This window comes from Gouania willdenowi, chromosome 6 (assembly GCF_900634775.1).
Source record: "Gouania willdenowi chromosome 6, fGouWil2.1, whole genome shotgun sequence".
Classification (NCBI taxonomy): domain Eukaryota; kingdom Metazoa; phylum Chordata; class Actinopteri; order Blenniiformes; family Gobiesocidae; genus Gouania; species Gouania willdenowi.
In genome coordinates this window covers 25268848-25413026 of record NC_041049.1, presented here as the reverse complement: position 1 = coordinate 25413026, position 144179 = coordinate 25268848, and the positions used below count along the sequence as shown (strand labels likewise).

The window sequence follows — 144179 nt, the reverse complement described above, 5'->3', positions numbered from 1 at the left end:
CAATCCGGTGAGTGTTTGAAGCAGCTCAATTACTTCGCTGCTGCTGCTGTGATGAACACACAGCCTGAATCGCTGAGATGGACTCACAATCACAATTGCCGCTTAAATTGCAATGTGTTTTACTGTAATGTGCAGGTTTATGGCTGAAAACAATAACAACAGTGTGTGGATGGCCAAAAGAAAATTGCTTTGGTGATCACTGATCTCCCTTGCAAGAGCGAGGCATTAAGTCTGTCTACAGACACGCCCAAACATGAATATGCATAAGCAGGCCCCAAAACAACTACTCAGAAAGTCACTATTCAGAGGGCTAAAACTCTGGAAAACAAACATCAAATACTATGTTGTTGGGGCTCTTAGAACAAATGGAGATGGGTGAAAAATAGCATAACATCCCTTTAAGTAAGGTATGATGAGTTCAGGTGAAGAGGCTTCAAAAAAAAAAAAACAAGATTGTTGATTTAATGTTTTTACTGTTGATTTTAAACCCTGTTAAATGTCTTAATGCTCTTACTGATTTGTAAACTGTTTAATGTATTGCACTTTTAAATTATGTAAAGCACATTGAATTGCCTTGTGTAAACTGTAAAATGTTCTATACAAATGAATTTGCCTTGCCTTGCCTAAAGTATCCATTAGATGGATCAATATGTATTATATACAATTAGGACCTTGGAAATCCTTTATGCATAATGACATAATGAATTTGCACAACACAAACATAAAGGTGATGTTGAAACAAATCCTATTAGTCTTTAATCTTTCCAAGTTATGCAGCAGCAGAGGTTGCATGCTTAACAAACCACTGAAGTTATCTCCCTGTGTTTAAACAGGCCAGCTGAATTAAGCTGTGCATGTTGCTTATTCATTAAATTGACTTTGTTAATTCACCAGGGCAGGACTGTATCAACGTGTGCTGCTTAAAATGTATTTGTTTATGTCACAGAATGCATCGTGCAATGTTGGATTCTACTTTCTTTTTATATCTGCTGGCAGCCTTAATTTAAGAAGAGAAAGGTTAGCATTAGAGCTGTATCGATTCGGATTTCTCTTATCGATTCAACTCGATTCACAAGGGCCTGATCCGATTCCATTTGATTTTCAATTCGGTTAAGGATATGTCAGTCACAGAACCACTTTTACTTGAATACAGAAAAAATAACTAATACTATAAATAATAATAATAACAGTAAGTGTAACTTCTAACTTGGTGCTGAATGTTTACATTGAGAATTGAGCCCGCAGCACTGCATTACACATGGTAGAAAAGATGTATTAAATGATCAATTTTAGGATTTTATGAATTAGTATTGTACCATTCAATAGAAAATTTATTTTAATAGTGGCCATTGTGATAGAAATTTTTTTTACAAATGTGACATGATAAGTAGAATAAGTTTGTTTCCCTTTGCAAACCAGAGATGGCAAGTACAAACACTTAAATAATGTACACTTTTCAGTCAAGTTCTACTTTTTGGAGGCATTTTTTTCTACACACTTCAAACTCTTACTAACTATAATTTTATATATTCTCAATCAATTTTCCAACCCGCTTTCTCCTTTTTCACGGTCGCTGAGTTATATCATATTATGTATATGTATTGTATATCCATTACATTTGGTAAAAATCCATTGTTCCTTTCTTTAACTCTACAAAGGAAATAAGACAGGATTAAGACAAAACAAAAAAAAAGGAAAGCCAAGCACAGCAGAAGCTGCATTAAAGGTATAGAGGATGAATTTCCCAAAGTTTAGAAAAGAAACGCCCTCTCCACATGCGCAACACTCTACCTGCTTCCAAGAGGAAACGCCTACGTGTGCGAAAGAGGGTGCATGAGCCCAGTTTTCCTTATGCACAGCTCGGTTTACAAGTTGGAGTCGAGCACAAGCACGGACAACGGCTTTACGTAAACATATCATCAGAATGATTGACAATGGGTTAGGGTTAGGGTTTTCAAAATGATGGCATAGAAGATGGCATAGAAGTCAATTTCATGGATTTTTTTTTTCTTAGCAGAATCATTCTGTATTTGGCAATGCAGAGCAAAGGACAACATAGGAAAAGCTAAACTGTACTCACCAAAGAGCTTATTCAAGGGAGCGATGGCAGGTTGACCAAAAGCTAGGGAGTAGACAGGTATAGTTGTTGAGTCATTTTGTCTGAAACTGTTCTCATTGGATATTTGTTCTATGTATCAATATCTGTAATAAGATGATATATTTGTCTATAACTTGGGTAGACTGACTTTTTCAATGTGCCAGAGTCATTAAGAAAGCTGTGATTCTATGATCTGAAAGCCATCAGATTTGCCTCTGGTTCATCGTATATATACTATGGGGCTCAGGCTACAGACAAAAAACAACAGAGCTTTCATTAATTAAGGTCCAGAGGGCCAGGCAGGCAGACGGTTGGGCAAAGGCTACCGGGACACTCCTGAGTGCGGCACAGTGCCAGGGCCCCAACCACAGCTCGGCTGCTAATGGAGTGCTGGCTGATGGAAGGATAATAAGTACTGGTAGATGAAGAAAAAAAAAGGGAGTTGGTGTGGAATTGGAGATAAAAACAGAATAATCAAAGATCTTAAATCCACAATAAAGGCAGCGGCAGTGCTGAGATGAAAGACAAAAGAGGGAAACAGACTTTTCTAAGGAATTGAGAAGAGGTGGAAACAAAGGCAGATAAAGGGAAAGTGTGTGCGTGTGTGTGAGTGGGTATGAGAGTAAGATGAGATAAGATGGAGATAAAGACAAAGATTGTATGATATCCCTCTGTCTCTGTTCATTAATACCATATGATCTATTCGTTCCTTCCTTTGTGATTTTAACACAATTCTAATTAGCACAGAATCTATCCTCTGAGCTGTGGGGTGGGGGGGTGGGGGTGGTAATGAAGGAGATCAGGGGATAGAGTCATATTTATATCTGTCTTTAATAAATTCACTTTCTTTTCATTTGATCTTTTTTTTAAAGCACAGGCTGCTGCAGAATACCTCTTCCCTTTCCCCTGTCTACAGCTTGATGAAAGGTTGCGTTAACGCAAAGCTAATTGTTATGCTTGTAAAGCCTGGCATAGTATTTATGGTTGTTACATGACCAAAAGCAACATTTCTTTACAGTTTTGCTGCCTTACAAACAGAAACAAACTTATTTTTAGTTCAAACAAAGGATTAGAGAAATCTTCATGAGGACCGCTGTTTTGGAGGTCACCATCCACAGTTCTGCTCAACGTCAGGCCATCTGCTCTGTTATGTGCCACAGCATGGAGACAATGTCAGTGTAACAGCACGAGGGAGGCTCATACCATTCATTGATGAAGCTTGGCTGCTCATCTAATCAGAGAGCAACTGCACTGAGACTCCTTAGGTTGACAGATGACTCTGATTACCCAAGAGTCACTGAAACCATTGTAGTATCACTTCTCTCATTCCTCCATGGTTACCAGGGCACCCTGGAGCTACTGAATGAGCTCAGAGAGGCAGACTGTTGGAAGATGGGATGGCCCGCTCGACTCAGCTCAGACTTCCTGATTCAAATTGCTTAATTCAACCCTATGTTAAAACCTTTCCTGTTGAGTCTCCCAACCATGGTTGAAAGACACGGGAGATATGTATACTCCAGGGCCAGAGGCTGCTTCTCCTCCGGGGTTAACTCCTATATACGACCGTGGCTCAGGTGGTAGAGGGTCGTCTTCTGATCGAGAGGTTGGGGGTTCGATCCCAGTACCTGACTATGTGTCGAAGTGTCCTTGGGCAAGACACTGAACCCTAAGTTGCTCCCAGTGGTCGACTAGTGCCTTGCATGGCAGTCCTGTCCCACTGGTGTGTGAATGTGAGAGTGATTGGGTGAATGAGCTGATATGTAAAGCGCTTTGAGACTGCTTCAGTGTGGGGATAAAGCGCTATATAAATCAAGTCCATTTACCATTTATACCTCACGTTCATCAAATTTGGCAACACCACAGCCGCGTATAAGGAGCAGGCCGTGTTTTTCTTTCTGCACTATGAACATAAACTCGCTATCTATCCCGGTCGCCCTGTAGGACTATCCCATCGGCATACACACAGGTCGCTCCTCTGCAGCTTCCGCTTACACACGCCTGCTTGTGCAGTTTAAGTAACTGGCAGTACAAGAAACACAACACCTCATCCACACTTAAACACTCAAAAAGACAAGAGGTGGCTTGAGTTGATGGAACTTTATGGGATAAGAACACAGCCTAAAGTTCTGACTATGAATCCTAGAGCATCCCCAGTTACAGAGCTGCTTGTTTCTGACTAATCATACAGTGTGAATATTATTGAAAGTGTCTCTTTGTACGTCTTAGGGTTAGGGTTAGGTTATAACCCAATATAACAACAATTTTTAGGGTTGTGGTTAGGTTTAGTCTTAGTCAAGCAACCTAAACTGGCCAATGACTGACCTATCACGCGACTTAAACTGGCCAAATAGAGGCACTGCGTACGGATAGAATGTTGGTATATTAATACGGCAACCTTACGGATAGCCACTGCCAATATTATTTGAGGCAGTACAAAGCTGAAATAAATTGAAGAATTGTCTAGAAATTTAAAAAGAAGCTCCAGCATTGTGATTGTTCAGTCAGAGACAGCTCATGTCTTCCTTCGTTTGGGTCTATGCAACAGCAAATATGCAAAATCGGCAACTTTGACAAGCCAGAAAGAATGTGGGTGATTATTAGGCTATAAGAAGGAATTTAACACATTTCACACATTATATGGGACAAATACCATGCACATTATTGGCTCACATCTAAAATATGCCCTCGTAAACAATAATAATGATTTTGGCGACATAAATTGCACCTTTGTGCTACCTTTTGATCACTGCGCCTAATTTCTCAGGCTAGCGTTTTGCTCCCCACGCTGTTAGTACTGGTGTGGTGTAGAGATTCAGCAGCTCAGTTCAGTTGGAGGACAGTACGGCACACCAATCACTACGATAAAGGATTAGAAAACAGACTTTTCAATGGTTAATCATGAACTTTAACTGTGTGTTGAACACCACTGGGCCAGGTCCCTTTCCCATTCTCCTCTCAGGCATGTTTATGTTACTGAACCACAGCCCTGAATAATGAGGAAGTTTGATCCAGCTGGATAAGGTGGATGCAATCACTGCCTCTCTCCTCTGAGAACACACCTTCTGACCACACCTTGAATAATTTACACAACTTGACCTCTTGGTGCACTATGCAGGCTTTGCTGCACTGCTAAAAATAGGGACTAAGGTTATTAAAGCTGGTCCTGTATTTCCCTTTAGTGTTTTATATAAAGCTGTTGCCATTTGAAGTCTTCATTTTATAATTCTTGGTCTTGCTTGTTTTAATAAAATACTTTCTACAATTAGAGCAGCACATTTGTCCTGCTCATAGTCACATGAGCACAGTGGAATTTTTAGATAATGGAGTTTAAGCTTGTATATGGTTTTGAAACATTGTTCATACTCAAGTTACTGCATACATGCCACCCACACACCCAAACACTAGCCAAACTATTTTCAGTATTCCCTGCAGTACAAAGTTATCTGCTGGCTTGGACTAGATCCCGAACATTAACTCTGTGGTCATCCTTTATCGAGGGACAAGACAGAGATAATTGACTTTGAAAACTTTGGGACCCTGCAGTGAAATCTACTCTAGAAATGTCTCTCAAATTTTTTGACATGGCACCAGAGAATTGTAAGTGACAGGTTAATTTTCACTGGTATTAATTGGTTTTGGCACTTAGCACTCTCTCGTTCTCATACAGACGCACTAATGTACACACACATACACGCACACACACCTTGAAATATGAGATTCACTGTGCTATTTATACAAACAGATATGTTCTGGCTCACTTCTCTATTGTTTGAAGTTGTGGAATCACTCCAGTACCGATAACACAGCCATCATTTCCTGCAATCTGTTCCTGGTCAAAGCTGGCCTGAGTAACTGTTATTATTAGCTATTAATCCAAGCCTGATCCAATCTGCTTTAACTCTGCATGAACACACTGTGGTCATGAAGGGCATATCTATTCATCGCAGCTATTAAAGCTGCAGTATGTAGAATCCAGGCTTGGGGAGTAACGGATTACAAGTAACGACGCTACGTAATCTGGATAGAATTTTTTTTAAATTGTAATTCGTTACAGTATATCAACATACCATTGAAGTACATATATGTAATTTCAAATCCAAACGTTCAGTGCCATTGACGTATATATGTACATCAATTGTGTTTTTCAACAGGGGTTGCTAGGATACACTGTGACAGAGGTCTCCCATGAATATCAGCCTTGTACTATGATATAGTGACCAACTGGTGACATGTAGGTGGCAGCAGTGCAACTTTGGATGAGAGATTTGACGCAATGGGCAGAGGTCAAAGGGAGAGGAAATGACTTGACCAGGGAGAAAATGGCGCTACAAGAGAAGACGATGAAGCCCACGGCACCTCACAGCAGCGCACACTTGAGCAGAGCATGAGTGGACCTAAGAGTGTCGCGATCATGAGAGAAGATGATCAACAGGGCCAAACTGGTTGACTCGGCATGTCTGGAGTAGGAGGAAGTTGAGTGTGTGGGAACTGAGGGGGGGAGGAGACTTGGAGGAAGGCCAAAAACATACAACTCTGACCCAGATAGTAAAATAATAATAACTTTGCCATCAAAAGCCCAGTGTCAGTGTTGTTTTTGTTGTTTTATAGAAGCAAACCAATGTTCCGATGTTTGGGTTGTCACTAAATTCAATTAAATTAAATTCAACTTAATTTATATAGTGCAAAATACAACAAAGTCATCTCAAAGCACTGAACAAAATATAAAGTCCATAGTAAAAAAGAAAGAACCAAACAAGATCCACATGAACAAGCATTTAGCGATAGTGGGAAGAAAAAACTCCCTCTTTTTATGGGAAGAAATCTCTGGCGGAACCAGGTTCAGAGCCATCCGCTTCAACTGGTTGGGGTTAGCGAACACAAGAGCAAACAGAATAGGATAGAAGGATAGTCCATCCGAGTGTCCCAGATTAGTTGAGCAACGAACCATCGATCAGTCCATCCGAGTGTCCCAGGCTAGTTGAGCCGTGAGCCATCAATCAGGAACCACCAGCTCCAGTATCAAGACAGTCTACAACCGGGCACAACTGTGTCTGACTGGACATCATCCCATTGCAGCCCTTTAGAGCTATGTTTGAATATAATGTTGGTGTTCTACTATATAATCTTAGTTCCTATTTTTAGGTTTAGGGCTTTTTCCTAGTGGTTAGGTTAACGCTATTATACGGTATACGCTTTAGCATATAAGCAGGTTTTGAGTTTACTTTTAAAGGTGGAGAGAGTAACAGCTTCTCGTACTAAGACTGGGAGTTGCTTCCAAAGGCGAGGCGCTTGGTCGCTGAATGCTCTGCCTCCTGTTCTACTTCTAGACACTTTAGAGTTACAATAATCTAATCTAGATGTAACAAATGCATGGATTAGTTTTTCAGCATTGTTCTGGGCCAAGATATTCCTGATTTTAGAGACATTACGGAGGTGGAAGAAGGCTGTTCTTGTGATTCGTTTAATATGAGAGTTAAAAGATAATTCACTATCAAAGATAACGCCTAAGTTTTTTACTGTGGTGCTGGGTGACAGAGTAATGCCATCCAGATACACTATTTGCTCTGATAATTTATCTCTAAGGTGTTTTGGACCAAATAAAATCACTTCGGTTTTATCCTGGTTAAGAAACATTAGCTTTGTTTCTAATTGTTAGAATTTTATCAGTAAAGAAGTTGACGAAGTCGTCACTGCTCAGGTTGACAGGAATAGAGGGTTCAACAGAGCTGTGGCTTTTTGTGCGCCTGGCTACAGTGTTAAAAAGAAACCAAGGATTGTTCTTGTTTTCCTCTATTAAAGTTCAATAATAAGAGGTTCTAGCTTTGCCGAGAGCTTTTTTTATAAGCTAACAAACTTTCTCTCCAGGCAGTATGAACTTCTACCATGTTTGAGGAGAGCCACTTCCTTTCTAATTTCCTTCCTATATTTTGAGTAAAGGGCTTATCTATGGAAGCGTTTGTTCTAACTGCCGGTTTATTCTCAGCTAGTCATTTATGTGTGGAGTTGTGAATCACAGACTGTAGATTTAATTTTAGCATTTGTGCTCCATAAAAATTTGGGTGGACGCCGTCTTTTTTTTTTAATAGATCAGCACGTATCCAAAAGAGGTCAGTTATCAATAAATGTGAAATTATGGAGTTTGCACCAGGCGATGGTGGAGGCGTTTTCCTGGAGGTTGTTTCAGTCGGCTTCATTGGACTGAGTTTGTCCCCGTTTTCATATGAGAGAGCTTCAAAACGATTGTGCAAAAGTAAGCGGAGGAGGAGGGACGCCATTTTCCGTGTTATTCTGTTGTCTTTGTCCGCGGACAACAACCTCAACCCACGATGGCGGGCGTGGTGTGGAGCAGAACAGTCCTGGACCCGGATTCTCCCAGGGAACTGTGTCGTTATCACATGGAATGTTATGGAGGAAGGATGACAGCACTACTGACTGCTGTACAACCGTGTCCGTATACTTGGTGAGTAATTCATCTTTCTTTTTTAGCTCGTTAGAAAGGCAACAAATCTCTTCCCGTAGTTTGGTAATTTTTTTGTTAGCGTTTCGTAGCAAAATATCTTTCTCTGAAGGCAAGTAGGGAGCAGCGTCATCACCGTGTGTAGATGCTCTCTTGTAGATGCGGCCATCTTACGATACTCACGGAACAAAAGCGGATCCATCGTCCCCAGCACCTTACAATAATAGCAGCTAACTACAACAACAGCTAACTATCACAGCAGCTAACTATAACAGCAGCTAGCTATAACAGCAGCTAACTATAACAGCAGCTAGCTATAACAGCAGCTAACTATAACAGCAGCTAACAATCACAGCAGCTAACTATAACAGCAGCTAACTATAACAGCAGCTAGCTATCACAGCAGCTAACTATAACAGCAGCTAGCTATAACAGCAGCTAACTATAACAGCAGCTAACTATTGTTATGGCAAAATTATTAGTTATGCTTAATAATATATTTACTCATATATTTACTCATATATTTTAATCCTTAAGCCTTGGGTTGTAACTTTCCATTGTGTTATTTTCATGTCTTCAACTTTGCTTCTAGCTCTGGGTCAGGCCACCTCTTCAAAAGCACATGATGTCTTCGCAAAACAATACTGAAATCTCACAAGGTCGAGACGCACAGGCACCCTCTGAGTACACACTCACATGCTTACACACACTCACATAGTCACACATACACACCCCATACACATCCATTCATACACACAAACACCATATACGCACACACCTCCAACACTCACGACAATCAGGAGATACCAGAGAACTGGTTGTTTTGACCCAAAGAAGAAACTGTCTCTTTTCTCCCTCTTCTATCACCTCCACCCTGTCCTCTTTATCTCCTGGGGGGAGGAGGGAGGGGGACTGAGGGGGAATATATGTGATGAGTTAGAACTGTGTGCCACTCGATCATCGGACGTCCGCCCGGGCGGTCACTAACTTAGTCCATCTTTGTACTCTTTTTTACTTAGTTATATAATAAACCTTTTTTATAAAATCATCAATGCCTCGCCTGGACTCCATCACTCAACCAGAGCAATAAATCATGTCTCCAAATGAGGTCAACCGCAAATTTTCCGTGACACTATCACAGCAGCTAACTATAACAGCAGCTAACTATCACATTGACCAGACACTGACCAAACAAAAGCTAAGCCTGAGGTAAAGGTTGTTTCTGTGGAAATCGTGGAGGAGGGCAGTAGCACACGGCACCGTCTACAGGGCGGAGGGCGGCCATCTAAAGCAAAAAAGAAAATTGCCTCGAAGTCAGAGACAGGTTTTTTTTCAAAAGCCTGTTTTCTCAGTTTTTTGGCTCAAAACTGGCGTTTTGCATGAAATTTACCTATTATTCAACTGCTAGAATGAAACAAGCTAGAAACATTTATTTATTTTTTTTCTGAGTCTATTTTTCAGAATCTGATTTTACATATTCATAGTACAAAATACTCCGTGGGTCTTCAAGATCAGTCAAATGATCTGAAATGTCTGGCAGAGAGGGGGTAATCAGATTACAGGTATGTAAAAAAAAAATGCAGATTGCATTTTAAAAGCAAGCAGAATATACATCCGTCCAGCACACACACACACACAGTGCGTGCACATCCATTGCAACACTTCACCATAACAAATGAACACGTGAAACCACAGCGCTGCCAGCCTGGCTGTGTGTGTATCATCATGAACCTGGAGTTTTCACTGCATGGAAACTGCAATGTCATTTTTCATTTAAATCCGAAAAAGGAAACAATATCACATTACGATGTGAATGACGACTGCCTGCTGTTAAAATGTTGCCGTCATCCAGGGAATTGATGTCCAATCTCAAGAAACCTCTACAGGTAAAATTTGCCGAAACACACAAAAAATACAGTAAGACAAGTGAAGCTTTGTTAGCTTGCTAACCTGTCAGTACTTCCACTTACTACTAAAACAGTATGATGTTACTAGTATCGGAGGGATTAGTCCTCAAAAGACTTAATCACCCAGTTTACATTGTAACATCTCTACGGACGTTGTAAATAAACTGGGCCGATTCGTAAACACACAAGGGCGCATTGTTATTATCTGATCACTGTCAGAAGTAAAACTTATCGTGCCTTGTGAATAAGCACAGCTTAGCTACTTTTATCAATGTTAGCAGGTTATAAAATTAGATTTGTGACCTACCTGCCAATAAAATGTTAGCAATTTCTTTCTTTCATAACTTCACACAACAATCAAAAAACGTGAACGAAAAAAAAAAACAGTTCTACAACTCACTCTACACATGTACAAGGAACAACATATATTAATTATATCTACTAAAATTGGATAAAATATAGAATACAGTATGCAGACCTATATACTATTTTAAACACTGCTTTAAACAATAACATAACATATTGTGTTTTAGACCACTGGGGGTCAAAGTGTATTAAAAAAAGCAACACAGTGCTTCACAAATTAAAAAATACAACAAAAATATAGCTAATATTGAAAACTATCCCCACACACACACACACGCACACACACGCACACACACACGCACACACACACACACACACGTCTCTGAGCATCTTTGTGTGTTTTTCTTCCTCTGTCTACATGCCACCATCTGGCCCTCTCTCCTCCATTATCCTCTTAAAGGAAGATGAGTAAATTGCTCTAAGTGGTGCATCAGGATGCAAGAGGCAGAAGGAACACTCCTAATTAAAATGTTTGCTCTGAAAAATCAGCCCCTGATTTAGTGTGCTTGCACAGTTAATTTAAATAAAGGCTGAATCCCACTCTGGGACGTCCTCCATGACAATCACAGCTGTAATGACGTACTTTCTTTGTTCCAATCAGAATGAAAAACACAGTTAAGGTTTTTATCGAGAATCACACCTTTCTTTAACTTGTCACATGTTTGAACTCGACCTTGTTGTGGCAATGCTAAAGACTATCGATCCCACCAACTCCAACCTAGTGAAAGAGATCTTTTTTTTTGTTTTGACCAGCTTAATGTTTTCTTTTAAGCCAATGGCCTTGTAAAAGTGAGAGTTAAAACCTTTTTCTCTTCTTCCAATTATTCTCCAACCAACAACAACAGCTATAGCATATAGATTTATTTTAACAATACTTTGTCAAAAAAAAAATGCAATGTGATGCTCACAAGGACAACTATTCATCATCAAGGATGGCAAATGCCAGTACATCTTATGTCTATAAGATTATCCTGTGGTCTGAGGCAGTGGCGGACCTTGCCAACAGGCAAACCATGCAGCTGCCCGAGGCCCTGGGCCTCGGGGGGCTCATACTGCTGTCAAACTTTACTCCACAGTAATGTTTTAAAACAAAGCAATTGCAGTGACCTACCCCTTTAACCGCATTTAACAACCAGTGGTCAATGGTTGCAATTACATCTTCGACAAATACCCCCCTGAAGGGGCCCCGCCTCTGTCTCACTGCATCATGATACTTTACTGAAGTGTGTCAATCAAAGTTACGGGAAAGTCCGTGCAAAATGAAGGGGAGCTACTTGTCAAGGAGTGAGAAAAGAAAGAGAAGAAAGGATGAAGAAGAAAGGAGAAAGCAAGAGAGTGGTGAGCAGAACGTGTGGCAAACACTTAAACTAGCATTAGGTGTACGGCGGACTGTTAATTGTTTAACAAGTAGTTAGTTAGCGTTGTTTGCAGGGCGGGAGACATTAGCCGTCGGCTCGCCATTACAGAGCGTGTTGATGGACTCTTTCTTTAATTAGCTGTAGTTTATTGTTGTTTAAATAGAAGCTGAATAAATGATACTGTAAATGGAAAAGTTCAGCTAGGGACAACAGTTGAAAATGAGCCATAGCTGTCAGGTCTTTATGCAACACATATGTTTTAAACATTTTTTTGTTGGTTTCGGATTTTTAACAACCAGAAGCACTCAGAAAGCAGAGACTACCTTGTTTGTTCTTTTAAATTCAGCAAGAACCCATCACCCAATTTTGGCCAAAATTTAACTTACTATTCCTTTTGTAAGGTCAAGTCCATATGTAAAACTTCAGCCAAATCACTTGACAACTTTTTCAGTTATTTTGCTAACAAATACACAAACAAGCAAACATAAAAACAAAAAACGCCGGTAATTATATGATTAATGCTGGTCAGAGCAGTGGGCCCCTTGGGAATTTTTGCTTGGGCCCCAGCATACCCTAGGATCGCTGCTGGTCTGAGGTGTGTTAAGAGTAAATTTGTCTTGATAATCGTCTCTGAAATGAGTCGGACAAACATTAATATTAAACTTGTTCAACATGTACAAACAAAACTCCTTGTGTGTTTGTGGAAAGCTGATGACTCCTGACTCATGACCCTGTGATTTGTGAGGTGGAACAAAATGTAGCCATTAAAGAAGTGAGGTGACAGAGAAACATGTAATGCTGTGTTCCAGGCAACTCGCAACTTTTCATTTCCAAGTTGAAAATTGCGATCTCTGAGTTCAACACAGTTCAGCAGCTGATTTTTTTTGCTGACTTTACTTAGTAGGTGCTCCAATTTCAGGTGGTGTTTCACAAGTCAGTTTTTCAAATAGCCCCTGAGTTGTTTGGATCGCAGCATTGGATCACGTTGTTAGATCTGTTCGATCGTGCAAGATTTCTGGCTTGGAGGAAGATGGGTGTTGGGACAGAATGATTATATATGTGGTGTCTCTTCCTCTGATACTGTGATGACCCTCCATATTGGTGAAGAGTCCATCATGTTTTGGCTATCATGGTGCTAGCTGAGAAGGGCCAAAGTGTAAAGGTGTTCAGTTTAGATTATTGGCCATTTTATTGGATCAGATTGTCTTATCTGGTCAATAATAAAAAAAAATGTTATTTTGATATTATAGTTGAACTAGTTATCAGATCAATCATTCCAAAAAAGAATGGCCCACCTCAATCGGACATCAAAAACTCAACATGTGTACTTCTGCTTTGAAAAACTAACACAATTTTAGGGCTAAGTTTTGCATTTTCTTATTGGATTTTCTCTCGTGTTATTAATGTCTCCCTTGACCTTTCCTCTAACTTGTGACATCTGAGCAAGCTCCCAAAAATAGGGGCCCGAAAGTATTTTTCCACACTATTTTTTTTTATCATCTAAAGGTAATCCACCATTTCTTTCTTCTCCTGCTATGGTAGACAGAACAGGACAGGACAGGCTATGATTTTCTAGTAGTTTTACAAGACAGGCTTTCAAAACTCTCATATTTGCGGTTGATTTAAAAAAAAAAAAAAAAAAAAAAAAGTCTAAAGCCAACATCATTGAGTTTGAGTGTCATTAGACAAGACACAGGAGCAATCTTAGCAGATTGCTTGGAGACAAAGACACATGTTCAGGTTGGTGCTTTAAATATAAATGCCAGACAGCTTTACAGATGAGCCAATCATCGTCCGCAGCTTTTTGATGGCCATAAACATGATTAGATGATTGCATATGGCCACTGGTTAGCCATTCAGTCACTAACCATATGTTCGCCTGACAACCGTCCCCTTCAACATTCAGTTCTGCCTCTTTAATTTCAAATCAGTCTTCCTCAGCTGGATGAAAAGTTGGAGTTTGACTAAACTTTAGGGGAAAAAGAGAGGTGTGTAGAATTTTTCCCATTAATTCTCTGTAACGTTTGATGTAGCTGCCACTACTCACAAAATGCCACTCATCTTCCAAGTTTAAGGGTGTGTGTGTGCTTGTGCTTGTGGTGTGCGTGTGTGTGTGTGTGTAAAAGTGTGAAGCCTATCCCAGATACGAATCACACACATCTACGTGCCAGAATATGCTACTTTTAATGGCATGGTGAGGGAGGGGAAATACCCTCCCCATCAACTGTTTTAGAAACCTTTTGAGTGAGTGGGAGATTAAAAAAAAAAAAAGTCGTCCTCACACTGCCAGCCAGTAATGAGGTTTCTCACTCTGGCAGGTTTGAAGTCAACTCTTGTTTTTAGGCTGTCTCTGGGGAAGCAGTCAATAGCTTAGACAAATTTTGCAGTGATTCACATTGTGTATGATCCACAATTCATATTTACTTGAGTCCAGGCCACAACTGTCATACCATTACAATAACAAAGCACGTAAAGCATGTTCATACTTTATATTTAGGATTCCAGATTCTGTTTTATGGCTGCATGTGTGCTGATGTACTACTTTATGGAAAGCCGTTTGATTATCAGTAATATCAACCATGATAAAGCTCTCATATTTGGATTATACATGTACTCAATACTGATTTACTCAATCGAAAGAAGACCTCACTTGGAAAGCAAAAAAGTGTCTCTAGTACTACAAGTAAGCATTGTAGGCTAATGAGGGCAAGAAAAAAGCAACTCCAGGCTTGCCGTTGGCTTTAAAGGTCCCATATCATGCTATTTTTCACCCCTCTCCATTTGTTCTAAGGACCCCAAAAACATTGTATTTGATGTTTATTTTTCCAAACCCGCCTGTTTTCATGAGTTTTAGCCTCTGAAAAGTCACTTTCTGAGCAACTCGACACAGACAGGCTGATTTGCGGCCTACTTATGCATATTCATGAGTGGGCGTGTCTATAGATGGGACACTGACTTCCTCCTCCCCGCACGGTGACGTAGGGCCAGAGGACGGCCCGCCCTCCTCCCACCCACTCCGTAGCCGAGTTTCATGCTGCTTATAAACACGAGAGTGTGGGGGCGGGGCATTCGCGGTTACATACATAGACTGTAGAAAATAAATACATAGCACTGCGTGAAGGACGCTGAAATGCTCATCTTCGTGGGCGTGTCTGTTACATGTCAATCAAAGCAGAGAGCTTCCTGGAGGCGCGACTTCTCCAGCTCAGTGCTGCTTCAAATTTGTCATCAAAGTGGGAACGTGTCATCAAATTGTAGCGAGGTGTTTGTTGCTCACCCTGCAGTAAGAAAGGAGCAAATCACCCTCTAACTAACAATTGAGGGAATCAATGAAAAAAACACTTTGGCATGTGTATGAAGCCCTAATAGCACTTTTATCATGTTTAAAGCACATAAAAGATTAAAAAAATATCACAACCAATCAGGGAGCACGATTTGGTTATAATCCCTACCATACTTCATTTACATTTAGGTCATTAGGTTGGTTATGAAACGGGTCGGGCCGACAGTTGAATTTATCCAATCAACAAGTGAGCTGACTGAGAAACATGCAATGCTTCTGTAAAGGAAGATCGGTCCTGAAAAATTCTGTGTGTACCCTTCTTTATTCACCCTAAACTTGAAATAAATTTCTATCAGAAGACCTAAACTATGATTTTTCTGTTTAGGTTCAAAGTGGTTCCCGCATTATCGTTGCATCAGGAAGAAATACATTGTCTCGCCTCGATACCAATTTCTATGGATTTAGTTCTAATTTGAACTGTTTGTCTTTAAATAGCTATTATGCTGACATCGGTTTCTTTTAAACAGAAGGAGCAAGAACTTTTCTCCAATACTGGCCTGCCTCGGTTACAGATAAAGAAGCTGCTTTATTTAGTACACTCTGAACACCTTGGAGATATCCAACCTACTGGCCTAGTGAAGTCGCCCTCCAGCATCTACTCTGTTTTCTCTGGCAGTGTAACTCCATTTTCACCTACTGTTAAACAAAAAGCAACACAAAGTGATGTATGTTTGCGAGTCTATTGCGTAAACTTACAAGTATTTTTAGTTTTTTTTCCCCCTCTCAGGACAGACAAACACGAGACGAGAGTTAAACAAACACAGCGGGCTGATAGAGTGTCCCTCTTCTGAGAATAGTGAGTCATTAAAAGTCACACATTTAACACACTGTATCGGTTCAAACAGTGACAATAGCATCACACAGTCCATGTGTGTGTGTATATGTATGTATCTTATATCACAACCTCATGCGGTAGGAAAGTAATGTGCTGTACAGCAGTGTATGTTGTTTGCTGTGAACATGTTCACACCTAAAGTGTAACCAGTTCAGCCTACACATCTTGTCTGACTGTACTTTGTTTAAATGGTCAGGCGAGAAACTAAAGCAAGCCATTCCTTTTGTCTTTGGTCAAAGCATACAGTATCACAATCCATAAAATGTGTCAGAATAGGTGTGATGGCTAAGCTAAGTTGTTGAGAGTGTGATCTAATAACACTTTAATTAGCAGCCACACTTTAGAGATGATCATATAGGATGAATTGCACACAAAGTGGGTTGTAGAGAAACTCGACAGATAGTTTTTCCAAAGACTGGCGACAAACTTGTGGCAAAAATGTTACTTTCATTTGAAATGTGCTTTAAATCTTTACCCTCAAAATATCTAATTTGTTCTTTAAATTTGACATATGAAACATATGTCAGTGAAATTTGAGCTTTTGCCCAATTATCAGCTTTCAAAAACGAGTCAAAGAGCACAACTTGATTTATTTCTATGACATAAATAGGCTTAGTATGTACATTATATAATTATTCAGGAAGGTTTTGTTGTGCTTATGGATTTTTTAGGCTATCAGCCCTTTTATGTGTTTTCAGTAGATGGTCAATAACTTTTTGCCGTATTCCTTCAAATTCTGTCATTCCTAAACAGTGTTGGGAATGTTACTTTAAAAAAGTAATTAGTTATAGTTACTCACTACTTGTTCCAAAAAGTAACTGAGTTAGTAATTGAATTACTCTATAATAAAAGTAATTACCGAGGAAAAAAAAGTTGCTATATGTCAAAAAATTCCGATTTAGATGCGTGTGTCGTGAGGTGCTTCATTAAATTAGAGTTGCTTACAACGGATGTGGACAAATTCTTCACTCCTGGATATAATGAACACTTCACATACACGTTCTTGTCTTTGACCACAATTAATTTAAAGTAGTGTTTGTATCGTCACCTTAAAAAGTTTTTTTCATCGAACTGCTCCTTGCTCGCCATCTCTGCTGCTTCATCAAATCTGTAGTGTGTGTGTGTGTGTGTGTGTGTGTTGTGTGTGCTGCTCTGATTGGCTACCATGAAACATGACGCCGCCTAAGCCAATCATAATTGCTCACCTTGTTTTTAACCCACCTCCTCACTACAGCTGAGTAAGAAGCCAGGGGTGCTTTTGGGTCACAGTTTATTCGATCAATACATGTAACGCACCGCATTTAATGTTCAGTAACGTTAACGACGTAAAAAGTAATTAGTTAGATTACTCCGTTACTGAAAAAAAAACGCCGTTATTTTAAACGCCGTTATTCCAAAAACTGTTCCTAAAATATTTTATTTTGTTTAGCGCGCTGAGATGACTTTGTTGTAATAATATACTTTATATAAATAAAGTTGAGTTTAGTTGAGTTAAAGGCAGCCAAATGAGCAACACTTGATAACTATGTTTTTGAACAGTTATTACAACTTTCGCTTTTGTTTTAAGTGGGTAATTATTTTAAAAAGCTTTTAAACCTATTGGAGAGGACAAATATTTATCTGATCATAAAGACGTATAGTATGTAGGCCTCTAAGATCAATAAATTAAAGGTCATTTGCTTGAAAAAAAGATACCGTAATTTCCGCACTATAAGCCGCTACTTTTTTCTCACGCTTCGAACCCTGGCCTGCAGTTCCTAGTTCACGGTAAGAAGAGTGGATAGAAGCGGTTGTATCAGACTGGTTCCAGTAAAAAGTGACCATAAAAAGCTGTAAATGGACTGATATGTAGACGTGGGGCAGTGAGGAGGAGACTTCATGTAGTAAAGGAAACTTATCAGTGAAAACACGGACATTTCCGTGTAACCTAACTTGAGTACAGCAGCCCACCTACCTGCCCGTTCTGATTGTTCGAGTTGTCTGAAGAACACCTTCATCAGCCAATAAGGTATGTTAGGCTAACAGATATGTCAGGCTGTGACATTTGTGTGGATTTTTTTTTAGAAAATTGCTAAATTATTGTAATGCGGCTAATAAAACAGTGCGCTTTATAGCCCGGAAATTACGGTAATAGGTCAAATTTGCAGCTCGAAGTTTTAATCCCCACTGTAAACACTTAGTTTATTGACATTGTGCATTGCATTGTGGGATGTGGAGTCCTGTAAATTCATGCATAGAAGTGTTTTTACTTCATTCTTACCATGATTCTTGTGTTTGCCCTGAAAACTCTGCTAAAGTGACTTCCTGACACATTTCTGACTGAAAGTTGTGGCACAACAATGGCTAATGCGGAAAGATCTGAATCGAGCCAAAATTGAATGTCCAGAGGAAGGTTATAGAAAGTTATATCACAGGAAATACCGGGAACAAACTAGGATAAAAACTGTGTGCAAATGTTTTTTTGATTTATTGATCTATGAGGCCTATACTTTGTCTCTATATTATATATATTTTTTGTCTCCAGCAGCTTTGATGTTAGCTGCACATTTATTTAGTTTATAAACAACTATAATTCAGCTGTATGTATCTTAATGACTTTTTTCTTTGTGTTGTTATTGAGATTCTTCATTTCTAGGATATAACAAGCTAGCTGGCACAGGCTGGATTACACAGATAAGGGGAGCAGTTTTTGCTCTAAATGCTTTAGCAGAGGACGACTTGTGATGTGTGTGAACTTTCCCACAAACAGATGTACCGAGGGTGAGATGTCTCGCCAGAAAACAAGCGGAAGCCCACAATGTCACAGAAGCTGAGATGCCTTTCATGAGAACATATAAGCTCTGTGTGGCTCTTTACAAGCTGTTTCAATGAATGTTGTTGTTTGTTCAACATTAAACTGAGGGCAGGCGGCAGAATCTGTGAATCATCACACTCCTCACAACATTTCGCTTTGGTCCTGTGAAGATTCACCCACACTGAACAATGTTTGCCGAGCCGCTTCTTTGGTGTAAGGATCATTTTTATGAACAACACCTTGGGTCTTGCTTTCACAGTTATCACTGTACTGCTCTAGCATTGCACTTATTAAGTTATCTGCAGAGATCTGGGAACTCAGTGACAAATTAGCAAAAAAACAGACGATCATAGACCGCGCAATGCTTCCCACATTTCACACTGACACACACAGTAGGATTACAATATTACAGCTAGCTAATACATGATTAGAAGAACGAATAATAACTGCTACCTTTTGCCATTTAAAGAAAACTTTAGCCAAACTCCTCTGGTCGTGCATTAGATGATGTCTGCTCAGAGTGCATGCTGAGCTTCCATATCCACATGTCCATCCATTTTCTGACCCGCTTCAGCCTATCTCCAGCTCTCATTGGGGACAAGGCGGAGGTACAGCCTGGATAGGGCGTCAATCCATTGCAGGGTAACACACACACACACACACACACACACACACACACACACACACACACACACACACACACACACAGCTATGTAAAGAACAACCGGTAGAAGAGCCAACATGGGGTCACTGTAAGTGTTTATGATTTTGAGACCAAAGACAAAGATTAAAAAACACCCACTTCCATTCATAATTTATTTTATGACCCCTCATCTGTGCCATAACAAATAAAAAACTAATCTAAATGAACAAATACATTGTAGATATTCAAACAACATCTTAAATGTTTGCAGTTACCTCGGGTTAGTAGTCGCAGCATCAACACATGGGCGACGCTAACCTCATCATCACAAACAACACAAACTGACGGTTTGATCCAGATTAAAAGTAGGTTCCCTTTGAACAACTGGTCAATTGATGTGGAGGATAGATGAGTGACAGCATTCCCATTGAAGTCCACGATGAGCTCTTTGGTTTTGGATGTGTTTTTGTTTGTGGTAAAAGTGATCATAGGCCTCAGCGAGATTTGAACTCGCGACCCCTGGTTTACAAGACCAGTGCTCTAACCTCTGAGCTATGAAGCCTTGTGTTCATAGGTGTGTGTTATAAAATGTGTGTGTGTGATTATGTCACATGACTGTACTGCTCCAACAGGTATGACCTCACCTCAGTGATGGGTGTGACCTAGATCTTTCTTTTTCTCTCTCTCTCTCTCTCTCACGCACACACGCGCACACACACGCACGCACACACACACACACACACACACACACACACACACACAGGCATGATGCGTTCACTGTTCTTTGTTATTTAGGCTTTCGTAAAGGTAGAGATGGGCATTAAAACTTTTATCAAAACTGGGCCACAAAAATTTGATTTTCTGATCAACATTCTTGTCAGTATTCAGAAATTAGACCAATCATAACATTAACACGAGAACAAACAAAAGGTTTATGTTTTTGTGTTGTGATTTGTGTTGACTTTTGTGTGTTTTCATTGATGTCATGCTTTGTTTTGTGTGTATATATTTATCTCCCATTTTTTAATTTTTCTGTCATTTTGTGTTATTTCTTATTTTATTTTTTTCTGTCATTTTGGGCCTGTACTACGAAGCTGGATAAGTATATCCAGGGAATTGCCGTGATCTTATTGGTACAGAGCAGCTGTACTATGAAGCAGGTTATATACATGTTGGTGATTCCAACCTGGATCAGTGCATGCTCACATAATGACAAACACAGAGAAACAGTGCAGAGCAACTTACGTTACAATTGAGGAATAATTCTTGCAATCCATTGCAGGGTAACACACACACACACACACACACACACACACACACACACACACACACACATACACATACACACACACACACACACACACACACACACACACACACACACACACACACCACACACACACACACACACACACACACACACACACACACACACACACACTCTTAGGGGTAATTTAGAGACTCTAATCAACCTAACAGGAAGCTGGAGTATCCAGAGAAAACCCACACAAGCATGGTGAGAACATGTAAACTTCACATAGAAAGGATCCAAGTGTCCACCCTAGGGCTGGAACCCAAGACCTTCTTGCTGAGAGGCGGGCGTGCGCCCGAGCTTCAATATGTTTTGAAATAATACATTGTGTTCTGTGAGAAAACCTGCTTTTACAGCTAATTACTTCAACAAAAGCAGTACAAATCACTTATTGCTTTATTTCTTAGATTTTCACTATAAACTTGGTGAAAACATCACTTTGAATCTTCATCATCCCCCATCCATCAATTTTAAAGAGTACCAGGTAATTAACTGCCAAACCACATTATTTTCTGCCAAAAACAAATGTATTTGTGTATAAAGTAGTATTGTTGATTGATTCTTGTTGAGTATAGTGAAAGTTGGTGTATTTTGTTGAAAAATGTAAGAGTGACCTCTATGGGTTGAGACCCAGCTATTAAATGCAGGCCGATGATGTTTGGGTGGCAGCTTTAGTCATGAACCACCACTGTTGACCCTACCCCTCCTATATTAGAACTAGAACCTGTCGACTGACTGACAAGGGCGGCTGTTAGAGAGTGACCGGGTGTGTCTTAACTGCTAAAGAGCTCCACTTAAATTCAGGGAAAACTTTAGTGTTAAGTTATAGAGAACATACATGCGGTGAAGGCTTGACCATTTGTATGTCAAGCTGGTTTTGCCTCTCAAAGTCTTGGAGAACACTCTTTTAAACATTTGTCTGCTTCATCCAGTGGTGTGAAAAATGAAGCACCATCCTGAACATACAAGCAAACCAGTCAGTCACAGTCTATCATAGTAATGGTTTAGCCCTTGGGCCAAATATGTTGTTACATGAACTGGGAAACCTGCTTTGATGTGACAGACCAATATACTATCTATTATCTATAGGGATGTAACGATTCACTCAACTCCCGATACGATTCGATTCACGATACTGGGTTCACGATACGATTCTCTCATGATTTATTTTACAAAATGGGACTGTAGACAATTTTTTTTTTTATTTAGAAAATACTGTATTATTTTCCTTTTATTTTTCATTGTCAAAAGAATTTCTTGATAAACTATTCAAAACAATGCAATTTAACTAAAAATAAATCTTGAATTAAATAAATAAAGGAATAATACAAATGAAAATGAAGCCTATTAATTTAAATTCTGGTTCTATAATAAACAATGCAAAACTGCATAATCGTTCTTTTTCTTTTTAAAAGTGCAACTGAAAATGTATTTTGTGCCTTAACAATTGGACTTTAAAAAAAAAAAAAACGTGATTGCACTGATTTACGTCATATTTGTTTGGACCAGCAGAGGGCGCTGGTAACACAGTGGTCGGTTGGCATGCAGATATCTTGCAGTGAAGAAGAGAAGCTATGCTAGCAGACAGAGCTAATAGAAAAACGTGACTTTTACAGATATTCAAGTAATATTACAGATATTCTTTCGGTGCTAAAGGGGTAATGAATCATTTATTAACATATTTAAGAGTAGAAGGCGGCCGCCTACACTTGTGGATAGCTGCTGGTTAATTTAAGCACTGCGATTCAATTTTCAGAAAATCGATATCAACCGTGATACCTATGAATCGATTTTTAACTGCCTTACGATTAATCGTTACATCTCTAATTATCTACTTTATTTGCAATTCACCAACCACATATCCTGTCCTATACAAGTTACAGGAACCAGTCCCTACAAACTGCGAAAGTGACACCACCTGAAAATTTCATCAGCATTTAAATAATTTTTTTAAATCTGTCTACCGACTCTCACCAATTTCTCACTTTAAATTTGACCCAAAATTTGAAAACTTGCCGTAGCATTGGGTTCCCTAATTTAACCTCAACCTTTCACTTTTTGCTCTCAAGTATATAGACAAGTATATAGACAAGTATATAGACAGTATATAGACAAGTATATAGACAGTATATAGACAGTATATAGACAAGTATATAGACAGTATATGACAAGTATATAGACAAGTAATATAGACAGTATATAGACAAGTATATAGACAAGTATATAGACAGTATATAGACAAGTATATAGACAGTATATAGACAGTATATAGACAAGTATATAGACAGTATATAGACAGTATATAGACAAGTATATAGACAGTATATAGACAAGTATATAGACAGTATATAGACAGTATATAGACAAGTATATAGACAAGTATATAGACAAGTATATAGACAGTATATAGACAAGTATATAGACAAGTATATAGACAGTATATAGACAAGTATATAGACAGTATATAGACAAGTATATAGACAAGTATATAGACAGTATATAGACAAGTATATAGACAAGTATATAGACAAGTATATAGACAAGTATATAGACAAGTATATAGACAAGTATATAGACAGTATATAGACAAGTATATAGACAGTATATAGACAATTATATAGACAAGTATATAGACAAGTATATAGACAAGTATATAGACAAGTATATAGACAGTATATAGACAGTATATAGACAAGTATATAGACAAGTATATAGACAGTATATAGACAAGTATAGACATATAGACAAGTATATAGACAGTATAGACAGTATATAGACAAATATATAGACAAGTATATAGACAAGTATATAGACAAGTATATAGACAAGTATATAGACAAGTATATAGACAGTATATAGACAAGTATAGACAGTATATAGACAAGTATATAGACAAGTATATAGACAGTATATAGACAAGTATATAGACAGTATATAGACAAGTATATAGACAAGTATATAGACAAGTATATAGAGAGCTGGCTCTGCTCTACAGTCAGAGGCAGAAGGACTGCAGTCAGTACATGTTTGACCAGCAATGTCAGTAATTCCTGTCAGTTCAGGCCTTTCACTTCACTGTTTTCAATAGAGATTACTGACATCCCTTCTCACTCCCTGCCAGGTTTCTGCTCCCAATGCATCAACTTCATCGTACATTGCCTTACATCTTATATCCTACCCCACCCACGGTGATCAAATATGAACCCCCTGCTTCCTGTGAAATGATATGTTTCTTAGCACATGAGCCATTGGAGAAATCATCCCCTGGATTATTAATAGAGTAAGAACGGGCCTGTCTTTCATTAGCCAAGCAGAGCAGTGCACACACACACACACACACACACACACACACACACACACACACACACACACACACACACACACACAGAATCTAACTCATTTCTACTTGTTTGTGCTAATTATGAGCTTTAGAAGCAGAAAACAAAGCAGCAGGGCATCTAATTTGTGTCTTTTTAAAAACAATAGCATTGGACTAAAATAGAAGAAGCACAAAACAAAGGCAATACATGAAGTTAGTTGTGTTTGTTTGGCGTAAACCTACATTTCTAGATATAGTATACAAGTGAGCTTCTAATTAAATGTAAATTAGGTCAGGCAGTTAAATGCCCACTGTGGCTGCCAGACATGAAGGAGACTGTGTGCGGGGTGGAAAAAAAACACAAATAACTCACAAATGGAACAAGGATTCTCATTAGTTTGGTGGAATTCCCACATAGAGAGTAGAATCTCTGTTGAGTGGGTTAATTGGGTTTGTGATTAAAAGGCCAAGCATGAAAATGCTTTATGAAATCACATGTTTTTCCCTGTGGTGTCAGTAGAGGTCGTAGCCAGACACAAGTTAAGAAGCCTAGAGGTCCTCTCCCTTTTTATTACAGGCAGTGGTGTAGCGGTCCCTGGAGAGGGGATACTCTCAGTTTTTGCTCTTTTATTATTTTAAACAATCCCATAAAAGCACCCCATTTTAGAAACTGTAACATGTAAGACAACTCTATTTAGTTTACTCAAAAATCCATCAATAGCAGTAGAAGTTGTGCTGCTTAATCAGAGGGCGGAAATATTATGAAATGACTAAACCAGTACTGTACAGTAGAAACAGACAACTATGCATCATGATTCAACTATTCCCTGTTCCTTAGAATAGACTACGATTTAGGAATAACAATTATTTTCTCACCTGTAGTCAGTTGCTTCGTTGTAAAAAGTGTCTTTAAAGAGCAGATTTATAACATCTGACACATGTCACTATTTAACATTATCATGACTTGATCAGGAGCAGTTTGTAGCTATTATTGATCACACAAGAAGCCTGCATCAGAAGTAGAAGGGGGATATTACTTACGTTACTGCATGAATGTCAATATATTTTATAATATATAAACACAAGACGACTTCAAATACATAAATATACAAAATAACAGAAATATATACAGAAAAATAAGCAATGACAAAAAATTACTTACTCAAACACAGACAAAACAATAACAAAAACAGAATGAGAACAAATACACAAAATAACAACAAAAATACACAGAATGACCCAAAACACACACAAAATGGACAACAAAAGTACATAAAAATAAACAAAAATGAAAAAAAATGACAACAAAAATGCAAACATTTGTACTTTCCTGTATTAATGATCAGACTGATAATTATTCTAAATCCATCCATCTTCATACCGCTTATTCCCGTTATCAGGGTCGCGGGGGTCTGCCGGTGCCAATCTCCGGGCTCTCATAGGGCGCTGGGCAGGGTACACCCTGGACAGGGCGCCAGTCCATCACAGAATTATTCCTAAATGTTGATGTGTGAATTTTGATAACTTGGACGCTTGGATATGAGAACCATGTTTTTGTGGCCCTCACTGAGGTTTGTTCACTACTAACACATTACTGTTTGGCTCACAGATATTGAATGGTACACATCAGGAGTGATTTATGAGTGGGGATACTGCGCATCTGTGGACTACATCAGTGATGACAGCCCAGTAGTAGCTGGCCATGAATATCAGGAACAACATGGTAAATATAAATGATTTATATAACACATTTATGACAAAGTAGTTCCAAATTGCTTTACAATATCAGCTCTTTCGCACTCACACCAATGGGACAGAGCTCCATGCAAACGCTAGTTGACCAATGGAAGCAATTTATGGTTCAGTAATTGCTCAAGGACACTTCAACACAAAAACAATTAGAATATCATGAAAAATTCACTGTTTTTGTCACTCTTTTCAGAAAGTTAATATCAGTTTTATTTTGACACTTCCTGTTTTGATTTGTAATTGTCTGTCATTTCAGGCTGTTTCACCCTCCGTTCAGCCTGCCCCATCAGTTTCACCTGTGTTCCCAGCTGTCACGAATCACTGTCGTTAGTCTGTCTATTTAGTTCAGCTTCTATGTATAGTTTCTGTTTGCCAGGTTGTGTGTGTTCTTTCTTGACCACTGGTGATCCAGTGTTTTGCTAGCGCTATAGCTGACTCTCCCTGTTTTTAGACTCCTTGTGTACCTCTGACTGTTTACTGACCTCCTGCGTACCAAAAGCATTTCATTAAAACTCTTTAACTCTGTTTCTGGGTCCAGCATTCGAGTCCTTTTCTGTCTGGTTCAGCATTACAAATAGAAACTCATGATACATAGAGTTAAATATTTCAAGTCTTTATTTCTTGACATTTTTATGAATATGCCTTACAGATAATTAAAACCCAAAATTCAGTGCTTCATTAAATTAGATAGTGGCCTTCAGGTCATCTGCGTTGTTGGGTCTGGTGTCTCATCTTCCTCTTGACAATAGCCCATAGATTCTCTTTGGGGTTCAGGTCCAGCCAGTTTGTTGGCCAGTCAAGCACAGTAACACAATGGTCATTGAAGCAGCCTTTGGTACCTTTGGCAGTGTGGGCAGGTGTTAAGTCCTACTGGAATCTCTTTAAAGCTTGTGAGCAGAAAGAAGCATGAAGTGCTGTAAAGTTTCTTAGATGCTGCATTAACTGTGGATTTCATAAAACACAGTGGACCAACACCAGCAGATGACATGGCAGCCCATATCATCACTGACTTAAAGCAACATCATTCTGTGCCTCTCCACTCTTATTCCAAACTCTGGGACCTTGATTTCCAAATGATGTGCAAAATTTCACAATCAGTGACGTTCTGCCAAAATTTGCAATGAGAAATGTTTATTTTTACAATTAAAAATATTACATTAATAATAAAACAGAGTATTGAAGGTGCTGTGAGGTGTTATTTAAAAGAAAAATCAAATAATTCAGCAACGGACTAATGTTAAAGGGAAGATCAATATCAACAATAATAAAAAAATGTAATCGATTATCGTAAATAATCAAGAAATTGATTTGCAATTGAACCGAGACCTCCATAATTGTAATTTAATTGAATCAGGAGAATGTGCTGAGTAACCACCTCTCATAGTTGTCATGACAAGATTGTACTTCATGTAGTGGCAACAAATGCAGACATGGAGAAAACGTAAAATGCTCTCATCTCTTTGATTAGATGACGTTTGGGTTGCCAGATCCCAATTAATTTAACTTTTTAAAAAAATGTAATACTCCGTGACACTCGCTGACTGTCACCGCTTTCTAGTCCACAAAATGTTCCACTAAACACAATGAGTTCACTGTGAAATTGGACATGTTCAATTAGCTCTGCGCCGTCATGCTGAGCAACACCTTATCTTCTACCACTTTAGCTACACTCGCTCTCTTCAATTCTTTTCGATCTTCCGGTAAGTTATTGGTTGTTAATTGTAATTTGGTGAGAAAGAGTAGTGGCTGAGAAATGTGAGGGAGTTGCAAATGGCCACTGGCGGGTTACCAGATTGTGTAAACTCAGCGGGGACCTCCCACCCTCGGGCTCACTAATATCACCTCCCATTATGGGCAAATTGGACAAGTAAGGAGCATCATGGAGCGTGTTATTCCTGGCATTGTACGGTGAACATGTCTTTGAACAACGACACACTAAAAAACAAAAAAAAAGAAGACCCCCGCTGAGCGACTTGAGCCGAGACCCAAGATTTCTATGGAGCGTGTGGGTGAGGGCTTAATCTGGCAACCTGCAAGCTGCAACCTTCCAAACCAACTTTGGAAGCACAAAGATCTGTATTGTGTGGAGTGAAGCCACCATCTGTGTGAGAACGAAGACCCCCTGTACGCTGTCTAGATCCTCCCGCTTTTCTGATCACACAACGACAGAGACATTGGAGTAAACATGTCTCAGGGTTTGGTATCTTCCTTGTTGGGATCCAGGTAAAGTAGAATCTTCTTGGATGAACCTGTGAACATTGCATGGAAGGCTAGAGATGATAGACTTTGCAATGGGGAAATCATTTGCAGCTGCCAAATTCTGCATCCAAATTCTGAGATGAAGTGACCGTGAATGAATTAGTGATGCGACAGCTTGCGCTCAACTTGAGTCTCTTTTATCAAAATGTCTGAAGGAGACCGACTAGAAATCAATTCATCACCAGTGTATAAGCATGCACACTCACTCACACAGTCTCAACTGACAGTCAATCAGTAATTTTAATTGTTTAATTAAGTTCAAGGTTTGGAAAAAGACTGGTCTGACATTTTGGCCCCTGAGAGCAGGAGCTGACACTCCTGCTTTATTGGCCCTGCCATTTACCTGCTGTACAACTCACTGAAGGCAATGCTCCCTGAGCCAATCGATAGAAACAATTAGCAGGGCGACGTTTGCCAACTCCCAACACAAAACAGAAAGGAACACAGTCACACGCTCAGACAAATGCTGCTCTTGCACACATGATTCATTTGAACATGTGTTTTTCTTCATTGTTTCTTTGTATCAGCACAACAAGCTGATTCTTTTAATATGTTCAGGTTCTCTCATCTGTAACAACCACTGTAATATTTTTTATGATTATAGCTGAAATGAATGTGTAAAATCTGGCTTTCGGTAAATTCTAGTGTATTCTGTGATATGTTGTTGTTCATTCATCTTGTAAACAGACTGAATCTAGTACAAAGCTGTGAACGTAGATGATGGGCATCTAAAAATGTCTTAACACTCTTGCTGCAGTTGATCTACTAGTCAGGCACACTGTGGATTGCGTCTGTTAAACAAACAAAATAACAAAAGCAATATATTCAGTGCATTTACCTCTAATGAATTTGCAATCTGGGCATCTCTGCCAGAAATATTGGAAGATGATGCAAATTTGAGCAATGTATTCCTTTTTCTTCTCAAATCTTGCCATCTTTTCTTGACTTCCTCTGCTGTTCTGTTCCTTGCAGATAGCCTCACTTATTGTTTTTCCTGCTTATCTTCACTTTTGTTTGCTGTTATACAAGAATATGCTCATTCGCCAAATGCAATTGCTTGCAATGTCCTTATTTAGCTTCCTGTATTTGGGATTGTAGTAAACTAGTCCCTTTATGTCAGTAGCAACACTGGGAATCAAATAAAAATAAGAAGAGATTAAAAGGGATTAAACAATAAATTAAATAACAGCCTCATCATAAAGATTATGAATAAACAAGAACACTAAGCATGCGTAAACGTCCACCAAATGCCAAATATCCTCTTTGCCAGATATTGGCAGTTATTTGGATCATTGATCCGGATCATGTTACAATGATCATCCACACAGCCAATTACAAATTGAGAAACACATTTTTGAAATTTTGCCAATAATGAAGAAAAATTATTGTTTTATTTTGAAACTGATCTAGAATCAGTACGTTGATCTGAATACCCTCTAAATTGAATGAAATCTTCCATGGACTAAGGTCATTCTTTGGTTAAAACTTTGTCAAAATCATTTAGTACTTTTAATGTAATTCTGCTAACAGACAAACAAATGGTGGTGAAAATATTACCTCCTTGGCAGAGAAAAGCTTTTACGAACCTGACTGAATAGCCTGACTATAAATGATTTGGTAAATAAATAAAAACAGGCTTATGTCCTAAAACAGTTTTGAAGAAGTTATTACTAGGAATAGGTCAATTAAAAAAAAACTCTTTTTATAGAAAAAGTGATTTTCCTTTCTTTATGATTGCCAAAAGGCGATTTTTTTTTTCTCTTGGTAATGATTTTCACTTTACCTTCTTCAGAGTTTGCCGTAACACAATAACACAAATGTCCTGTCTAATTAATCATAAATCTTCCCATCAAGCCTTTGATGGACTGGTAATATGTCAATGATGAGCTGAGTTAGGTGGGAGAGAAGAATGCACAATACAGTCCTCAAAAATATGTGAGCGTAGAATAGGGATGGACTTTATCATAGACACTCAAAGCCCTTTACATAATTAAGGCATTATTCTTTCACTCTACACACAGTGGTGGTAAGCTACTATTGTAGCCACAGCTGCCCTGGGGAAGACAGATGGAAGCGAGGCTGCCATTGTGGCCATTGGTCCCTCCGACCACCACCAACACTCACTTACACACTACTGTACATTCATACTAGGCAATGTATGGAACAGATGCCACTGGAGCGACTGTCCCCCACTATGGCACCTGGAATTCTCAGTGGTTCTGAGATCTAACGAGATCCAGTAATGACAGGCTGGTATGGCCATTTTAGTCTTGAATGCTTTGTAATGAACCAAACTCTTGGGGTTAAAGACCCCAAAATGCTTTATTTGTTTAACGCTGATTTCTGCCCCTAATCTGATCAGGTCACATCACAAAGGATTACATGTGTGCATATGTGTGTGTCACAAATGGCAGAGGTTGTGAGGACGTGTCGTTTATTCAGTGAAGATCAGCGCAGCAGCACCCAGGGATTGCAAGGTAAAGAGCAAACGAAAAAGCCAAGAAAAACTGAAGAAAAGACGAGCAGATGGAAAAGAGAAAAGAAGAATATGAAAAAGAGCTTCCGGGCTTTGATTGGAGGAGCGCGGTCAGAAGAGGGAGGGACACAGGAGCAAATGAAAGCAGCTTGTGTTATTGGCAAAGTAAAAAGTGGTACGTGAATAAATTAGCCAGACTCCCTCGGGATTACTAATGTAATTATTTGAACGAGGGTTTTCATTAGACTGTGCAGAAGAGTGGAAGACCTGTACAGCAAAATGGATGATGAAGAAAATCAGTGGGGGTTTAGTTACTACTAGAAATCATCCATCAATGGAATGAAACACTGATACTGAAACAAAAGAGAGAAGTTCCATTGCTGCTTCTAATTTTCTTTCCCTTAAGAAGAAACAAAGAGAGGACAAAAAAAAGACACAATGATAATAAGGAGACATGATCCATTGGTCACAGATAAGGATTTATTAGAGGGCGGAGAATCTCCCAGAATTCCTTCTGAAAGAAAAGTCAATTCCATCTGTAGCTTCCAGGCACTGGGAGTCCATCATGCCCAGCAACAATGGCAGAAATTACATTTTCATATGAACACATTCATTGCAAAATGCTATACATCCATTTAAAACAGATCTTCAATTGTATCAGCAATCAGAATTGTTCAAATACAAAAGTAAAAACATCACCAAGGACACCGAGGTGTTTTCTCACAAAGCAGCACCGCCATGAACGCTGTCACTCATCTGTGAATTACTCACTCTGGAACAAAGTCTTCATATGCAGATTGTCTGAGTAGCAGAAGTCATTAACTCCTTTAAGCATGCCTCAAGAAATAAATCAAGAAATTGTACTGCACTCTTTTTTTTTTTTTTTTTCTTCTTCTTTTAGATAAAACAGGAAACACATCAAAACATCAAAGGGATTGATATCTAAATGAGGGCTGAAGCTGGAACGTGGGACCAAACACACAGGTATTAATGAAAGTTGGAGATGAAAGAGTTTGCCGTCATTTTTTGCTTTTCAGTAGTTGTCCTGATCCCCACCCCCCACACTCCCCCTTTGTCTTTCCTTCACGGCTGCTAATGAAGTTTTCATGTTACGATTTAGATTGAGCTTGACAAGTCCACGTTAAGACTAGTTGGCTCTTCACTCTTCTACACCCTTCTGTCTTTAGAAACATGACTCTGTATAGAGACTGTAATGTTTTACTGTATTTCATCAGCAACCTTCACTAAAAGTTATCAACTTGAGCTATGGATAGGATGTGTCCAAAGGCAAAGCAGTGATTTTAAATGTCATAAATCAAATCATACGTAATTGTGACTTTGTCAAAAAGGCCATTGTAGGGTCAAAAGAATAAAGAAACAAGGTTTTTAAAACACATTTTCATTTATGGATAAAAGCACCTGTTCAAGACATTAACAAAACGTTTAGTTAAAATAAATGTGGAATATTGATAAATGTGTAATTAAAGGAGGACACAGTTACTAAGTGCCGGTTTCTCTCCCGTTTGTGTTTAAGCGTTGTTTGACACGCATTTCCTGATGCTTGTAAATGTCATTGAAATCAGTGAATAAGATAAACACACTTTTAATTTGAATGAAAGGCCTTCATTGAAGAAGAATCCAATAGGTTTATTTGATAGGATATGTGCTTTAGAGTGCAGATCAATTTCTGTCTGAGCCCGACACACTTAATTTTTTTATTTTTCTCACGCTAACACAACGTACATTTGTTTGTGTGGAAAGCCCGATTTTATTAAGCAATTAAAGCAACTTCCTACATTTGTGTGTGCGATCTTGCTTTTTGCCTTCAGTTTTGACCGGTTCCGTGTTTATAATGTGTGTATATTTTATCAACTTTCTACGCACCGTTTACTGAAAACTAGCTTTGTCTGCAGATGTCAAAATGAAAGGTACCAGAGACCCATTTCTGTTTCTTGTGCCATCCTTCAAAAGAAAAGTGCAATATGTTTCACCTTCCAGGAGCGCTGGACTTATTCGAGGTTTAGAAGCATGGGCGCACAGGGCAAAATTTGACTGGGAACGCCCACATTTCTGGGCCGCTCCACCCAGAGCGGGTATCTGGGATGAAGGCGTGCAGTGACAAACTTAAGTCGAAGGGGAGAATACGAAACAGCCTGAAACCATGCAGTTGCATAGCTTTTACCTCTGACGCGCAATAGAGAATAAGAGCTGATCAGATGTGTTAAAGCTTCCTTTATTACATTAGCACAACTGATGTAATGAATTAAAGAGCATGACGTTTTATTGTGCAAATGTCAGTGCTCAGTGACCCACAAAGCACTTTGTTAAACTGTAGTTTTGATTTTGGTATTTAAACTGAAGTCATACAAAACATAAAACCTTTTAGTTCAGCAGGTCACTTCCATCTTGCGATTAAAAAATATTGACTAAACCATCAAGTGTGTGAGATTATTAATATTGACCAGTGAAGATGGAATTATTTTGTGAAGGTGAAACAATTTATTTAATCTCTCTTTTTTCTGTCCAGTTTGGTGCAAAACAGAAGACAAGCAACTTGATTTTGCGATGAGGTCCAATCTTCAGTCAGGTTGTTTGTTGCATTGAAAGAATTGCACGTATGAACTAATATTAAGTATGCATTTCTTTTTTTTTTTTTTTTTTTTTGGATTAATTAGATAATGAATAATATTTTGGATTAGATTATCTAGGTTTCTTGCATTTTTCCTCAAAATGTAGTCATAAAAACTTTCTGTATTTTTCACTGATTGGGTAGAAAACATCACTCTGATGTCTCATTCCTCATACTCCAATACAGTATGATTATAATTCTTTTTTTTTTTCTTAGCTGAACTTCCAACCAACAAATCTCAAAATGTCTCCTCAGGGGTTTCCATGTGAGCGAGGGGTTTCCCCTTCGCCTATTAGAAGCAGAGACATCCGCTGCCATGAAAAGGATGCTGATGTGCTGATTGAGCATGTGCGCAGCCTCGGGGAATGTACTAGACAATATCGGAGAGCACGGAGATCAAAGTGTGATACCTACTTGTTACGCTAAGCGCGTGCACACCCTTAATATAAATAAATATAAAATAGAGCAGAGGGAGAAACACTCACAAACAAAACGCTGCGGGACATTAAAGTGTTAGGAGTCACCCATCGGGTCTAAAGCGGGTTCACAGAAGAAGATCACACAATATTAAGCATTTACAGTACTGAATAAAATGGTACAGCCACACAATTCTGGACCCAAATGTTTAGCTTTTTTTTTTCTTTTTTTTTTTTAACAGCAACGACTTCAAGAAAAACTTAATATTTTACATTATTTGAGGAACATTTACAGTGCATGGAGTTATAAATGATTCCTCTGGGAATAGATGGAATTATGTTTATTTCCCAATGCAGCACGTAACACCACACTTAGACAGCTCTGTTCTGTAGCTGCTAATAGTCGGACAGAGAGAGTGGAATGGTAGGCTGCAGTCTGCCTGTTTCATCGTGAGGTGGTTAAAAGGCTCCTAATGAGGGCCAGGGGAGCAGAGGCAACATAGTTGACCTCTTGTTGCTCTCACACACTCAGAGGATACACTTTGCTCCAGGCCAGAGAAGAGGATAAGTAGAAAGGAGAAAGTTAGCTCTGTGATCACCATCCCTGGCGGAAGTCCCGGTGCTGCTGCTGCTGTGTAGTGAGCTCTCCTCTGCTCTCACACTTAATCAGGTTTCCCGTGAAGTCTAAGAGGAACATTCCTGCGTTGGCAGATAAAAGCCTCTCTGCTCAATGAGGTGAAGCAACAATGGCACGTGAACATCATGAAGGAGCGTCCATCTGCACACAGACTCTCTTTACGTGTGCGTCACGTTTGTGCACACTGTGGTGGATTATGTACAAAATGATTGTCCGCTCCGATGTTCTGTCTTTCCTGCTGACCTCACCTAATGCTCTTGGCTTCTTTCTCCTCGCTGGCAGCAGGAGTGTCACCCTCCTCTTGTCATGTGCTCCTGGGGTTCGGTAGGTCAAAGACAATAGGTGGGTTCATGGGCAGGAAGTTGACGGTGCAAGCGGAGGCGTTGACGAATGTTGTGTTGCCATCTGTCATCATTCCGTAACCTGATACAAAACAATAGAGGCAAAAACATAAGATATATAAATGCCTTATTCCTTCTGTAAATATTTGTTTTTTCTCACTAATATAGGCCCAACCTCTGTTTTTCCCCAAATCTGCAATCCCATGCTGCCACTTTTGCAATATTATATTACCTTTTATCTGAAAATATGTCAATGTGTCTAAACTTCAATATATTGACCAGCCATACACAAAGTCTCTGCATCAACAAGTTGAATATCAAATTGTCCATTACATACTGCACGTCATGTTTACCTGCTGCATGACACGTGTTTTGTTCGTTCTGAGCATTATATACTATATTTGTGGTACTTTCTGGCAGTGATTGCAAAGAGACAAAAAGTCCCAGTAATTACCACACACTGGAAAACATTTTGAGGTATGCTGAGGGGTGAAATTTAAAAGCGTCGGGACAGCGTGGCGGCACATACCATTCCACACAAAGCACTGATTTCAGCCCGTTTGGTGCAGCAATGGTTGAGGCCAGGCAATTTTCGGCGATTCTGAGCAACACACAAAGTGTAGTAAGATGGACTAAAGGTGGCATTCTAATGTGATGAGGTTTGAAATCACTAGGGCTGCGTCCGAAAAGTCCCTCCTATCTCCTTTCCTATCCACTTTTCCATAACCCCGTGGATGTTATCGCGGGGTTAAGGAAAGGTGTTAGGAGAAGAGTAATGAACAAGCCATCACATTTGTTTTGACAATCAGACGCACTTCAACGAGGTGACGTAATAATCTGACGGCCACGAAGGTTAGTGATGTCTGCCGTGGTGAAAAAACTAAAAATTTCCAAAAATGGACTAAAAACTTCATTTGAATGTAAATCAAAGGAAAAGAAGCTGCCAGGCTACGAGAACCTCACATTGAAAATGGTTGCTCACACTCACCTTCCACTTTCTAATATGATTTATGTTGAATAAAACATATTGTGGCTAAACATGTCTCTGATCCCTCGTCAGTGTCTGTTTTATGTCAGTTATAATCTGATAATATGTCTTACATATGATCAGATATGATTTTTAGATTATTTATTTATAGTTGTTCAAGGCATATTATTGCATTGGTACGGTCATCGTGAGTTTCAGTCAGCGCTCGGGTGAGCATTTCCCTTTAAATGTTGTCGCACGCAAGGGATTGTGGGGCAGCATTTTCTCGTTTCCTTTGGTAAAGGATGCATCAGTGTTTCCTAGGCTAAAGGAGGTAAAAAAAAAAGGCATTGACCCTATTTTCCTCAGCTTAAAGAGAACGCAGACACTCTTTATTATGGCCAACACTTCCGGGGGTGAAGGAACAGTGGTAAGGAAAGGAGATAGGAGGGACTATTCGGACGCAGCTCAAGTAGCATCCTCTATGTCACTGAGCTAATTAGCACATAGAAATGTCACCTGTAACTTCACTAATTGACTGAGCCAGTCAACTGTGTGCAAGAGAGCAGCTGTTAGCGTTTAAAGTCAGATTTTAAACAGCTTTCAAAAATTCAATTATTGCATCCAGACAGCATGGAAATGTTGTTTGAAAAACTGATGTTTAAAAATGCTGTTTTTGCATTGACTCCAATGCAAAATAATACATTTAAATGTTCAGAAGTGTATTGGAGCCACATTTGGGTAAAGGTTGCAAATCTGTAGCACATACGGTTGATTTATTGTGAAGTTTCAAAGATTTTGAACTTTAGGATGATTGTTTTGGCATCTGAGGAAAACTGCAAACTTTGTGCTCACTCATATCAAGGCAGCACATTTAAAAAAAATTTATCTTTGATGGTGTTTTTTTACCATTCACAATTACCGTAATCCATTTCCCTCTCGAAGTGAGAGAGCGGTTATCTCTTTTACAGCACAGTAGTATAGTATTAATCAGGTTGTAGAAAAGAGCAAAACTGTTGGAATATATAACCGTAACAAAACGATCAACCACAGAGCTCAGATACAGAAACTGCAGATGAATATCAAACTCTCTGACAAAGGTGGATAAAGATGACACAACATTATAAGTTCACTATAAGAAGGAACACTTTAATAATTTCAGATGCCAAATTTTCTAGATGCAAGTGGTTAAAATGCTTTAGAAATCCTGTGAACATCAGCCCATTAGAAAGTATCTGTAAATATGCAACAAAGGTTTAGCAGGAGGACAAAAAAAAACTTCAACATCCTTATTTTCCTTTGAGAAGGTCCTTATTATTTTACAATGTATTTACACTTCAAAAATAGTTTTTAAATGAATAAAAGAAAATGTGCAAACGTCTGTGTTGCTGTTTGTAATTAGAAAAACTAAGATGAAAGTCTGAGTGTTTGATTGATGGGACTAACTAAAGCAGCAGCACACAAAGCAAACAGAAATGTTTTACCTTCACATTTTCTCACAAGCACCACAGGGTGACACTGTAGACCCACAGCTGAGATGGAAATCTCTCCATAGAGTTACTACGTACTCGAGGACTTTTAATATGAGTTTGGCTCCTGTCACGTTTAGAATACATGAATGCTAATTATACAGAGAATCACCTTTTAACTAAATCTGCTGCATTTCTCACCTGGTTCTTTAAGTGTGAGTTAGGGGACAGACTTAGTGATGACCCCGTAACCCTCATGACTTTTCATTGTGCTGAGGGAGTCGCCCTCTCTGACCTCACTGACCTCTCTGCTTTGGAAGAAATGCTGATAGAGATGAAGCAGCTCTCCTATTCCATAGTACTTTACCTCAATTAAGCGACTAAAGGTGTTTCTTTCTTTCTTTTTTTTTTTTAAGATAAATAAAAATCTTTCAATTAATTATTAAAAAAAAAGAAAAACTGTTATGTATTAGAAAAGATGAGCCTGTAAAACAATATACTCTTAAGGGCAGATTTACTAAAGGTCTTTGCCTGTGAAAACATGCGCAAAAGTCACTGTGCACGATTACAATGTTGCAGGGCATCTTCTAACCCCATGTTATCAGGTGTAGGCGTTAAGTGAGTCCACATTGCAGATATGCAAATATTGGGAGGAGAAAATGTAAATACATTAATGCATCACATGCAATCACAGTTATCAAACCTGCAACTGTTTGCAGTGCTTAGTTTTGCACATATATATATATAACTGTCACAGCTTTACACACAGTGATGGCTGCAGTGATGTTGCAAGGAGGGAAACATCAGGGAAACCAAGGAAACAAAAAAGAACGGATGTTTAACGCTCACGTTAACAATTTTGGTATGAAAATCAAGAATAATCAAAATAAAACTCTAACCTAATGAGAAAGCAGTGTCAACTGTGTGTGAGGTATAATGACAAATTAAATAGCCTGGGTGGCACTGCTTCTGTCATACATCGTGGCTCTTCTTTCTTTCTTAGGCTGCACGGAAGAAAGTGCACGGCTTTTTTCCATGGTAGGAGGATAGGAGTGCGCGCTTCTCCTACGCTCTGCTCTTCAGTAAAATTAAAAATGTTTACCAAAATATTAATAAAACTGTGATGTGAATGGGAAACTGTCAGGCTGGCCAACAGTGTGTATTACCCTCCTACAGTAACAGTAGTGACATGAAGGCTGTCACCCCCATTACCACTGGATGAGGAACTGCTGTATATCAGCAATGGAGCTGATACTTTCCATTAAAGCTGATATCCGGAGTTTCTGAGAATCGTCTCAATGTCCCGCCCTAAACCGCTTCACTTCCTCCCCTGCCTCTGCCAATCTACCAGAAGCCACGCCTCTACTATTCTGCACGCGCATTGCAGAACATAACAAGGCCGCATGGGTCGCATTGATATAGGTCTATAGGTCAGGTAAGAGCCAAAATCATATTTACCCGTTTGCTGTTGTGAAGCGCGGCCTTGTTTCCGTGCACAGTTCCACATTCACTTTGATTGACAGACTCTGCTACAGGAAGTCAAAGCCTATTGGCTGGGCGATTAAGGTGCTCGTTTCCATTTGTATAAGGGTCTATAGGATGAAGGTGGGACTTATATACATTCATGTATATGAATGACCACCGGCAGTAGACCATAGTAAAAGACTAGTTAGGTATTTTTTCGCATTTCAAAAGAATCATACATAAACATAGATTTATCAGAAACTCCGGATATCAGCTTTAAAGTCAATGTGGCGATTACCACCGAAGCAATGCTGCATAAATTTGGCAAAGTTAAGCCTGTGTGGGACAGGAAGTAGTGACCCTCTTGCTCCTTTTCAGGGTGGCGGCGGTCTGCTGGTGCTTATCTCCAGCTTTCTTTATGCGCTAGGTGGGGGTACACCCTGGACAGGGCAGCAGTCAATTGTATTTCACATACGGTATAAATATTGACCTTATTCATGGTTGAATTACAAAAATTTCCACAAAAGCTGAAGATCTACAGGGAAGAACCAAGTGGATTTCCTTCTGCTCCTCTCCAAGGTCACAATAAACTGTTTCTATGGCTTTGTGGTTCTCTTTGTATTCACTACAACTCGCTATACCACACGATTACACGTGAATTAGCGAGATCTCCGCAGTCCTTGCTGCAACAGATATGCATCACAGACAGAGGCAGCAGTTACGCAGCGGAGACGTTATGGAGTAGTTGAGCAATCCAGTGGGAATCCGGTGTAAAGGCATTATTTGAAGCAAAGATTTTTAAGTAACTCGTAATTGTAACTATAGTTTTTAGTAACTAGCACAACACTGGTGGTTCCCAGGTACAGACTGTTGTTGCGGTAGATGATTTTTTCCACCACGGTCTGAGCTTCTGTGTTTACCTTCATGAATGTGCCCGAACACATGCAGCTTAGGCTGGACTCTCCTCTGGACCGTGTTGAGTAGCTCCATACACCCGACACGCTGCATCTTCTTGGGGACCCAGTCAAGAAACCCTGCACACAACCACAAACACATTCTAAACTTTCCAATGGTGTCACACAGAAATCAAAGAATATTTGGAGAAGTAATGGCCGTTGTTGTCACTCTAAAGTACACAAGGGAGAAAACGTTCTTCAAAGATCCTGAAGTCTTCGTGACGTCAGAGCAGCTAGCTGAGGGGGCAGAAACAAAGGCTGTGCAGTTGCATTACTTTGCATTAACAAAGTTTACTGTTTTTGTATAACTTCAACTAGCACATTTAGCAGAAAAACTCGGAAAATCACTATTATCTCAGAAAATAAAGGTATTTGTCCTTTTTTCCATTTCTCTCATGCCGACTTGTTCCTTGATTTGGCATGGCGCGTCACAAATGTTATATGTGTAATGTTTGTTGCACAATATAGAAATGTGACTTTATTCTGTGTTGTTACAGTTTCACAGTAAACATTATCAAAGACTCCTTTTTTCTTGTCGAGTTCTTACAAATGTTTAACTGCTAGGATAATTAGTCTGGATGACTACTGAGGCCGAGGCAGCTGTTGTTTGACATAACATATTAAATATGATAACGACACTTTTTTCCATTACTAAAGTTGAATAAGTATTCTAAGTTGGCATGTTTATTTGTGGAATCAATCCAGTGAGGCAAGGTTTAACCTGCATTTATTAAATGTGACCTAAAAGGTGGTGATGGGGGGTCTGTGCATGTATCGGTATCGGTTAATACTGGAAATCAAAAATATAATGTTGGAGAATATCGGCCTATCAGATAATGGAAAAAAGTTAATATTAAACATCTCTAAATTAGCAATCATCTTTAGATTGTGAAGAGATTTGTGTTTGTGATAGAGTCAGAGCACCATGCACACCTCAGAAACAACCTCTTGGCAGGGTTGATTAGTACTGATGTCAAACTAGCAAACTGATAGACAGACACACCCATTTTGTTACCAACATCCATTGGAGGAGTCTCCATGTTTTACAGTTAGTAGAACTGTGTCTGTGGCAGCTTCTTTATTACAAAGCATATTACTCTACAAAACTGTGATCAAATTAAGTCTGAATATCTGTTTTGTGACAAATTTGGCTCCGAATTGACCTGAAAACCCTTTAACACCAAATAACAAGACAACAAATAATTAACTTTATTCATGTGAGAAACATATTTTTGGAATTCTATATGCAATGGGGAAAACACCAGTGTGACAAACGCTGTACTTTGTCTTTTCCCATTTTTTCAACAGTTTGCAATATCATTTTAAATTAACTATCCGTTCCAAGCATAATTTAAAGGGGACTTGAACCAGTAAAGAACAAGTATCGGCATTTTCTTCCACTTTTAGCACACAGAGCAAAATATAACTGCGGCTCGACTAGATAAGCTGCACTACTTTAACATCCTCGTCTGAATCAATCGAACAAGTTGGTTGTTAGGTTGATTCTCACATCTTCTATAGCTCATTGTGTGACATGTAACATCACGGTTCTCCTAGAATCCACACATGATGTTTAGGCTGCCTGCCTGTTGGCAGACTACACATCACAGCACAAGGGACGTTTTGTTAACGCAGCCATGAAAAATAAAGATCAATCAAAGCCACGCACAGATGCAGACTTCACAGCATGTGTGACAGGGATAAAGTGCGGCATGCACATGATTTAGGATGTGCATCGTGAAGAGGGATGCTGCTAATGCTGAGTCAATAAATGCATCAAGTTAGAAGAACAGGATGACTGAAGAGCTTGTGATTTTATCTTCGCTCCTTCTGTTGCTCCCAAACGACAGTGGGAGTGCAGAAAAGCAGCAGCAGTAGAACTTAACGCCAAACGTCACTATGTGGACCCTTTTAGTGACACCTGGGGCTTCAAGATAGTTTTCAGACAAAGCTGGCTCTAATATTAAAACTTGGTTTAATTTGGAGTTAAATAATAAAACTTACAGGTAAAGAAGACAATAAAGAGGTGGTCATTATGTTTCATTGATTTTGCTTCAGTACTTACAGCCATTTCTTACTGACAAGCAGGGCTTTAAATTTAATTTTGGCTAGCAGATATTTAAAGGTACCAGCCAACCAGATTTTCTACCAGCCAATTTTTTTCCAGCGAAAATAATCTACATTATGAGTGCCACAAAACAAATTTAAGCGTTCATGTTCTTTTAAAGGCAGTGGCTATCGTACGGTTGCTGTATCAATATACCAGCATTCTATCCGTACGCAGCGCTTCATTTGGCCAGTTTAGGTCACGTGACCAAGACAAAACCTAACCGTAAACCAAACCCTAAAAATTGTTGCTAAATACGCTTATAACCTAACCCTAACTTTAAACCTAAACCTAACCCTAAGACGCTACGTACGTATACTTCGGTAAACATAACAATAGCACCGGGTGTTGTCCGTACGGCAACCGGACGAATAAACACTTTGTTTTAAAATATATATATATATTTTTTTTTATTTAAGTTGATCGCAGAATTACATGCATGCTCTTCAAAGATAAACAAATCCCACTCCCCACAAACTATATAGTGTATATATAGTGCTCCATTTGTTTGCTTGTTTTTTCCTAACTAACGTATTTCCTAACGAACTTAATTTCAGCTCCTATTGTTTGTTTTGCACCGTTCTGTTTGTCTTCTCCGATACCAAACCATAACATGCTAACGTAAGCACGTAGCCAATTGTTGTATGACATGTCACAACATAAAGGGAAATTAGTAGGATTAGTACAACCAGCAGTGTTGCCAGATATAAAGTACGTTTTAAAATATATACACATACAAAAACCCTCAAATTTCTTGGCGAAAAACAGTCCAATCTGGCAACAATGACTTGTTGCCTCGTTTCTGCAGCCTGCCGATTCAAACAGACGCAGTGGTATCTGTTTCGTTCTTCACCAGCCAAAATGGCTATTAATGCTACAATGTTTCCCGCCAAAGTAAATTTTTATCCGCAATTGGCGGGCTGGTGAGTGTTAATTTAAAGCCCTGCTGAAAAAACTTAAATGTAGGATAATATGTCAGTGACTGTAGAAACTAGGGATAGACCAATATGGATTTTTTAGGGCCGATGCCGATTCCGATTTTTTTTCCATCGGCCTTAGCCGATGACCGATACGGACTGCCAATTTTACACTGTTTACCTCCAACTGCTGCACTTCATATGTCACAATATTGAAAAGTAACACTGGAACTGAGTTCCTAATGGCCAATATGTCAGCAACGGGGAAGACATTTAATAGTTGTATGTGTAGATTGGTGAAGACCCACATGTTAAAGTACAATAATGACATTCTTATATACTGGGGAACTTGGGGATGCTATTATGTACATGTCATACATTTAATGTCAAATAAAACTCGTTGAAGAAAGATTTTTTTTTTTTAACTTTAATAGTTTATGTTTACATTAAAAGTCTAGTCAAAGTGAAACACTACAAAAACGTTGTCTTTAAACTTAATGAGTTGAGACACCCTAGTTTTACAGTAAGTCTATGTGGGACTGGCACAGAATAACATAAAGAATGAAAAAGTAAGTTCACACAATAATGTGAGATGTTGACACATCAAAGAGCCTCGCAAGAAGATTCCAAGTCGTAGTAAAAATATGGCATGGCGTAGAGTATTTGTGGCGCAGTGCTGGTTGGAGGATGGACGATGGACCTTTGGGCTCCCACGTAAGGGATAAAAAAGCAGATTTTGCTCCAGAGAGGAGGATGTCTAAAATCCGAGGCAGTGTCCGGCTCAGACCGCAGACACAGTGCTACTTATCACCTGCAAAACAGGTTTTTAAACACTTTTTTTTTTTTATCAGGCAGAGGGCTCGTGGCAGCGCGTGGAGCAGTAATTTCCAGTTTGGCTCACGGCAGGTGTCAGCAATTATTTCCAAAGCAACGAGGGCTTTGTTGCATCTTGCCTCTCGCTTATTGCTCACAGATTGAAAATAATATTTGTGAAAAGATTTTGCTAAGTTTTAGACCCAGTTTTGGATAAAAGCATCTGCTAAATGAAATTGTAATCAATGAATGTTGTGTTTTAACCCATAGAATACACTCTTCACAGCTACACACACACACACAGAGTTATTGTACAATTCTAGGATTTTATCCAAAGCGACATACAACACGAGCAGTCAAGGTTAGGGGACATGCTCAAGTGATGACCCAGGTTGGATTCAAACTGGTGACCCTCTGAGTACAAGCATGCTTCCTTAACCGTTACGCCTACGCCAACCTCTGTAATAAAAGTTATACACAAGCTATTTGTTGTGCAACAAATGTTCATGTAAATCACACAAACACAACCTGGTTTGTCTGCGTATGATTTATTAAGATGAACAATGTAGTTGATGACATGTCCAAAAGTGATGGCCCTATTTGTATTTGGGTTTGGTGCTCACAGCGTGGCATTTCATAGCTTTATGAATTTAGAGTTTAGACTTTACTTTCCTGAAATAAATATAGGAGGTCTAGTGAAAATAGTTCCTAATTTAATTATATTTCGATTAGGCAGACTATGCTGATTGAGACGGAGGATGGTAATGATGGGTGGAGTGAACGCTCTGTATGATACTGAGCACCAGAGATGACTCATACGCTGGAGAAACCAAATCTGTGAGAAAGTCAAGAAGGTAAAACACAAAGAAACAACAGATGAAGTCAAGAAAAGATGGACAGATAGAAAAAGAAGAAGAAGAAAAAAAAGCAGTTCAAAAGAAATTATTTTTTTAATTCATTCATTTAAAATTGTTGATGGAGCAAAACAAAGGTGAACCACGCCCATGAATAATGGGCGTGGTTCCCAAAGCCTGCTCTCTTCACCTTTTCAATCTTTCTACCTGAGAGCAAGTCAAGATTTTTAGTAACATTTAAGGACTAAAATCCTTTAAAACTCCAAATGTATCCTTTAGGAGCTTTGGGAGATGGTGAAGTGAAGTGTGAAGTTACGAGGGCTTTCTGTGTCTCAGGGTATTCCACTCTAATGTGCTTCTTGTTTGAAAGCAGCTGCTGCTTTGGGCACTGAGCCTGTTTTCCTCTTTGTGTCTCACTTTCTGCTTTTCTCTCTCTTTGTTTAACTTCCTCATCGCAGCTAGATAAAGAGGTCGTATTTTTTCCTCACTAGCTGCTGATCTGCAGCTTTACTGCGCCTCGTAAAAAGTGCATTTGCAGCAGTGGAAAAACTCCATCTTTGTTACTTTCCTTTTTTATTCATTCGAGTATCAGTTTCCTCTTTCGTCTTTTACTCAAACCATTCCCCCTCTGATTGCTTAGTGTGTGTGTGTGCGTGTGTGTGCGCGTCATGCATTAGAAGCCTGCTGTAGCTGCTCCATATGCCAGTGGCTTTGTGAACAGATAGCTGGAGACACTTGGCGACGTTGAACAAAAAAGAAATGATCATGTTTGCAGCAGAGGCGCGGACACAAAATCAATCACACACACTTGTCTGAACAGCACAGCTGCAGCAGGAGATGAGCTGTACAAGTGTGTGCAGCACGGGCGAGAACTGGAGAGAGTTTGCGCGCACGATGTCGGTGTGCGTTTAAGCTATGGCCTCAGTGTTCAGTTCCACACTAGTGATGCTTTTTTTTATTTTATTTTTTTTTTTTTTGAGAGTGATACATGTTGAAACAAAAAGGTGATTATCAAGGTTAACTTTCTTCTGTGTGGTTAAACAGTGTCGTGGAGCGATCACAAGCTGTCTAACTATGTGAAGCTTTGCTACACCTTTGCAAGACAAAAATCACAAGCTCCATTTTTTATTTATTTATTTTTAAATGTAACCTGATGGAAAGGAGCTGCCTATAGATTAAAACCCAGATTATTTCATGTCTTTGTTGCTGTCTAGGGGCTTTTGTATGACCTTCCAACACCAACTTTTGTGTGTGTGTGTGTTGTTCAATATGTATACAATATGTATAATATATAATAATATAACATAATAAAAGCTATATATTGTGATAAAGAATATTTTTTAATTTAAATAATGCCACTTTATTTTGTATTTAAAATTTAAGGATGAAATTTGTGTAGTAAATATTCAATGTATGTATTATGTATAAAATACATATACTGTATGTATGTACATATGTATGTATGTGTGTATTTGTGTGTATGTATGAATATATGTTTAAACTGTATATATAAAACTTTGTGTAGAATACATATTGAATGTGTATTGTAAAAATAGTAATATTAGTTTTCCAATATTTGTTATGATATCTAGAGAGCCTTGTTTTGGTTTTTTTGTGATAAGCTTTTGCTTCAACCGACGTCCTTTTGGCTGATAAGTTAGAGAATTAAGTGTTGTTTGTTCTGTTTTTTGTTTTTCTGAAGACGGCCGAGATACAATTGAAATTCAAATACTTCCCTCACTGTTAGTCTTTTCTTTTAATTGCACCAAAGTGTGAGTTTTAGTTGTTTTCTAAAGTCCTGGTATGTACGCTTGCATGAGCCTCGTGGTTCTCAAACTTTTTGGGCTCAAGTTACCCCTTTCTCTTACTTTTGAATCCAAGTACCCCTGCCCGACTACTAGATTTTACTCAGAATTCTGTGAAAAAAACAACTATAGAGCATAATGATGGAATAAATGAGTGATAATCATTTTAAAGAATTTCATTTTGTAAATAAGTGGAATGAAACAGTATGTAGGGCCTCCTGGATAGATTTATTTGATAGTTTTTATCATGACTGACTCTAGTATTTTCAGTTCATGTTCTAATAAAGATCATATCTATCATCATGTGTGTTTTTGGTGTCATTTCGTGTATTCTGCTGTTGTTTGTCTCTTCTTTTTTTTATTATTCAGTACATTTTTTCCTTATTTTGTGTGTTATTGTAGTTGTTGTTGTGTGTTGTTGGTATTATTTAAATTATTCTATCTCAGTGTGTGCGTGTTTGGTGTCGTTTGGTGCATGGTTTCTTATGTCGTTTTTGTATGTTTCTGTTATTTTTGTGTATTTTGAAGTGATCTTGTGTATTTTTCTCTCATTTAGTGTGTCTTTGTTGTCATTCTGTGTGTTGCTGGTAATAGTAAAAAAAATTCTGTGTGTTTTTGGTTTCAGTTTGTTTAATTTACTTGTATTTATTATTTAGTATATTTTTCCTTTATTTTGTGTGTTTTTGTTGTTTAGTGAGTTGCTGGTAATATTCACTGTGATTATAATTTGAAACTAAAAATAAACACGATGAAACCTTATATTTTTAATGCTTTGATTTGTTAATTTTCCTCTCTCTCTCTCTCTCTCAAGTAGCCCCTGTCGTGCCATTGCGTACCCCTAGGGGTCCATGTACCCCCATTTGAGAAACACTGCATTAGCCTACTGTTTGCACTCTGCAAAATGACGATCCATCGCTGTTACCCCAGCAGGCTGCCATGTCTCTGCACCTCGTCAAACTGCACACCTTCTGCCTACACTCATGTCATAGTGTCTACAATCAGAAAATGCATTTAGGAACTTCTAGTGACGGTAAATAAGGAACTAATGAAATGTTGACTTCAGCCTGTAAGCCTGTTTGTACAGCCACAGATGTAATGCAGTCTGTCCCAAACATGTGGTGCATTTATCAAAGTGTGTGCGTGTGTGTGTGTGTGTGTGTGTGCGTGTGCGCGTGTGGTCCTGTCTGCATATGAATTTAAGGGAACACTGCTCAGATAACAGATGGAGGCACGGGGCCAGAAGGCAGAGTGAATTAGCATTTTTGGTGAAGGCATAAAACTGATGGTTGTTCCGTGAAATAAAATACATATCTCATATCTGTCAAGAAGTTGGTTTATTAATAATAATAAAAAAAAAAGAATGAACTTGAAACTCAAGTCAAGTTGGAAAAAGTACGTCATTCCCTTCTTTCTTTGTTTTGCGGTATTTCCTATTGAATGAAATGTTTTTTATTCACAAAGTCATCATTTACTTTAGGGATTTCTCTGCAGGCTCACCTCAGAACAGAAGTTTAGTACACGTATAAAAAGGTATGTCTGCATATTTAATGTATTGGTGTCATCTATCCACCACAGAGCTATGGTACTGAAGCTTAAAATGTGCACATTGAGGAACACTGTTGAAAACATCAGTTTCAAACATTAGCATTAGAGAAGAACTGGATTCCATATACTGTATGTACTCCTCAATAAAGCCTCCACACATGAGCAAAACTTTACATACTTAAAATAATATAGCACGTTTTGGCTGGAGTAAAAATGTAGTTTATTAGTATTTAAGCTATCATTGTGCAATCATTTTTTTAATTTATTTTTTTAATTGAAGCACATTGTTGACTTCCCATCAAACTTTTCATTTCAAATCACAACACTTAGAAAAATGACAAGCTCATAAAGTTTAAGTTTTAATTACCCCAAGTGCTTGAAGCTTATCTTAATGAAACAGATGTATCACATTTTAATGTTGTTTGGTGTTTTGTCACCATCTGTCAACAGAGTCAAATTATAAATGAAGGCTGACAGAATTCGTTCCTGCAGTCGGATGAAAAAAAAAAAAAAACCCAAAAAACCTCATGGCTATTGTATGTATTAGCAATCCTCCAACAGAGTTAACACACATTAGTAGTAGGGATGTCACAATTCACCATTTTTATGATTAACTGCGGTGTTAAACCTAAATACGGTCAACTTTGAAAGCATTACTAAATGTAAAACATGCTTCAAAAAGCTACCATGAAATCAGGCAATAAATTAAATGTGTTTCAGCGACCCAGCGTTGTACACCAAAGTAAAAGTAAATAGTACCTGGCTTAAGTAATGTCAATGTTTACCCAACATAACAAAGAATCGGTAGAACATTGTTAGTGTCATTTGCTGTTACAGTAATTATTTGAGTTTTTCTTGTACTTTTCTGTCACTTTACATTGTTGGTATTATATTTTGTTATGAGAGCATCCACAGATGGAAACGAATAACCTATTAAGAGTGTTCATGAGAATTTTCTTATTCATGGTGGTGTGAAATTAATTAATGCCAAAAAAAAAAAAAAATTGTGATAATCATAATATCACACTAAGTTCTCTGACAATCTGTAATCATGACATCCATAATCAGCTGAACAGAAAACTGCAACTATACTGTACATGACAAAGTATTCACTGTTCAAAAAGTTAATTCTTCTATACATTTTCTTCTGTCTTCATATAATCCTTACACTTTAGACTTCTGATTTAAAGCATATCATTTGAACAATAAAGCTGTGAAATATCCAAAAGAAAACCACCAATAGTGTATTAAGTGTATAAATACCTACATATAATATAAAGTGTATGTTATACAAATGGTTTATATACAGAGTGCATGTGTAATATGTGCCTCTCACCCAGTGGGGGGCAGTGTGTGACCAAGATGTCAGTGTTGTCTGGGATCTGGTTCCATTTGTCTAGAAGAGCCTGACCTCTGGGCAGGTTGAAGCCCCAGCCATAGTACCAGGGCTGCCTACACACACACACACACACACACACACACACAAAGAGAGAACAGCACATTGTTTGGTTACAACTTACATATGTAATGAAGTATTGTAGGACGGGGGTGTCTTTGATTATAACATTTAAAAAAACCAGCATGAAAACAAGATCCAAAAACTAATGTTTGCAGCAACAACATCTAATGATTAACAGTATAGAAATAAAAGTACATGGAATCATAAGGATTTTGCCCACAACATCGACCTAATGCTAAAAACCTCATTTGTTTTCAATGACTCTAGCAGGTGTTTTTTGCTCATCATCCATTACAGTAATGTGTGGATTAATGATTTCCATTAGTGAATGTAATAATTCACCAGGGGACCAGGTTCTGGCTCGTCACTGAAAAGTTGTACAGAAAAAGGAATATTGACAATTTTGACATTTCCTTGTTTATAAGATTTTTTTTAAAAGAGTTATGTTTTAAATGACAGACGTGAACTCAACAATTATTAATTTGTTAGTGTACCATCCAAGTGAATGTATTTGCTCTGAATCTAAGTAAAATTCAGCACAGCCGAGGCTGTGAAACCCTACGGCAGTGGTTCCCAATCTTTTTGGAATCGTGACCCCAAGACATTCTGGTGACACAAAATCATTTATTTTCTAGAATTACTTTTTGGTCATGTTTTTTATGTTGTATTACAAATAAAGAGTAGTCAGGATTAGTGACAAGTTGTGCCGTTTTAAAAAAAAAAAATGCATTTTGTTATGATTATTATTCAGATTTAATTTGAAAAAAATTAATTATAGAATACAGTTTAAGATGTGTGTTTTCATTTGAATAAGAATATTAATTAAAATAATTACAAAATGTATTTTCCACCAGTGTTTTTAATGTAATACATTTCAGGCTGTTTGAACATAGCTTTGAAATCAGTAATATCAACCAAAGTTAAGCCTTCCCACGACCAAAATTTCGACTACGTACTCAGTTTTGGTTTACTAGTGCGCAAGTAGACTTTACAAGTGAAGCAAGACGTCTCACTATTAGTAATTTAAAATATGTTACTGGTAAAACCTCAAAAACTAGTCCTAATAGTAGTACTGGTAGACTAGTCTATGAGGATTACTAGTAAAGCCCAAATATTCACTCATAATTGTAGACCCAATGCAAATGAAGTAGGAGGGATCATAAACAAATCCAGCACTGTGATTGGTTGTAATATTTTTGAAAAGCCAATTTCCTTTTCCCTGCCCCCTTTTTAGCTTACTAGTACTACTGGTGACTAGTGCTTCAGTGTAAAGTGTAGTAATGCACTAGTAAACAAATATTGAGTGCTAGGGTTGCACCTTGAATGATCCAATCTTATTTTATTGTGAAACCAACAATAGCTGTGAAATAATACAAACATTGTCGTTTTAACTGCACATGAGGTAATTATCTTAAATATAAATTAAAAGTTTAGAACATTTCTGTCCAAAATACTAAATTACATCACTTCCTTTAGTCTTTAATTTTTCACATTTTAAAAACAAAATAAACGTGTCAACAGGTTACACTGCAGACATGTTTGGAGCTCTTTGACTAAAATAAAGTGCACAGCAGTATTTACTTTTACAAATACAGAAAATCACAGCGTTTGGGGTAGGTGATGAAATAATAATCTACAGGATATAAACTAACAAAACATCTTAAATTACCAATAAAGTGTCCTGAGTTTTAGGTTTCCTTGTGGTACAAAAATAAAAAATGTTCAAATGCAGCAGCTTTGTGGATATTTAAATATAAAAAATATCAATCTAAAAATAACTTGCAACAGCTTACAGGATAACATTTCCTAAAAGTCAAACATTCTACAGAAATAAAGTGCATCGTGTAGCATTTTCATAAGTCAAAGGGTAATGACAGAATGAACGAACCACTGGCTCTGTTTACCGCTAGCATTAGCTTTAGCATTAGCTTGATTTCTAGCTTCAAATGCTGCATACAGATCAGTGTGGTGGTTTATGAAATGGTGAATGAGGTAGAGTTTTGTTTGCAGCTCCACCAAGACTTATTTCCAGGAATTACAAATTGCGATCTTTTGCTCGCTTTTTTTTGTGTAAAACTGCCAAACTGCCGACATGCTAAGCTAACCTTATTGTTGTTGTTATCCTGTGTAGCAGCGGCATGCGCAGCACGCACACATGACCTGGTGGGCAGGGCTGTCAGTCCTTTCACAGCAGAAGGAGACAGTGGCTGAATTTATGACCCACTTTAAGACATCTGCGCGGGTAGAAAAGATTGGTGGGAAAAAATCGATTTCATATGCAAAGATTGGCATATCGCCGATATCCCAAAATCAGGGGAATCGGCACCGATCAATTGATCGGTGCATCCTTATTGAGTAAAATTTGAGCTCTACTAGAGCTTAGCTATGGTTGATATCACTGATATCAATGGTTTTCCATAAAACACACTATGTTAAAATTGCATCTGTTTAAGATGAATTACTTAAACAGATGATCTAACAATATCGCGATATCACCTAATCAAGTTGGTTGTAACACGCCGATAACCAAGAAAGAAGAAGAACACACAGCGTTCTATCCAAAACACTGACAGTGTCACCTATTCATGTTGAGGTAAATTAAAAAAGGAAAAGCACTTTATGAGGCACACAACAAAACATCTGACATGTCTCTAGCTTAATCGCTCACAGTGAATCCTTTCTGACCTTGCTTTTTATCCTCCTTTATTGCCTAAATGTGGGATTTGAACTTTATGATTTGGTAAGTGATGGAAGGCAAAGGTACATTAATTCCCTCCTTGATCATGTTCAGTCCTGGAACGTGAATGGACGAGGGAAAAAGAGGAGAGATGAGAATGGAGGAGAAGAAGAAGCAGAGGGAACTGGTGTCCCTTTACATTGATAGCAGACGCCTCTGCCCTGAGTGACGGAAAAGAAATTAACATGTCACTTACAATCTGTACTCAGATCCATCTTTTCATAACATATTATTCTGTGCGTGTGTGTGTTTGTGTGTGTGTGTGTGTGAGCGTGCTTGAGCGTTGCTGCCATGCAAACGAATTCTTGTAAATTGCTGAGCGCAGTCAGTCGAAACGCCAACTTTATCGCTGCGGCTGCTATCAGAGCTCAGTGGAACATCAGATGAGGATCTTTTAGAATAATTTGTGTGTGTGTCTGTGTGTGTGTGTGTGTGTGTGCGTGCGTGCGTGTGTGCGTCATGCACTTCCTCCTCTCTAATCACAAAAGCCAAATATGGTGAGTTAAAGGTTAGAGCACTGCTTTTTTAAACTCCATCTTTTCCTGATGACCAGACAATAAACATTTCTGACGTTTGATCAAACGCCACATACCAACCCACATTCTGTGTGAGTATTTAACATTCTGATTGGCCTTAGCATATTAACAGGACCCTTGGAATGTAATATTCATGTCTATCATAACACTGACAACTGCATCAAAATGGAATGAGCTTGGTGGCACGATTGATGTCCCCGTTTCTCTGTGAACGGAGGGATAAGAAGAGAGCACAGGAGGAGAGCAGGCAGGATAAAAAGGAGTCCTGTGATAGGAAAAGATGTGTTGTGACTTATCTGAACTCAGCCAAAGATGAGCCAAGAAAAAGATTCATGAGGACAGAGAAAAAAGGAATGAGAAACTCATGGGAGGTGTGGAGTTAACCTAAAGGTGCCTTTACAGTATTTAGTAGGAACATTTTTAATTAGATAAAGACATAGTGTAGGTTTATAAATCAATAAATTAAATATCATTTACTTGAAATTGCTGTTTGAAAGTTTGTTTTAATCTCCACTCTAAACACTCTCTTATCAACATTATCAGAAAAGTTGCATGCATTGCATTGTGGGATGTGGTGGAGTCCCGTAGACAGATGCTTATAAGTGTTTTTACTTCATTCTTACTGTGATTTCTTGTGTTTCTTCACCAGACAAAGATGACAAAGATTGGCTTTACAGAGTTTTTGTTCTAGTTTGTTCCCAGTATTCCCTGTAATATCGCCTCACTCCACTAATTTTGGTCAGATTTAGATTTTTCCATGTAAGCCCCAAAATAAAAATCAGCCATTGTTTTACAACAACGGCAAAATAAATTATCCTCAATATATTGATCTACAATATGACTTTATCTGATCTTGTCCAGCAGCTTCAAATCAAATTGTTACAAAGTGGCCATGCATTCTGACCTCTGACTATTATACAGTTACAAAAATAACAACTTTACAATAGCACAGCAATTTTCACTTTGTAAATCTCCTTTAAAGGTGTAGTCCGCAACTTTCCGATTCCTCTCTCCCTCTCCCTCCCCGCTGCTCTCTTGCCCTGCCTACAAACATTCCAAAGTATCTCCCTCAGAGGAGCTAACAAGCTAACGTTAGTCAGACAGCAACATCACAGTAATATAACATGCTCTGTTAAAAGCATATTACTGCAGCGCTTCTCTCTCTCTATGTGCACACACCAATCTAGCAGCAGCAGCAACAACACTGTGTCACTTACAGCAGCCACACGGAGGCTGCTGCGCGCACATGAACACATGCACTACAGAGTTCTAGTGTAACAATTACAAATCAAACATAATGCAAATCAAGCAGCAGTAATTACCTTTCAAGCAGAAAAATCACCAACTCCATCTTCTAAAAGACGGAGCTAAAAAAGGGGCGGGGCCTGTGAACAACAGCTGTCAGACAGTCCATGGTTCTTTTTCCCCTTTCGCGGTGCATTCTGGCAATCTGCCAAAGGCAGCAGGAGTAGCAGGCCTCAATGAGCCTGTTTTTTTCACACAAACTACTAGTTTGATATAAAGCTGTCCTTACATAGTAACAGCAAATTACAGACACTGTGAGTTGAGGAAGATCACTGTTTATTCGGTCTGTAAGTTTGTCTTTTGAACATCAGTATTGCCTCTGTTTTACTTCAGTTTAGTCGAATTTAGTTAAAGAAACTTCATCAACTTAAATTATTATGTAACTAATACCACACAGAGACAACTTCTGTGCAAATGTTGTCTTTTTTGTGGCTGTCTTCTCTAGTTTTTTTATTTCACTTGACTAAGTATCATGCATTTAGTACATTTTAGCTACCAAAGTTAAATCATGGCGGAGCCAGCAAAAAAAAAAAAGGCACAGAAGACCTTTGTCCGAGGAATGGAGCAACTCCATGCAGCGACACACCGCAACCACACACACTGTCGTCACGGCAACAGGCACATACAGACCCTGCGCTCCATCAGGCAGCACACACACATATATCTATCTATCTATCCATCATCCATTTTCAGAGCCGCTTCACACATTTCCACACACCCTTCCGTATTACTCCCACATCATTGATTTATTTTACTTGTCTCTCTTCCTCATACTGCTCACATGGGACTATATGTGTGAAAGCACCCTTCGTGTCACTGTTGTATTAGGATTTTTCAGTGATCAGTTGCTACTGTCTTGAGAGAGCAAAGGTGAGCATGTAGCTGTGGGGTGGGGCAGGCGGGGGGGTGCAGAGTTTTTACGACAGTAACATAACCAAAAGGGACCTTTAGGGGGAGCGCTAAGTGCAAGTTGCTTAGTTCTGCTTTAATCTATCACAAATACCCACTGCTCATGTTATACGTTGAGTGTAAACTGTTTGGGATAAATGTTTCACTTTAAAGCTTGATGATGCTCTTAACCCTAAACAAAAATGTTGGTGTAAAATTTTGGGAAGAAATTAAGCAGTTTATTGTTGAATGAGGTAAATCACCCAATAGCTATATGGTATTAGCTATTAGCTTAAACCACATGGCATTTTCTCTGTCAGTGATCATAAAGTACTTGTCAAAACTCTTAAAAAACATTTAACAAGCTGTAAATTTAGGGAAAAGTGATGCCGGACTGTAGAAGCACAAGTTATTTTGTCAGCAGAGGATTAGAGTGTCCCGTAAAAGACATTGCAACTTGTTTTAATTTAATGCCATCAATCACTGAATGAGAGAAGGCGTCACTCGCTTTCAGATGGTTTATATCTCATTTTGCAGCTAGCTTATTCCTTCCTTTCACTGTGCCAGAAAAAACGTGTCCATGGCGACGGTACGAGTCTCCAAAAAGAGATTATCTCCAACGAGAAAGTGACTGGAGCTTCTCCCTGAGAGAGGCACTGCTGTGTGGTGAATAACTAAATGTAATACCACGGATAATATTCCTGCTGTATAGTTCTGACGTAGTTATCAGGTGAGGGATTACAATAGCACAAATGATTGGTGTTAACTCAGAAAAGGAGGAGGAGGAGGAAGAGGATGAGGATGAGGATGAGGAGGAGGAGGAGGAGGAGGAGGAGGATGGGTGTGAAGCGTGAAGCACATTACAGATTGTGTTAATGTGTCGCACTGCTGTTTGTTCTGGCTATACACAAAAAGGAAGTGGAAAACAGATGTTTGTGTGAGAGCGCTCTGTCCCCAGGCACATCTTTAGGCTGCACACCCAGAGAAAAACAACAACGTTCAAGCCATTACTTTCATTTCACACCCACATACACACACAAACACAAACACACACACACACTCCCTTTGAGCTGCAGGCTTTACTTCTTTTAAAGATGAGAGAAGGAGTCACATTTTACACTTCATCTAGACTGTATTTCAATAAATACAGTACAAACACTGTATCAATGAGCGTGGACTGTATATGGTCACTCCACTGGGTCACTGCTTCTCCTTCCTTCAATCACCTTTTAAATAGTGAGCGCTGAAGACCAAGAACACCTGACAAGAGCTGTCAAAGTGACACAAGTCTTTACGCTGGCTCTGTTTCTGCTTCTAAACCTGCAGGTTTAAAGTTGATATCCGGAGTTTCTAAGAGAACGTTTCGATGTCCCGCCCTCAACAGCCTCACTTCCTCCCCCTGCCTCTGTAATCGCCTAGAAGCAACGCCCCTACATGGTCGCATCGAGTCGCATTGATAAAGGTCTATGGGTCAGGTAAGAGCCAAAATCATATTTAACTGTTTGCTGTTGTGATGCACGGCCTTGTTTCCGTGCACAGTCAAAAACTGAAAGTCGAAGCCTATTGGCTGGGCGATCGTGATGTGATTTTCTATTTGTATAGGGGTCTATAGGACGAAGAAGGGACTTATACATTGATGAATATGAATGACCACCGGCAGTAGACCATAGTAAAAGACTAGTTAGGTATTTTTTCGCATTTCAAACGAATCATACATAAACATAGATTTCTCAGAAACTCCGGATATCAGCTTTAAAGGTCCAGTATTATGCTATTTTTCATCCATCTCCATTTGTTTGAATAACCCCAACTACATAGTATTTGAGGTTTATTTTTCCAAACTCTCCTGTTTTCCAGAGTTATAGCCCTCTGAAAAGTCACTTTCAGACCACTTCTAAAAACAGGCTGTTTTTGGGCCTTCATGCATATGCATGAGTAGGCGTGTCTGTAGACGCAGACTACATGCCACAGCTTTATTACCATATGAATTGTTTTTTGCTATCCAGTGTATCCACACACTCATGTTATGGTTTTCAGCCAAAAAACTGCACATTACAGTAAAACACATGGCTATTGTGATTGTGAGTCTACCAAACGCTGCTTCAGTGTGTGTGTGTTTATCACAGCAGCAGGAGAGTAAATCATTATTAACAGTCACTTCCTTCTCCTTCTCACTTCTACTGACCATAGAACCGCTGCATCGCATTGGGTCACAAACATCAGATCATCCCATATAGACTAAAATGAAGCTGATTGTCAGCGCTCACGCTGCGCTTCGGATTATCTATTTACTGGATTATCTATATACTGGATGTGTATAGATAAATTATCAAAGATATTATCTGTGATATCAACCTCCCTTTGCCATGTTTGTTTTTAGTTTGAAAGGGAGGAGCTCACATTCTTACATAGGGTAGGAGGAGCAAGGGTTGTCAGGAGGAGGAGTTTCCACCTTTTGAGTCATAAGGGGGCAATAATCCAACTCGCCCGTTTGGAGCTGAATTTTACAAAATGTGGAATAGCAAAGGAGGAAGGAAATAGAACTTTGTCAACTTTGGCCCTCTGAATGAGGCTAAAGAAATGATTGACACTGTAGCAAAACCATTATAAAGTTATTTTTTCATAATACTAGCCCTTTAAGGATGGGGTCACTTCCAACTATAACATAATGATAACATACAATGAACACGTAATCATCATTGCGATTCCTCTCTGGTGCGTGTGTGTGTGTGTGTGTGTGTGTGTGTGTGCATTTTTGCCTCGTCTTCATCTAGTCACATCTCTGCAAAGTTCTCCTCTCTCTCTTCCTTTCCTCTTGGTCTCCTTCTCACATCTCCTTTCACTCTCACTCGCTTGCCTTGTTAGTGAGGTGAGTGACCTGCTGTGAAGGGACACCCCCCCCTTGCCTCACTGAAACTGCCTAGTGTGTTAACAAGGAGGTTTTAATGGACACATTATCAGTGAGGCTATCCAGGAGGTGGGAAAGGGAGGTGAGGGAATGGCAGTATGCAGGTCAGTTTCAAAAGTTTCATTAGATTTTATTGCCTTTTTCATGTTTAATGCAACGTGTGATACCAATTAACCAATATGAGCACACACACACACACACACACACACACACACACACACACACACACACACACACACACACACACACACACACACACACACAGGTTCTCGGGGAATTTAAACCCCACTCTTTTAGCTTACTCAATATCAAACCAATAACTTTGTTAAAGTTTATACTGTGAAGACTTTAACCCTAACTGCCATATATCAATACATAGATCAACAGGACATAACGCATGGAGGGTTCCACCCCAAGTCCAGCACCCTGAGGTTTTACACTAAGGAAAGAGGGAAGCAGAGGACTAGTGAGCATCAGAGCGAAAAGATGAAAGGTCCAAATTCATAAAGGACATCTAGAAGGTGCGCCGAAGGAGATGCCTCAAACAATTACCAGACGAGGGCACTTTGATACTGACTTATTCTTTAATTCTCTTATGAAGCAAATCTCAAGGACAGCCTTCTTCCACCTCCGTAATATCTCTAAAATCAGGAACATCTTGGCCCAGAGTGATGCTGAAAAACAAATCCATGCATTTGTTACCTGTAGACTCCAGGTAATCCAGAATACTGCGACAAGGGTACTCACGGGTGAAAGCAGATACTGTATCTCTAGGATTACTGTAACTTCCTTCATATCTAGAATATTAAAGACCTTTTTAGTGCCCTATTGTCGGGCAGAACACTTTATTCCCAGTTTGCTGGTCTACTGGATGTTCCAAACATGTCTAGAAGTAAAACAAGAGGCGGAGCGTTCAGCTACCAGGGTCTTCGCCTTTGGAACCAGCTCCCAGTCTGAGTACAGGAGGATGTTACTCTCTCCACCTTTAAGACTTAAAAAACGTAAAACGTGTAGAACTAGGAGCAGCTAAGTTATTTCATCACTCTCCTCCTGTCTTCATCTTCTCCATGGGTCTGGGGCAGTGACGTGCAGTCAAGGTAGGCAAAGTAGGCAGTGCCTACCCAAGGGTGAACTGATATTTTGATTGTTTGTTTTAATTATAATATAATTATAAATTATTTATTTTTCCATTTCCAATAGCCTACAGTACCTATAAGTTTGAAAGTGTCAACATTTTGTGCGTTTCATAGACCAAATGACTAAACATCGCTATTTCCTGGTACGGCTGCACAGTCTCACTCTGCTGTAAGCCAGGAAGAGGCCACACCCTCTTCCAAAAGCACATTGCTGCTCTGCCTCTGGCCCCATAATGTGTTTTTATGTGTTTGCGCATGTGCAGTCAGTTCCCCAAGATGAAAATTATTTACGTAAAAAGGCAGCTCTCTACGCTGCTACGTTCTCTAGCGAGTGGGCGGGATAACACTACAGGCAGGATGACAGCACTAGAGAGGATAAAGAAACTTTTTTATGAGGAAAAATGACAGCTTTTAAAAGATGGGAGAGCAACACCTGAGTTACCAAACCTTCAGCAAAGGTAAGGTCAGAAAATGCTTTGTATTTTTCACTGTGAATGGTACAAAAGGAAGGATTGACTTTGTGGATGCTCCTCACTGAGGCTGTTCTGAGTTGTTGTTGTTGTTGTCATTTTCTCATTGTTTCTGTGTTTCCAACACAAACATCGGATGCGCTGCCATTTCATGAGATTTATCTTGGGAGAGTATGGAGGCTATATTGAATAATTGCTTATGTTTCTTTAATGGTGTTTTACAATGTTGATTTTGTTTGATTAACACTTGCCAGCAGAAACATATGAAATTGTGATTGGTGTCGACATTGGTGATCTAGATTTGCAACCGCCTTCCTACCCAACCCTAGTGCTCACGGCACATCACTGGTCTAGGGTGGAGGTGAGGATACTGGTCTACGCCCAGACCGGCGGGGTTGTGGTGACAGACACATTCTCATCTTCCACATCCTTGTCTCGACACTGACTCCCAACCCATGGCTTTAACCATTTAGTGGATTCTCCACCATGTCTCAGTCTCTAGGTCTTCTCCTCCTTGCCAATACTGTCATGATTCTCTGCAGTCTGTGCCTTCTTTTCACCCTTCTTTCTCGTTTTTTTGTTTCAGGTGTTTTTCCACTGGAGCTGGCAGCTCCTGATCTGTGGTTCAAGTTTCAATTAGTCTGGGATACTCTGATGTTCTATCGCTCTGTTCTGTTCTGCCTAGACTGATTGGGGTTAGAGGAAAGAAAGAGGAGAAGGGTGCCACCTCTGAGTACTGATGCTTGTTCATGTTGAAACATTGTTTTTTTCATTATAACTCTACAATTGGTGATGAGTGCTATAAGATGAAAAATTAAGTTTAATTAAATATACAGCTTTAAGGATGATGAATACACCACCCTGATTGGGGTGAGGAGGATTTTTTATATACTACACATATTTTGGAAGCATAGTTTAAAAGCTACACCGTAAAAGGAATGAGTGATTTCTTACTTATTCCTTTTACGGTGTTCTTTTCACCCAACCCGCAAACTAACGTTGTTTAAAGAGTGATTTTTTTTTAAGGATTGTGTCTAAATGGCAACAATCCCCAATGAATGCTTAACAGTCTCACTCAAAATTGCACATTTACAAAATGAGAGGAAGAAAACTTAAAGAGATAAGTGAGCTGGTGGTACATTAGTAATGATGAGCCAAGAATTACAGTAATTCCATTAAAGAGGTTCATCTTTACTGCTAAGGCCGACCCTGTGCTAATAACGACAAGGACCTACACAGTGAACCTGCAAAGCTGTGATCACCTCCCTGAGCTGTGTGAAATTAAATTAACTAGTCATGACTTATGGACCCTCATAACAGCAGGACTAAGAGGAAAGAAGCAGATTTCACGAGGAGTGTTTTCTCAGCCGCTCCTCAGACTTCAGACCTTTATATTTTTACACAAACTAAGGGGAAGAGATCACTCATCAACCAAACATTGTGTCTGTAAATGTCTCACTTAGTGAATGACAATTACTGCACTTTGTAATGCTGGACAGCAAAGATTTATTGGAAATACTTGTACATTTTAAAATAATGTTAACTTAAAAGCCACATGGCACCCGTTTTGACATCTTACGTTTTTAACACCATCTTATCCATAAAATAAATTGTGTTGATATCCGATAATAAAAGTGCCAGTTAATGCTTAGTTTGTCTGTAACATTCAGCAGTCTGACTGTGACGTCAGTTAAGGACTCATTAGCAATACGTCCAAAGCAAACAAAAGTTTGACTTTCACTTCAAAAAAAGTTCCCCTTCATCCTCAGATGAATCTAAGCATGAGTTGCAGACAAACATTCAGCTTGAAAACAGATTTACTGTCCCCTCAGAACACTTTGGATTTCAATATGCTCAAAGATTATTATGAGTTTTTGACCAAATGATGACAAAAACAAGTTACTTACTGCAGCTTTAATTCACTCTATAGACACTGCTCGAGCGTTTTAGGTGTCAGACCAGCACTGTAATATGAACCCAATGTGATGAGGAAGTCTGTGCTCGGTTGTAGAAGCCATCAGGCTTTGTGTAAATAAGGAAAGTTCATTCAGTGTTGTCAGTCTGAGCTCTCAGGCTGAGGTGAAGCTGAAGGATGGTTCTCTTTGCTACGTGACTACCCATATAGGGTCATGCTTCGAAAAGCAGACCAGAAATGCGCAAAAACCAATAGTAGAAATGTAACGTTAAGATGGACATAATATTGTAAAGAATATTGTGTACGTACTATTTAGGATGTGTTCTGGCATTTACCATCAACATGAATTTCGGTGTCCTTTAAATGCTAGCACTGCTGCACAGTTTTTACTATAATTTCACTCATTTCTGACACTATGCAAACCATAAAACAAATAATGTTAACAGTGAGGTGGCCTCTTAGTTATAAAATGATTACCGTACTCTACATTATTGATTATTTTTATCATGAAAAAATTCTTAAATTAAACAAGGTAAGAATCTTTAGTTTATTCAGACTTTCTTCTCTTTCTCTACAAAAAAATTGAATTAAAAAGACATTTCTGGCAAGATAACAGCAAACAGGGCCAAAATATAGCAAACAATATTAGCTGGTTTTTCCCTCATTTCAAAGCAATTGGGAGCACCAAAAATGAATATATTGTATATAGTGAGTTGGCAGGAGAAGAAGATCCTCTGTGTTCTCAAAAATGCACAGATACACAGGAAATTAGGCCGTGCAAGCCCAACAGTTCCTAGTAAAGCTTTCGCTTCCAGCACCATGGACAGTGACTGTTTCTTTACTCAATATCCCACAGTGATGACCCAGGTTGGATTCGAACCAGTGACCCTCCGATTATGAGCGTGCTTCCTTAACTGTTAAGCCAATGTAACTTGTAATGTCTTTAACTCGTGTATGTATAAACCAAAGGAGCTAATGAACCCTTTATTCAAATTAGACTTTGAAGATAATCCTGTCACATTAGAGTTGGTGATCATTTTGTCACGTAATAGCTTTTGCTACCTGCCCATATCTGAACTTCAAAGAATTGAGGCACATGAAAGAACTCAAAAGAAGCACCAATCAGTTCTTTTTCTTACTTGTGAATTATGGACTAAAAATGCAGCAAAAAAAAAAAAAAAAAAAAACCAAGTACTTAGCATTAGCCTAACAAGGGTGCACAGCAAGCAGGGGAGACTTTGCACAGCGGGTTGCCCAGTTACATTTGAAAAAGTTGTTTTAAATGTTCCTAAGAGGCAGTTCTTCACATTAATTATTTATCATGAGAGATAGCCACGGAGGACGCACGCACACACACAAATGAGTCAGGCCACCCATGTGGGCAGGTTCTCACAGCAGGAACTCTGAGAGGCAGGCGAGTAGAGGAGGCAGAAAAATGTAGAGAATCAGTGAACTAGTGGAACAATGGAAGAAGTGATAGACCACATGAGATAACAAAACAACAAAAGAGGAGGAAAAGACTGCAGAGAGGAAGCCAGCGTGTGTGTGACTGTCACGTTGCAGAGGATTAAAGATGTGTCAGCCTTGCTTGCAGGGCCCTCCTAGCTCGCTGTAACACAGGACTAAGTGTTTGCAGCTAAACATCACCTTACAACATTCCCCTTCTAACCTCTTACACATATAGTCACACACGCTTGAGGTCACGTCTCACACTGTTTTTTTTTTCAGAACATCCACATTCACCTTCTACGCCCACTTTACCCAGATAAGGTTAGTCTGAGCCAATTAGTCAACAGGATGAGGCACATGTATTTGTATGATGCATTCCATACACAAGGCAATTCAATGATTTGTGATTAAATGTGCAACATTTAGAAAACATGAAATCAAGTTTAAAATGAACAATAAAATGATTAAAATCTCTCTCTCAATCATGCGCAGTAGAGAAAAAAAGTGCCTTTAACTTGGATTTAAAAATGTTCACGTTGGATGCTGACTTCAGCTCTGCCGCTGTTTGTTCCACTTCTTTGCAGCATAACAACTAAAAGCAGCTTCACAGTTTGCTGTGTCTATAGATCTGAGAGACTGAGGCTGACTGGGAGCCTCTGACGTGTCCGTACATTTTCCACAATTAGTAAGAAAACAAAAAAACCCTACACATCTAATGGTGTTGATTGTGCCTCTGTTACTCTGAGATTAAACAGATTTTGTCTCTGTATAGGAAACAATCCCCACCTGAGTGTTGTCTGGCAGCTGCCTCCCTAACTCCTGCACCAGCATCACAACACACCGTCCACCAATCTACCCACACACACACAAATCTGCTCATTTGCTGAAAAAAAGCCACACCTGAACATTTGCACAAACAGTTACACGGAAACAAATGCATGCACGCACACACATGCAGCTGCAAGTCTGATGATTTCTGTTTGAATAAGAGGGATGTGTGTACGTGTGTGTGCGTGTGTATGCAGGGCTTTTAAGATGAGGAGCAATGAATGGGCAGACAAAGAGAAAAACACAAAGTTTGCAGTGATGGAATTGTGGCAGAAGAATAAAGTGACACTACATGAAGATATGGAGGCAATGCTAGGCAAAGACAAAAGCAGTGAAAGCGCAGCACACACTGAGAGAGCAAAGCAAAGCAGGATAGCGCTGGACATGCAGCGGGATGAATCAAGCCCAGGATTAACCACAGATGAATGACAGAGTCCCTAGGTTCCTGATCATCCTCTGCTTCCCTGACACTCTCATATCCTCCCTGCCCAACCTTCCCTTTCTCACCAGCGGCGTTTTATCTTTCCCAATCATATCCGATGTCAGAAAAGCCCCAAACTGATCCCAGTCATCCTGAGAGAAGACACATTCATGTCACACACAGGGAGTTCATGTGATTCGTCCCATCAGGGATCCTGCTTTGTGTTGATTGAACGTTGAGCTGAGTAATACAACGATACGGTGGGTGGTAAAAAGTGTCTGCACGCAAACACTGCATAAAATATTCACAACCCGCATTCACATGTTATTTATGACTGCAGTATCACATCAAGAAGAAGACGCACATTGTTCCTTGCAATACTTCAAACACATAAACCAGCCTAAAAGATTTATTTAAACCATGTGAGGGATTGAAGCACAACACTGAAGCAGTCTTTTGTGAGCTATGGCACAGCTGGTGCTTTAGAAAACACTCACTGACACACCATTATGCATTTTACACCATGCTGCATCCTTACTGTGCTACATACTGCCACCTAATGACATGGAGGAGTATCTAAATACTGTTAAATAACACTGATTACCATATTTTTAGTTATGGAAAAATGATACATGCATAAGTGGAGCGACATCCACTCTGTGATGCTCATTGTTGTAGAAGTTAGCAACCATGAATAATTCTCAGCTGGAAGATCGTTCACAGGCTAATCAATGTTCTCTCAGAGTCAGCGTAGGCTTTCTTTAACACTTCTTTTCTTACAGGTTACACTCTTCTTTAGCAATCAACTCCAGACCCCAATAATACGTTGGTCGGGTCAGCTTCACTAATTGACTAAGCCAGTCACCTGTGATGTTTTACCGCAGTTTATTATTATTCTTAATATTATTAATAATAATAATAATAATATCTATTTTATATAGTGATTATTATTATTAATAATAATAATAATAATAATAATAATAATAATAATACATACCAGCCTGTCATTGCCCGATCCCGTTAGATCTCAAAAGTTAAGCAGGTCTGGGCCTGGTTAGTACGTGGATGGGAGACCACTGAGAATTCCAGGTGCCACAGTGGGGTGGCAGTCACCCCAGTGGTATCTGTCATTGTGTCCTTGGGCAAGGCACTTCACCTACATTGCCTAGTGTGAATGTCGTGTGTGAGTGAGTGTTGGTGGTGGTCGGAGGGGCCGATGGCGCACTATGGTATCCTTGCTATGGCTACAACAGTAGCTTACCACCGCTAAGTGTGGCGCGAAAGAATAATCCCTTAATTCAGTAAAGCAACTTTGAGTGTCCAAAAAAGCGTTATATAAAATTATTATATTATTATTATTATAAAATCTATTTTATATAGTGCTTTTTTGGGAACTCAAAGTCACTTTACAGAATTAAAGGATTATTCATTCACTCCACATTTAGTGGTGGTAAGCTACTATTGTAGCCACAGCTGCCCTGGGGCAGTTTGTTGATTTAATCCTAATCAAATAATCCAGGTGTGGAAAGACTCAGGAATAGATGTTCCCCTCAAATGCTTTTACTCTGAAGTACTTCAAACATTTGCCTTTTCCAATTACATTTGAACCAACATAAAAACGGACGCCCTCATCCTGAGACCCAAACAGATTAATTTAGTTTCTTGCTTCTTTTTTTTTTTAATCTTCCTCACACGCTTTCAGCTGCAGCACAGCTTTCATCTGGCATCCATGTATTAGGATTGATTTCAACATTTTAATATTTTAAATTTGGGACAAAAATAATTGCATAGACTTGCACAACCCAGTCGAGTTGTTCTCAAAGAGTGGTCCGCAGACCAATGGCCATCCGCGAGCGACCCCTAGTGGCCCATTAGTTTATTGGTCAAATACATTTTGAAATTTAAAGTATTTGTCAAACTGTTCACTGTCGACTCAAAAACTATGTAAATTTAAATTGTCAGTAATGAGGGAGATTTTATTTTACAGCTATTTTGTGACACTGCTTCATTGCTACGGAGGTGTGCGTTGCACGATGTTATGTCAAACTATACAACAGTTAGTCAAATGATTCAATAAACAAACAAATCATAATCTCTTGTCACTTACTGTATTACTGTTAACTAATAAAATGAGCTTGTAGAACTGTTGTATAAAAGCAATATCACACTCTAGGCTGTGCTATTGTGCTGAAACATCAGTACAATAGCATTCCCTCTCGTGTGATATTGCTTAAATGAGAAGTACGGTCAACTGGCCAAATGTAAACAGAGGAGTTAATGAGTTTTCTGTGGTTGCATCAAAATTATGGAATGACCTTCCACTCCTTACTAGCTTATCTCCAAAAGGTCAGTTTTTAAATAGCGCATTTTCATTCTTTGACGTTAAGTTGAGTCCTTCTATGGCCTTTGTCTGTGCGCTTTTTTCATCATGTTTGTATTTGTAGAGCACTTTGGTTGACGGCTGCTGATTTTAAACATGCTTTATACATAACAGGAGTTGACTAAGTAAGCATTTGTATATTTGTCAAATTAGGCAAAAGAGCAACAGAGGTTGAACGTAGCACAGACAGGTTGCTGTATTTGACCAAAACTCAAACTTTTTTATCCCAAAATCTTTTGCAACACACAGACAAGAATGAGTTGTGCTGTCTATGCAGGGACAGAATACTTGACTAAAACTATTACTAGGCTTCTGGATGAATTGAGGTGCATCCTGATTCTAACTACCATTCTGAGGAAAAGCTTGTTGGAGTCATAAATCTTAGCTTTCATTGCTGATTTCCCCTTGTCACAGTTTGCAGCTCGTTTCATGCATCTTTTAGGTTGATGAAGCTCTGCTTTCCATTTCACAGTACAATACAAAGCCATAAAGAAAACTGCTGCGATAGCTGTAAACAGCACTGTCGAAATGACAAATGCCACATGGAAAATGCTCCCAACATGAGCCACGTGAGTTGCCACCATCTCTCGCTGCTGACACAAGTTGCTGTCAAGAAACAAGACAGTAACAAGCGCGGGCCACAGAAAAATGCTTTCCGATGCTCTCCGGAGCACGGTGTTTGAAACAAGTCTTCATCATACACCAACGCTACCCCTGCCCTCCCACAAATACAAAGTTGGATGGAAAGAAATCAGCAGAGGCCCTGACAGTGTGCCGGGCGATAATGAGATCCCACCGGAGATGACTCTCACAGGGAGGCAACGGAGTCGAGGAAAAAACGCTTATGACGTGCTAATCGACCCGAAATGGAGTAAGTGAAAACTTATAAAAAGAAAAAATGGAGAAAATAAAATGAAATAATAATTTAATGTGTGAAAACACACAGAGGGAGTGTAGAGGGAGAAAGAAAAGATGAGTGAAGCCTTGTGAAGGCACATTGTTTATGATGCTGCTTTAGCCTCCCTCAGTGCAGCAGGTGGAAAGTGTGTGTGCTGTGCTACAGAGCGGGAGTGTGTGTGCATGCGTGCGTGCGTGCGTTTATGCAGCATTTGCGTGGTTACCAGTTCATCAGCTGCTGCTTCTACACAAATTTTTACTGACACAGAAGATACAGATCAAAACAGCAATATACTACCTTATAGTCATTCTTTCTCAAGAATCATCAAGTTTGGAGGTGAAATGGCTTGCAAAGGCTGTATATAAATAATAACAATTTACCAGCTTTTTTATCAATATGCCTTGGCAAAAAAAGTTGTCTGAATAGTTAACCTAATTATTGATTGTAATAAGGAGATGTTACCATTCAAACCAAAACTATAGTGGCTATTAACACCCAACCCTATTTTACTGCTAAACAACTGGATACACCTTTTACTATGCAGACTGTCATGCAGTGTCTGAAAAGAACAAAATGTTAAATGACTTATTGACTTATTATTGATGAATAAAGACCAACTACTCTCATACAATTCATTTGAATTGATTTGGGAAAAGATGTTTCTGTTTGTATTTAGGCCTTCAAACTAAAACTGGTTCTTAGGATGTATGTGGAGGAAAAATTCAGACCGACCCCATGGTGATCGGTGTCTAATTGTCCTACAGCCACAAAAAAAAAACCTTTTTAATAACTATATTATCACAAATAGGAAACAATTTGTCTTCTTTTGCAGTGAAAATTTCCATTTATTTTTTCTTCGCATGATCCTTGAGCAACCAGCAAGTAAAAACAAAAGGTTTTAGAAGCTGAATAACAAGTCAATTCCCTTTCTCTTCTTGTGTATGAATCTGAGCATCGGACTACACAACAACAATATCCCCACTCACTGCACAAGGAGGGCCCATTTAGTTCAAATGCACTGAGGAAGCACATTTATCCCCTTCTTGTTCTAAATAATGACCAATTACCAGGGAGTGTGTAAGGAGGGCTCCACTGCGACTGAGGAGACACTTCAGAAATGGGAAAAGCTCACATGGGCTTGTGGAGGGAGATTGTGCGGACAGGGGGGCGGACCTCTAATTAGAGGCAGATTTCACGCCAATATTTCTGATGATGATGCAGTGCAAGGGACAGGTAGGAAAAGGAGGCGGACTGGGAAAGGGATGGAAATACAAAGGCATCAGAGATGGAGGCAGGCAGTCAGCGTGGAGATGGAAGGGGAAACAGAACGGACGCAAAAAGAGAAGATGGAAGGAAAGAAAAGATGAGCCAACAAGCTTTTTTCTTGCACATATAATTCCACCAAAGTCCAATCCTGTCCATAAAAGCCGTCAGAGTCATTTTCCCCCTTCCCCCTCATCCCCCTCCTCTGAGTGATAGTTGCCTTAGCAACAATGGCAAATCTTCCTTTTCTCAAACAGATGTCCCATTTAGCTGGAAATTAGAATGTGTAAAAAAAAAACCCACGAGACTCAAATATTTTTTTTTCAAAGTTCTCCAGTTAGGAGGACGAAACATAGGGTGGAGAAGAGGGAAGGCAAAGAACAGAGAGAAGACTTAAACTATAGAAAAGGAGGAGAAAACAGCCCCACTGCTTCCTCTTTGCGCTGCAGTGCTTCAGCGCATGAACGGTGTTGATCAGGGACGATAAAGGAACGTTTGCAGGGGATCAACCAGAAGGCACTGCCAAGATACCCCCAAGGAAAGGATTTCCCTGCTCTTCAACTAAACACATAATAACATTATAAGGTCTCACAACCTCAAAAGAACTGTATGACCATCCAGAAAATTGCATCATATTGTCCTCTAATATATTTATGGACAATAGTTTTGTCCAAAAGAAAAACATGTGGCATACTGTAATATCACCATGTGGTTGATATTCTTCTAATAAAAGACAGTTTGATGAGAATTAAAGCTTAATCCCAAAGAAAAGAACTAGAAACATGTCGACTAATAAGTAATTGGCTGTGTGATCATCTGGGGTCACTCTGTGGCACCCTGGAAAGCATCACTGCCTCTCAGTGCACAGATGGTGGGTTCAAGTACTGCTGGTGACCCCTGACTTGTCTCTGCCATAGACTGGCGTCCTGTTGAGGAGGGTTACATTGCCTTACACCTGCTGGGATAGGCTCCAGCATCCCCTGCGACCTTGTGCACATTAAGCAGGTATAGAAGACGAGACAAGACAAAGTGATCAACTGGCACAACACAAGTAACCACTCTGAGATGACAGGAGGAACGCTAAAGCCAGGAGAAGTACAAGACACCTATTAAAGTTTGAAGATAAAGCTTTAAATGTCTTTTAGAGCTGTGGTACTTTTTTGGCTTAAGTATTTCTTTCTGTTATTTCTGAATCCAAGTTTGATTTTGCAACATTTTGCTTAGAAAACTACTTCCTATTCAAAAACAACTATAGAGCATAGTGATAGAATGAATGAGTGGTTCCCAACCTTTTTGGACCATGACCCCATTTTGATATCAAGAATTTCTGGTGACCCCAATAACATATATTTTTCTACAATTTTGCAGGTGTCGTCACATAAGGTACTGGAAAGATTAATGCCAACAGTTTGAAGTCAAACCAGGAACAATCCGGCAACTCCAAGACCGAGACAAGACCTTCAAAATGTGGTCTCGAGATTAAGACTGGTCTTCAGTGCTACAGTGTACACAATCAATCTATAATCTGACAAACTTGGTACATGGTGGCATCAACATCTGAGTTGTTGATCATGGTGCACAGCAGACTGTAGTCAGGCACTGTGATCTTAACCAACCTGCATAAAAAAAAATGGATGAGGTGCGCTTTAATGAGCCCGTGCTCATGCACACAATTTCCAGACATGAGACATTTCTAAGGGGAATGTGTAATGCGGTATAGATCATGCAGGCCATAGCAGACACATTCTGATGGTGCTATATTACTTTCCTCTTGCCTTCCACCTTCAGATCACATGCTCTTTCTTCACCCCGTTACCTTCCCCCTTGTCTCTCACACACTATTTACAGCACTGGCATTTTTGTTTTATTAGTGAAGCCACTACAAGTGACCAACAAATAAATAAAATACTTTTATATGGCTTCCATCACTCAAAAGCACCTCTTAGTTCAGAAATCTATTTTCCTTGTCTTTTGTACCATGATGGAACATGACATGTCATAGGTCAGCAGGCTTGTTAGGAAATAAAAAAAACATTCATGAGGTAATTTGACCATTTATAGAAGAATGTGTGTTTGTCGACGGCAGGATATGAAGCAAATTCACCTGTGTGAAAAGTGCTTGCAGGTGTGCTCAGCACGGTTTAATAAATCAGAATACCAGTACTTTTTGGTGCAGCACATTTAAAAAATTTTGCCGCACACACTTAGTATGAATCCAACCCAATCATTTCTAAATGAGGTCCCTGTGGAACCCTCCAACACTTGACAACTGCACTTTGATTAAACTGACTACTGAACCACATCAGTGCCTGGACCAGAACCACAGTCTTCTGTACTTTAACTTGACTACAGCGTCTTAAATCTTCTGATACATTTTCTATAGCCCACAGACCAAAAAGAACGACAATGATTAGTTCCACTTCTCTTCATGACTGTCAAAGGGGTCTTTTGGCAGAATGTTACCCTTTTAGCACATGATGTTCTTTTAACAATGGCCTTCATGCTGGTAGCTTGGATTTACACAGGTGTCATTCAGTAATAACAGGAAACTTGACTGGCTGATCACTGGTTGGGTTTATCATTTAAATTAGGTTTTTTTCAGTCATTTTCTGCATTACTTAACATGCAATCACACTACATTTAACTGATATTGCAGATTAAATGACTTCATAAAGCTTTTTGCTCTAGTTGCTGTCTTTATCCTACAATAATGTCTACCTACTTGATTCTTGTTCTTTTACAGAATTAATTACATCACTTCAGTTATCAAACTCCTAATCTAGGAGTAAGCGGGTCAGAAAAAGGATGGATGGAAGTTTTTCAACTCCATGTTGCTATTTTCTTTTTCCATTTCGCATAAAATCAGCAGCATGGATGTGACTATTGTTGAATGTCTGTTTTGTACTTGTGAATTATCATTTTCTTCTATTGTTTTAATGTAGAACAATAAAGCTAAGACTGGGTAATGTCCGAGTTTGCAGGTGCCGTTACTTTCAAGAAAAGCTGAAATAAAAATAAAATGTTAGCTTCATATCATTTATTTTATTTCAAAAGTCTGTGCGTGTGCGTGTGCGCGTGTGTGTGTGTGTGTGTGTGTGTGTGTGTGTGTGTGTGTGTGTGTGTGTCACAGAGAGACTGAGGCAGGAGGAACATAAGGACAGATTCTCTATAATCGACGATGCCACATGCCTTCAGGAGGGAAGGCATGTGTTAAAGGGGGAATTGCCCCGTAGCGTGCAACAATACACAAATGCTGACACACACTCAGGCACATACTGAAGTCTTTCCCTGGAGGCCATTTAACAGGTAATTTAAAGTGAAACCTCTCTGGGGCAGAGACACAGTAAATGTCTCCTTGTCTGCTCTTCCTCCCTGTTTACTCAGCTACTGGCCTGCAGACCAGCAGCTCTTAGGAAGTGGATAAAGATTAAATTTGAGAGAAGTAATACAAGACCGAGCAGAGGGATCGGTTTACACGAGAGGGAGGGAAAGTGACAAGTGTTAAAGTAGGCCATTTTTTTATTCCTCTCCACTAACAAACCCCTAAAGTACCCATTTATTGATGCTCAGTGTTGGTAGGTCTCTTTATTAAGCTCCTTTGGGAATGGAGGCGCTATAGGGATGAAGCAATAAAGGAATGCAGGAATAGGGGAGGCAGGAGGCAGGAAGGGAGGACAGGACAGTTCCCAGAGGGGGAGGATCTCGACTCTCCGAGTGAATCAGATGTTAATTTAGCGTGGGCCCTGGTGGGCAGGCCCAGAAAAGCCTCAACATCGCAACTGTACGTTTCACCGTCTCTCTGTCTTTAAAGCAGACACCAGCTGTGCTGCACATTAATGTTACAGCCCATTGACTGCAGAGACGGCACACTTTAATAGTGAGGACAGCATTCACTGCACACACAGTTTCTTACCTTGTAGGCAGGCATTAATTCAGTCATTTTGAAACACAGTGAGGATTCAAACTGAGAGCTGAAATCTGTGTGAGCGGGTTTTAATAATGCTCCATGTTGGGTAAAAAGGTTTGGATTCTGTGGATTAGGTGATTTATGATTCTCCTCCAGAAAACATGTGAATTGATTTATTGATATTTGCTTCTTCAGTGAAATTTTCCTGAACTTGCATCCTAGCAGTCATTCACCTGGAACCACTTCACAAGACGTTCTGTACTGTGAAAACACTCGTGGTTAGCATGAACACAGACACTTGGGCCTGAAAGGCTAGAACCTAAATTCTCATTGGCTCTTTTAAAATGGTTGGTTTTGAACCACAACAACCTAAGACCATTTTAGATGGTCTAAAACAAGTTTAAATGCCATATGTTCAGTTAGCACCTGTTTTGTCTATGACATATTTCTTCTTTGACTGGATCATGAGCCAGGTGCTAAATTACAAGCTCTAATTATGGCACAAAAAAATGTTTCCATCACCACTTGTATTCCTACATCTGTATGTAGTACATAACGTGTCTGATTCCAATTTTGTGTTTGAGAATTCTTTTTCAAAAATGTCATAAATAAGGTTACATATTTAACCAATTTAGTATGTTTGAAAATAAATAAATAAATAAATTCAACAATGGAAAAATATATTCGATATAAAACATAACTATAAATTTCACATAAATGTTAACATTTTCTCCTATATATATATTTGGTGGTACCAGCTGATGACCCTGCAGCTGCCCAAAAATGCGCTGCAGGAGGCGCGGCGGGCAGAGATGCCAAGCAGGAAAACCATCACCTGTATATCATAATACAATTATAAAACTTAAAATACTATATTTAAAAGACTATATATGTGGAGAAACGTACGCAAAGGTTGTATCCTCTTACTGTGATTTTTTATTGCAGATCAATAAAACAACTATAGATGCTATAAAGATAGAATATTAGGTGTGGGACGATACACTAAGTTCACAATGCGGTAAACGATAATGGGCTTGCAATAATAATACAAAATTTTTTTAATGAATTTTTTTTTTTTATTTGACTAACTCTGGAGATACGTACTTACTCTGCGTGTGACCTTTTCAACTTAATAGAAAGACGAAAAAAACCCGAGTGTGTACTATATTATTTTATTTGACTCCCCCTCTTTGCGATACCACTCGTACCCTCTACGATCGACATCTTACAACATATTAATATTGCAATATCTTGTCACATGATATATAGCGTCCCACCTTTAACAGTAATCCATTAATGAAAATATGTTTATTTCAAGAATCTGAAAAGATGACTAGTAAGACTACAGTTTTACCTGTATCCAACATTTTTCCAAAATAGACTGTATTTAGGCTATTTTATCCTTTGTATTGCCAGTTATAACATAAAAAAATCACCAAATACCTCACCTTAAAACAACTCCAAACCTGCCAAACTATCTGTCAGCATTAAAGTATGTGATTGTTTAGTGTTTAAACCAGGGGTCTGCAACCTGTGGCTCTGGAGCCTCATGTGGCTCTTTAACTCTTTTGCAATGGCTCCCTATAGCTTTAAAACAATACATTGAAATAAAATGTTATTTTCTTACAGAGGCAATTAAATATTAATAACAAATAAAATCAAAATACAGCAATTTGTTAAATCACGTTGTGCAATGACTCAGCACCTTCCTACTTCACCTCCTGCAACATCTACAGATCATCAACTTTTCTGCACCTGTGGCTAACCTTACGTTTTAAATCCCTGGTAAATAACTAAACCAACAAAAACACTATTCTGGAAGAAAATAGAGATTTGAATTGTGTGGGAACAGATTCATTTAACCACCAATGTGCTGGTTAAATATGCATGTTTTATGTGTGGCAAGAAATGAGAAATTAGCATGTGTTGATCACATGATCATGTGTTATCAAACTGCAAGTTACTTTTTGTAGCCTTTCAAATACATTAACCAAAAAAAAAAAAAATCTTCTTTATATAACAATGTATTCATGTAAACTGAGATTTGTAAGAATATTTTATTTTATTTTAAACTGTTTGTAAGTTGCCATTTACATGATCAATAAAAATCAAATTAAATTAAATCAAACATTATTCTATATCATTTTAACTGTACAGAATTTAATAAACTTCATTGAGAAGGTATTTTTTTCGGCTCCAGGCGGACTTTAATCCATGTGAGATGAGGAAAGGTTGCAGACCCCTGGTTTAAACCATGTTGCTGTATTGAAAGAAAAATGTAGAAAACCCTAATGAGAGGGAACATAAACTGGATTAAAATCCTAAATGTGTGTAATTTTAGTTTATTTGTTGTTACCAAGGTGTATGGACTGCCTATATGTGACAGGAGTTCACTGTTATGTGAGAGCTGGGAAGATGTGTGCCACATTTTTGATATTTTCAAATGGAGTTTGAGACGAGGAAAGACTAATTACCGGTAGATTAATTTACGTAGGAAAGACCACAAGAAATTCTCATTACTTTGAAAAAGACCCAACTCAAAATCTGATGGAAAAAAAACAAACATTGAATGTTTATCGTGATGGATCCACCATCAACCTTTGTTCCTGCAGGGTGGTTTTCATAGCATTCTGAAATGAAGTGAAACCAATGACTGCCTGAAGGGAAGGAAAATTCATTTAAAAATGGTCAAAAGCAATGTAAAATAAACACAATTTGTAGTCAATGGGCTAAAACATGCAGTTTCTGTGCTAAAGCCGAATAGGAAGCTAGTCAATAGTTGTTTCCTTCCTCTCAAGCCATTTCATATGAAGGAGAATACCAAAGTAAAGGAGAAAAATGGGGTGAGCTTGCCCTAATGCGTCTCCACCGTCATTCCATTAGTTATAACTCTAGTAAAAAGCCTTGTGCAGCACACCTATTTTACCTTGATTCTCATCCTAGTTTCCCTCTCTTTCACTAGGACCATTTAAATGAGCGAGTTAATTAAAGTCTGTGAGCGTTTCTTTCCATTCCCTGATCATCATTGAGGACAAGCCCTCAAATAGAGGGCAGGTACGACTCCTGTTAAAGCCCAGAAAAGCAAAGAAAGACAGAATGGAAAGATGGGGAGACAGAAGTAGGAGGAGGAGAGAAGAAAATGGCCTCTCTTCATCTCTTTAGCTTTTGATGAGCTTTTTTAATTGGGGCACTATAGAAGGAGAAGTGAATCCTCAATAATTAAAAAATCTAATTAAAGAGTCTTTTGCATCTCCATCCTTAATTATTCCGTGCGGAGCAGTGGGGAGCGATACATTGCTGCAGTTTTCATTTAAAGTAGAAAAAAGGGTCTGTTGCTGTTTCTCCCCCATCACTCCATGCAAACCCTCATCACCAAAGGCACTAGTTTGTGTTTCTCTTCTGTTTGTGTGTCAGCGTACAAACTGTCTGTCTCCCCTGCCAGTCTCCCATTCCTCAGAGAGCTCTGTAAGAAACATTTAGGGGGATTGAACTCACGCACTGAAGGCTTCACCTCATTTTCACCAACAGTGCTTTCAGGCAGATTATTACTGAGATGCCATTATCCCAAGTGAGGCTGATAATTTGACCCAACATCACTTTCCCTCAGGATGTGGAATCAAAACTCTAACCCTAAAAGTTATTTTAGCTGCCCCTCAAAATTCAATTATACCTGGCATCTCTGAGGCAGCCTCAAGCCAAACGAGAACACAGGCAGGTAAAATAAAGTAAGTCAGCTTTGGCCCAGACAAAAGACTTAATAGGAGAACTCAGATGATACTCCACGAATACTGTACATCAGGTCAAATATTGTAACTATATCAATCTCTCCAATAAGGCTTTAAAGGTCAGCTGCTCAGGTTAACACGTGATGATGTAGATTAGAATCATTTTATTGTTATTGTACAAAGTATAATAAAAATGCACATGTACATTTTTCATCAGATAAGCTATTGTTGAAGTAAGTTTTCTAACGTTTACAACTCCTGACCATTCTCTTAGACCCTTGAGCCTGGCACAAGTGAAGATGACACAAGTCTTTAAAGCATTTACCTTTCAATCATAGAACAGGTGATGGCCACATAAGTCCCACAGTGATTGTCAGTACACTTTGTGATATGTAATTACAGACATATCTCCTGGTCAGTTCTGGTCAGACTGCACTAAGCAGACCAGATACCAGTGTACACTGATAGCACATGCCAAGGCCTCTGCCTGAGGAGGCTCCGCTATGCTATGACTACCGCTATCAGCACCATATAATCACTGTAACCCTGAGAGCACTGAACAACAGGAGGCTCACTGAGGCACACACACTGAAAGTTTTTTTTTTACCTCAGAATCCCAGACTGGTCTGTTACCCAAAACCCTTTGACCAAAAAAACCCTGACCAGCAACCCTAAAACTTGACTCCGTCTCATTCATCCAAACTGCCACAATACTTTGGTTGATGACATTATGATGACGCTAACAAAGAAAACTATAATCATTCTATGACAACATATTTGCAGTTACTTTATCTTTGTTCGGTTTATCCCCCTCTGCTCTACTTTCTTGGCTTTTCTGCATAGCAGATTTGAGTCTCATCAGGCAGCGGAGAGAGTGATCAGGGAAACATGTTATCTGAAAGCATCCCTGGCTTCTTACTCAGCTGTAGTGAGGAGGTGGGTTAAAAACAAGGTGAGCGATTATGATTGGCTAAGGCGGCGTCATGTTTCATGGTAGCCAATCAGAGCCAGTGTTTTTACAGATGTGCCAGCACACGCGCCACACACTCAACCACTACAGATTTGATGAAGCAGCAGAGATGGCGAGCGTGGAGCAGTCTGATGAAAAGTTGTCATTTTTAAGGTGACGATACAAACACTACTTTAAATTAATTGTGGTCAAAGGCAAAAACGTGCGTGTGAAGTGTTCATTATATCCAGGAGTGAAGACTTTGTCGACATCTGTTGTAAGCAACTCAAATTTAATGAAGCACCTCACAACGACATATGCATCTAAAAAATAGTTACTTTCCTTGGTAATGAGTTACTTTTATTATAGAGTAATTCAGTTACATTATTAAGTAGTAAGTAACCATAACTAATAACTTTTTTAAAGTAACGTTCCCAACACTGATTATGACACAACATGATCTGTAAGAAGACCAACACATCTAAAATTTGTGGAACAAAAACTCCTCCATTAACAAAACTTGGTCTCCATTACAAAACCCAATGAAAAGCAATTTCTGGTGTTGGATAATATCTGAGACCCCAAAAATACTAAGTTTGTTGTAAAGGACTACAAAGTAAACCAACATAAAGTTTACTGTTCAGAATGGATTAGAAGAAAGCAGTCAGACTAGAGGAAAAGATTTTAAAGGCAGTTTTAAAATCACTGCTATATGATTTTCAAGACCTTTTTTAAAGACCTTTTACTGGTTTTGAAATGTTCACTTTGTATCTTTTCCAACAAAATCCCTTCTCCCCCTTATTGGCTCTATGATGTTCTAAACCCAGCTCACATTACCTATTAACTATGGGTGACACAAGCTAGCCCCTAATAGCACCTTTGAGAACCTTTAAACTCACATTATAGCAGATAATCTATTGATCAAAAATCCCAAACACACAATTTCCCTGTCGCTATGAAAGTCAACATTTCCAAGATGAAAAATCTGAAAATTGCATCGAGCCAGATGCATGTTTGGTTTAATGAGTGACATCCAGAACTCAAGTTTGAAAAAGTTTGGGGCTCAACGGACCTTTCAAGCAGAACATTTGAGAGAGAGTCTTTAGGATTTGCTTCGAGGAATCCTGAATACTCTCCATCAGACTGAAGAAGATACACACAGCTTTTACCAAATGGAGCAAATGCTTAGGATGAAGGCTTTTGTAAGAGAAGATGTTTTCACTCGTTTGTCTATCAGACACGATCAGACATGAGTTTCCTCCTAATTGGCTGCTGATGAATAAATTGCGGCGAGGCAGAAGTGCACACTCATGGCTGTGTATGTGCTCGCAGTAAGAAGCGGATCGCTGAACATGCACATCCCCTCGTCCCGACCGTGCAGCTCATTATTAATAATGACTCACATGTCTCTTGTTCAAGCTGCCAGATTGGCTGGTGCTGCAGAGAATCTGAGTCGCTAAATTATGAGTAGAGAGTAGTAATGTGACACCAAGCGTCCAAGATCTGTGATACCAGCTGGTCAAACTATGATGTACTTTCTGTCTGAATATTCAATTTAGTCGTGTCGTCTTGCTCAAAATGTAGACAGCTTTCAACCCTATTTCAAAAGAATAGAACTGAGCATTTACAAACTAATTCCTAAAATGTATCTAATACCTAAACAGGGATATGTGTCCATGTAAAGCACAATTCAGCAATAATAGCAATAATAATTGTGGACTATTGAGAGTGTGGCGATTGTGAGAGAAAACAATCAAGCATGTGCAGACAAGAGAAAAAAAAAAAGTGAGAGAAAACAATCAAAAAACAGGGCAGGCGGTGACACACGGCAGTAGGAAGTTGCGTGTGTGGAGAATGACGGGGGAGAGACTTGGAGGACGGCCAAAATATAGTAAGAAATCCAATCAATTATGACCCAGATAGTAAAATAATAATAATTTTGCCATCAAAAGCCTGGTCTAAGTGTTGTTTTTGTAGTTTTATAGAAGGAAACCAATGCTGAGGTGTCACTAAAGCAAAAAAAAAAAAATTCTTCAAAAAGCCGTTTTTCTCTGCTTTTTGTCACAAACTGGCGATTTGTGTGAAACTTGCCTCTATTCAACTGCTGATTACGGAAAAACGAAAGAAGCTAGAAACATAATTATTTTTCCTGACGAAATGAGAGACTTTCAAAATCTGGTGTCAGGATTCAGATTGTCATAAAAAAATCAGTCAAAATGCTCAAAATCGGCTGCCACTGAGAGGGGTTGAAATTTTGAAAATGGCTGGCACTGAATGAGTTAAAATAACTTATCCCCTTCGGTTTAACTTTTTCTCTTTATAAGGACACAATTTGTCTCCCTGTGAGAGTAAAAACACACTTTCTCCCTTTGTGCCCTATAAACACTGAAGCCCAAATAACGCTATAGTCCATTTGTTATGCATTTCTAAGCTCCCGTTGTTTGTTGTTATTCATTGAACTATTTACTGCAAATATATATCATCCTACATACTTGGTTTCTGCTGCTTAGCACATAAATTACAGCTCATGCACGCTAACAAACAGGCCGATACTTAATGATTGTAGGTGTAAACATATACAGAGCACAACGGCTTTTATTTATACATCCTCCTTTAGCACTAATTTAGCTGTTGACTTGATGTATTTGTTCCAATACTGCGTGACTTCTAACGCAAACTTCCACAGCTGCAGTGTTTCCATATTAACACCATAAACTCTACATCATTAAGTAAGGGCAGTTACTCAAACCATAGAGACATATAAGTATTAGTCTGACATTTAGGGCTGGAAGTAAAAACTCACAATGCTGCACAATGTTTTACATCATTATTCTGCAAAGACATGTTAACAACACAAGGCTTCCTATCTAATAAAACAACCGAACAGAGCTGAGAATCGTCATTTAGCCACGGGTGTTAAACTCATTTGGGGCTCATAGGCCAAATACCAATTTGATCAAATCAAAGACCAGGTTGATATCAAGTGGGCTGCAAATGTTTGGTGCATGAGAATAAAAACATGATCTACATTATTGTGCCTTATTATTTCACTTCCACATGTAAGTGATCTACAACATCCAAGCAATGAGTAACAAGAGAAATTATTAGTTATTTCTGCAATTTCAAGTGAAAAATGATGCCAGTCATGTGATAAAAGCGCAGAGAAATTGCGAGCCGTTGCAAATACTCTTGAGTTTCAGTGGATTAGGAATTATTTGGTAATTTACACAATTCATGTTTTCTCAGTTATTTCACTTCCAATGGCGCGTTACAAAAATGCACTTCTAAAACAGTAGCGCTAGCCATGATGACACGGAGCCAAATAACTGATTATCTCATTAAAAGCAACAAGAGCATCACCTCAAACTGAGTTAGAAGGAAAATAATTGACTTTTAAGGGATTACTATTATTTTAAAACAGAAGGCTAAAATATCTTGGAGAGAACCAACAACATCAGAGCAGCTCACAATAGAAAGTATGAAAAAAATTGGCAGAAAATGGGAGATAAACTGTGATTAAATGAATTTTTTTACTTTTTTCTAAATAAAGCTTAACAGGATTTGGATGCAAATGAATAACAGCTATGATTAAGCTAATGTTATCCAAACAGTTTTTATCTCCAATCAATCAGAATTGTCAAACCACAAACTAACGTAAAGTGCAGCATGAGCCAAAAGCATAAATAATAGAAACATAGAACAACTACAAATGATGCAGAGAAATAAATGGCCAGTTGTTCCCACAACACCTAAGTATGATTCATATGATTATATTATTAATGTGAAGCAGGATATTATCAACTCACCCTAACACCTAATCTAATTCATCATCAGGCTTATTTTATTTCATACCTAAGATTTCATTTGATGGCTTAAATGACTTAACGTTCATTTAACTAATTCATTTTTTGTTTTGTTTTTGTAATTAAGGTTTTTTTTATTGAACATTTTCTTGGTACATTACAAAATCACAATCCACACTCAATAAGGTGGCTGTACATATGCATTGATACATTCATGGATGGGGGCTTTTGTACAAGGTAAAAACAATAAAATAATAATAATAAATCACTATACTAATGGGCGGAATTAGGCAGATATGGAATCACAACTCATCCTGACTTGTGTTTATAGAAATGTAGGACCAAAATGTGTCCCAAGCTGATGTGCTGTCCTTATTTTTTAATCTATTTAGCATGCATTCATATGAGGCCATTTTTGTTATCATGTTTGCCCATTCCTTAATATGTGGGGCGATTGGAGTTTTCCAATGTTTATCCTCCCTTTATCACCCAGTAAACACAATCCAGGACAAAGTGGTACAGGCTTTCCCAACCATTCACTACGGACATGGATGACCTCCACCCAAAAGCGTTGAATAATTGGGCATTCCCACAAACAATGCATAAAGGTACCAGTATCATTCTGACATTTCCAACACAATGCATTGTTCATAAGACCTGCCCTATGTAATCTAACTGGAGTTCAATAATACCTTTGCAATATCTTATATTGTGTAAGTTTACTTTTACATTCTCTCACAAATTTTCCATTTTCTGATAGAATCCTTAGCCATTCATTATCCCCACATGTAACCCCCATATCCTTTTCCCATAAACCCTTCAGTGCTTTACAGTCATCACTAATGACTTCACTGATTTTTCTGTAGAATACCGAAGCTCGATGATGGTGAGATGGTAGGGTGAAATAGTCCAGAATGTGGTTCACTCCTGCCTGCTGGGGCAATGACATAACACAACTCCTCATCTGAAGATATTTCCAAAAATGCTCTTTCCCACACAGGTTACATCTGTTCATTATATCATTATATGACATAAATATACCGTCTTTATAAAGATCATCCAATGAACATTATTGATGATCATACCAACTTTTCCAACACAAATAGCAGGGTTCTGCCACAAGGAGGAGTAAGATTGTTTACAATGTGGTAATTTAAACATCTTGTGGACCTTCATCCAGATTTCCTTTGAATGCAATATAATAGGATTGGAATTTTTATTCGAAATCTGGGAGAGACACTCTATAGGTGTGAAGGGGTGGGATAACGATTTCTCAATAATTTCCCAGTCGAATTGATCATGTCCTGTCCAATTTAGGGCAATTTTTGCCATTTTAAAGCAGATGAAATATAATTTGGGGTCCGGGAAACTCAATCCTCCTTTTTGAAAGAGTAGAAACTTTTTAGTGATATTTGAATGTTTTTTCGAAAATCAGGTGTTTCCATTACCAGTTTTTATTGCGCTATTTAGATTTTGCTAATTTCCAAAGGTAAAGGAAATGCAGCTTCTGACCACAAGGGCTTTTTGTTTCACCAAACTCTGATCAGGCTGAAGAGCAGCAGCTTAGCAGGGCCAGCTGTCACTGTTTAGGACAAGTGTGTGTTCACAACTTTCTTCAGAAGACCCGTGAGGTATGAGAGTGAATGTGCCACAGCTTTTCCTTTGAGTGAACAGCCAAAAAAAAAAATGCTGACGACGTGACGTCATCTGTTACAGAGCAGCCAGAAGAGGATAGAAGACCGAATAAAATAATTTGATTTAAGAATTTTCTAGTCGTTTCAAAATTTTAAAAGTTGTAAACAGTTAAACTTGGTGTTATTCAGCTCGTTTATGAAAGAGAATAACTGAAACATTTATGATCTGCTTCTCTGTTTGCTGTTACTGAGCTGTGTTTTTTTACACTTGTCAGCATGTTATTTAAATGTATTTGCACGGAGGGAGGGCGACACGTTCTGCTGAAAAGGAATAAGATATGTACACTAAAACAGTTTTTATACTCACATCTGTGCCTGCTCACTGGGCTTCCCTGAGAAATCAGAATTTAATGAAATATTATAATTAATGCCCTTGTGTATTAATGAAATTAATAATAAATACTTGACCTACGCCCTGCTCACCCACACCGCGGACAGTACTGGAGGAATAGTCTGTGCTGTACTTTTACTGACCTGCTACTCATTCATTATTTACCATATTTACTGTTGGGAATGCTAGTATAAAGTAGAAATATTTTTTTTATATGGGGGAAATATTAAAGATCAAAGTAAATCCTTACAGTAATGCAACTGACAGGCCAGAAGTTTGTTACTTCATTTATACAACCATGCAAGAAGGATTAAACACAGACTCTTATGTTATAATCAGGTATGGGGAGTACCAGATTACAAGTAACAATGTTATGTTATCTGGATACAAAAATCATGCAACTGTAATCCGTTACAGTATATTTAAAAACATGTAATCAGATTACCGGTATTTTTGATAAAAATGGGGATTAATTAGTGGGATTGCATTTTAAAAGCAAGCGGAATATACACCGTGCAGCAGATACACACAGTGTGCGCACGCATTGCGACAATTCATGGCACTTCACCATAACTAATGAACACGTGAAACCAACGCTGCCTGCCTGGCTGTTTATCATCATTAACCTAGAGCTTTTACTGTATGGAAACCCCTGCATCACTTTTTTTTAATTTAAATACAGAAAAGGAAAGATTATCTCAGCACAATGAAAATGTTGTCATCATCCAGGGATTCCACGTCTAGTCTGAAGAAACATCTAAAGGTAAATCTGCCGAAACACGGAAATACAGTAAGATAAGGTGAAGCTTTGTTAGCTTGCTGACCTATCAGTATTTCTACTTAATGCTAAAACAGTACGACGGAACTAGTATCACTGGTAAAATGGACTATAGGTGCTGAAGTTAGTCCATGAAAAACTTAATCACCCAGTTTATATCGTAACATCTGAACGGACGTTGTAAAGAATCAGGACTGATTCGTAAAGACAAGCACGTTATTAACTGTTCACTGTCGGCCGTGACCACACCAAATAAAACATGGAGGGGTGAAATATGAGGATGAATCATAACTTCTGAGCTCCAACACACACACCTCCTCTTCGCATCCTCGAGTTGCTTTCACTGACTGTCAAAACTGTAGGAATCAGGAACATCTACGAACACATCCAACAAACAGCTGAGCTGAAACAATATAAACCTATTATGGCAACAACTAACTTGGATCATACTGTGCAATAACAAAACATCTCTATATGTGTTTGCTTATACTCTATATTATTTGGTTTTTAATGTCTTCCTGCTCCTAAACTCCTGAATCTAGTGATGTATTATCAATCAGCTGTGCAGGAAGTCTGTTAACAAGCCTCTCAGATGCATGTGTTGGAGGAGGAGACATCTAAAACTGGCTGGATTAAGGTTTTGGACACACGTGCTGTAGTGCCATAAAGAACTGTGGCACCTCATTGACATGATCATACTACAGTCCATATAGAGATATGTGAAACAAAACTGTCTGTGAGCCAGGCCTTCATGTTTAATATCATTAAAACTGTTCTGTTCTTCTAAAAATAATGGTAAAACACTACTACAATGAACACACTCCTTGAAAAAAAATTTCCCACAAGTTGGTATTACTTGACAACATCCATATTAGCAATGAAGATGGTCAAGATTCACGTGTTTGCAACTTGTAACTCTTTTGAATTTGGCAAAAAATACTGTAATGTGGGACTATTCTAATCTGCGACAACAAAAGTCCAGTGGAAGGAATAATGATAAAGTCTGTCTCACTCAGACTGCAGCCACGCACGCACGCACGCACGCACGCACGCACGCACACACGCACACACACACACACACACACACACACTTTAGTTCTCACACAAACTGTGGCAATGTGATACGAGCCTGACAAATGACTTGTAAACTCACATTACTGTCAGAAGATGGGGAGTGGCACAGCATCCCCTCGTCCTTCAAATTCCTCTATCTAAAATGTGATGAATTGTGCGTGTGTGTGTGTGTGTGTGCGTGTGTGTGTGTTTTCAGGGAGAGCTGGAATGAGCCAGGCATATGATGGGCTGAGCTCACAGTACCCAGTACCCCAGAGGAGGAGGAGGAGGAGGAGGAGGAGGACTATGGAGGGGGATGATGAGGGGCTGCAGATTGAGGAAACGGGCCGTGAAGCCAGATGGAGAGAGAGATGGAGGAGGAAGAAATGGGGTAGTGATGAAGACGGTGGCAGACGATGAGATGGAGACAAAAGAAAGCGATAGACAGAAGTGAAAAGACGGAACAGAGAGTCATGCACAGGGGGATGGGCATTAAGGACCGTTGATGACATGTACCCCTCCATGATGGGAGAATCATGCTTCGCCCCCATTCTTGATTGGCCACATAACAATCAAAACAAAGCATTTCCCCTTTCATCAACACTTGTGTGTAGAGGAATCATTCTGTCATTAAGAGCACAAGGTCTCATTCTCCACAAGGTCCAGTTTTGGAAGAACAAATAAAGAACTTAAAACATAATGCATTTAAAAGTTAAATACCTAAAAGTTTAGTGCGGCAAAATTGGTATTCTTTTATCTATGTACAGGTAAAAATGACAAATTAACTACTGAAAATGTGATCAAATCATAGAGTGGATTTCCAATGAGCAGTTTTAGACCAGTGAAAGACCTTTACAAAGCCTTTTCAAATGGAATTGAAACCCAACTTCACATCCATGGAGGGTCGGTGGGTTTTGCTGGTGCCGATCACCAGCTTCATTTGGCATGAGACAGGGGTACGCCCTGGACAGGGTGCCAGTCCATTGCAGGACAACACATAGACAGACACACAACCACTCACATTCACTCCAATGGGCAATTCAGAGAGTCCAATCAAACGAATGCTACGTTCACAATGGATGCGTCACAAAATGTTTGTGCGTCCAGATTGCATACAAAGTCAATGGATAGACGCGGCCCACAGGAGAAATCTTACCTGTACGGCAGTGCGGTCCGATCCGCGCGTCAAGAGTATTGGCCGTGTGAGTGCGCTCCTGATTTTTCATCATATTTGCACATTCGCAAGAGTTGAAAATATTGAACTCCTGCGACTGTTTCGCATGACGAAAGCCAATCAAAGTCTTTGTTGACGATGACGTCAGGCCATCAGCACAGACACCGGTTTGTTCACCCATTCAACAATGGAGTAGAAGCTGTGTGTGACCACCAGGAGCTGTATGACATGGCCTTTATAACCGGGACCAGACTAGGAAGGATTTGGCGTGGAGGAGAATCAGCGAAGAGGTGGTAGTAGCAGGTAAAAGTTCTCTCTGTACTTTTCATCTTTGAAAGTCGGGACTGAGCAAGGATAGCATTAGCTGCTAATCACACCGGCTTTTTTCGCTGATGGTTTATGTTTATGAGAGGAGAAAAAGGGGCGCAGCTCCTCGCTTCAGCAGGCAGTGAAACCCACCGAGTTGGATATGTCGCTGGTGGGCGGTGCTGAAGTGAATGGGGACATTTTTTGATCCTGCGAAACCAGCGGAACGTTTCATGCGGCAGACGCGTTCGGTGTGAACACAGCATAACAGTCATATTTTTGGATTGTGGGAGGAAGTACGGGAAAACATGGAAACTCCACACAGAAAGGACCCAAGTGTCCACCCCAGGGCTTGAACCCAGGACGTTCTTGCTGTGAGGCGGACATGCTAACCACTAAACACACATGAAAAAAAAAAACCACATCAAACATAATTTAAGTTTATCTAACATAAAATGTAAACGTGTATTTAAGAACTTTCTTACAAAAGCTATTTTGTCTCCTAGTCAAGCATCATAAAACAATGTTGCCCCCTTGGAATGACCACTCCTGATCATTGGTTTGGCAGCCTTCTTTATTTTTCTTCCATTGGAGTTCACAATACAAGAGTAGCACCGTCCGTTGAACACATTTTTTTTTTCTTTTTTTTCTTTTACCTACAACGACGTCACTTCCCCTTAACGGCTAGTCAAAAAATATTTCGTTATTAAAAATCAAAATAGCATCAGAATGACCTTAGTGACATTTAAATTATAAGATTAATGAAAATGTAATAAGTAATCAATAAAATAAAATAGGAATATATATTCTTACATATTCAGGTTGCAACAACAACATGCTTGCAAACAGTACGGGCAGTAACATTTGTGTATTTTCTGCTATTTAGCAAACCCTGGCTAGCTTTAACCACACTAGGATTTGTTTCCCTAGAAAGTTTGCTTTATTCCGTCTGGTGTGAACATGCAACCACACTCTGGTGCAGATCAAAATGTTACACACACGCACACCCACGCACGTGCACATACTCATTCCAGCATGTGCCCATTGCACATGGTTTTCTCTTCCCTGCATCTCTCCTGTGTGCCATTCCAACCTCTCGTTATCATCTGTCTCATCTTCCTCTCTGTCCTCCTCAGGCCTTGCTCTGCAGCAGTTTAAGCACTAAACTCAGGGGAACGCGCTATCACAGCAAACCAATTACCCTGAACCAGGGGCACCACAAAACACACACACTCTGACTCAAACGCTGCCCTGGGAACCTGTGAGGAAAACACAAAAAAACACACACACACGCACACACACTACATAAACGCTTTAAGGACCAGCACCCGTTGCTTACAGAAAAAAAAAAGGAAATAAAGAGAAAACCAACCGTCAGAGCTCCAAGTCTCTCAAACTTTGTTTTAGGGTTAAACACGACAGCTTAGAAAAGTGTCTCCATCTGTTTGCTCTTACTAAATAAACTTAGAATGTTTTGTCATGTGCAGAACTGTGAGTCACAAAATTTTCCCCGTGAGTTTTTTTTTTCATCTATAAACTCTAAAACATTTTCAGTGAACTGGAAATGTGCTCACTCATCAGCTCTTCCAGTATACTACAAAGGTTCAAAAAGATCTTCACAGATCCATTTACACCAATGGAAAGGATGATGGAACCGCTATTGACCATAATGATGGAATGATTGGGTGATAAGTTATAACACACTTTTTAAAGAATCTCAATTTGTAAATAAGTGGAATGAAACAGTAGTTGATGCCTATTGAATATAATATATTTCAGGTCATTTCCCACCTGGTGTGCATCATGTTCTAATTGAGATCATTTCCACCATCATGTTTATGATTATCATTTTTAACTACAAATAAAAAATATTAAACCTCATGTAACCCACCTAAAATTAGCACAGTATTAAGTGGTTATACACCTTTAATGTGAGTGTACACGAGTATTACCGCATGTGCCCAGTAGTAGGTGCTGCAGGTTTTGCTGTAGGCACACCTCCATCTTTGTGGAAAGGCCAGAACAACACATGTAAGACACTTGGTAAAAAATGTGATAAAATCATTATTTATTGTGTTTATAACCGTGTATTTTGGGGTCTTAGAGCAAAGCTAATTGCCAGACGTACTGGAGGAGAAGATTTGTCTAGTTTTCTTTTATCTTTTCTCCGGTGAGTGACATGTTCTGCTAAGCTATGCTAATGTTCTGCTAAGCTATGCTAATGTTCTGCTAAGCCATGCTAATGTTCTGCTAAGCCATGCTAAAGTTCTGCTAACCCCCAATTTCCACTGGATGCGGCTCCGCTGCGGAACGTCACCGCCGCGTCACCAGAGCTGATAGGTTTCCATTTTAATCTATGTGTTAATTTCCACCGGGTCCACTGCGGTGCGTATCTGCTCCTTCCCAGCTGCGGTAGTCCGGTGCCCTCCGCCAGATATACGCAGGGCTTCTATTTCTGGCGGACACCGGAGCACGACGCATCAATCAACACAGAGCAAATGAAGCTAAACAGGAAATTAAGCACGTACTCCGCAATAAAACATTGGGTTACTTTTCAAAATAAAACACTTCAGATTATATTTCAAGTAAATACATCACCAAAACGTCATAATGTATAAAAACAAATTCACATCCACTATATTGATTCCTCTCATACTGTAACTCACTGTAAACTGCAGCAACAATTTAGTTCATGTTTTACTGGTGCAGTTTTATCTCTTCTATGTTGGCTGTTGCTAAAAAATGTGTCTATGACAAATCCAGAGTCCAACCTTCTTGTTCTCCTTCGTAAGGAACACTGACCTGTTTGTCTGTTTATTTTTGCGTTTATAACACATACATTTAGCCGCGTTCCCGCGCGATTATATAAATATCGTGAGAACTGCTCTGTCTCGTGACGTCACAGTCGTTCAAACGGAGAGCACCGCGGCGCACTCCAAACGCAACCAGTGTGAATTACCGGACGGTGGACAGCGGTGAAATACCGGATCGGTGCCAATGGCGCAGCGGAGACATATCCAGTGGAAACCCCGGGTAAGCTATGCTAGTTTTCTGCTAGTTATGTCGCAATGTGAACTTATTTTTCTATTTGTGATGATAAAATTGTTGAATTCATGTATTTTCAAAGCAATTGTGAACAAACAACATAAAAACCAATCGGAGAATATGTACAGCTATATACAAATCAGAAACTATTTACAGAAATGTGATTATAAAAAGGGTGATTACACTGTCATGTGCATTTTCAGTGCCACATGTAAAATATTGCGCACTGTGTGAAAAAAACCTGAGTTACTATGCTGTTAACTTTGAGTGTGGATGATTTAAACCAGATTAGAATGTTCTGATATATTGCATAGCGATTGATATTACCCTGCTTATGCAGGTTGGTTTTTGGCTTGACCTTATTCAAGACGGACTGTTTGATGAGAACCTAGACTGGAGCTGCTGGATCGTTCTGGACGCTTCAAGATCTTCGCTTGACCTGGGCCCCATCGTACACCGCTAAGTTGAGAAAAAGGGTCATTCTACCCGGGTAGTGGTAAATCAGAGCTCTGACTATTTTCTTTTATTTTTTTCCAAATTTACATTGATCTCTTTTGGGTATTTTTTTTGAGTTGAGGACTGAACTAAAGAAACAAAAGTGGAAATTATAAATAAATGCCGGTTTTGTTCATCTTGATAATAAACAGTGGTCCACTTTTATTTTACCTTTATTCCTCCTTTAGAACCTAGATTCCTGGATATGTGTATGGATCTTAGTTGTTCACTTTATACATGTTACACTCACATTTCTTAATGCTTTCATTCTCAAGTACCCCCTGTAGTGCCATTGCATACGCCTAAGGGTACACATACCCCCATTTGAGAAAAAACTGGCATAAGCAGCTCTGTTCCAGCAAATGTATCATGACTAAACAAAACAACCTACCTATTACTTTGTTCTCCTTGTAAATCTGAATTAAACAAACCATTTGTAAACCCTGCTAGATCAGTGCAAAACTAGACATCTCCTAGGTGTGAGTTAAACTACAAAGTCATAACAACATGATGAAGTACGATCTTTGTGTTTTTAACCAGCTAACAGCAGAGCATGCTGTATATTTATAGCTATGGTATTGTTAAACGTGCTGTTATGCAGGAACACGGGAACAGAACTGACAGTGTGCAGTGCAGGGAACATGTTTAAAAGGTAGAAGTCTCTCTGCTGTATCATTATTCTTGTACAAAGTGTGCTGACTATATCTTAAACAGCAGTAAAAAAAAAACTCACCTTCAACGCTGCTAATGACTGAGTTGACCTGAGTATTGCGTGTAAACAATCCCAAAACTAGTCGTCCTCAATGTTTATTCTGCCCCCACCTTCTGTGACTGCTTTACAAATATATCTGTGTTGTTACCTTCTGTCAGGTGAGAGCTCAGTTTATTACTGAGTCTCGTGTCTGCAGGTAGTTGCAGAACAATCTGTAACTGTATTTCTATTAAAGATTTTTGCAAAATAAAAGCGATATTTCTAAATGTCGACAAAGTACAATTTCCCTTTGAACGTGTTTCCATTGAAGGTTGTTCTGTAAAATCTCATTCTGCAAGACTTCGCTGCAGGAAGATGGACGCTCAGAAGTATTTTGGTGTCACGTTCTGTGACGTGTATTTGCAGAAAAAGTATTTCCATAGCGATAGATGATGAAAGCTACTAAGCTTTCATGAGGAGTAATTTCACACATTTCGATAGTGAAATGTATGAAATTACTCCTCATGAAAGCTTAGTAACTTTTTTGCAATATTTCGCGAAAGTCAGGTGTTTCGATTACCAGTTTTTATTGAACTATTTAGATTTGGTAATGGAAACGCAGCTTCTGTTTATTCCTCCACTCTAACACACACTCACACTTAGGAATTGAGATATTTTATCGTTTATGAATTAATGTCAAAAACATTCTCACCGGTATGAATATGTTATCCCATGATATAAAGAATAAATTCCCAATGTCGGAAATTAGTGAGGGCCACAGGCCATTTGTCCCTCAATTTATCCAAGAATGCCCAAAAGTTGTTGTCAACAACTTATTATTCTCTGGAACAGAACGCTGTTTATGGAAGCTCTGCACGGTGTGCACCGCCACCGCCCCCCCCCCGCACACACCGCTATCTGTGTGTGTGAGGTGCTCGTCTCAGCTACCTCAAGATGCCGTGCTGCGATACATCATGGACCGCTATTTGGTTAAGCTCAGATAACCATCCAACAAAGTGAACCGATTCAAGTTCCTCCATCAGATTCACCCAAAGTTCCACAAACACGGGGACAGAGATGAACCTGTAGCAACGATTATGAACTGGAAACAAAACTAAAGCTAACTATGCTAAGCTAACCCACGACACACAGACTGGGCTAAGAGCTAACGCTAACCACTGGTCAGATTTAACACTTGTATGGAAGCTAACATGTCACATGTGTGAAATAAATATTAGCATAAATACTCATGTCACTATTTATTCGTCCCAATTTGTGCAACGCAATATTTTTTAATTATATTTTACGTGTTCACAGACAAAGCTGGTCCCATTAGACTAATGTAACTATTGAGATTAATACACCTAAATATACTGAATGATTAAATCATCAGCTTGATCTGGTTTAATTATAGAAGATATTTATCAATCATAACTTTATGTAACTCATTATCAAATATGAAATAAACAAGATTCATCAGCAGTAAAAACACTATTGGAGTTATTTTTGCTTTTCATGTGCTATTTTTTTTTTTTTTTTTTAAATAATTTTATTTCAAGTGAGGAAATAAATGAATTACATGCAATAACACTCATAGTGATCTACATACACAAATATATTCAATAAAATATCAGCTCATGAGCTCTTTGAGTCAGCAGCTATTGTAGCCTTTTTAAATGTGTCTAGTGTTGATGTATTAACATTTATTTGTGTTTGTAAGGAACCTGTTTACACTGAGTTGTGAATTTTTTAAATTATTTTTTTTATTTATAGTTTTTACTTATCGTGATTTTTATCATTATTGTGATAAAAAAAAATTGTCAATATCGCCCATCCCTACTCACACTGCACTTTAACGTCGGTTATAGCACATGGGGAACAACAAAAACTACACTTCTCGAACATGTTAGACATCCACTTCCAACAATGCATCATAATTTAAGGTGGCACTAAGCCTCCGACGCTATGAATGAACCTCCGATAAACCAAGTGGGCTTTTTTAAAAAAAGGGAAAAAATGGCATTTAACACACTTTAAAATCATTAATGGTGTTAATAAGGTAATGTGTTAATGTAATAAAGGCGACAGCTATAGAAAAAAGGTGTGTTTTTTAGTGCCTGATGAACCTGTAATTAATCTGCGTACAATGCAGTGGTAAAATAACTCACCAGGGGGAGCCGTAGATTCTGAAGCCTCGTACAGTGACCTCGGAGTCTTGAAGGTAGATACAGTTTGTCAGCAGCGACTGGACGTTCTCGTAATTCTCAGGCTTCAGCTTAGAGGCCGAGGGGAAGTAGTAGAAGTCCTGCTTGATGAGGTCGGCCATGAACTCCTGGTCAAAGGTCAACTCATGGTTTCCGGCAATCACAATCTTGATGTCATAAGGAAGGGTCCCTAAGGAAAGAGAAATGTCTGTGTCACTTTCTATTGTTATGCTGCTGTAGGACCAAACCATGGCTAATCAAATGGTGGCCCGTAAACAACATATAACCTTGGTATGAATACAGGACATACGGTCACACATAGTGCACTATAGGCATGAGTTTTACTTTTTACTTTTACAGAATATAGATTTTTTTTTTTTTAAATCCTACTAAAAATGTAATATTGTTATCCTGCCAACTTTTCATTTGTATACACAATTGACAATACCAAAATAATCTTGTATTAGCCTATTTTTTTCCTAAGTTACAGGCAAAGAAAAACGTTATAGGTTTAGAGAACCCTCTAATACGACAAAGTCTAGGGGACCAATGGAAAAAAAAAAGCTGACTTCAACAATGAAGTCTGAAATTTATGACAAAAAACTCAATGCGACAATGAAAAAGTTGTAATACTGTGAGAATAAAGACACGTTTTTAAGAATAAAGTCAGAGTTTTATGAGAGAAAAACTCTGCAGTGCATGCTCATCTCCAGATCTACAGACACAGGGCCACAGTGCAGTACCCTGCATTAAAAATGAGGTCATATTTCTTATGATATTCACAAATAAGAGACTTTCTTTTGAAACATTCAAATTGGTATAGAACTAAGGAGGACCCTTAACCGATAAAGAAACTGATTATTAATAACCAAGAACAAACAAACTGGGAATCAGAACTTGAAGTGACTATTGGAGATCAAGTCTGAATGACAATTTGTAAATACCTACCGCACACACTATTACCCACTCAGCTACATGGAAAGAATATCAGTGGGAAATTAAGAATTGATGGTTTTTAACACTATCAGATGTACCAGGTGAAAATTTAATAAAAGTGGAAAAATCTGTCTATTTTAAAATATTAATACTTCAGAAAACTCTTTTTTAAAAAGGTAATGATGTATTTAAAAGAAATTGGAGCACTGCCCAAACTGTGACATTAGGGTAATAGCTGACAATTGCACAAATCGTTATCTATTCAAGATACCTACAGTATGTCAGCAGCAAAGAAATGTCTAACATCATATTGGTTATCAGAAGTCATCTCAACTAAAAATGATTGGCTAAATAGAGAAAAAAAAATATATTTAATAGATAGAATGACTGTTAAATTAAGAGTGCAGACAAAAGTATGTGATGTAAACCATTAATCCAAAAAGAAGTATTTAATGTCCTCATCAATCATTATCATGTTGTATTTACCTGAGGTGATTTGCAATTTCTGTTTTGTCCTATTTTGAGCTCTCGCTATCTGTTTTTTTTTTTTTTTTTCTTAACCATCGTTTGAAAATCCTTTGTAACATTGCTGTAATTTTTGGTGATAGTCCATCTTTATGAAATGAAAAATAATTACAAAAAACAAAGCACTCAGAGCACAAACCTCCACCCAGTGCCAAATTTCCTCTTTGCCAAATATTGGCACTTATCTGGATCAGTGATCCTAATCATGGTACCATGATCATTCTCATGTTAAAGTCCGTGTAAAGCAAATTCAGCCATTTTCTTCCAAACACATTAAATAGGTCATAATTGTATTTCCTTAAAACATGTAAAAAGCCATTCAACCATTTAGAATTTAAATGTGAAGCTAGGCTTCACAAACTGTGTTTCAATTTTCTGTGTTTAATGGGCGGATCAGAAATCATAGGCATGTTACATAACAGAGCCATCATTAGCATAAACCCGACCCTGCTTCTGAAGCAAACAAACTTCTGCGGACTCCAGCTTCCGCAATTCAGCCCCTAGCCAAAAACAAACCACATATTCGGACTCGGGGGAATAAAACGCGTCCGCTGGTGCCACATTTTTCATCAAATGAGCACTCTTTTTTGCACCCCGATTGAGTGTTTCGCCTGTAGTGGACGCAGTTATAACTCTACACAGGGGAGATGCACATATTCGGACTCGGGCGGAGCAGACCTTTCTGCTGACACCTTGTTTGGCCCGATCCGAGCACTTTTGGAAAACAAATGTGAGAAGCACTATCGACGCTGGAGGTGCTTTCACACTGCTCTCTCCCACAGACACAGTAAGGAGGCGCCGCCCTTCCCGCGCGTGGGCGTGGTTCCAGCGCCTCTAACTGACACGCCCCCAGCGTCTCAGAGCAGAGAGAATTTGGCTCAGTGGTCATTGACACATGTTTCTGTAGTGTGACAAACTCATAACACTAATTTATTTCTGCTTTACTTGGACTTTAAAGACTTTTGAGAAATTTCTGTATTCATTAATAACCATAGAGTAGGTCCAAATGTACGGGCACTCTCAGTTTTGCGGAAAATTGTGATGAAATGCGCAATCCGGATCCAATCCAAATGAAATTCAATGAAATCCTCCATGGAGTAAGGTCTATATTTGGGTAAACTTTTGTCAAACAGACTAACTAAATGACTGTCAAAAACATCTAAAAACTTTTTTTTTGGTTTAGTAACGTTGACTGCAAAAGACGTCTAAAGAAGTTAATTGTGTTTTTCAGATGGGGTTGCTAGGAGACAGTGTGACGAAGCTCTCCTGTGAATATCGAGCTTGTACCAAGATGTAGTGACCAACTGGTGCCATGTAGGTGGCAGCAGCAGCCATGAGAGATCACCCGTGATGGGCAGAGCCCAGAGGGAGAGGAAAAGAGTTTACGAGACAGAAAATGGCGTTACGAGAGTTAATGCTGAAGTTCCCACCAGCTCACAGCAGCACACACTCGACCAGAGCATGTGTGAAACTAAATGGACTATTGAGAGTGTGGTGATGGTGAGAGAAAACGATCAAAGAATGGGGCAAGCGGTGACACTCGGCATGTCACCGGAGGAGGAGGAAGTTGCGTGTGGGGAGAATGACGGGGGGAGAGACTTGGAGGAATGCTAAAATACAGTAAGCAAACCATTCAACTCTTTTTGTCACAAACTGGCGATTTGTGTGAAACTTGCCTCCATTCAACTGCTGATTACGGAAGAACGAAACAAGCTAGAAACAAAATAATGTTTTCTGATGAATCTAGAGAGTCTTTCAGATTTCAGATTGTCATAGTACAAAATATTCTGTGGGTCTTCAAAAATCAGTGAAAATCATCTAAAACGCCTGGCAATATGGGGTTGGCTGCTCTGAAAAAGGCTGGCAGTGAATGAGTTAACAAACAAACAAATAAATGGTAAAAATGTAGGTGAGAAAAAAAAAGATGACTACAGCTAGTAAAAGTCCAATTAAAAAGAAAGCCCTCGGCCCCGGGGGCTTGAATTCACAACTCTACAAAGTAGACGACAGAAATTCAATCAGTGTGCCAGCAACAACCCACAACCGCTTGTTCTTTTAGACTTGCAGCCCTATCATTTTTTTACCTTAATTTCATTTAGGTCTATTAAGAAATCCTTTAGTAAATTGTGTCACCAAGTGTCACAATTGATGCTTTAAAAAAATCTACTAAAATTGAATGAGATTTGAATGTGTGTGTTTTATATTGGAGGAATTTATGATTATAGAGAAGTATAACAATTAATAAAGAACAAAAAGAACAATGCCTGTTTGTGTAAATCTGTTCCCGTCTCACATTTTCTCCACGTGTTAAAGCCTCCTGATGTGAGTGATAACTTCTACTTGTCTATATGTCACTATTTTTTTGTTGTTTTTCATGCTTCGTGAAGCGTTTTTGAGTTGTGAGAAAAACACTCAAAACATAGAGGTGTAGCTAAAGGCATCAGTCGCCAAAAACCTGAATCAGGAACACAGAGGAGAGGTGATTAGAAAATGACTGTAACATTTAAAGACTTCACCAATCACCGCCTATTTAGTTTCAGACCCAAAAACCAATAGACAAACTGTTAGTCATTGACGTGATGTCCTCGAATGTTGATGCCATTTCAATGGTTTTAATTAGCTATTCATAACCCAGCACAATGGGACGCATGATCGATCTGAGCCAATCACACACAGATTACGGTTGAGACGCCACATTTCTATGGCATGTTTTCACATTGGAGCCAACACCGACAAACATCTGGGACTCTGCTTTGTCAGGTAGCACGGCTCAAAAAGCAATCACCAATCACCACGCCTCTTCATTAATCGCCACAGCAGCTGAGGACCTGGGATTGTACAACAGCATGTTAGAGAGTGACATGTTTGACATGTTTGAGAGCACAGCGACAGCTCTGTCATAACAGCCAATCACAGCGCAGGAACATAAAGGAGAAAGAGCTGGGATGGGGTTGGGCGGGTAGGAACAGAAATACTTTAGGAAGCCCAAAAATCCTTGAGTGTGAAGGAGAAATAATAAGATGAAAGCATCTGTCATCGAATGCCCATCTCTGCAGTTTTGGGCCCCGACCGCCTCGTCAGTTTCCCCCTCCTCCTAAACACAACTGCGTTTGTTTGGCAGAAGGGCTTGTGTTTGGTTGTCATGCAGATGCAGAAAAATCCAAGTAAATAAGGGGGCTGCACCTCAGAAAAACACAATAGCTCTCAATCAAAAGATATTTTGGATTCCATTTGGTCAGGACTTGTCATCTAAATCACTGCTTTCCCTGCTTAAACCCAGCTTCAAACCATACTTCAGATGTGATCATGACTTTTCATCAAATTCTTTGAGGCCCCGCAGACAAGCAAGTACAAAATGAGGAAGCACCAGCAAGTCATTGTGTGATGTGCACACCTTGCTTGTCCACAAGCTTCTAGGCTAGGGCTGGAATAAACAATTATTTTTTAAACGATTAATCTTGCGATTATTTTTTTCGATGCATCGATTAATCTAACGATTCATTTTCTAGTTCGATTCGATTCGACTCGATTCGATTATCGATTATCTCCCCATTAATTGACTAAAAGTAATTCATACATGTTGATTTACTAACATAAAAAAAACATGAATTCCTTAACATTTAAATATATGTTTATTGCTCTTCAACTCAAAATTCCAAAATAAAGTGTGTGTGTGTGTGTGTGTGTGTGTGTGTGTGTGTGTGTGTGTGTGTGTGTGTGTGTGTGTGTGTGTGTGTGTGTGTGTGTGTGTGTGTTGTCCTTTAGGAAGTTTAAGGGAAAAACAAAAGGTCAGACTGCAAAGGAAAAACTCCAATAGATGCCAATAGATGTGTACAGCAAACATACATTGTGTTTAATTTACAAATCAGGACGGATTATTAGGGTATCACAGTGGTATGTAAATGTGTTCTTTCGTCACATGCGGCGGCTGCTGTTGCTGCCGCTGATGTCACGACAGGTGTTTCCACCTTGTCCCGTTGACGCGCTGCCGTCCGGTCACACCCGGGATAAAGGACAAGGGTTACGGGGAACAGCTACCTTCGACAAACGAGTGCGTCTTCACTGCCTTGCACTTTTGAAACTCGGAGGAGCCACTCGCGTTAGTTATTCTCCGGCGCCGCCATTTTTGTTTTGGTCAGACGACGCATTTCCGCGCATATTATGTGTCGACGTATTTTTTGCATCGATACAAAAGAAATTCTGCTGAATACAAATGTATTTGGGTATGAAGTAATGCTGTTGCTTGATTTATTGTTAAATGTCACTGCCCTCTATGGGTTGAAACCAGGCTACTACAATTGATTTTTGCTATTGGCTGAGAACAAGGTCATGTGAGCTCTACAATCTGTGGTGAGTAGGTTGGAGAGGAGAGTGAATATAGAGGTATATTGAGTAATGAGTAGTTAGTTAACATAGCATTGATCGTTCATTGGAGATTTCATAGGCGTGTCTTAACTGCTCCAGGAGCCGCGCCCATAATCAAGGCATTTTTTTAATTTCCCTCCTAGTGGCAGGTCAGGAAAAAGCAGGGCTTTAGTTACTCTTTAAGATTTTGCGTCCACATGTGTCTTCTATGCCAGTAGTTGTGAAACGTGTTGGGCTCAAGTACCCCCTTGTCTTATTTCTGAATCCAAGTACTCCTTTTGGTCGACTGCAACATTTTGCTTAGAAAACTATTTAAAAACAACTATAGAACATAATGATGAAATAAATGAGTGATAACACACATTTTAAACAATCTCGTTTTGAAAATAAGTGGAAAGAAACAGTATTTAGTGCAGTGGTTCCCCAGCCAATCAAGAATTTCTGGCAACCCAAAAGATATTTTTTTCTGGAATTATTTTTTTTTAATTTGTTTTCAAAATGTATTCTAATTTTTCAGAAATTTCAGGCAACTCCATTTAAACTCCAAGCAACCCCAAAAACAAAATACTGATTTAGTGGCTCCTGAATAGTGGCTCAGGTTGATGATTTGAATTGATTTTACTGATGATTTTAAATGTTCTTATTGATTTTAAACAGTTGAATGTTTTATCATGTAAAGCACATTGAGTTGCCTTGTGTATGAAATGCGCTATACAAATAAAATTGCTTTGCCTTGCCTTGAATAGATTTATTTCTGTAGTGTTTATCAAGACTGACACTTGATTTGTTAATTTTCCACTCTTTCTCTATCTCTCTCAAGTACTCCCTGTAGTGCCGTCACGTGCACCTAGGTGTACCCGAACCCCCATTTGAGAAACACTGTTTTATGCCATGTGTAAGGGGATTTTCTAGATTCGGGATTATTATTTTGTCCCAAATAAGTGAAAAAAAAAAAAAAATCAATCCAACACAAACCAAATGAGATATTTACAAAACAATACAGTGATACCAATATAATATTTAGAAAAATGATAATTATCAATTTTGTGTTAAAATCCCTTTTTACTAATAGAAATAATAGAAAACCTTGTCAGGAAAGCTGTACAAATAAACTCACAGCCAATTTTAAGCAATCAAATTAACCCCAAGATGAGATTTATGCTGTTTGACAGTGATTTTTAACAAGTGGAACATGGGCTGCATTTTAAAAGGTACAGCAAAGCTTGTTCTCCTTTTCATCTTACAGTAAAACTCATAAAAAGTCGAGAGAAAATTCCACGACGATTCCAAACAGCAGATTTCAGCAGCCAAAGACAAAGGAAAGGATTCACGGGAGGCTGCTGACACACCTGAATAACCATAACCCAAATGAAACGGCACTCGTGCGATAATGAGGTTATGCTGCTGCGACTGTGTGTGTGTGTGTGTGTGTGTGTGTGTGTGTGTGTGTGTGTGTGTGTGTGTGTGTGTGTGTGTGTGTGTGTGTGTGTGATTGAGGGAGAGAGAAAGAAAGATAGAAGGAGAATGACAGCCAACCAACAAAGGATAGACAGTGAAGGAACAAAGCGCTTTACCTGCCCTCTATTTGTGTCTCTTCAAGAGTTCTGCAAGGCAAGCACTTTTTCAACCATGAAGTTTCACAACCAACAGTAAACCAGGACAGATAAATGACAAAGAGAAGTATTAAAGTCTACCAGCTGGACCCTAAAGCCTGCTGCCTATCCTTGCGACACAAACGCCACATTCTCACTTAGCGGAATTACTCTCCTTCTTTATGGGCAACTTCTTCACAGTTTCCCCAAGAAGAAAAGAGTAGCATGAATAGCTGAGTGTTGACAGAAGTAAAAGCAGACACTGTGCACATCTGCTAATTGTTGCTCTTAGTCCAAGGCAACGGCTGTCGAAAACCAAAATAATACAAAATAACGTACAAAGATTTGGCACCACAGTCTCTTATTGTGTCCACAAAGAATGAATGACAGATAAAAACACTACTTCTACATCAATTGAGAAAGAATTTGTTGCTTGTGTGACAAAGGACATGAGAGGCTGTGGGTGGAAATTTGGTAGCAATCAATGGTGTGCATCGTTCCTCCCTCCTCTGCACACAGGCCACTCTTTGTCACCTCGTCGGCTTTTGTCTTGGAATTCAAAAGACTGCTTTTAAGACACAAATACTGTTTTAATTTGTCTGAGAGCGGATAGGCAGCAACAAGGAGCAGAGACAAGAAAATCACTACGGAAGAGACGGCAGAGAAACACAGTCACAGATTGGGTGAGGTAGAGGAGGACTGGGGCGTGTGAGGCTAATACTGGGGGTGGAGGACAGGCTGCTATTGGGAGTGGAAACAGCTGGACTTCAGTCTTTCCTTTTATCTTATTTTTTACCTTTACCTCTTTTTCAATCCTTTGTTGACAATTTGACTATCCTAAGCAGTAGAGACGAGCGTAATTATTTTCCCCTCAAGGTAAAGCAGTCACTGAATCAAAAGTCCTTTAATATTTTGTATAACTCACTGATTGTTCCGTATCTGACTTATTGTATTAAAGTGTGTGGCAGTGCCTGTAAATCATACACAAATTGTTTTTTTCTTTATTAGTATTATTAGTGGACGTGGATACAGGGAACGTACAAACCCAATATTTATACAGCAAAAAATATTAAAATTTCATTGAAAAATTAAATGTACAGAGCTCATTTAAAAATCTTACCCACAAACCTGCCAAAAAAAAAAAAACAATCATTAAGAGACTAAGTAAAGACTATTACTTACAAGGTATAAAGATATTTGAAAAACCCAAATTGAGAACAGTGACAACAGAAAGGTGAAAAAGAATGTGAAATGTATTGTGTTGAAAAGATATGAGACAGAAGTATAACTAATGTGTGGTTTCAAATGATGTGACAGTGTTTTGTTTAATGAAGTTATTTTTTTATGGAGGGGGCGGATGTTATAAGTTTTACTTCTTTCTGCTCCGTTTCATTCTTTTTTCAATGTGGAGCAGAAATACATTTGTTTTAAATTTGTGTCCTGAATGAAATAAACAATAATTACGAGAATTAATTATGTAATTCAACCTGTTTTTTTTTTCTTTTTTTTTTTTTTTGTTAAAAACCACAAAACTAAAGCACCAGCAGAAACACTTTATATGTTGAAAATACAAAAAAAAGCTGGTAGTTTATTATATTGGAAAAAAACAATATCTGCTGTTGTTTGAGACATGCTACAAATAAGTATGGCACTTTTTCCATAACTCAAGTTAAATTAGTTTTCTTATTTTGTACAGATGACGTTTTATCGTGAAATACATCCAGTGGGGCGTCACATTAAAGGTTAGCTTAACATGTTAAATCCATGGAGACATACTGTATACATAATGTGACCAAAAATTAAGGGGGAGGGTTATATGTATATATCAGTATCGCCTAATATCTGAAATCAGAAATGATGTCAATTAAAAATCGGCAAAAAACTGATATTGAACATCTTTAATAAGGATTGAATATTGTAGAAATGCATTCTTAAATGTGTGTGTGTGTCTGTGTGTGTTTCTTCTGGACAGTGTGTGTCTCCCTTCACCACCACAGGAAATGTTGAGCCACTATTGTTCTGACATTGCAATGGGTGGTCTGCTCTTTGAAGAGATAAATCCTTGCTCTGCCCAAAGCTCTGGTATGAACACGGAGATTACTGCACATTGTGTGTGTGTGTGTGTGTGTGTGTGTGTGTGTGTGTGTGTGTGTGTGTGTGTGTGTGTGTGTGTGTGTGCATCAGCTCACACGCACGTTTGTGTGCAAGCAGAAGCTAAAAGCGAAGGGCAGACGTTTCTTGCACAGTGTAAATCATGTGTCTTAGATTATATTACATTTCTACATAACGTGTAGGTCTCTGTCCATAACTGATAACAGGAAGTAAGGTTTGATACTGGAATTAATACATGTATTGGGTAACACTTTATATTAGGGAACACCATTAATTAGTACTTACTTAGTCATTATTAAATACTTATTAATGCCTTAGTCTTGCAGTCCAAACAGGGTTAGAGTTATCAGAATTCCTTTATTAATCCCAGGGGGAAATTGCTTTTCTTACAGCCACTCAAAAAAGTATCACAAATAAACGAATAAACGTTAAACAAAGACGAAAGAAAGAATAAACATTAAATAAGTGTATAATTAAGTAAAAAATGTTTAAAAAAAAAATCAGGATTAGATACACACACATTACAGTAGTAAAAAATAAAGTAAAGTAAGATAGATCATACTAATAATAATTATACAAATATGATACAGTTATTTACAACAATAATAATACAAATATATAACCTTAGCATATTGAGATCGTAATTCATTAACAAAAACTTCCTTACTTACTACTAATAAGTAAGAATTCTGAGAAAACTCTTAGTTAATGGCTTACTGGTTGTATAATAAGGCCATGTAGAATAAGGCATTAATAAGTAATTAATAATGACTAATTAATAGTCATCATGTTACTAATTTGCATGCTAATAAGCAACTAATTAATGGTTAATAGGTGTTCCTAATATAAAGTGTTGCCACATATTGTATATAGCAAGCTTTCCATAAGGTAAATATTGCTTACACTGTCTTAACATTTTTTTATTTTGTAGCAAAGCCAAAACCAAAAGTAAAAAGTGCAAGTTGTGTCCACCCTGTTGTTATCAATTAATACAATATGAGAAAAAAAACTATTTCAACACCTCACAAAACAAAGAATAAATATTTAATTCAGCTGAACTGGAAACAATAAGTGATAAAAGGTAACACAGAACAAATGGGGTGGCGTATCCAAAAGCTCTCGCACTAAAATAAACAACCAAACGTAATGTAAATGTAACAATAGAGAACAAGGTAAGGAGGTCGGCATGTCCTGGCACCAGCCGTGCCGATGCACTCCCACATGCACAAGCGTGCACGTGTAGCTAATGTGCCGTGAGAGAGACAGTGGCGGCTATAGAAAAAAACCAGCACTGCTCGGCTCGCAAATACTTTTGGCTTGAAAAAGACAAATTTATATGCAAACTGCAAAACTGGATTTTAAAGAAAATTTGGAATATTTTGTATTTAAATGTAACTGTTTTGGAAAAAAACCTTGTGTAATAGACTAGTTAACCAGTGGATAAGAAAAATAGTCAAAACCAAACCCAGGCCGTTAAACTATATATGCAAATAATTTCACCAATTGTGCCAACATGACTTAATGACCACAAAAAACAATCATACTTTGGTAAGGCTTAAACATTCAACATTACTACTTTGTGTCTGTCCTCTGATTGTCTGATCTAAGGGTCACTACCAACATTCATGTTTTTATTGACTTTTTTTTAAAAAAATGGGTGTTTTAGGAGCTAAATTGTAGATTGCGTTGGGTTTCATATTTAATATCATACCTTTCTTCCTGGGTGCACGGTGGCTTAGTGGTTAGCACGTCCCCCCCACAGCAAGAAGGTCCTGGGTTCAAGCCCTGTGTGGAGTTTGCATGTTCTCCCTGTGCTGCGTGGGTTTTTTCCGGGTACTCCGGCTTCCTCCCACAATCCAAAAACATGACTGTAAGGTTGATTGGAGTCTCTAAATTGCCCATAGGAGTGAATGGTTGTCTGTGTCTGTGTTGCCCTGTGATGGACTGGCGCCCTGTCCAGGGTGTACCCCCGCCCAGCGCCCTATGAGAGCCGGAGATTGGCACCGGCAGACCCCCGCAACCCTGTTAAAGGGGAATAAGCGGGTATGAAGATGGATGGATGGATACCTTTCTTCCTCCTGACAGTGCAATGACTGCTTCTGAAGATCTGTCATCTCTTTCTTCGGTCGGCTTTTGGTCAAAACGAAACAAACACATCTATGAAGTCTTAAAATTCACGACCTTTGGCCAGATCCTTCTGGCTTGTTTACCAGAGAGTAGATGGTAAACGTAACCTAAACTCAGTGAGCGATCCATCTTTATCCTGTTTCTGTCAAATATACCATTTTGGAAGCTATAATGTCAGCGTTGTTCACACAGAATCAAACACGCAACAGGTGCCAGTTCTCTGAAGACTAGATCTCAGGATGGCGAGACCATTACTTGACTTTTAAAGGAACAATATTGCCACCAAAAAGTCCACCACTGGTAGAATGATAACGGCTGAAAGTGGAATTCAATCACACTAAACAATCTATAACAGCTTTCATGAAAATAAGGAAGATTATGTATTTAAGCTTTTACCAATGTGAGCATGTGTGTTACGCCTTACACTTTATGTAGAGGCAACAACACCGATGTTCAAAGACTGACAAGCTGCTCGGATCAGTCACTGTGTGTGTGTGTGTGTGTGTGTGTGTGTGTGTGTGTGTGTGTGTGTGTGTGTGTGTGTGTGTGTGTGTGTGTGTGTGTGTGTGTGACATGAAAGAGCAGAGTAAAAGAGAAGTGAGGGATGAAAAGCAGTGAGACTTCTGTCTTCCTTCTTCGGCTTTAACTTAATACTCGTTCATGTTATTAAAATCACCACCCACACATGGCTGCGTCTCACCGCACGCAAACACACACACAAATGAACACAATAGGAATTTCAGACACAAAACAAAGACAGCCAGCAATTATAACCCGCCGTCCACAAACACCACCTACTGAGCCGTAAATCCAGAACACACACTTTATCTGAGTGTGGCAGCACATCCTCACACTTCAAAACACTTTATAATGCCTTATAAAACATGGGGACAGACACACACGCAGAAAAAATAAAAATAAAAAACAGGAATGGTTGTGGGGATAAAGACAGATAGAGCGTCTTCGGAGGTGGTCCATCTCCCCCTCTCTCCGTCTCCGTCTCTTTCATCTTGTCTGCTTCACTTCCACGTTCAGTGTGACGGCGTTGCCTCCGGCAGGATGTGGCTGCAGATTAAGCCGCAACTTTCACAGCCAGCGACGTGGGCTCCTGGTGAATAGAAGCACTGGCCACCCACCATATGTTTCCGTGTCTGTTTTTGACTGCAGACTTATGCCAAATTTATCCCATCTTTAACTACACCACACTGTTATGCACAATTTATGCAAAATTCTTGTCAAAGCCACTTCATCTTCACAGTGTAAAGCAGCTGCCAGCAGGGTCTGCTTTTGAAGGGAGCTGATGTGCTTTAAGGCTATTAGGCGTGATGTTTCTCCACTCGTCCAGCAATAGAGACAAATTGACTCTTACTGCAGGTTACTTGTTTTTCCTTTTATGGTAATAGGACAATAGTGATCTATTCATGCAGTCTTTCCACTTTTACCCAAGCTACACTCATGTCTAACAACATCCCAACACTTATATTCACATCACTCCAATTCAGAAAACAATAAACTGTTCTGGGCTGTATCGAGTTTGTTTTGGAAAAAAATTGGCTTCATTCAGGGTCAGATAGGTTCACGCTGTATTCTGTCAGGTCTAACTTTTAAGGCCAATGTAGGTCCACTCCAGATAAATTCATGTTGAAGAAGCATAAAATCACATGACTGGTCTACTTGTGAAATGAAACGTGATTAATACAGAAATAAATCTAAATAAAAAATGGAGAGTATGACAAACACTAGTGATCGGCTGGCTGATATTATTGGCCAATTTTGGCATTTTGTACGTGTATCGGCCGCTGCAGGCTGCTGCGTTTGCCGATCCACATTATTTACAGAGAGCAGAAATATGTTTTACTTCTTGTTCTACATCACCTTTGTTAAATTCAATAAATGTTTATTTTTTTTAAATTGAGACTCGTACCATTTGTTATCATCATTGTGTAATTTTTATGATGTAAATTGAGGGAGCAAAAGTAATATCGGCTCCAAATATCGGCTCAAGAAAATAGGCAGTCCGTATCAAAACAAAATAGGTATCGGCATCGGCCCTAAAAAAATCCATATCGGTCGATAACTACATCTGAACAAAGGAACCAGAGTTGGTGTCCCATGTTTCTCATAATCAAGGAAAATATTTATTTTACTGCCCTCACAAAAGCTATGTATTTATATTTGTAAAATACTTTAATCGTATATTTTCTAATATCCATTGAGTGCCTCGCACCAGCCACACAGTCAATATTCAGCCACCAGTTTGTTTAGGTGCTACTTAGACCTTAACACCACAAAACCAAACTTAAGTGAGCTTTTTACGAGATGAAAACCCCACAGACATGAAAACAGGAACATTACCAGAAAACTGCTGGTAGAAATCACAAGGAAAACCAGCTGAAATAAATCCTAAACGGTTCTATCTTCTCTGTGTGCAGCAACCTGGTCCAGGACCTGGGAGGGAAAAGGGCTGCATTGGACTTTCTAGGACTTTTGGTCTGACAGAATCTGCTCCGTGTGTGGTTTGCTTTATTATCTATCAAAGCTGGTTCATGCAAAGTACAGCTGAATGAAAAGTCATTTAAGGCAGAGATTGGATTCAAGGCCAGTCCATGTGGTTCAAAACTAAATCACATTTTAGCCCAAATGAGGTTGCGTTCACTGTCAAAAGCACTAACAATAAACATGTGAACATCTGAACTGGACCATGGAGCCACAGTGGAGGTTTTCTATCACCTCACATGGCGTATTGCTCTCACACAGAACAGATGGCACCAACATCGGGGAATAAGAAAGGACATGTGGCTCAGCCTTGAGACGCCTAAACCAACCTTGAAGTGAACTCAAAAACCCAAGAGAAGACTTACTTTGAACACGTTGTGAAGGAAAAAGTATCTTTGTTTAAATAAAGACAACATTCCAACATGCTTCTTGTGATCTAATCCACATGCTTTGGCATGCCTAAAACAGTCAGTTATTGGAAGACCTAATGTTACAAGATAACTTGAACATCCTCAAATAATATCCCTTTATTTTGCCCTCACAAAATTAATCTGTAGCCACATGACAGCTTATTAAATGCTTAGAAACAATATCTCTTATATTAGAATATGCAACTTTAATAACTGACCGACAATCCTTGTGTTAAAAAATCTTAAATTTTGACAAATTTGTTATACTTAATTCTTGCAAAAATAATGAACTCCGGTATGTTTTTAAAAGCCACTGATAAGTCCAAAATTATTCTAAATATTTGAAAATAAGATGTTTAATTGTCAGGTGAATGAGCCTAAAGTAAGTGTTCAGAGGTGTATGACTAGAAATACAAATGGTCTGATGTCTGACACAAAAGGCATTGAAAAGTTTTCCAAGAAGGCAGAACAATCAGTGAGCTAACGCTATATGTTTGAAGTAATATTATAACATCCATTAATCAGGAACAGTTTCAAGTGTTTTAATGAAGTTGAAAAAGAGCAGATTAGTGCTGGTCTCTAAAGGTAAATGGACTTGATTTAAATAGCACTTTATCCCCACTGAGGTATAGCCTCAAAGCACTTCACAATTTCAGCCCATTCAGACTCACACACCAATGGAACAGAGCTGCCACGCATTGCACTAGTCAACCATTGGAAGCAACTGAAGGCTCAGTGTCTTGCCCAAGGACACTTCGACAGGGATTGAACCCCCAACCTCTCAATCAGAAGACGACCCCTCAGCCACCTGAGCCACGTTCACCCATATGAAAAGAGGCCAGTCCAAGACTGAGTAAAAATGCTCTCAAGTTCGAGACAAAACCAAGAAGTTAAAAACGTCATCTTAAGATAGGTTTGAAGTATGACATTTATAAAAATGTATTTTAAAAAAAGAATCAGAGAGTGTGAAAAGAGTGTTTTGTCCTTTCTTAGATATTATGTTAATGTTCTATTACACAGGCGCAGTCACACTCATTAAACCAATATATCTTTTGCACTACTATCATACATGTTGCGTTGAGTAAATTCCATTACTACTTGCTGCAAAAACTTGCTGAATCATGTTACTAAATCGTGCTACTACTACAATACAGTAATTAATGCATTAGTATTATTGCAGTACATGGTAAATCTTACTCCTGATTCAAAACAACTCCACGTTTGCATTTTGCTAGTTTGCTTCCACCCGCTGTGAGCCAGAGCACAGTTTGCGGCACTGGTGGTTTAAAGTCTGGAGTCTGTTGCCTGCAGCTGTACTCTGCCTGATTTCCAGCGGACGCCCCTCTGCTCTTTGTTTAACTCTCCAGCAGCATGGCCTCACTGTTTGCTGTCTGTTTCTGCTTGAAAGAACGAGGCTAATGCTCAATTTAGCAACAGTTTGCCAACAACATATCACACAAAGCCAGAAAACAAACTGTGACAGGGAAAGGTAAAAAGAATAATTATTGGATAGGCTTCTTTCATTTCACAAGTAATGTCCTCAGGGGGGCTTCGATGTCTTCCAACTGGTTTCTGAATTTGTTGCAGAAAACTTGTTTGGAAGTCTAAAGAGTAGCTATTGTTAGATTTTTTTTTTTTTTCTCCCAGAATGCAATTCTTTTACATTTGTGAATAGAAACTTAAAAAAGCTGAGTAAAACAAATGGATTAAAGATCAAATTGATTAAAACTCTGTGGAGTAAAAAGTACTGTAATTTACGGACTATAAGCCGCTACTTTTTCTCATGCTTTGAACCCTGCGGCTTAAACAATGACACGGCTAAAATGTGTTTTTCCCGGGTTTATAAGCTTCATGCTGTCACAAAATTTAGCTCAGTCACATTAGATTAGGTGGAACAATGAAATTGTTAACATTAAATCGTTTTTGCTCACACATAATTGTTCTGATCACTCATTTTGTCATGATGCACACTGCCTCATCATAGAACATACGCGGTTCCTAGGACCAGCGGGCACAGAGAAATGTTGCCACAGAGAGAAACCGCTGCTGCAGCAGCAGGCTGTATACAGGCTGTTCTGATCTCCGTTCCTTCTACAGTAAAAGTCAGAAGAAGAAGAAGAAGAACACAGCACAAAAAAAGCACAACAGCCCGCGAGTTGTTTGACGGGCACCCTCATCAGCCAAAAGGGTGCGGCCTATGTTAAGCTGCGACATTTGTGTGGATTTTTCTTTAAAAATTACTGAATTTTTATAATGCGGCCAACAGAACAGTGCGCTTTATAGCCTGGAAATGACGGGAAATGAAAGACAAACATATTTACTATGATGGAGGGAAAAGTTAAGATAAGAAGAAGAATGTGAGGAAGGTTTAAAGAGAGAGAGGACGTAGAATAAGAGTAAGTATGAGCAAAAAATGAAGACGGCAGCAAATAAAGTTTAATATCCTCACCATCACAGAACGGAGGCATGGGAGGTCAGTGAGGAACAGGGAGGATGAGGGAAGTCAGAGGGTGAATGAGGTAGCAACACCTGACAGGAAGACGAGATGAAGGGGCACGCACACACACACACACACTCTTACATCCCGGCAATTGCATCATGGTTGTCACTTATCTATTATTCAATAATAAAGCTGAACAGCATAGAGAGCAGGTGCTAAATTTGGATGCTAAAGGCTGTGAACCTACAGCATAGTCAGAGACTGAGGAGTAATGGGTTTTTTTGAGGTTTTACACACAACGTGTGAACCACAGAGATGGCATCTAAAGGGATACTGGACTGTTTTGGTTTCTTCCATCCACATCAGTAGTTCCTGGTTTTAAACAGAGGTGTCAAAAGGGTCACACACGGCACCAGTTTGATCCCAAGCAGGAAAAGTTATCATATCCCATGCTAAACATCACACTTACTATTCACACTATAAGACTATTTACACTGCAGGTCTTAATGCACAATTCTGATTTTTTCAAAAATGCATCTTCAATCAGTTTGGAGTATGAACGGAATGCAACCCTGAAGTGACCCAAAGTAAAGAGGGAGGTGTCCAGTGTAGGACTGTGTGTCAGCACTTCATAACTTTAAGGAGAGTGAAAAAGAAGCGAGCCAGGTGTGTCGCTTTAGCCATTTGCTGTGATGGCTGCTACATCTTTACAACAGACTGTTTGGAAGCAGAGTCGGTGTCAACAGTGGTGATGATGTAGGAGTCAGAAAGAAAGCACCTCGGCCAACCAGATTGCAGTCGCATTGCAAAAAATCAGATAAGTATCTGATATGACAGTGACCTGGGTCGGAGTTGAAAAAATCTGAATTGTTCAGACTGTCTCTAACAGATCGGACACAGGTCACATATGGGCGAAAAGATCGGACTTGGGTCGCATTTGCCTGTAGAGTGAACATAGCCTAAAGTTACACATCATTTTTTAAGGAAACCTCCACTGTTTTCAAATGTTTGGCCTTAAAGCTTCTAAATATACTTATTAAAAGATTTGTGCACCACATTCATTTTATCTTTTAAAGATGGGCTTCATAGTCTGTGATCTGCCATCTTGATGCAAAGCACCATGGGTTGATTTATTTGAGATTCATTTATAATTTCTTTTTTTTAATGGAACAATATGTATTAAAAAAAAACATTTTCATGTAATTACTTGGGATTGTAGCCAGGGGGGTAATATGTATCCCTTGTCCATTAGCAGGATGCCATATTTGTGGTTCAGCAGCTCATTATTTGCACTGCAGCCCCATTAAATTTGCTTCATTTACATTGGTAATCAGGTGGACAAAGGAACTAAATGTGTCGGATTCTGCTTTACCAGCTGGAACCGGATGTGTCAGATGACGAAAGACGAGGAAATGAAACAGACAAGTTTTTTTTTTTTCTTAAGAAATAATCAATAAAGCTAGTCAAGTAGCTATCAAACCTATGTTGCTATCACAATGGCACCCTGCCATTAGGTCCATCACCCTCTCTGTCAATAATGGATAAAATAATATGAAAGATTCATCCACAGACATAGAAACCAACCTACTGTAGTTACAATAATGTTTTCTGCCTTTTTTACTTGTCCCCAAATCAGCTGGGATTTATATACGAAGATGAAGTCAGATGGCCCCAAATAAAGTTGAAGTGTTATGAATAAGGTATTTATTATTTACAAAAATATACTACAGCAGTTATAAGTAGAAGTAGTAAGATAGCAGTAGAATTAAACTGTTTTTTGTACATCATGGCACAATCACACAATGGGACGGTATCTTTGACTTTGGACAGCATTTGATTTCCATTAGGAAAGGTAATCTAACTGCATCTTTTGTTAAAATTGCTGGTTATTAATAAAATTAGAGACTAAGTTTTTTTTTACATGTGAAGTTACGTGCCTGTTGCTGCTGTCAGCAAACCATTAAGAGCCACAATAACATCCAGCAGCATCACAACAAGCCACACAGCTAAACACTTTTTTTAACTTCAAAAAATGATACAGCATCCTTACATGATGCTTGCTTAGTTCAATCTCTTTTGGAAAAGCTTTCTGTTAGAAAGTGAACATGCACCTCAGGTTTGAAGCATTATAAAACCCATCTTTTCTGGGATAAATGTCCTGTGCTCACTGCTCACAGTCACATTTTCAGAGTTATGGTTTCCCAGGGGCTTCTACTTTGCCCAGAGCCACATTCATAAAGTGGATGTTGTAGCATAAAGTACTTGCTTTTGTGGGAAGCGATGCTGCTTACGTGCACACAAGACAATGCAGAGCAGTTTAGACTCTACTTCAGAAACCCACAGTCATTTTTTTGCTGTTTCTTTTTGCCCCTTGCTGTAATTTCGCTGTATTTTGTGCGATCTGTGTTTGTGCTGAGCTTGTGTGATGCTGGAGCATGCTGTCAGCAATAAAAAAAAAAAGACAGCTGTGCAGCACAGATAAACATTTAGGTAGAACACAATGTGCTGAAAACACTAATTTAGAAGCTTTTAAGAAAGAATAGAGTGAAGTAGCATTAAAAAGTCCCAGAAATATCAGCCAAAAGTCTGTGTGAGCCACACAGGACTGAGCAAAGAACAGCTCATATAGCAACATGTTCAGCAACCATGTTGTTAACATAGGGGACACAATCAAAAGGTGATCGATTCCAGCTGCATTGTGTGAACTGTTGGGTATTACCAACAAGAAATGGAAATCCAAATATAGAGGAACAAAGAAATTACACTAACTCTAACCAGCAGGGAATCCAACCTGATTCTCCACATAGTGATATACGCTGTGAAACATGGATTAAATAGGTCTTCAAACTGATTCCATGGAAATGTTGATGCTCTATCGTGTCATTCTCTCTGCCTAATTGGGCTGTTTTTCTCACGATTTTACCCTTTCCCAAAGAAAGACAGCAAATCCTCAAGTGTGTGGGGGAAAGCCGACAACTCCGGACTCATGATCTTGTGATTTGGGACGTGGAAGAGAATGTAGATAATCAAGAACAAGTAATGCTGCGTTCCAGGTAACTTCGATCTCTGAGTTCAACCAATTTCAGCGACAACACACCAAAATATCTCAAACATGACTGACCACTATAGTATTCTTTTGTTTCTTTCAACTTTACCGTGTAGGAGCTCTGACTTCAGATGGTGTTACAAGTCACTTTTTCAAGTAGGAGGTCGGAAATGTGTGCAGTTCCTGAGATATTGGAAGCTGAAAATTTAAGAAAAATAAATATGCACGTAAATCAACACATACCCCCCTCACTAAATTGTCCATAAAATCATTCATCTGATCAAACTAAAAATGTACAGTGTGACTACTGAATAACCACAGGACAATTGGTAAACATTTCAGTTTTTTTTTTAGACTAAAGTGTGTGGGATGTTCTGACTATTTGTTGAAGTGACATGAAATTACCCTTTTGTAGAACCTTTTATTCATGTTTTTAATGATGGCACTTTGTGTATTCTCTGCTATTTGAATTCAATGGACACCTTTGATGTTATTCCTAAGAGACCAAACAGAACAAACAAAAATCAGGATTCATTCTTACTTCTTTGTTGGTGTGATCAGAACACTCATTGCCACTTTGTGGTAAAGCACAAGTCAGTTTTTTTGTGTTTTCTTCACTCGTGAGTAACAGCGTGCACGCTTCTTAGTTTGTGTATGCATACTGTATATGTGACTATTCATTAATGATGTGAACAGTCTATGTACATGACTCAAAGCTAATCAAATTACAGGGAGCTGAGACACATGCTAAGTTGTTTACTGAAGGCCCAAACATGTTCCAGACCCAAACACACACTGACTTTTAACGCATACGTACACTGTTGTCATATAAGTAAAAAAAGAAAAAATTTTAAAAAAATCAGGAAATTTAAAAAAAATTAATTTTTAGAATTTTGAAATTATGAATGTATCAAATTTAATTGAGAACTTTTGTTGTGTTTAAATAGTTTAAATAGTGAATTTGTAATGTCTGGATGGGCTCATATAAGCAAGTTGCTTCAGCCCAATCCCTTTTTGGTTGAGATGTATTTGGTGAATTAGGTTTTTGTCAATGTACTGTGCACTGAATGGACAACCAAATAAAATGTATTCATTCATTCATATGATGTATTGCAATCTTATTGTGGGAGTAGGTGGAGCTGTACACGTTGTTAGATCCAGTGACGTGCAGTCAGGGTAGGCAAGGTAGGCAGTGCCTACCCAAGGGTGAATTGATATTTTGATTATTTGTTTTAATTATAATATAATTATAATATAGTTATAAATGATTTATTTTTCAATTTCAGATAGATAGCCTACAGTACCTATAAGTTTGAAAGTGTTTTCATAGCCCAAATTACTAAACATCGCTATTTCCTGGTACGGCAGAGATTCTGCACAGTCTCGCTCCACTGTAAGGCAGGAGGAGGCCACACCCCCTCCCAAATTCACATTGCTGCTCTGCCTCTGTTTCCATAGCGTGTTTTTATGTGTTTGCGGATGCGTAGTCAGATCCCCAAGATGAAAACCATTTACATAAAAAGACAGCTCTCTACGCTGCCTTTGGATGTAACCCTGCTATGCTAAATGCTATACGTACGTTCACAGTGCATTAGTGAATTGATACAGCATGGCTGCTTCTGCTATGTTCTCTAGCTAGTGGGCGGAATAACACTTCAAAAAGGATGACAGCACTAGAGACGATAAAGAAACTTTCTTTTGAGGAAAAGTGACAGCTTTTAAAGATGGGAGACAAACACCTGAGCTACCAGACCTTCAGCAAAAATTGTTTGTATTTTTCACAGTGAATGGTACAAAAGGAAGGATTGGCCTTGTGGATGCGCCTCACTGAGGCTGTTCTGAGTTGTTGTCATTTTCTCCGTGTTTCTGTGTTTCCAACACAAACAACTGATGCGCTGCCGTGTCATGAGATATATCTTGTTGGGAGAGTATGGAGGCTATATTAAATAATAGTTTATGTTTCTTTAATGGTGTTTTACGATGTTGATTTTGTTTGATTAACACTTGACAGCAGAAACATATGAAATTGTCATTGGTGGTCTCGATTTGCAACGTGCCTACCCAACCCTAGTGGTTACGGCACGTCACTGGTTAGATCTCAGAAGATCGGTGGTGGGACAGAATGGTTCTGTATGTGATATGCTGCATTGGGATTATTGGAGCACACACACACAGTACGATTAAAACTGTTCTATGCATTGCTGTCTCATAATGATTGTACTTTTTGTAGTGTTGACCTTTAACAGCATGTGCAGACAAGTAAAAAAAAACTAAAAAAAAACTGTTCTATGTTTGATTTTTATCTTCATGTGTGAAGTCTGTAAGATATAAAACATCTCTTCAGATTTAGAAAAATCCCTATGTGCTTACCTCGCTTAACTCTATTATTTGTGATGCCATGAGATGACCTGTGGTATTTGGTGCTCTATAAATAAAGTTGAATTAAACTGAATTGAAGGAATTATTATAAGAAGTCGTGCAGTGAAATGCTCTTACTCAGAAGAGGCAACAAGAAAGCAGGAGCAGAATGCAATGTTGCTCTTTGAGCCAGAGTCTACTCCAAAACAAAATAACATTTATATTTCAGCACCACTGCCTTGCTCTATCAGATCACAGAAACCAGAAGTCAAAATAAAGAAATCACTCCATCCTACGTACAAGGCAGTTCCCACAAACAAACATCGAAACGTTTTGAAAAAAAAGTGTTGCCTTGGCTTATGAAATCAACATGGACGTGTATGCTGCTGTGTATGTTTTCTGGTTCGAGCGAGTGCTGAACACCTGATCAAAGAGGATATTATTGGAGACAATTGGAGTGAAGTGCAGCCAAGGTCTGCCTCTCACCCTCAGTAACACTGCTCTTTATCAATATCCTCATAGTCAAGATCTAAGTCCTCTCTCGCTGTTTTCCTCCTCTCACCTGCCCTGAACAATCATTCTCCAGCCTTGACAATTCAGAGCACAAACACCTACTCCTCAACGTCACTTACCGCTGTTCTTTTAATCTGTCACAGCTCTTTAGACTGCAAATCATCATAGGACTAAAAGAAACTCACCCAATTCAGCACATCGCTAGACAAGTAAGATTGCACTCCCTTTGGAATCGCTTACAAAAACAAAAAAGGTTGAAGTGCAGGTCCTGTACATTTACCTCGAGTCGTAGGTAAAGCTAGAACTGACAAAATGTAGATTCATGGTAATATATTACATGTTCAAAACTCTTAACACAGTCTGCATGCATCATGTATCTCAGCTCAACAGTTACTCTCATCCCCACAAATGTTTCTCACTGACAAAATACTTCATACACATCTCAAAAGATGCTCCATCAACCACAACACTAGCAAATAAACTCACTGTGGAAACTAAGGCTGAACGATTAATTTTGTAAAATCTGGCTCAATACATTCCCTTTTTTATGCTAACAAGCATTGGTCAAAACTGAAGTCACATGTTCAAAACTCTTAACACAGTCTGCATGTCCATCGGGCATCTCAGCTCAACAGTTAATGTCATCTCCTAAAGTGTTTCTCACCAACAAAACACTTCATACACGGCTCAAAAGAAGCTGAATCAACCACAACACTAACAAATAAACTCCCTTTAGAACAGCTATTCTCAACTGGTGGGTCAGGACCCAAAAGTGGGTCGCAGACCTGTACTGGGTGGGTCGTGGACAACTGGTCAAAAATAAATAAATACTTAATGTCTCTCATGTTGGACTTGTCTTTTATTTTGACATGCATGCTGTGAAATGCCTGTTGTACAGGAAAATATATAGATTTATGTTTTAAAAAGATTATATATGTGTGTTTTCAACAGTTATTTTTGAAAAACTAAATCAAGTTGGTTGAATCAGACAAGTAAAAAAAAGTGGGTCGCGATTTAATTATCGTGGCAAAATGTGGGTCCCTGGGTGACATGACTGGATTGATGGATGGATGAATGGATGGATGGACTGATGGATAGATGAATGGATGGATGGACTGATGGATAGATAAATGGATGATGAATTGATAGGGATGTAACGATTAATCGTAAGGCAGTTAAAAATCGATTCATAGGTATCAAGGTTCACATCGATGCTGTGAAAAATGAATCGCAGTACTTTTTTTAACCAGCAGAGGGCGAGTGTTGGCCAATACAGTAAAATTACTTTTTTTTTTTTTTTTGTAAGTCCAATTGTTAAGGCACAAAATACATTTTCAGTTGCACTTTTAAAAAGAAAAAGAACTATTATGCAGTTTTGTATTGTTTACTATAGAACCAGAATTGAAAAAATAAGCTTCTTCTTCATTTGTATTATTCCTTTATTTATTTCATTCAAGATTTACTTTTAGTTAAATTGCATTGTTTTGAATAGTTTATCAAGGGATTCTTTTGACAATGAAAAATTGTACAGTATTTTCCCAAAAAAAATAAAGTAATATTTTTCAGTAATTTATATACATTCCCATTTTGTAAAATAAATCATGAGAGAATCGTATCGTGAACCCAGTATCGTGAATCAAATCGTATCGGGAGTTGAGTGAATCGTAACATCCCCATGAATTGATAATGGTTGGATGAATAAATTGATGGATCAGTGATATCCCGAAAAAAAAAGTTGTAGACAAAAACAAAAGTATGAGGCTAAAACCCGTGGCGAGAAATCACTGCAGCAACGCTGCTGCCGTGGGTGGATAGCACGTGACAACTAGGGGGGTCATATTCTGCCCCCCAGAATATTTTGCAAAAATTATGCTAAATGATGGCTTTTGGTGCATTATATTAGTGTAATTGTGGCTTTTCTTCTGTCTATTTTGTAACACTTTTCTTAGCGTGATGTATTTTCTCACCTAGTTTTTGTAAACATGATGCATTTACAAGTTGGAATCTGGTATCCATGATAATGCTGTCTGGCACTGTAACATACTGTATCTGCATGATTAACATGATTTTTGTGTGGCTTTCTTGTAGTTGGTTTTGGTAATATATTTAGTTGTATCAATGCACATTAATATTCATAATATATCTAACACAAGCACATTTTAATGAAGCACAAAAGTTGATCATGGATGTTTAAAGTCTGTGTAAAGCAGAAATACATTTGTGTTATGAGTTTGAGGTTTCAGCGGAAAGGTCTCCTCCACCCGAGTCCGAATACGTGTATCTCTCCCGGATAGAGTCAGAACTGTGCCCGCTAGAAGCGAAACACAAAAAAGTGCTAATTTCATGGAAAATGTAGCACCAGTGGATGCATTTTATTCCCCGAATCCAAATATGTGGTTTGTTTTTGGCTAGGAGCCGAATTGCACCCGCTGGAAGTTTGGTGTGCTTCGCAGCAGGGTCGTGTTTCTGCTTTTTTTTTTTTTTTTTTTTTTTTCCCTCTTTTTTTTCTCGTGTTTATGCTAATGATGGCTGATGGGAGAGGCATGTAAAGCTTCTGCCTGGTAGCCTGGAAACCATCCTAATCTTCTTTCATAGAGGAGTTTAGTCTGGAAGCGCTCAACAGGCGTATGAGTTCTGGTGGCTGAGCGGGACGGGAAAAACACGTGCAGAGTAACCAATCAAACGATGAGCGGCCATAGCCACAATAGCGCGACAAGCTTTGTTCTTTTTACCTGAAAGGAGCCAGCAGACGAAAACAGCATGTAGTACGGTACAGACTTACAATTTTAAACCCTCTTCTTGTTGTGGTTTCAACAATATATCCAGGTCTTTTAAAACATAGCAGAGTCGCCATGTTTGTTTTGACACTGCTTGCCGAACAGGATATGATGTTTTTTCCTGTTCGGCTCGAGAAACGGCAGCATCACCTGACCCACTTCCATACAACAAGTAAGGAACAAGTAAGGAAGTGGGAGTGGCTTTGCCAGGCTACAACAAGTAAGGAAGTGGGAGTGGCTTTGCCAGGCTAGCTACTTTGTGGAGCATGAGATGAACTCTCACGAGACTTTGCGCGAGATTTAGAAAATGGCCACCGGAACAGCGTTGCAAAAGTTCCTCAAAGTGTGAAAAACTTCAATCTTACATGAATTTTAACAATTCTTTCGGTGCGAAAGGTGTACGGAATCATTTATGAACATGTTTATGAGTAGATGGCGGCCAGGAAGAGAGTAGTAGGCGATTCCGTCCACCACCTACGCTTGTGGACATCCCTGATGGATGGATGAATGGATTTATGGATAGATGGATCACTCTCAGAGATGATTAACAACATAAATAAATTCTGAATCGAAGGGACGATGGTGGAGGGATGCCATGCAATGATTGACATATTGGACCAGAATAAATCTCCATGACAACAAAACAGAGGAAACACAGCCCCAGTCTCCCAGTCTCTCAGGCTGGGAGCTGTGAGCGTACCCAGATCATGCAGTTCTCCACTGGGACAACACAAAGAGACTTTCCTCTCCTGTCTCATGTCTTCTTACACCCACACCTTCACTCTCTTCTTCCTGTCAATGCGTCTCTTTCCAACTTCTCTCCTGCATGGACAGCACCCCCCTCTCTCTCTGAGACTCTCCTGCTATGTTTGCCATGCCTGACAAAGCCTTGAGCGGCTGCCAGTGGGCCCTGAGAGCCGGCTGACTTCCTGCTAAAAATAAAAGCGCTGAGACTATAGTGGCAAGAGCAGTTTGGGAAACTCTGAGAGAAACGAGGTAGAGTAGGAAGGTAAGGAAGGAGAAAAGTGGTAAATTAGGAGAATAAGGCGACAAAGAAAGAGGGAATGATGCAGAGGACATGATGAGACGGGGGGAAGGTTGGGAGCAGATGGTGGAACCTGGCTTCGTTTGTACAGACGCTCCTCGCAAGATGAAAACGCTATAAAGCCAATCTCTAGGCAAATTCGATCTGCACACACCAAACAGCAGGAGTTACATTCATCTACAGTATGAGGCGGTGTGGGTGACAGAGGCAGGAATGAAAGGGAGTGAAAGAATAGGAATAGCCACATAAATATTTATACATGCAGAGAGGGGGAAATAATAGGAGCGAAGAACGGAGGGAGAGGGAACGGACAAACAGGCTGACTTCAGAGGCAGCAGCAGGCGCGCTAGCTTGGCTCGGTTTATCTTTTCTTTCCTCCCTCTCTCCCGTTGCCTCTCTCGCCGTTGGATTGCAGGCGTGTGGATTTGCAGCTCGTGCTCCCTGCAGCTCCAGTGCATGTGAGCAAGGAGGGTAGGGAAGGACAACAAGTTGGTGCCTTATACCCTCTGCACACTGTTCAACTAATGCCTGTCCTACCCTTCCTTTAATGACGAGCCAGAAACACAGAAGCCTCACACACCTTCTACACACAGGCTGCTGCTGGTCCACAGGGTGATAATGATGATGATGATGATGATGATGATGATGATGATGATGATGATAATGATAATGATGATGATGATGATGACAGGGAGGATGAAGGAGCTAATAGCACTAATTCATTTCTATAGCTCATTATGAGATCATTTCACTTTCCAACTTAATAATATTGATGATAATAACGTTTTAGAATTTATATTGGACTCAATCCATTCAATAGCCTAATATAAGCTCCCCAAAGGCTAATGGTGAAGTATTAGACACATGATGTTTGGATTCCAAGTATTTGCTCATAATTTATAAAAATAGGTACTTTACCAGTACACCCTCTCTCATTGGAAATGGCAAACATTTGTGCTAAATATGAATAAACCATACAGCTTGACATGAATATATAATATATAAGGTTAAAAAAAGTCTAACCCTACCTGACATACCCTCAGGCCTGCTTTAACAGCACATCTATAGTCACCAATGAGCTAAAATCTGATTTACAAACTCACTAAGATAAATACAGATGAGCCATAGTGGAGTTACATACTGCTGCACGAGCAAGAACAAGTTTTTGTATTTTCATGGAAACATTGGGACAAACAAGTGTAAGTGTTGCAGATGGAATTCTGTTAAAGATGATTGGATGTTTTGTTTGTGATCGATTTTTTAACATTTTTTTATTTAAGTGGATTTTTATAAAATAAAAAAAAATGTGTTGAATCGTACAAAGATGTTTCAAGTTTCACAATTAGTTCAAAGTTGTTGGTAGCTTGTAAAATAGAAGCATGATGATGGAACATAAAACATTTGAATGAATAAAGGAAATGTGTTGCATGTTGAAACGTAAATATTTCCTTTTTATGATACCGCTAGTCTTTCTTCATTATCTTACAGTCTAAATAAAGGTGCAGTATTATGAAAAAATCCCTTTATTATGGTTTTACTACAGTGATATACATCCCTTTAATCTGATTCAGAGGGCCAAAGTAAAAAAAGTTCTGTTTCCTCCCTCCCATGTTATTCCACATTTTGTAAAACTCAGCTCAAAAGAGGAGTTGGATTTTTCTCACGTTGTGACGTCACGTCACGGAAACTCCTTCTCCTGACAATCCTGGCTCCTCCTACCCAATAAGAATGTGAGCTCCTCCCTCTCAAACTACCTCAGGGGTAAAACAAACACTGCGGTTTAATATAGAACATATATTATACTTTATTGTCATATATGCAAAGCTATATACACAAAATGTGTTCTCTGCATTTAATCCCTCCCCGAGGAGCAGTGGGCAGGCACGGTGTAGCGCCCAGAGAGCAGTTAGGGTTAATATACAGAACTGATCAACATCCCACAGTGATGAACCAGGGTAGATTAGAACCAGTGACCCTCTGATTACAAGCGCGCTCTCTTAAACACTAGTCCCTTTATCCACAGATAATATATTTACGTTCAGTATATAAATCATCCAGTATGTAGATAATCCAAAGTACAGTGTGAGGGCTCAATCAGTTACATTTTTAGTAGCTGTTGTCATCTCGTATGGCCTTTGAGATGATCTGACGTGTTTGTGACCCAATGCGACGCAGCGGTTGGACAAAACAATGGACTATCACCTTAAATGGACCATTCCTGTAATCAGAATAGGTGCAAATGACAAGAAAGCGACGTAGCAGCTCTGGTGAGTGTTTGAAACAGCTGACTCAGCTGACAAAAACAATCTCTGCTGCTGATGTGATAAACGCACCCTGAAGCAGTGTTTGTCGGACTCACATCACAATAGCCACTTAAATAGCCATGTGTTTTACTGTAATGTGCAGTTTTTATAACAAGAGTGTGTGGATAGCAAAAGAAAATTGCTCTAGTGATCTGCCTCTTCTAGAGCGAGGCATGAAGTCAGTGTTTACAGACACACCCCACTCATGCAAAAACAACCCGTTTTTAGAAGCTTCAATAAAGTGACTTTTTAGGAGGCTAAAACTCTGGAAAACTGGGCAGTTTGGGAAAATAAACCACAAATACTATGCTGTTGGGGTTCTTAGAACAAATGGAGGTGGGCGAAAAATAGCATAATACTTGACCTTTAAAATAAAACTGTGAAAAGTTAGTATTTAAAAACTGTTAGCTCTCCATATTATTCAGTACCTTTGAAGTAGATCACAGTTTTATAAAGATTGGTGACCTCTGATCTAATCCTGCGATCATGAAAATGCGCCTGTGACAGTAATTTTCTCAATGACAAGTAAAACTTACAGACTAAATTTTTGGTACATGACTAGATAGGATGGGTTGTGTGCAGTAACCATTTTTATCATTGATTTAAAACTGAGGAAAAGTCTAAAAAACAATTCTAACTGTGCTTTAATGATGTGGACAGAGCCTAAAGTAAATGCAATAGCCATATATGAAAAAAATCAAAAATCAGATGCTAATCGGTTAATACTTTGACCTGGGATGGATGATCTAAAGCCTGCTTTCTTCCTTTCATGTCACAAAGAAACTTTGTAACACAAACCAGACTCAGTCTCACAAAAGAACTGCACTTAAAAATGTTCAGCATGGGTCACATGAAACCGTCTATTATTTATACCAAAGTGGTAAAGTAGGTTGTAATGTACAGCAGGAGGGCTTCCGTTATAGCTATGCTTTTATCCTGAACATATTTAAACTGAAAAAAAGAAAAAAATATAATGTTCACAGAGGAATTTTTTTCTATTCTTGAGCTCATCTGAATGTGTGGTGGTGCTTCAGAAATCCCTGGTCAATTCCCCTGCTGTGAAGCGATCAAAGGCCTCTGCATTTGTGAATCGTTATTGAAAATTAAAGGCAGAGGAAAAACACTAACCAGACTGCGACATCTGTACATCTTTACATCTACCATACAACTGACCTATTGTTTTGGCATGTTCCCTTTAGTGGTTGCCACAGCATGGAAAATGACCTGAATCAGATTTTCTCTGAGAGTCCTGGACAGAGGTGAAAGTAATGGATTACAAATGCTCACGTTACTGTAAGTGAGTTGCTTTTCTTTTTTTAGAATATTTCTAAGTAGTTAATTTTACTTGTACTTAAATACATATTAGAAGAAGTAAAGTAATTTGTTACATTTCTACACCCAACTGTTACTCAGTAAATTATTACGCAGCTTGGAGAAGTGCTGACCTAGCCAGTCGTTGAACTTCTTGACCTCGGAGGGCAGCCCCAGCTCGGTGAAGTCTCCAGCGTGTATGAAAACGTCCCCGTATGGCATCTGGATGGCGTCGGTGCGGGAGTGTGTGTCTGAGATGCACACGAAGCGCGTGTAGCCCGGCCGCTTCGGGGTGTCGTGAGCCATGGGGTCCACCCTGTGACCACAGAGAGAGAAGGAAAAACAAGAGAAATGATAAGAGAGTGTAAAGGAAAGCAGGTCAAGGCTCGCAATAGCAGTGGTTTGAATTTAACATCCAGCAGAAGAATCCTCCCCACAGACTGAGGTAGAGGAGAACACCACAGACACTGCATGGGACAGGAAGCCACTTTAAAAGCATAGCATGAGGGACAGAAAGAGAAATGTGCACAGACATCTAGAAAAAGTGCAGCGTCCTGTGGGATTTCCTGCAAATGTGCAGATCTTCAGAGTCTCCAGAGGGAAGAGGGGAGCTGGTGAATAACCATGGCCCACTTTAGTGAGGTTTCCTCAGGTACGGTAACAGCCACCGCTGCCTCCTTCTCCTCCATCACAAGAGAAGTCAAAAACCACATACACAAAGTACTGTTGCTAAGGTAGAAGCAAAGAAACACAACACATAAAAAATGCTGTGTATATCTACAGTGGTGTATAGAAGTATAAAAAAAAGTATTACAGAGAAACAGTGTGTCTGCATCAGTAACCACTGTAGCACAAGGCATGCAGCTTCATGTTTATTTCACTCTAGTTTAATCAGTCAAAACTTCTTTATTAAAAAACAAAAATCAGCTTTAAAACACTTGAAGATGGTGGCAGCAGTCCCTCCAGGAGACAGCGAGAGTAAAAGTTTTGAGTGTTTTGTCGTTCCAAGATGTTCAGCACGTAAAACTTACAGCCGAGAGACTTTGCTGAACATCAGAACAATGAACGTTGCTAAAATTGCGGCGCTCGGTTGTGATTTGGACATACTACGCCAGGACGGAATCCTAACCGGGACTACAATGGTTGTTACCTGCGTACGGAGTAAGCGGAGGCGCTGCCAAAGTAAACAAAGAAGGAGAAAGAGAGCCGGGATCCACGCTAGGCTAAAAGCTAACCCCTTCAAACTAGAGTTCAGATCCGGCCCAAAAAATATAGCCCGACCCAACCCCGACCCATTAACTTAAATTGTAGGCCCAAGCCCGAAGCAAACCTGATGTAAATTATTATTTTATTGAACATATTGCAGCCGGTAGATTAGTATCGCATGCCGCAGGGAGAGGGGGGGGCACGCACACAAACTCAAGGCAGCCCAAAAGGTATTGTAATGACATGACTCGAGCCGTTATCATAGTTATCATTTACAGGCTTTAATGGAGGTCGTAGTAACGCCAAAAACTAACAAACACACAAAGAACCGTCTTACACCGTCACACTCACACTACCGTGAGAACAGAATTGTTCCCTCTTTTCCCTGCTTACGCCCGCCCTTTCCCCAGCCTCTCAGCCAATCAACACTCAGAACACATGTAAACAAAGACACACATTGGCAGAATGAATACACACAAGTGGAACATCACCAAAACATAGAACCTAGTCGGTTACAGCATAGCAGACCAGATCAGATGGCCTGTGCATGGAGCGCAGACCTGACTGAAGCACACAATCATATTTGTTCCCTGCGCTCCAGCAGCAAGTGAGGAATGAGCAAAATCAGCAAATAATATTCAGTGAGTGTGAACGCTGAACAACTAAACGCAACACAACACTGTTATTATTCTGTCCCACGACTGACAGAAATCACTTTAGAAATTATACCACAACAATATAGAAGCGTTTTTGTGTTTATTGAAAAATAATATTAATGTAATAGAGATTTGAGAAAAAAAAGTTAAAAATGAATCCCGAGCCCAGCCCGACCCGGCAGCTGAGCGGGAAAATGAGGCTCAAGCCTGGCCCGAACTCGGTCTGGCTCAAGCTCGATCCAAGAATCTAAACTCTACTTCAAACCAGCCGTGCCGTCGCTTCTACTCTGAGACTGCTGTGTGTTTGCTTTCTCTGAAAACATGGCTCCACAATAACATCCCAGATGCGGCCATACAGCTGGAGGGCATGACATAATTCAGAGCGGACAGAGAGGCAGCTTGCTCAGGTAAGAGCCGAGGCGGGGGTCTGTGCATCTGCATTAACAAAGAATGGTGTGTTAATGCCACGTTAGCCTCCATACACTGGTCCCAGCTGGCAGAGTTCCTCATTGTGAAATGTCGTCCATTTTACATGGCGAGGGAGTTCACCAACGTGATCATAGTGGTTGTTTACATAGCCCCAAGCGCCAAGACTAAAGCCAATGCACTCGGAGAACTGCACGACGCCATCAACGAACTGTTAAACATACATCCAGACAGCTTTGTAGTGGTTGGGGGTATTTTAACCACACCAGTTTAAAGACTATGCTCCCTAAGTTTAAGCAATTTGTGGACTTTAAAACATGCTGGACTTGGTGTATTCAAACTTACCTGATGTATACAAAGTAACACCCCGCTCCCACCTCGGTCACTCTGATCAACTTTCTTTTATGCTGGTAACTGCTTAGAAACCCCTATCAATGCGCAGCAGGCCTGTTAAAAAAACATGTCCGGATCTGGCCGGAGGGTGCATCCTCAGCACTACAGGACCTCCCAGGGTGATCAAACTGATATTGAGGAGTATGCTAAGGCAGTAACTGGCTACATGCTAAAGTGCACAGAAGATGTAACTGTGATGAAGACCTTCACTGCACGTGGCAACCAAAAACCCTGGATGACCACTGCGGTGTGTTCACTGCTGAAGGCCCCAGAGGCAACAGTCAGGGCAGGAAACAGGACTGCTCTCCACTCATCCAGATCTGCGCTCTCAAAAAAGATCAAGACAGCAAAACGCACTCACGCAGAGAAAATCCAGGGAAACCTCAGTGTCACAGGAAACACCGGAAGAATGTGGCAGTGAGTACAAGCACTGACGGACTAACAACTTCTTTGCACGGTTTGAAGAAGCAAACCCGACAATCAAAGAGAGGGCTGGTCCTTCTCCTTCATCTGTCTCCTTCACCATCCATGTACCAGACACACGGCGGACACTAATTAGGGTCAATCCATGGAAAGCTGCAGGGATTAAACACCGGAGGAGAAGCCGCCTGCTTGGCTCTGAAGAGTACGGAGCTCCCCTGTCTCCCCCATCCACGGTTAGGAGAAGAAAACAGTAAAGATTTAACAAAATAATTACAACATCCACTCGGTCCGTGAAATGGATATTAATCTGCTTTTGGTTTGCAGTTTATTTGCATCCATAGGTTGTCATAGCAACGACAGAAGAATGTTCGTTGTTGTTTACATAAACCAAATGGATACGATGAGAGTTAAGGATACATTTCTCAGTAGAAATGTCATCTAAACAATTCTAAAGCCACAATCTATTTTGAAATAAGGCAATTTGCCGCAACAATATACAAGATGTCCGCCATGTTTTTCATTGAGTAGATAGCAGTCAAGCCCCATGACGTCAGCCTGTTGAAAAGACTCAGCAGAACAAACTCTAAGCATCTTAAGGACCCTCAGCATCAAAACTTAACGCCAAATGGGTACCCCTGTGCAGAAAAAGGAATGTTTCAACGGTGTATTCCTTTATAATTGTCCTGTGTTCCATTCTCCTTGCCCCGCGGACCACTGCTCTCACTGTAATACAGTTTAAGCTGCATTCTACAGTGCTACATCAGCCGTGGCTGCAGCAGCAGGAAAGGAAGAACGCTGCACGCAAAAAACACTATGTGACAAAACCCAACCACCAGTTTTACTTATTTATATATATTTTTTTCAGTTCTAAATATCTGTCCAAACCCAACCCGTCTGGTGCCATCGGGTCCTGTCAGGGTTCGGTCGGGTAGCCATCCGCTTATCACAGTATCAGCTGTGCTCCGGTGATAACCAGTTGATGCGTGCCCACGCGGCGGCTTGGCTGATGACTGCAGTTACACTAACCACCGTGGTGTCACTATGGAGTCTGATTTCCTGATCCTGCCCTATGTTTCTTTAACTCGTTAAAGTTATATGCATCCCACAGGTAATACTTTGTGCACTTGATAATTAACTCATTGAGTGCCATTCACGACTATAGACGCTATTTGGTTTAGTAACGTTGAGTGTTCTTCGGCTGGGGTTGCTAGGAGACAGTGTGACGAAGGTCTGCCGTGAATATCTAACTTGTACAATGATGTAGTGACCAACTGGTGACATGTAGGTGGCAGCAGCGCACCTTTGAATGAGAGATCACCTGTGATGGGCAGAGCTCAGAGGGAGAGGAAAAGACTTTACAAGACAGAAAATGGAGCTACGAGAGTTAATGCTGAAGTTCCCAGCAGCTCACAGCAGTGCACAGTCGACCAGACCATGTGTGGAAATAAGTGGACTATTGAGTGTCACAATGGTGAAAGAAAACAAAAAAAAAAAACGGGGCAAGCGCTGACACTCGGCATGTCCGGGAGGAGGAGAAAGTTGTGTCGAGAATGACTGGAGGAATGCCAAAATACAGTAAGCAAACCATTCAATTCTGACACAGATAAAATAATAACAATTTTGCCATCAAAAGCCCTGTCTCAGTGTTGTTTTTGTAGTTTTATAGAAGGAAACCAATGTTGAGGTGTCACTAAAGCAAAAAAAAAAAAAAAACCCTTCAAAGTCACTGACAGGTTTTTTCAAAAAAATGCTTTTTTTCTCTGCTTTTTGTCACAAACTGGTGATATGTGTGAAACTTGCATCTATTCAACTGCTGGTTATGGATGAATGAAACAAGCTATAAACAAAAAAAAGATTCCGATTGTCATAGTACAAAATATTCTGTGAAAATATTCACCACCACCCCCAGCCAGACAAAATTTGAAACTAAATGAGTTAAAAATGTCAGTTGTTCAAAAAGGTAAAAACTGCGATTCTTCTTCAAAACTCATAAAAAACACACATAAAATAGAACAGCAACGATAAAGTAACAAGTAATAAAGCCCCCACCAAAAAATAATAAATTAGGTGGGGTGCGGGACCGTCTCACTCCCCTTTTATGACGTCACGCCCCACCCCCCCCTTTGCCCACTGTTTGAGAACCACTGCTAGATCTAGTAAAGCCTCACACAGCTTATATCAGACAATGAACATATGTTGCTCATAACACTTTGTATTCTTCTTAAGGCTCAAATTCACCAGCTCTCCATTGTTCAAGCTGCAAGATGCTTAAAAAGATTTTCACAAATGCATAAAATCATGATGACGTAACAAAAAAAACTAAAAAAAAGGACTTCATTGTGACTTTCAAACCACAAACTCCATTTCAACAAAAAGTGCATTTCAAAAGGTTAACATCGTGCAGCAATTAAATAATTACAAAGTATTACAATTATTTGTGTGATTAAATGTGTGTCAATCTACTGTTAACTGTGCTATGAAGTGCTGTATTATCATGACCTTCAAAAAGCACCGCAATAAACACACGGGCACTTTACATTATTTCTATAACACAGAAATTATTCCTTACACCAATCCTTCAAAAGTGTATCTATATTAATATACACTGCTCTGTGATGCCACAGTTATGTATTTTCATGTTGGATTCATGTTCATGTAATTCCTGTGCAGTGAGTTTGTAAAAACACCTTCCTTTTTAGGGAGATGTTGGAATCGGGAACCTATAGTTATTCTATATGTTCTTTCTTCTTCTTCCTAGGAAATCATATTTCTCATGCACCAGCAATCATCACATATAGAACAAAGGTCCAGTCCCATGTCAGATGGCCTCATTTAAACTCCATCACTCTGTATAGCTTTTTTTTTTTTTTTTTTTTCTCCACAAAAACTGTATAACTTGTAAACCCTAACTCCTCCCACAATTTTTGCTAAATTGACACCAAACTTGTCACATATTCAGATTGTCCCACACAAACGACCCACAGATTTTTGATTTATCAGTTCATCAGTTCATCACAATGTTTGACTTTAAACGGTAAAAATGTGGGTAACACTTTACATTACATAAATGACACATTACGCTGTCATTATTGTGAATAAGGTGTGATGAAGGCTGTCATTAAGTGTTATGACACTTTTGGAGTAGAGCTGGGCGATTTTGGCCAAAAAAAAAAATCTTTTAAAAGAAAAATTTGAGAATCGATTAAATTTTTTTTCAATGCACTTAAAAATGTCTGCAGACATCAGATATATTGTCAAAAGTGCAACTTTATTTCTGTGATTGTCCTCAAGAGTTTAAATGAATGGAACAATCCCAAAATAAAAAGTAAATGAGGCTCTGTCATTCAACAATTTCAAGTTTTAACCCAGGTTTAAGCAAAAGTGCAACAGCGCCTTCACAGTAGCTTAAATTTTCTGATTAAGAAATCAGATAACTATATATTTTATAACATATAACATTACAATTAAAAAAATAATAAACTCTTTCCTTAGCATCTCAGCATAGTGCGAATAAAACATTAAACATGCCTGTGGCACACATATAGCCTACTCAAAGGGTAAACACATGTAAACAAAGAAGGGGGCTGGCTACATCACGCTATGGTAACCCACAACGACGGAACGCGAAAAACTAAAAAAAAAAACTGTGGTTGAAAAAAAATAAAAAATAAAACAAAAAAACAAACTTGAATTTGAAAAATAAAAATCGTTTCTATCTCCAAATTTGTGAAATCGATTTTTTTTGCCCAGCCCTACTTTGGAGCTATGTTGGCAATTTTTGGGATAGGTGGAGGGATCTAGTGGGGTTAGGAAGTGTTGGGGTTAGGGTAACAAAGGATTGGGATTAGGGATGTCCCGATAGCACTTTTTCATTTCCGATATGATATCAATATTGCAGCCTTGTGTATCGGCCGATACTGATATTGATCCGATATCAGCATGAATCATACATACTTTTTTTTTTCTTTCTCTCTTTTCTTTAATAAAATGTTGTAGTGTGGAATATTAGAAAAGGCTTGATAAAGTGATGTTACTCAAACAGAGAACAATAGTCAGCAACAATAGGTATGAGAACAACTGATCCATTTATTATTAACCAACCTTCAATATAATACCTACAGTATTCTACAATTGAATACAACAAATTGAAAATAAATTGAAAAAAATAAAATAACACAAAATAAAAATATCTGAAAATCTGGAAATTTGAATCCGATATCCGTTTTCATTTTAATATTGGACCACTAATTAGGGTTAGGCTAACGAACTACACTTAATGACAGCCTTCATGACACCTTATTCATGCTAATGACAGGTATCATGTCATAATGACAGCATAATGTCAGCCTTATGTATACAACTTCAAATAAAGTGTTATCAAAATGTGAAAAAAAAAAGATAAAAACTCATCATTGTAGATGATGTTTGGAAAATATCAGAATTTTATCTCAAAAAACAAAATTTGTTTTATAGGGTTCAGAATTCTGCTCTCATGAACAATTGAAGTCAATGCAAAAATGGCAATTTTAAACATCAGTTTTTCCCTATTGAACCAGAAATTGTGAGTTAATTAATATAAAATGCACATTAGAATGCCATCTTCTTCATCTTTCTACCGATCTACTTGTGTTAACATTGTTAGTTTGTTTTTGTTTCGCCTTTGTCGTATTCTTTCAGCTATACCTTTTCAGTAAATCTTATTTTATTTATGATTTTGATTTTTTTGTGCTAACTGTTGTGTCTTTGTGTTCCCAGGTATCCCTGCCATTAAAATACAGACTCCTGCTTAACACACGTCCTGGCTTCTGCCTCCTTTCCCTGCACTTGGGTTTTCCACCACCACCACACAGCCATCGTGAGAACCAATCTTGGCAAAAATTGACTGGCCCCGGCCATTGCTGCACAGCAGCTATAATTTATTGTTTAGTATGAACGTGATATTAAGGATTGGCTAATACAGTATATTTCACATTTTCTACTTAAATCAGACCCTTTAACACACTTTTTCATATTTGTTTACAGGAAACTCTCATATTGACATTGTTATTGTATAATCCTTCACATGTTTAACTCTTCCAACATCTCTAGTATTTGCTTCTTCATCAACTCAATGCACTGAAAAAAACGAATGCATTAGAGATACCTTTTAGTGCCTGGTTATATAGCTGTAGGACAAACAGGAACCGTTTTAAACTTTCAAAAACCATAGTAAAATGTAAATATATTGTTGTTGTTGTTGTTGTTTCTTTAAATATATGTTTTTGTGTCTAATGGTATTCAGAAAACAAGAGATTAAGATTATTTATTTTTGCCAGCCCGTATATACAATACATTTTAAACGTGAGTGAGTGAGGGAGTGAGTGAGTGAGTGAGTGAGTGAGTGAGGGAGTGAGTGAGTGAGTGAGTGAGTGAGTGAGTGAGTGAGGTAGCCTTTTGTTTGGACTGACACTTTCCATTTAAATTGAAACACTTAAAAGCTGAAAAGATGAAGCCTCCTTCTGTACGTGCCTATTCTTACATATCCTGCCTTCCTACACTGACACCACACAAAACTACACTTTACCAAAATGCCAACCTTTGAAAACCCATGTTTAATGATTTTGTAGACTTGCGTCTTATATTGAATTCTTTCCTCGACAGTTTCTCATTGTTTGACACTTTTTTACTTTGTTTCGATGGCTTGTTGAAATTGGAATTCACTTCCTCAAATGGACATGGTAATATTGTTTTTGATTTTCAAAAAGAAATCAAGCAGAAATTGCAATATGACAGCGAAAATAGCCTCGCATGCATGTTTTAGGGAAAATATCACACACACACACACACACACACACACACACACACACACACATTTGCCTTTGTAAAAGGGTGTTAAGAGGGACTGATGTAACATGACTTTATATGATGGATGTATAGCTATATGGCACAGACTAAACCCTCTCCCACATGTTTTAAGACAATATCACACATTTTTCATGCCAAATTTTTCAATGTCTAGCTTTAGCAAGTAAACGTGAAAACAGACGTAGAGATGACGCAGAAATGGGCAAACTCAAAAATGGAATTGGAGAAATTTTGAAACGGAAAATCGGATGCTTTGTGGTTCTTAACCTTTGTGAGCTCAGGGTCCAAAAATGCAAGTCTAGATCCAGTTTAATAAGCAACACGTCATCAAAAACAAGAAATGAAAGCTGTAATCCCAAATAAATATTATAAAGTGTGTGTAAACACATACAATTAAATATTATTTCATTAAAGATTATCAAATTGAGCTGCTGCCAAAGGCGTTTGAGTCTAAAGCCAATAAAAACTAAAGAACAAAACAATGACAATTTGATATGAATATTATTTAATTATATAATCATTATTTAATATTTTTATATAGAAGTGAGTTGGAAATGAATGAGTAATTTAAAAATATATATATGTTTTTTAAGTTAATACAATCAAAAAGGATATTTGCTAATTAACTATGTGAAATGCATTAAGTGAAAATAAAAACTCAATACGATGCTTTTAAAGTTACAATGAAAAGAACTCCTGGGTCATTGTGTACCGCTGCTATCCCCAGTCAGCGCTTTTTCATGCTTCTTCATAATTTGAATGTATCGGCTATTATAGACTGGTGCACTAGCACCACCCTACTGTGTGGTGAGCAGCTGAATCGTTACTAAGGGTTCCAATAATGATGCATGTGATATTTGTTCTCACTCATTTAAGATGTCCCGGGGCCCGTAAGTGCAGAACAGATGTGCTTTTGATGAGCTGACGCTGAGCTGTGAGCATTTTTATGTAGTGACTATAAAAGTTTTCCAAATGGGCCTATTTATTAATCATTATTAAAGCAATGATCATTCTAATCACTTTTAGTTGGGAAGATGTATCCATATTATTTAGCTGTCATTAGTGGAGGAAGGGGGGGATATTATATAAATGAAAATTGGTATATACATTAATTATATACCTATTTGCCCATGTTATATGTCAAACTCACGACCCTGTGGCAAAAATAAAAACTCTGCGTCACATTGAGGCTTTTTAAATATTTGATCTCAAATCTCAACAAATGTCTGTGAGGGTGAGGTGTTGACTGCAATTGATAAATAATAAATGTCAGAAGCCACACATATTTCTAAGCTGGAAAAGTCCTACAAAAAAAAAAAAAAAAAAAAAAAAAAAAAATCTCAAATTGTTGCTAATTTTATACTTGGATTGCAGCATTTTAATAAATCTAGGGGTAAAACCAGATGAAAAATAATAACGTGATCATGCAAAGTAAAACACAGATCTGTGTTTTACAGAAATGTTTGTGCGTTGATGTCAGGATGTTTGTTATGTACTCACATGTGGACATGAGGCGGCTGGAAGCGTCCCTGGTTGATGTTGTAGAAGGTGAAAGCCTGAGTAGGGTTAGTGCTGTACTCGTCCACCTCCACTGATGACCTGGTGCCTCGCGTGCTGTGAGACTGAGCCTGGGACTGCTGCTGCCGCCTCGCCGCCATGATCTCTGACAGTGTAAAGGCCATGACTCCGGAGGGCAGAGGGAGCAGGTGGATCAAAGAGCGGCTGTTGGTAGTTTTGGTTTTAGGACAAACGAGGGCGAACAGAAGGCTGATGGGAATCCTCACAGTCACAGAAATAAGTGGAGAGAACAACGCTTCATTCTTCTTTATTCTTTAACAGCTCCTTAGAGGGACACAAAGGAACAGAAATGCAATTATTATATATTATTTTTATTTGACAATCAAACTTTACATCAGTTTGTGTGCGATTGGGCAGTCGTAGCTTTGGTGGTAGAGACGTCTTATAATCTAAAGATTTGATTCCAAGGCTTTTACATATTTTTACATATTCATGTGTTCTAAGTCTTATTTCTGAATCCTATTATCCCTTTTATCCAACTACAACATTTTGCTGAGAAAACTATTTAAAAACAACTATAGAGCATAATGATGGAATGAACGAGTCATAACACACATTTGATATCAATCATTTCTGGCGACCCCAGACATTTTTTTTATAGAATTAGTTTTTGATGATGTTTGAGCTGAGATATTGTTTTTTTTTTTTTTACATTTTTTTGCATTTTAGTTGAACTACAATTATTTCAAAAAGTGGAATTATAGAAATACAGTTGTTTAAGATTGTGATTAAAAAAAAATAATAATAAAACTAATTAAAACATTTCAAAAATGTATTTAAATTTTTCAGAAATTTCAGGCGACCACACATGGGGTCCCGATCCCAATTAGGGGTGGGAACCACTGGGTACCTCACGATACGATACGCGATACAAAGCTCACAATAACGATTATCTCACAATATGACGATACTGTGATTATCAATATATTGGTCAGAAATCAATCTACGATAATCTATGACATAACAAGAAAAAAAAAGATTAAGTGAAAAAATATAATTATTATTTTATATCTCTGAAAGACAATAAATTGTAAAAGTGTCCTATGAACAGTGACACTATTTTAGTGCAACGTTTCTGTAAATAAGTGTCAACATATCAATGTAAATGATTAAGTATCTCCAATAGTGCTTTATGTAAACAAAAAATAGGGTCTTTCTTACCAGTGACATCATTATAGTGCAATATTCTAGTAAACAATATATTTTAGTAAAAAAGCAGAAACGTTTTTTTTTTTTTTTTTTTTTAAAAAAATCAATACTTAGCGGGAGCATATCGATAATCGTTCGTGAGGAAAAAATATTGCGATATATCACCGTACCGAGATATCATCACACTCCTAATCCCAATGTTGGAAAACACTGGTTTAGTGGCTTCTGAATAGATTTATTTCTATAGTTTTTTATCATTTCAAGTCATTTCCTGCATGGAGACGGGACCAACACATTTTATTTGTTAATTTTCCACTCTCTCAAGTACCACATGTAGTGCCATCCTGTAACCTTAGGGGTACACGTACCCCCATTTGAGAAACACTCCCAAAAGTGTCCCTAATGGAGCAGGTTTACGTAGAACCTTGTATAAAAACTCTGTCACATTAGCATGTGATGGAGAATATCAGTAAATTTAACTGGCTTTCAGTGAAAAATGCGCTGGATTAATTAAAGTATGGCAGTTTATTCCCAATCACACACACACACACACACACACACACACGCACGCACACACACACACACACACACACACACACACACACACGCACACACACACACACACTTATTAGGGGCAGTATGTATGTCTCACAGCAAGGAGGTTTGACTCACACAGTGGACCCCTGGGACCTTTCAGTGTGTAGTTTGAGTGTTCTTCTTGTGCTTGGGAGTTTTCTTTGGATAGTTTCTGCCACAATTTAGAATATGTATGTAAAATGGACTAAATGGAATTTACTTTCTGAAAAGGAAAATAAATCTGACTATTTTTCTCTCTCTTTATTTAAAATCAGGCCCCATCGCGACACGTTAGAAATATAAAAACCTGAACTAATGAAGCTGGAATACAGGCTACACTTTTAGTCCAATTCTTTATATACACACACACACACACACACTAGGGCTGGGCAATTTTGCCTTAAAAGAAAAAAATCTCCGATCTTTTAAAGAAAAATTTGAGTTTCAATTCAATTTTCTTTTTTTTTTTCTTTTTTTAATGCATTTAAAAATGACTGCAGACATCAGATCTATTGTCAAAAGTGCAAATTTATTGCTGTGATTGTCCTCGAGAGTTAAAATGCACAGAACGATCCCCAAAATAAAAAGCAAATGAGGCTCTGTCATTCAACAAATTCAAGCTTTAATGCAGGTTTAAGCAAAAGTGAAACCAAATCAGATAACTACATATTCTATAACATATAACATTACAATTAAAAAAATAATAAAATCTTCCCTTAGCATCTCAGCTTAGTGCAAATAAAACATTAAACATGCCTGTGGCACACATATAGCCTACTCAAAGGGTAAACAAATGCGGTGGAAAAAAAATAATGATAATTTAAAATTAAAAAAAACAAACTTGAATTTGCAAAATAAAAATTGTTTATATCAACAAATTCGATTAATCGATTAAATCAATTTTTTGCCCAGCCCTAATACATACATGGTTGAATCCGTCATCAACGAATGAACAAAGTGCACACTTATCCCACTAAACACATATGATTATGATTATACAATTAACCCTAATGCAAAAAATGGAATTCAATTAGCATAAAACCTAATCATGACTATGTAAATGGAGCACGTAAAAAAACATCTAAAAACTCTTCAAAATCAATTCTATTTCCATGAGTTTGACAACAAAAGAGCCTAGTGCCCACACATTAGCCAGATATCGACACAACAACATACAAACAGTGAGTGAGTCAATTAAACCAGCGTCACACGTCAGAAAGAAGCTATCATGCTTTTTTACCCTCCCCCCCGCAATTTTTTTTACCTTTATGTGTCTGACTTCATGATTGGTGACCGTGTGTGAGAGGAAAAGAATAATTCAGCTTTTCCATTCAGTAGCAGAACAAACAAGAAGAAGGAGGACATGTGAGAGACATAAAGTGTGAGGAGGACCTCAGAACAATGTACATGGGTGTGATTTCCCTCCAGCTATGTAAATAAAGTTCATCTGGTAGCTCGGGCTAGATAACCTATCAGAAACCATCCCAGCATCACATTTACACCTTCAGAGCAGCCACGCTCTTTAAATGACATTTTACATCTTTGTTGTCTAACTTCCTGTTTGCTCTAATGTACAGCATGTTCCTCTGTGTGTGTGTGTGTGTGTGTGTGTGTGTGTGTGTGTGTGTGTGTGTGTGTGTGTGTGTGTGTGTGTGTGTGTGTGTGTGTGTGTGTGTGTGTGTGTGTGTGTGTGTGCGTGTGTGTGTGTGTGCCAGAAGCTCATTTTGTCGAGGCTCAGCCGACTGCTGGGAGCTGCTGAGATGAGGGGATGATGGGAGACGGAGGTGATAATTTGGCGACAGGCGTCTCTGGCAGAGTCCGCCTGGACCGCAGTGGGATGTCACTGTGCCATCTCCATCTCCATCTCCATCTTCATCTTCATCTTCATCTCTGTCTCTGTCTCCATCGCTCATTCACCACAACCTCACACACTGACAGCACACTGACATGACACACACACACACACACGCATGCTTCACACCTCACACCACGATGGTTTGTCACAGGCAAATCCCAGCACGGCTGCCAGTGTGTGTGTGTGTGTGTGTGTGTGTGTGTGTGTGTGATGTGACAGTGACAGCTTCGCACACCATCGGTGTCAGACAAGAAAAGCATTTGGAGATGCTGAGATCAGAACACACTGGCTTCACACACAGCCCAGCTGATGAGGCTGCACAGGGTGACTAGATTAGCACACATCTGCTTTGTCTCCCACCATCCATCCATCCATCATCCATCCAGTTTACAGACTGAGCAAGGCAGGGTTTACCCCGACCCTAAAAAGTTTGGGAAACATAACCCAGCGATCAGTTTTTGATAAATACGTACCAGTGATGTTTAACATGCAGTCAGTGGTTTAAAAATGTATTTTATACATATATGAAAGAAGGAGTTTGCATCTGCTCTGGATGTTGATAAAGGATTTTTTTTTTTCATGTTCCACTTCAATTTTAAATAAATCTTTCTTTTTTGTTGGACATGAACAACACTGTATTTAGATTATTATTTGCAATGGTAAATTCCCATGACCCAGCCATTGTTAAAGTGGAATGTGAGTCAAAAACTAGTTAAAAATAGTGAGACGTTCATGAGCTGCAGGGCAACATTTGACTATAGCAAAGTGCTTTTTTTTTCATGATAAAAAATCTCAGGGAATCGCATTAAGTGAATCGTTGCAAAAGCATACAAAAGCATTTTGAGAAGTTGAACTGTTTGAATCTAGACTTTTGGTACAGATTGTACTTCTTTATTTGGCAAAACTCTGTGTTCTATATCTTAGTTTTCATCTTTATAGGTTCTTCTAGAATTTCACAGGACATTCTGATCCAAACTAAGATGACGAAGCAGAATGGTAGACTGATGTATAAAGGTAAAAGTTTTAAAAAGCTCAGTAGTACATACAGTATATATCAAAGCTTTGTGTTCTTGTTCTCTGATCAGCTTCAAACTGATTATCTTGGAAACACAAAAAATTCCATCCATTCCAGTTTTTTCTCAGAGCAAATTTTTTTTTTTTGTTCTTCAGTTTTTCTTAAGTTAAAGTTGTTCTTTTTCACACATAGAATTTACACACACAAAAAAAACACAATAGAGTTGACTTTCTGTGACTGTGTCATTTTATCTATGAAACTGTTGTGATGTAATAACAGCAAATGCAAAGGCAAAAAATCCAAGACCCTGGAATAAAGCTGATGGGTCGCTTTATAATAACTCTAAGAATTTATTACTTTATTATTATTATTATTATTATTATTATTATTATTATTATTGTGTCATTAAAGCATTTTAACGGTCATAATTCAGTGTTGGTTTTCCTCTTAAATATGAATATTTACTATGTACTGCAACAAAAAAAACAATTGTTCAAAAATGTAAAAAGGGTGAAAATACAAAATGACTCGACTCAGTTTGTTCTAAAAAAAAATTTTTTTAAAAAATGCTGGGTTTGCTCTTGTGTTTTCTGTGTGTATTTATATGATCTTCTGCTGACACAATGTATAGACTTTAAAATGTTTGGTTCTATAGTGATGGAGGAGTACTGTAAATCAGTGTTTGGCACAGGTTTAAGTTTCTTAGCTTTTACGCGGTTCTACTGAAGCTCAATTCAACTTTTCCTCTTCTTTTAACAACTACAGCCTACAGATCAGAAGTTGCTCCTCCAAAGCCAAAAGGAGCTGAAATGTGCTGAAAGCAGCAGATCACCGCACTGGATGACACCGGGAACGAGCAGCAGCTCCATCCGTCCTGTTGGAGCCTGAGAGCGCAGCGACTGAATCCTAGAGTTATCTCGGTGTGTGCGCACATGCGAGGTTGGAGCTACTTACCGGGTGTGCTGCTCGGTGCTGGAGGTGCAGGAATGATGGAGGTGAGCAGGAGGAGACGAACAGGTCAGTTTGAAAGCCTACTGAGTGGCACACCAGAGATACCCGCCCCTCTCTCTCTCTCTCTCTCTCTCTCTCTCTCTCAATCTCTCTCTCTCTCTGTATTCCTTGGTGTGATATAAAAAGTATCAGAACAAAAAGTTCTTCAACAATAAAGCCTATATTAAACTCAATAGGCATGGGAAGTTCTCAGCCCAGGGGCCACATGCAGCCCACATCCTAGTTTGAGTGGCCCCTAAAGAAAATACACAGAATTACTAGTCCACACACACACACACACACACACACACACACACACACACACACACACACACACACACACACACACACATTTTAATCATTTTCGGTAACATTACTTGAAGTTAGGGCTGCTCGATTTTAGAAAAAATAATAATCACTATTACTTTAGTCATAAATGAAATCACGATCATTCAAACGATTATTTGTCAACCAAAAAGCGATTTTTTTTTTTTTTTTTTGTACAAAAAAACAAAATATATTCTTTAAACATAAATAAAATCCTTCAAACACTAAAATCATGTATGTTCACTTTCGCACAAAACAAAACACGAATTCTTGCGCGTGATGTGTCTTTGCTCTAGATCTTCATCATCAAACCCAAAGTGTTCCCATATAAGAGAATTTGACGTGTTTATTAAGTGTTTATTTCTGCTCTTTCTCCTGCCATGTTTCAACACCACTAGCAACAACTTTCCTTGTGTTAGCCTAGCCTGGCAGACTAGCTTTAGCTTTGAGAGGGGCGGGGCGGAGGGGAGGAGCTTGCATGTGCGAGGATTAAACAACTCAAAGTTAGTATTAATAACATGTGTGTGCCAAGCTTTATTATTTTTAGATGTCCGAAATCGTGGGTTTGTTTTATTTTAGCGAATAAAACATATTTAAAATTAATAAATTTACAGTATTTATATATATATATATATATATATATATATATATATATATATATATATATATATATATATATATATCTTTTCTCTTCAAACTAGTTGTAGTACTCGAGATCTGTCATGTTCCCAAGACCACGTTTTGAAGATCTTGGTCATGTCTTGGACTCTAGAGCATTTATGAGATAGAGAGTGCCTGTATGGTGATGCTGCTTTTAGCTGTTATGCTGCAAAGAAGTGAAACAAACTGCTAGCAGAGCTGAAGTCAGCATCCAATGTGAACACCAAACTGTTAAATGTTTTCTGTTGCACTTTTTAATCATGTAAAGAATAGGGATGTAACAATTCACTCAATTCCCAATACGATTCGATTCTCGATACTGGGTTCACGAAACGATTCTCTCATGATTTATTTTACAAAATGGGACTGTAGTCAAGTGATGACTCAAAAATATTCCTTTATTTTTTTGGGGGGGAAAAAACTAGAAAATACTCTATTGTTTTCCTTTTATTTTTAATTGTCAAAAGAATTCCTTGATAAACTATTCAAAACAATGCAATTTAACTAAAAATAAATCTTGAATGAAATAAATAAAGGAATAATACAAATGAAGAAGAAGCCTATTAATTTAAATTCTGGTTCTATAGTAAACAATGCAAAACTGCATAATAGTTCTTTTTCTTTTTAAAAGTGCAACTGAAAATGTATTTTGTGCCTTAACAATTGGACTTTAAAAAAAAAAAAAAAAACCGTCATTGCACTGTATTTGCGTCAGATATTTGTTTGGACCAGCAGAGGGCGCTGGTAACGCAGTGGTCGGTTGGCATGCAGCTAATCTAGCAGTGAAGAAGAGATGCTATGCTAGCAGACAGAGCTAATAGAAAAACGTGACTTTTACAGATATTCACGTAATATTCCAAATTTCTTTTGGTGCTAAAGGGGTAAGGAATCCTTTATGAACATGAAACATTAACATGTAAGAGTAGAAGGCGGCAGAAAGAAAATAGTAGCAGATTCCGCCCGCCGGTACATTGCTGGACAAGAGAAGGGATAAATATATAGTGCCCTCTGCTGTTTAAAAAAGTACCGTGATTCAATTTTCAAAGTATCGATGTCAATCGCGATACCTGTGAATCGATTTTTGACTGCCTTACGATTAATCGTTACATCCCTGGTAAAGAACAATAGATAGCCTTGCGTAATGAATGTGTAAATTGCCCTTGCCTTGTCGGCAGAAGGTTACAGTGTTACTGTACAGGTGCAAATGTCTGAGGACAGTTACATTTTACATTTTACTTACATGTACACCCCAGAACAATGTTTTTAAAGTTGTGACGTTGAACAGATGTCCCATGTCTTTATTTCTCTGAAGCACATGGAAACAAAAGATGCTACATGTCATTCAAATATCTGCACGCTCATACATCTGTTTCAAATTAGTCACAAATTACATAAATCTGTGTAGTGTCAAATATGAGTGACTAATTAATCAATGCTGACCACAAAATTACTGAAGCAGCGCAGACAATAACAAAGTCCTTTATTAAAATGGACAAGGCTGATAGGGAACTCTCTAAACCTGAATCCATGTAAATCACACAGTGGGCGCTTAGCTACTGATTAAGGTCAGAGATGGAAATGTGTTGACAGAGGCCAGAAGTGTAATGGAGGATGGGAAAATTATTTTGAAGAGCTGATGAATTAGGAAAATGAGAGAGAACAAAGAGTAGAAGAGGTGACTGTTGTGGAGCAGGAACTAACACAGCTGACGTGAGGCGGGCATTGAAGAGGATGAAGAGTTCAAAGGCAGTTGGTCCTGATGATGTACCTGTCGACGTATAGAAGTGTCTAGGAGAGGTGGCAGTAGAATTGAGACAGTGAGAAGATGCCTGAGGAAAGAAGGAGACGTGCGCTGGTGCCCCATTTTTAAAAGGGTCCATGTTACGCTAAATAGACTTCTGTGCTTTAAACATCATACAAGTGCTATTTGGGCTTCATACACATGCCTTAAGTGTTTTTTTTCCATTGAGTTCCTCAATCGTTAGTTAGAGGGTGATTTGCTCCTTTCTTACTGCAGGGTGAGCCCTGAGCTGGAGAAGCCTCGCTTCCAGGAAGCTCTCTGCCGTGATTGACATGTAAACAAACACGCCTACAGAGGTGAGCATTTCTACAGTCTATGTATGTACCAGTAAACGCCCCGCCCCCACGCTCTGTCTCATGTTTATAAAGCAGCATGAGCTGCTTTATAAACATGAGTGGGTGGGAGGAGGGTGGGCCGTCCTCTGGCACTACATCATCATGCGGGGAGGAGGAAGTCAGTGTCCCATCTATAGACACACCCACTCATGAATATGCATAGGCAGGCCGCAAAAATCAGCCTGTTTCTGTAGAGTTGCTCAGAAAGTGACTTTTCAGAGGCTAAAACTCTGGAAAACAAGCGAGTTTGGGAAAATTAACCTCAAATACTATGTTTTTTGGGTTCTTAGAACAAATGGAGATGGGTGAAAAATAGCATGACATGGGACCTTTAAGAACAAGGGCAGAATTGTAGCATCTACAGAGCAATAAAGTTGTCATTCATTTACAGTTTTGGGAGAGTAGTGGAAGCTAGAATAAGGGCAGAAGTTAGCATTAGTGAGCAGAAGTGTGCATGTTTCATGCACAGCAGAGTATATGACAGATGCATTGTTTGCTACGAGGATGTTGACAGAGAAGCACATAGAAGACATTGTGTCTTTGTAGATATAGAGAAAGATTATGACAGGGTGTTCAGAGAGGAGTTGTGCTATTGTATGAGGAAGTCTGGGGTGGCAGAGAAGTATGTTAGAGTAGAGCAGGACATGTATGAGAGCTGTAGGACAGTGTGAGGTGTGCTGTAGGTGTGACAGAAGAGTTCAAAGTGGAGGTGGGACAGCATCAAGGATAAGCTATGAGCCCCTTTTTGTTGCTATGGTGATAGACAGACTGACCATAGCAGTCCATAGTCCATGGATACTATAGCTCCATGGACTATGGTATTTGAAGATGAACATCTAAAGGTGAAGGTGTGCTCTGGAAAGGAGAGGAATGAAGGTTTGCTGGAGTAAGACAGAATCCATGTTTGAATGAGAGGAAACCAAGTGGAGCAGTGAGGTTTAGAGACAGTGGCACTGAGGAAAAGACAGGAGGCAGAGCTGGAGGGAGCAGACATGAAGACGTTAAGGTTCTCTTTGGGAATGACGAGGATAAATAAGAGCAGGAATGAGTCCATCACATGTTAGATGTTTTGGAGATAAAGTCAGAAAGGCCAGACTGAGATGGTTTGGACATGTACAGAGAAGGGACAGTGAATATATTGGTAGAAGGATGCTGAGGTTGGAACTGGCCTAAAGGAAGACCTATGGATGTAGTGAGAGAGGAGATGAAGTCAGTTGGCGTGAGAGAAGAGGATGATAGAGTTAGATGGAGGCAGAGGATTCACTGTGGAGACCCCTATAGGGAACTTGGAGCCCCTTTTGGAAACTGTGCACTATGACACCTTTCTATGAGATTTTGCAGAAACCTCCTTCATAAGTATGGCTACTTAGTGGATATAATGTTTCTGTTTGTTCCTTGTGTTTTTTACATTTTTCATACCAGGTGGTTGAGCTGCTGACATGTCTGGGATGAACCCTGCTTTAATTAGACAGGCTATTGAGAGCAAATACTGAGTTCAATTATGATGTTTTTATGTGAATACACAACTTGTATGTTTACATTATCATTCAGGCTGCACCTCATTGGAAAGCTACGATTCTTGTGAATGAAGCCATCTAAACCATGATTTAATGATCCAACAACCACAGCCGAAGTTATCAATGCTTCTGTCAGATCAAAAAGTACAGTAATATGGGCGGTAATGCTCCTTGCCTTGATTGCCAACCGCCGTAAAACTACACAGAAGAAGAAGTACAGTAATACGTCATCTTACCTTTGAAGCCTCATATTGATCAGGTGAAAAACAATATTTCAGCAAAAACGATGCTGTTCGCTTGTCAAAGGTCCACACACACTATACGCTGTACGCCTCCAAAGACTTGTATGCTTTCATTTCATCCAATGTATAGCCACTTACACTGTTCACAGGATCATTTACAATGTCTGGAGACTCTCATGACTGGGTACGTATCTACGTCAGACACCCATTCTCCTTTCCCGATCTCGTACGGATCTTTGTTGTCCA

The 144179-nt window shown here is 38.9% G+C and overlaps 1 protein-coding gene and 1 non-coding gene across 2 annotated transcripts; both read right to left on the bottom strand.

The window, feature by feature from the left end:
• Positions 1-20290: 20290 nt before the first annotated feature.
• Positions 20291-20363, bottom strand: trnat-ugu (transfer RNA threonine (anticodon UGU)). The gene has a single exon. It is a non-coding gene; the product is annotated as a tRNA-Thr (tRNA).
• An 11019-nt stretch (positions 20364-31382) lies between these two features.
• mpped1 (metallophosphoesterase domain containing 1) lies at positions 31383-139120 on the bottom strand. The gene is made up of 7 exons (XM_028451796.1): positions 139016-139120; positions 133389-133730; positions 123075-123256; positions 92549-92774; positions 49173-49288; positions 39760-39873; positions 31383-35021 (listed from the first exon to the last, which is right to left on the bottom strand). Exons 2-7 carry the CDS (start codon positions 133568-133570, stop codon positions 34903-34905), a joined length of 939 nt encoding a protein of 312 aa, XP_028307597.1. The 5' UTR covers positions 133571-133730; positions 139016-139120; the 3' UTR covers positions 31383-34902.
• Between the last annotated feature and the right edge of the window lie 5059 nt (positions 139121-144179).

Excerpts from the sequence above, each read along its gene's own strand:
- mpped1 (XM_028451796.1), bottom strand. The coding sequence starts at position 133,570 with ATGGCCTTTACACTGTCAGAGATCATGGCGGCGAGGCGGCAGCAGCAG. Across the intron at positions 92,775-123,074 it reads GAAGTTCAACGACTGGCTAG|GGACCCTTCCTTATGACATC; the intron begins GTCAGCACTTCT and ends CTCTTTCCTTAG. Across the intron at positions 35,022-39,759 it reads GTTCGGGCACATTCATGAAG|GTTACGGAATGATGACAGAT; the intron begins GTAAACACAGAA and ends GTTTTGTATCAG.